Raw genomic sequence first — 144,179 nt, forward strand, 5'->3', positions numbered from 1 at the left:
TTGGAATCTGTTTATTTAAGGGATGTGTCCTTTACAGAAACATGGCCAAGAATTCATAGAGGTGCATGAGAAATTATTATTAGCTCTGCAAACAAAACAGCTTTTGCTGTGGTTTGGGTTGTATTCTGTTTGGTGGCTAAGAACTGTAACTAATATATGGCCTCTTCCCAATGCTTCCTTTTTAAGATCATGCTTGATGGTTATCACAGCTTTCCTCCTTCATTCATTAGTTATCTCATGACAAAGTCCTTTTAAGTTTATTCTTGAAATTTCTATCTCTTCTTGGAACTTGAAAACACTGTGCTTAAAACCAAACATTTGAGAACTATGTGGAAATTGTGTTTTGTGACTTGAGCTTTCCAGAAATCATTATGCTAAGACACGAAGATATAATTAAACTCACACAGATTGGAAAATGGTGAATTTTCTCCTTCAGGAAACCCTGGTGGACTTGAATATTCTATAATTTAGCAAATTCAAAAATGAGAAGGTAGAAGGAGAACTAGAAGGTCATAAGCTGATGACAGTTCTAAAACTATAGCCCTTAGTAAACTGCCATTTTAACACTTGGTCTGGCTTCCATAATTATACCCAGCCTTAAACTCACTGGCTACCAGTCTTTCCTAAACACCAACTGGCCCCAAGAAAGCAGTGGCTCTTTGACCCTTTGCCCGCATCCTACAAAACAACATTACCATTCTTATGTTTGCCATAGTTTCACAATCATGTAAATACCTTCCCACAAACTACCTGCCTGCTGCGAACGCCCAATATTTCCACTTGTTGACCCTGGAAGTCCTCCCCTCTCTTCCCTTCTCCAGCCCTGGCATATTGTTTGTGGCATCGAAGGAAAAGAGCATGTGGAGTGACCAGAATGAGTCAATCCAAGAGAGGCTGCAGGTCTAAGGAGTTAGACCACAAGTAATTATTTCCTATCTTCATTCTGTGGCATGTTTGCCCAAGTGTGGTGGAGTGAGAGTTACTCATTCTGTGGCATGTTTGCCCAAGTGTGGTTGAATGCCCTTTGGGGCCAGTGAGAGTCTCCTGATCTTGAGGTAGTGTAGAGACTTCAGGACAGGGCCACGATGTTCAATACACTGTTCAATGGATACCACTTTCTTCCATACGTCCTTCCCTGATCATACTCCTTTGTGCAGCCCTGATGCATAACTCAACCCCTTCAACCTCTTCCCCATGTGGTGACCTGGAGCAACTTTCTCAGATGAGGTGAAGACGGAGCAAGAAGTAGAGACAGAGACCATGAATTGGTAGGAAAGTTATAAAGGATGGACTGCGGGGTAGTAATTATTAGCAAGAAGGTTGATGTGGCAGAGGGAGGAAGGAGAGATAACAGGATAAGGGTAAAAAAGCCTGGTCCCCATTCTCCAATCTGAGACAACTCCAAGCAAGGACACCTCAGCACTAAATATCCCTAATGGGGTAATCTGAACCTTCATTGTGACTATGCCATAGCCAACTTTTCCTCCCAATCCTACTTTCTTCATTTCCCCACAATCCCAAGAATACTCTCCAATAAACTTCCCACAAGGAAATTTAGTCTCAGAGTCTTCTTCCTGGGAAACATAACCTCTGACACAACATGTTTGTGAATTTTAAAATTCTTACTTCACCACGGTTAGAATTATGTCATATCTTGTCTATTTTTTCTTCCTCAAGCCTAGGCTAACACCATGTTCCCATATTAAGACCAGTGGGCCTAATGTAGAAATTGCATCCTGCTATTAAGACTGAGTGCAACCAAAATAACAAGTGTTGGGGAGGATGTGGAGAAAAGGGAACCTTCGTGCATTGTTGGTGGGGATGTAAGTTGGTGTAGCCACTATGGAAAATAGAATGGCAGTTCCTCAGAAAATTAAAAATAAAGTTACCCTACAATCTAGCAATTCTACTTCTAGGTATTAATCTGAAGAAAATAAGAGCACTTATTTGAAAAGACATATGCACCCCTATATTCACTGCAATGTTATTTGCAGAAGCCAAGATATGGAAATAGCCCAGTTGTCCATGGATAGACGAATGGGTAAAGAAAACATGGTATAGGGGCACCTGCGTGGCTCAGTGGGTTAAAGCCTCCGCCTTCAGCTCGGGTCATGATCTCAGGGTCCTGGGATCAAGCCCCACATCAGGCTCTCTGCTCAGCAGGGAGCCTGCTTCCTCCTCTCTCTCTGCCTGCCTCTCTGCCTACTTGTGATCTCTGTGTCAAATAAATAAATAAAAATCTTAAAAAAAAAAAGAAAACATGGTATATATATATATATACTGGAATATTACTCAGACATTAAAAAAGAATGAAATCTTGCAACTTGCAATAGCATGGATAGACTTAATGGGTATTGGGTAAGTGAAATATATCAGGCAGAGAGAAACCAATACCATTCAATTTCATTTCTCTGAATCTGAAGGATGGAATAGATGGGAAGGACGGACAAGATAGGCGAAGGGGATTAGGAGGCATAATCTTCCAGTTAGAAAATGAATAAGATATGGGATGTAAGGTGCAACATAGGGAATACAGTTAATAATATTATAATAACTGTATGGTGACAGATGATAAGTAGAATTATCATGGTGACCATTTTATAATGTATATAAATATCAAATCATGATGTTGTATGCCTGAGACTGAAACAATATTATTGTATGTCAATTATTCCTCAATTAAAAAAAGACTAGTGAAACTGCCTGGACAATGAAACATTAATGTCTGGATTTTACACTTTTCATAACCTGTACAAGTAACCTAAGCCCTGTCCTCACTCTCCCCTCCTTACCTTTACTCCCGATGTAACTCAGACATTTCATTGTCAAACCCATGGGAGCAATGACAGAATGGAAAGAAAAGGACACACTGGCCTCTTGTGGAAATCATTTGAAAGAGGGGCACTCTCGTTCAAACTTCTGTGAGCAGGACTTTAAAATTCATTTGTTTGTTTGATTCTAGAATACCTGTTCCCCAGAGGTTCAAACGAAAAAGAGGGTTTGACTTCCACTTTTTTCTCTTCTCTCGAAATGTAAAAGTGCTGTAATTAGGGGCATGGGTCTGATACATCCCACTCCCTGTTTTATTTTTCTTTGCTTAGAAAACCAGATATTTTCAGAAAGGTAAAATAAATAGGGCTGGTTCCAAAGTCATTGTGAAATAGTTTGTCCATGATGAGCCTCTTTCCCTTTGCAGTCAACTATTTTCCTTGTGGCTACTCTTCCCCTAACTTTGAGACTTCTGTGGTTTGTTTCCAGCCTCCCGTCCACCCCTCTCCACAGTGACTCTCTTCTTCATCCAGCTTTCCCTGTTCTGTTGTTCCCTGACCGTGACCCACAGTCAGGCTGATGGCCTCCGGCTGCCCCTTGTTGTCACTGTAACTGAAATGCCCCCTTCTATGGCATCTTCATCCAAGGCTAACTTTGCTCATTTAGGAGGCAATTTTGTTTGGCACACTTATAATTGATTAGTAAGTATTTAAATAAATGGATGAGAATATGAATCAATAAACTGTTCCCTCATAATATACCACTTAATACCCACCTAGCCCCCACCCACCCAAGGAAAATGTGTATTAACCGGGGCCTGAAGAAAACAACATGCCTTCCTTTGGAGCAGGACCAAACTAGGTGAGTTGGGAGAGGAGTCCCATGACAGATGGGTGTTTGAGTATTGTGTTAACCATATGTTTCTGATGCCTTGACATCTGGGGCCTTGTAGACCCTGGAGAGATTGCTCTTCCTAAGGCTGGCCAATTGCAGCCAAGCCAGAGCTCATATCCCCAAAACCTTCTTTAACCTAAGTTCTCACTGGGCTTTCACATTCTGAGCCACTATGCACCTGCTCTAAACACCCCAGGGCCAGGGTCCAGGCAACTAAGGACAGCTCCTCTGCCCCAGAGCCTGCTGATATTATTCAAAGCAGCCAATCTTAAGCCTGCTTACCTGGTCTTGCCTGTTCCTTCCCACAGAAAGCACAATAAAGGCTCTCATTTATATTTTCCCTTTGCTCCTTCTGACTCCTGACAAATCCTGGTGGTTCCCCAAAATATGACACGGTCTTTCCTCTTGGAAACTGTAACAAACTATCTTTTCAATGTCATTTGCCTTCTGATCTGTTGGCCTCACCATATCTGAGTAATAATAAAACCTAATTAAGTTAAATTAGTTATATCATTACTAAATAAGTAAACTTATTTATTAAATAAATATTAGTTAAATTTAAGTAAATTAATTAAACATTAAAATAGTTGTATCAAATACTTCTCTAATCCCAAGTGTGAGGCCTCTACTGAGGGAAGCCTCTCTTTTTCTAGAGGTTCTGATTTTCTATAGAAATAGCTACTACCCAGAGAAGGTAGTGTAGTATTAAGTTAAAAAAATAAAGGTAATGACAGACTTTATTTCATATGTATTATCAACTTCGGATCTTAAAAAAATCTTGTCATTTTATTATCCTCAATGAACTGAAATTCAAAGACAGTGTTTTCCAAGGTCACAAAACCACATACACGGAAGAGATGAGACTCAAACATCAATTTTCCTGGGATTTCTCTGAATCGTGCCCTGTTTCTATGCCTTCTATCAAAGTCTTCCAAATCCTTCAGTATCTTTTACAAAGTTCTGTTGTAGAACATCATGGCTTCCTTCACACCTTAAAGAAAAGTATGGTAATTTCTTCATACTTTAAAAAATGAGTCCAGGGGCGCCTGGGTGGCTCAGTGTTAAAGCCTCTGCCTTTAGTTCAGGTCATGGTCCCAGGGTCCTGGGATTGAGCCCTGCATTGGTCTCTCTGCTTAGCAGGGAGCCTGCTTCCTTTCCTCTCTCTCTGTGCCTGCCACTCTGCCTACTTGTGATCTCTGTCAAATAAATAAATAAAATCTTTAAAAAAAAATGAGTCCATAGTGAAAAGTAGTTAAGATATACCTAGGTATTTCAACAATAACATGGCCTTGGAGAAATAAGGTAGAATCTTAGGAAAGATATTTCTCGAAGATAGAGAAGATCTAGAAATTGAAGCACTTTACAATCCTAAATCTGATATTCAGTGAATGAATGAGAAACTTTAGCTATCTCTTCTTTCTGTAAGAGTTCCATTCTTTGGTCATGAATCATCAGAGCTACAAAGAACAGACTGGCTGTGAAGAAGACAGGCAAAACGATCCTGTAGTTTTGGGGACCCACAGACTGAAGGAACAATTCAATTCAATACAATAAAGATAAAAATAAGAAAAAAAAAGGCAGTATGTAATCAAGTTGCTATCACATGTCATCAAGCAGCAAAATGCCCTATAAAGACATGGTCAGTGTTGACCATAGTTATTGGGGGAAATACTTTAAAGAAAATATTTGACAAATCAACCCAATGTGGAACAAAATATAGCTCTTGGGAATTTGTCTTTTAACCTCTGCCAAATTCCTATAGTGGTTTAAAATCCTCCATTTTAAACAAACAAGAAAAAAATGAGAAGGAAAAAGGAAAGTTGAGAAAGAGGGAAGAGAGAAAAATAAGAAAGCCAATCAAGTGACTTGGAAATAAGCTGGCTGCTGAGCTGGGCTGGCGGTATGGAGAAAAGAAGACGGATCAGGAGGTCAAGGGCAACCGGCAAGCACTGGAGGTGTCGCCTGGAGATGGAGGTGATTGGCCCCTGTTACGAATCTCCATGGGCAACAGGTGAGAAGAAACGAGTCTGTGTGGCCAGAGGACCTCCTCTGGGTATCAGGAAGAATTTCCTGACTGTAAATGTCAAGAGCACTGGTTCTCAGGATCAAAGGGAGGCTTCTGGGATGTGCCTACCCTAGGACTATTTTGTAGCCTCCAGCAAGAGACTGGTGGTTTCCTGCAGCCCCGAGGATGGGCTGGATGGCCTCCCCACAGTGTACCAGTCTCATGTTGCTGGGAGGTGTGCCATGCACTCCAGCTTTACAGCCTCTGCCAGCTGCCCACTCCCAGCTCAGAGGCTGTGGAGTTTTCCCCGCAGAAAGAAACAACTAAGTCTTTCACTCCCTGTTCGTCCCTTGGACTAGTCCTTAGGTATACACTGTTTTTTTCAGCTCTTCAGCACTTAGGCTCTTTCCTTCAGAGCCAAGGGCCTCCTGGGAACAATGTAGTGTCTGTGTGTTGACAGTAACAGCCTGGGGGCCAGAGAGGCTGGCCAGACTCTCCCTGTCCTTCACATAGGCTGCCCTGCCCACCGCACCTGCAATAATCCACCCTTAGCCCCAGCCGGCCCCAGCACCAAGTGGCCCCTTTCTTACCTAGTCCCCAACCTTTGACCTAAGTTGATTCCCAGCTCTTTCGCCACATTTCTACCAATCCTCACGCAGGATGGTCTCTACCCACCTCCCATCACACCCACGGAGTTAACAATAACACATTAGTGGCTCGTGGCCGGACACTAAACAGTGGGTGCCAAAGCGGGAGATACCTACTGCTTAATTGGGCAGCTGGGTATTTACCAAAGGTTCAGCCTGCAAAGAGATGCCAGTCTTCTCCTATAACATTATTGCTTTTTATTTACTGGGCGATTGTTGATTTACATGGGAGTTAGGAACGCTAAACAAGCATAGGGTTTTTTTTACATAGCCTGTTTCTGCTGAGTTCGGAGACTTGGAAACATCATTTGACTCTGGCAAAAAGACAATTCCAGAAAGGTGTTTAAAACTGTCCTTTTGTTCCTGGCCCTGAGTTAGAAAGGGACATGTGCTTAGGAAGAGAGTTTTCTACCCATTACTATCCATAAAAGGACAGAATCTATGGTGCATGTAAGACTGGTGCATTGTGCAGATTCAATAGGAAGTGACAAATCAGAAAAACCTTCTCCAGAAATGTCTCCCATTCAAAGAGGTATCACAGGAGGTCTGTTAAAGGTGCCATTCAGTGGTGTGTGCTGCGGCGTATGGGACTACACAATGTGAATGTGTAGACGAAGACGGGATGGGTAGTGAGAGAGTGTAGACAATTTAAAAGAAAGGATAAGGAGATAAATGAGATTTTAAGGAAAAACAAAAACCCAGAGAGCTCTGTGTGTGCATATGTGTGTGTATAAGGCTTGGCGATCCTGTCGTTTCTTGTTTCTGAGGTTCGAGTTGCCTTTTTTTTTTAATTTCATGTAAATACTTGGTAGTATGCAGAACTATCAGGGAGAGATCAGAGTTCCACCTTTGGAGTCTTTTCTTCTGATGCATGATTTTCTCTCTGAAAAACATCAGGACATTGTTACTTAGATTTGGAACCTACGCTTGGTTTTGAGCTCCGAGGTTAGCAAACTGAGCTATTTAATGACTCCTGGAAGCCCTAAATCCATCCTTAATTTTTATCTCATGAACTCTAGTATATAGGAATTTGGGTTGTTTCCCATTAATAATGTCAACAGAATGGTAAAACCCCACATTTAGCTCCTTCGAATATGCGAGATGTTTTCAAAGACGCATGTGTAGTTCTGTTCTCATGACTCTACCCTGGCAAGCATCCCGGTCCTCTCCGCCGTATATCCCCATGTACTGTTGCTCTTAATCAAAACCAGTAAAGCTCAAAGACTTTTTACTTAACAGGAAATAAGAGGACACAGAGAGGAAAACTCAGCTTGCTGTACCTGAAGTCTCTACTTACCAGACGTTTCCCTTTGAGAAATCCATCACAAAAGTTTTGCACACGCTCCACAGAAAGTTCTGTAATGGCCAGTGTATCCCACGCCTCATCCAGAGTCCGGTAAATTGCCAAAGCGGGCAGTTGAGACTCATTTAGTTTGAAAAATGAGATCACCTTCCCATTGGCCTTCACACCACTGTCCACCAGAATAAAAAGAATCTGCAGTTGGAGAGGTTTGAAAGGGGAAAAAAAAAATCTGAGGTCCAGAGGAGAAAGAGACACCTCATAATTGTTGCTGTTTACACTGATTGAACTTGTGGTCTGTGCCCTATAATTTAATGAGTTTCTTCTTCTTTAATGAGTTTCTCTGCTTTGGTATTTTATCCCTTTGATTTAATTTTAAGAACACAGAACTGGAAACAGCTTTAGTGATTAGCTAAATATGCAAGTATAGCCTAATGGTTGGAAGCAGATAATGCATTTTAAATTTCGCTTCTGGTACTCTCTAGCTGTTGTGACTTTGGCACGTTACTCAGCCTCTCTGAGACTCAGTATTCTCACTGGCAAAACAGGCTTTTGTTGGGGGAGATTAAAGGAGAGGATCCATTTAATATGTCCAGCACGGTTTTCAGCATTTGGTAAATGCCTGATAACTGTCAACTATTTAACATAATTAAATCAAACCTTCTACCCCAAATAGAAACCTTTAGAATGTTGTTAGAAGATCATTTACAGTCAGAAACACTGAAAACTTCCCGTGTTAGAGAAACAGTCACCTGAAAGCCAGTTTATGTTACTACCAGACACTTGTCAACATTGAAAAGTTCCAGTTTAATGAAGTGGCTTTGAGGCGGTCGAAGGTTTATTATTTCAGTGATACCAAATAGAGCTATACAAGGTAGAGAAGGAGCAGAACTAAATAAAACTTATTGGATATCTAGTAGACACCGGGTACGTGATAGGTGCTTTACCTGAGAAATAAGTCCTGAGTCTAAAACTTTAAGAGATTATGGCAAAGAATAAATACATTGTGGCCAATAGGGGATTTTTATTTTCAGATCTCTATTTTTCTCTCCACTTCTCAATGCAGGATCTATTTTTCTCTCCACTTCTCAATGCAGGAAAAAAATGTAGACTTCCCACCAAGGGAAAATATGGTTATATAGGTCTTTAACAATATAAAACAGACCCTTAATTTTGTTTTATTATTTTATTTATTTTATTTATTTATTTTCAGCATAACAGTATCATTATTTTTTCACCACACCCAGTGCTCCACGCAATCCGTGCCCTCTATAATACCCACCACCTGGTACCCCCACCTCCCACCCCCCGACCCTTAATTTTAAATCAGAGTAGTGTGATTCATTATGTCCCCATTCTTACTTTGTTATCTCTTAAGCATACTCACTTTCCTCATTTACCTAATTTCCCTGGACCCATCTTCCCCTTTTCAGTGTCCTCTGTCCTGGTACTGAGTACTTAGAAGGGTATCTCCCATCTCAGACTTACCTTTCCCTGGAAGAGCTTGGCTGCCTTCTGGTATCTGTGCAGACTTTCTTCATACTCTGGGGAGGCCTTGTTCATCATCAGTAGAAGATGAATCTGGATCATGCTATTAAATAGACCAACTGCTGTCTGGCAAATTGAAGTGTATTATAGTAGAATGAAAGAGACAAAGAGAAAAAAAAACACACACATAAGTAGCAACCCAGTAAATAAGTAGGCAGAAATATGAATGAGAGCTGTCCACCCATAACACAAATGGTAACTGGCCTCCAACTTGGCCATCAGAAGGTCTCAGCCTCTGGCTCTCATGCCACTGTGTAGCTCCCTACTGCTCAAGCTGGATAAGGTTGAGCGGAATAACCACAGGGATATTACAGACACGATGGCGCGTGACTTCCAAGGTTAAGTCATAGGTGATGTAGGAGCTTCCGCCTTATTCTGCTTATTCTCTCTTCTGTAACGCACTCTGGGGAAAGCCAGTCCCAGTGTGAGACATCAAGCACTCTTGCGAAGAGCCCCAGACAGCACAATGCTAAGACCTCCCACTGACAGCCAGCTCTAACTTACCAGCCTCCGGAAGTGGATCGCCTAGCTCCTGTCAAACCTGCAGATGACTGCCTCTCTGACCCAGGATGGCAGGAGCCTCAAGATCAGAAGCCCCTAACCTAGCCACTCCCAAATTGCTAACCAATGGAAACTGTGGGAGAGAATCAACTTTTACTGTTCTACTGTTCAGAGTTTCAGGTTTATCAATGAGGAAACTGAGGCACAAACCCTCCCAGTCACGTAAGTGGCAGACTGGGAGTCACACCAGGCAGTCTGGCTCCAGAGTCCAGACTCTCGACCATCAGGATATGCCTTATGCATATAGCTCATTGCAACACCCCATCTAAACCGACTCCACCGGAAGCTGTCTACCTCAAACCTTGCAAAAAGATAAGCCCTTCAGGAGACCAGAAGCATCGTCCCTTTATTTGCTGATGAGAGAGGGTGATTTCCTGTGAAGTTGTTGGTGATGAAGGGGAGCCAGGATGAGGAGAGAGCGTGAAACAATGGCACTGGCTTGTCTCATGTGTCTCTGTTTTAAACAAATCCCATCCCTCCCCACTTCTCCCTCCTAAATGCAGAAAGTGCTGCTGTAAAACTGGCATGTGTAGGGGAAGAGGGAGAGTGCAGAAGATTAATGAACTGTCAAGGCAGAGTTCCAGGGTGATGGGAAAGGCAGCAGCTAGGTTGGCTTCTGGAAGCTACACGCTGCTCTGTAGTGATCCAGCTCTATTGGCCAACCTGTAGGCAAGGAGGGTTCAATGAGTTCTTTCCCAAAGTTTCTCCTGGAGTTCAAAGCCAGTTCTTAGATTGTAAATTTGAGAGACCAGATGTTAAACAGCCATCTCTTGTTTTACTAAGTCCTGCTACTAAAATGTAAGGTATGCATCTGTCCTCCCATGGCAGAGACAGAGGATATTTTTGGGAATTCAAGAAATCAAAGCTAAGGAGTCAAAAGGTATAGCTGTCTTAGCAGAAGGCATTTAATTTTAATTTAATATAATAATTTAAAATTTTTTAAAATTTTAAATTAAATTATATTGAATTTTTAATCAGAAGTGAGTAATTTAATCTTAATAGACACAGTCTAATTTTTCACCCTGAAACCAAGTATTGAGTGTATGCATTCAGAGTATACAGCTGGGGGTGGGGGTGCCTGGGGGACTCAGTCAGTTGAGTTTTTGACTCTTTGTTTTAACTCACATTGTGATCTCAGGATTGTGGGATCAAGCCGTGCACTGGGCTCCATGCTTAGTGCAGTGTCTGCTTAAGACTCTCTCTCTCTCTCTCTGCCCCTGCCCCACTCCCCCAACCAAATTTATAAATAAATCTTTTAAAAAATAGCATAGAGGCAGCTTAATACAAGGTCATGAATTCTGCCTCATCATTGTCACTGTGCAAACCTCTGCATCATCAGCAGGTAAGAAATAGCTATGGTAGTGGGGGCAGGTCTCCAAATGAGAAAAATATCATTTTTGGGAAATGAAAAAGTCACAGTAAAAGTTGGACTTGCTTCTCTAAAGAAATTCTTACCTAATTTCTTCTTGATGTGATTTGCCTTCACTATTAATGTGGATTTTAAAAACAGTGTCAGTATTTTGTAAGAGACGAGACAGCCCAGTCCTAAGAGCTCAGGAAGACCAGTCCTTGCCCCTACCTTCATTTGTGTGCAGAACTCCAGGACCCTGGGGCCGTAAACCCAGGCATTTTGACCTCTACAGACATAATCATGAGAAAGATGACAGTCTAGGAGAAAAATGACTGTTTGATTATTGCTGCCAACACCGCTGGGGTGCATGTGTTTGGAATCTTAGCAAAAGTGGAAATGGAGTCACCACTCCATGAAGACAAATGTGGTGTGAGAGGTGGACAAAAATTTAGTCAACAGGAAAGGGGGTGTTTCCCATTGAAGGCTATGTGGGGCAAAGGAAAAACCACAGGATTCAGTCAGACAGACGAGTCATTAAAAAAAAGCAGGGACAAGTGCAAAGGGTGTGTCTGAAGCTTGAACAGCTCGTCATATGGCCCTGAGGAAGTTAGGCCACTTTTCGGAACCCTGTTTTCTTCTCCTGGAAAATGGAAATAGACAATAGAAACTAATGCATCAGCGAAACTGCCTGCCTTCCACGGTGCCTTTCCTGCTTACTACGGGATCCCAGACACGTCACTTGGATCTTAAATGTGCTCCTCTATAAAACGGGCATAATCGTTTTCTCTCTCCCACCTCAAAATGGCAACGTGAAGATTAAACGAGAAAGTGGGTGTGAAATGGCTTTGGGAGTTCTCGAACTCAAGACGTGCATTCTCAAGTCATATTAGTAGAGAACGTACAGCATTTCTGAACTGAGGAAGCCAGTAGAAATGAATATTCTATCACTTTACGATCTGCCCCAGGGAATGAAAAACACTGGGCACAGAAAGTACCTGTAGAGGCTGTAGAGCGTAGAGGAGCAGAAGATGATCAGAACAGGTGGATCCTCGCCTTGGCCCGGTTTGCACGCAGCGCGCAACCCCGGAAGAGGACAAACCTAGAGAGAAAGCCCACCGCGGGGAGGGTCTAGGCATGCGCAGGAGGTACCAGGCCCGGAGCTGTCAGTTACTGGTCCGCTAGCAGGTAGGGGAAGGTTTTACAAGTTTTTACAGAATGTTACATTGCTGTGACATCCAAATATGTGATCAGTGGGCCTTATTTTTTAATATTTTGTCTATTAATTTACTTTCATTGTATTTTGCCAATGTATTGGTCTTGGATGCTTTTGGAAAAACGTGGACCTTCAGCAGAGATTGCGATTTTGTTGAAAAGTGTGGTCTAGAGGATTGCTTGGATGAGTTGCCTTTAGTGAGCCCTCCCAGGCAGCAAAACTCAGACGTTTTTGAATCGGTCATCTTGACTTTGCATTCTGGCTCTCTTTCTTACTAGTCGTCTGATGGGTATTTAAGGGTCCGCCCTTCCTTCCTTCCTACTTTCCTTCCTTCCTTCCAAAAGACTTATTTGCTTATTTGAGAGAGAGAGAGAGAGAGAAAGCACATGTGGGAGGGAGAGAGAATCCCAAGCAGACTCAGAGAGAGAGAGAGAATCCTCAGCAGACATGCTGAGCTCAGAGCCAGATGTGGGGGACTCAATCCCATAACCCATGAGGTCACAACCTCAGCGGAAACCAAGACCCAGATATCCAACCAAGTGAAGCATCCAGGCACCCCCTGATGGGTATTAAAGTTTTTTTTAACCCCGTTTCTTTCTTTTTTGAATAGGGACAACTCTGTCAAGCATAAAGGGTAGTAGTAAGGATAGCAACATAAACGACAATAATGGCAGCTACTGGTCAAAGGATTAGAACTCCTGGAGGAAGGGATCTCTACTATGGAGACAAGTACCCTCTGTGACACAGGAACTTAAGGGTCTGGAGACAAGTGCTATTGCTTACCACAGGGTTGTACTCTGTCACCAAGTGGAGGCTGTTGATCTCAATGAAACGGCTTAATTTGGTGGCATCAATGCTTTCAATGTCTTTGCTCTCTAAATCCAGTTTTTCATTATCCACCTGGGTAACACAGAAAGGATAAAACTGTCACTGTTGTTTTTATTCATTCGTTGGTAAATATTTCTAGACCATCTACCACACATCAGGCACTGACTAAGGCTCAAAAGACATAAAGGTACATACGAAATATTCTCTGCTTTCAAAGAACACTGTCCTGTGGGAATCAAAGAAGTGAACAGAAATGTCATCACAGGGGAATTGCAGGCCCATATGTCACCTACAGGAAGAGAAGAAAACTTCCAGGAAGAAGCAACTCTTGAAAAGTCAGGTGAGTGAGGATGGGGAGGGAATTGTAAATTAAAAAAAAGTATTTGCAAAAGGCAGAAAGGTGCCATGTTCTGGAAGCTGCAGTTAGTTTGCTATGACTGTAACAGTAGATGTTAAGTGTGAGTAGGAGAGAGACAAGTTTAGTGGGGTAGGCTGGGGTAAACTTCTGGCGTTGAAGCTGAGGTAAATAGATTAAAGTCTAACCGGAAGGCAAGAGGATCCGCTTGCATAATCAGATTTTATGTATGTATGCAGAGAGGTATGTATGCATGTATCCTTTTAATGTGAAATAATACACACATATAGAAAAAAATATATTATTATTTCCACAAAATGGAAAATATAAAAAAAATCAGGTTGTAAAAATCATTATAGGGCAAACAGTGTGGGACCACCATTTGGGTAAAGAAATAGAATATTGCCAGAATCCCTGAGGCCCTCTGTCTTCCCTTCTAAACCATAATCTGCTCTTGCTCTATCTCTCTTTTTTTTTTGCCAAACATGACCATTTCTTGACTTTAATGGGGACCATTTTCAATCCTCCCTTTATAGCTTTGCCACTTAAAGATGCATCTTTTGATCCTATGGTTCAGTTTTCTTTATTAAAGTTTATGTAAGTGGAAACAAACAGTGTGTTTTTGGTATGTGTACCTCATTTCTTTGTTTAACATTCTGTTTAGTAGGAGTCATCCGTGTGCCTGCATGCATCTGAAATTCGTTCATTTTCCTTTCTATATAGTGTCCCATTGTATAAATATGCAATGTTTATTTATTCATTTACTACTGATGGATAGTTAGGCTGTTTCCAGTTTCTGATTATTGAAATAATTCTTCAGTGAACACTCTTGTTCATGGTAAATATCTGTTGACCACACACCTTGGACTGGGATTTTTGATTAGAGCGCATTCGTATTTTCAACTAACTAAAAATGCCAAACTGTTCTCTCAAGTAGATAATAATTTATGCTTGCACCTATATTGCTTGAAAGCTCCCATGGCTCCACAACCTTGCCAACATTTGCTATAATCAGCTTTTCTAGTTGTATTCATCTTGGTCAATATGGGGTGGTGTCTTATTGTGTGTGTTTTTTAAAGATTTTATTTATTTATTTGAGAGAGAGAGAGCAAGCAAGAGAGAGAGCATGAGTGGGGAGAAGGGGCAGAAACAGAGGGAGAAGCAGACTCCTGGCTGAACACGAAGCCCAATTTGGGGCTCGATCTTAGGACTCTTGGGATCATGACCTGAGCCAAAAGCAGACACTTAACTGACTGAGCCACCCAGGTGTCTCTTATTTTGGTTTTAATTGTATTTCCCTGGGTAACCACTTGTATATTCTCTTTTATGAAGTGTCTATACAAATCACTTGCCTATTTTTCTATTGAGTGTCTCTCTTTTTCTTGCTGGTTTGAAGATTTTTTTAAAAATATATTTTATATGTGGGCCCTGTGTTGCTTCTATATTGTATTATCTTTCCTCACTGGGAATTTATGTTATTGCTCATAAACAGAAGGTGGTTTCAATGTAGTTGAAGCTATCAATCACTTCCCTTATAGCTGGTGTGTGTTTTTGTTTTGTTTTATTTAAAAATCTTAGACCGCACCAGGGTCATGAATATATTCCCTTATATTATCTCCCAGAAACATTACTATTTTATCTTTCACAATGGATAGGAAATCCACCTGGAACTCATTTTTCTCACTATAAAATGGATGCTTAGAGCCTTGATTTTTATCATTTTCCTTTTCTAAACTGTACATTAAAATCTACACATTTCCCCCTTACAGGGCTATAAATGCATCCATTAATTTTATGTGTCGATTTCTTATCATTCAGTCCAAAATGTTTTTCAATTCCTGTTCTTACTTCTCTAAACTATTGGCTATTTAGAAGTATGTTTCTTAATTTAATCTTGTTATTAATTTCTACATTTTACTTATATCATTTGTCAACTTCTTTATATGTTATAAATGTCCTTAAAATTATGTATATTCTGCAGCTTTCAAATACACTATTCTGTATATACTAGCAGCTCACTTGGTTAATTTTGTACTTCAAATTTTCTGTATTCTTACTGATATGTTTAGCTAGTTTATTCTATCAAGAGAGTAGTATTAAAATCTCCCATTTTCATTGTGAATTTAACCATTTAAAAAAATAATTCTGTCAGTTTCTGCTTACATATTCTCAGGCCATGTATTAGATGAATGCAAATTTAGAATTGTTACATCTTCTGGCCAAACTGATATATGTTTCATTATAAAATATCGTTCTTTATCTCTTGTTGCCTGAAAGACTACTTTGTCCGACATTTATATGTTAAACCAGCTTTCTTTTGGAAATATTTGCATGTTATAGCTCTATTCTTTCACTTTTTAAAAAAAATTTAGGTAGGAATTTCTTTTAAAAAATTTTTTTATTTAAATTCTAGTTAGTTAATATACAGTGTAATATTGGATATCAGAAGTAGAATTTAGTGATTCATCACTTACATTTAATACCCCAGGGCTCATCACAAATGCCCTTCTTAGGGGCGCCTGGGTGGCTCAGTGGATTAAGCCGCTGCCTTCGGCTGAGGTCATGATCTCAGTGTCCTGGGATCGAGCCCCGCATCGGGCCCTCTGCTCAGCAGGGAGCCTGCTTCCCCCTCTGTCTTTGCCTGCCTCTCTGCCTACTTGTGATCTCTCTCTCTGTCAAATAAAATAAATAAAATCTTAAAAAAACAAAAAACAAAAACCAAATGCCCTTCTTAATCCCTATCATCCATTTAGTCCATCTCCCACCTATGTCCCTCCATCAACCCTCAGTTTGTTCTCTATGATTAAAAGTCTCATATGGTTTGTTTCTCTCTCTCCCTCTCTCTTTCTCTTTCTCTCTTCCTCCCCTTCCCATATGTTCATCTGTCTTGTTTCTTACATTCCACATATGAGTGAAATTATATGGTATTGTCTTGCTCTGACTGACTTATTTCACTTAGTATAATACACTTGGGCTCTAACCACATCATTGCAAATGGCAAGATTTCAGTCTTTTTGATGACTGAGTAATAGCACATTGTGATATATATATACCACCTCTTCCTTATCCATTTATCAGTCCATGGACGCTTGGGCTCACTCCATAGTTTGGCTCTTGTTGATAATGTTGCTACAGACATTGAGGTGCATGTACCCCTTTGAGTCTGTAATTTTGCATCTTTTGTGTAAATACCTAGTAGTGCACTTGCTGGATCAAAGGGTTTATCCCTTTATTTTAAACTAACTAGATATTTTAAATGTGTTCCTGTGTTTAAAAATGAACTGTCTTTTGTAAAAAGCACAGAGTTGTATTTTTTAATCTAGTCTTCTTTGCCTTTTGATTGCATTATATTTATATAATTACTCATACATTTAATTCCATCAGCATTTCTTATTGGTTCTGCCTGTTCCAAATCCCACTTTCTTTCCTTTCTGGACTACTTTGAATTGATTGAGCACTTTATATTATTCCTTCTTTTCTTCCGTTGGCTTAGAAGTTACACATGCCAGAGTCACTCTTGAGGTTCACCAGCATACAGTATACAACATGCATTCTTTAGGTATCCGAATCTAACTTTAACTGGTAATTTTGTCTCCTTTTGGACAATGCAGACATTAGAACATTCTAATACAGGTTTCCTCCTTCCAACTCCATTCCCTGATTCCACACTGAAGACTTACCGGTCATTATTATAGCACATTTTAATTCTAAATCTCACAAGATGTTATTGTTATTGTTATATAGTCAGTATACATTTGCATTCATGCACATTCTTATATTTCAGTTTCTTGTCACTTCTTTCTGCACTTTTGAGCTCCCATCGGGGATGTTTTGCCCTCTGCCCAGAGAATGACTTTTAGTATGAGTAAGATCTGTTGGGTGGCATAGTCTTTCAGTTTGGTTGCTTAAAATATCATCAGTCCAGCTTTATTTTTGAAGGCTATTTTTGCTGGAGGTAGAATTCTAAGTTGACAGTTACTTTCTTTCAGTTTTTGCAAGATATAATTCTTTAATTCTTTCTATGTAGCATTCCTTTCTTTCCACTGAGAAGTTATCTGTGAAATTTAGTATTACCCTTTGACTTTTTACCCTACTCTTTTTCTTTGACTTTCAGCTATTATACTATGGCATGGCTAAGGGTAGATTGTATGCATGATACATGTATAATTATGTATGTGTAGAGGTATATGTGTGTCTGCATATATGCACGTATGTATGGGTATTTATAATTTATATATTCATATATGGTCATCTTAATCTAATTTCAGGGACTGAGATGATTTAAATCCATTGCAGACCCTGCGAGGGCTGATTTACTTATGGTACATCCTTGTCCTTAGGGTACTGCCCTCTAGGGTCCAAAGTGAGGCAAAGGGTGTTTTACTAAATCTACCTCCTACTTCCATTTCTGGGCTCTGGAATTCACCATTTACTTTTCTGGCTCTTTGAAGATCTCAAAAAATGAATAAACTTCTTAGTCTCTTGATTGCTTCAAGAATTGGTAGGAAAAGACCCCCAGACAAAAAACAGTCCCAATACAGGACTTTCTTTTTGGGTTTTCATCTTTTCTAGATCTTACTCTAGACATTTCTCTCTCTTTTGCTATTTCTCCAAACCCACCCACCACCTTTTAAAATAAATTGCTTTTGGTGGAAGGGTTACCTAGTTACCTAGTCCATTATCCCATATTTGCATTTTAAAGCTACCTTTCCACCACATTCGGATATATTAAAACATAAGACTTCATATTGTCCATCATTGTTCTAGAGTTTTCCATTCCCCTCCTCCAATCTACTCAGGCCCATAAAGGCACAAGATAATGCTTCTATCACCCATAGCAACTATGCCTACAAATGTTAGCTCCTGAATGGTTCTGTTGCCTAAAATAGTTTGAGATCACTGGGCCACCAACACTTGGACCTCTCAACTGCTTTCCCTTAGATCTGCTATCTAGTATAGGTCCTACCCAGTCTGATCTTCCCTTAGAACCATCATTTTGGCCCCAAGATACTTTCTCCCAATCTACCCAACAAAGTCAGAGGTAAGTCTCATTATAGTTTATGTAGGAGGGAATTCAGGCATAGATAAATTGAAGTCACTAAACTGTAGGAATCTGATATTGTTCATCATCATCATTCCCAAGATGATTCCCATTGCCTATTTTTCTCTTCTTTTGTTCAAGCAATATGCACCTTTAAGAAGCCCAATGCACTCTATGGTTAACAATATTACTTCTTGATATACCCAGTCATTCTCTTAAAATACATTTGTGAATAAATTATTTGAGAGGGGAGAAGGTCAAAGGGAGAAACAGACTCCCCAAGAAGCTGGGAGTCCTATGCAGGACTTGATCCCGGGACTCTTGGATCATGACTGGAGCTGAAGGCAGTCATTTAACCAACTGAACCACCCATGCACCCCCCACTCAAATAGCAATTTAATCACTTTATTTTGGGGCACCTGTCAGTTAAGCCTCTGCCTTTGGGTCGGATTATTGTCCCAGAGTTCGGAGATGGAGTCCCCCATCAGGCTCCCTGCTCAGCGGGGAGTCTGCTTCTCCCTCTTCCTCTGCCCCTCACCCTGGTCGTACTCTCTCTCTCTCACACTCTCTCTCAAATAAATAAATAAAATATTTAAAAAAGAGTAATTACTTTATGACTGTTCTTCTCAACTCAAAGTTATAAAACAAATAAATGTTGAGGTGCAAAAAAACGTACTTCAAAAGAATTTTGAAAAAAATCATCAAAACAATGGAATATTTTAAAATGTGAACTCCTGGGGTGCCTGGATGGCTCAGTGGGTTAAGCCGCTGCCTTGGGCTCAGGTCATCATCTCAGGGTCCTGGGATCAAGCCCTGCATTGGGCTCTCTGCTCAGCAGGGAGCCTGCTTCCCCCTCTATCTCTGCTTGCCCACTTGTGATCTCTCTCTCTCTCTGTGTCAAATAAATAAATAAAATCTTTTAAAAAATGTGAACTCCCTTTGTATATGTAATTGTTTTAATATTCACAAAATTCTGAGCAGAAGGCTTGCGGCAGAAATAGCAAAACAAGAGAAAAATCTTCCTAGTGGCGTCTCTGCCCAGCCCCTCCCCTCCCATCCTCCTCCTCAAGTCAGTAACAGTCAGGAGAGAAAGAGAATGAGCAGTCCCTTTGCGGCTGCTTTGCCAGCTGGCATGTATCCTTCACACTTAAGGCTTTGCTAATTGCAAACGTCAAAATCATCATTATTACAATCCCAACCGGGGCCTTTTTAATATTTCATGTGTCTAAATACTTCCTGATTATTTGTCTAGGAACTTGCAGGCCTAGTGGCCGCGTCTCAGCTAACGGAGTTGTGCTGTGGCCAGGAGCCCCTCCCTCTCTGCTCTTTTCCAGGCAGTCCCTCACCATTTCCCAGAACAGGGAGAACAGGAAGTGCCCGCTACTCCAGGTGTTTCTGGACTTCAGGAATGCAGAATATTGGAGGCCAAGGATATTAAGGGGTGATAACATTCTCTAAGTAGCAAAGTGTTTTAATAAAAACCAGTCTTCTGAAGTCTCTCCAGTTTGTAGTGCTTCTTTTAACGAAACATGGCAGATTAGTTCACCATGTCTTAAACTAATAAACTCTGGAACATTCATGTGTAGGGTTCCTGGAAACAACATTTGAACAGGAAATCTCCCTTCTGTAAAGGGAATTATTTGCATAATGCAGTGGACAGAAAATCCGACCCTGAAACCAAGAGCTGGGGAAAATTTTTTTTTACATATTTTTCCAGTTTTTGGAAAGAATTTTACTTGAGATATCATATTCTTTCTCTCCCCAAGAAAAGAGGCACCAGAAGAAAAACAGAAAAAGTAAACCAGAGGGGTTGCCACCTTAAAATATAATTTTGAATCTTCCCAAGAGTATTTGAAGTGGGCTATTTTATGTTTTAGACATTGTATCATTACAACAGATTAGTTTTTCCTGTTCATTGGTACTTCAGCAATATTCCTCTGAATTCCTATGTATTTCTCTAATTAAGTACCCAGTTTTTCATAAATGTATTAAAGTCATCTTAGTTTACACCACAGTTATAGTATTAAATGTCTTGAATAGCACTGAGAAATCATTTGTGAGACAAATACCCTCATGTTCCTGGATTTGTTTTTACAAACTGCTTAGCTCACCATATATTTGGTAATACATATATTTGAGAAAAAATACTTAATAATTTGATAGATCTCACTTCTTACATTTATTAGCTTATTTTTATGCACTAGTTCCTTTTGATTCTCTTTGTTTGGCAAGGTGCATTTCTTATAATAGGAATCCAGCACATAACTGTCCAAGGAATGAAAGAATGCCTTCACTGTGTTTCCATTACTATCCTACTGGGTCAGAGTGAGGCTAATTATATTTCTTAAAATAGAGGTGATTGAGGAAACCCAAAGCAGGATAAACATTCAAATAATATCTGAGATTCCATTTTAGAACAGGCTCGTGGTTTATTCAACCCAGGATTACATCTCCATTGAGGCAACAATGAGGGTGCTGTCAGGGTAGAGGGTCTACCTGTAGTCACACTCACAAAAGACAAGCTGTCATACACACCCAACAGGTTGTCATACACAACTTATTATTGTTTCACTGACTTAAATTCTTTCTGATCCCATTTATATAGTTGGCCCGCACTATTTCTGGAGGATGATATATATAGCATTTAGCATTATATATATAGAATATAGCATTTGCTGGCTTCGTATTGCTCTAACATTTCTTTCTTTCTTTTTTTTTAAAGATTGTATTTAATTATTTATTTGAAAGAGAGGGATCACAAGTAGGCAGAGAGGCAGGCAGAGAGAGAGGAGGAAGCAGGATCCCCACCAAGCAGAGAGCCCGATGTGGGGCTCGATCCCAGGACTCTCAGATCACGACCTGAACCGAAGGCAGAGGCTCAACCCACTGAGCCACCCAAGCGCCCCTGCTCTAACAGTTCAAAGCATCCAGTCATGTCATCTCTTTACAGTCTTACTGTTTTTCCACTTATTGTGATTTCAGCTTATCTCTAAATATGTTCTTACAACTGAAAATTCTCTGTCTACATCCTGAGATTTCTTTGCCAAAATATGTAGTGTCTAGATTAAATCCTGAGAAATAATCCTAGGGTTTAAGTAGTTCCTTGGGAGGGGATAGAGAAATGGTTTAGGAGAAGGTTTAAATAAATAGGCTGGAGAACGAGCCTGATAGAATCTAGGAGTAAAAAGAAAGGTTTTCGTCAGGCTTAAGTACTTCAGAAAGTCACTACAGTATCATAGAAATGGAGTGTTTTGGAAACAGCAAAGCTGGGTATGAATCAGACGTCGGTTTATTCCATAGTTGTGAGAATACAGAATATGGAGCTTTAGTGTTCTTACTGATAATGTAGGAATAATAATAATTATTTCATCGGATTCTTCTGAGAATTAAATGGTAGAACACTGAAAAACACCGAGCAAAATGTTATCATAAGTTAGGCACTAAAAACAAAGAAACAGGGAGCCTGGGTGGCTCAGTGGGTTAAGCCTCTGCCTTCGGCTCAGGTCATGATCTCAGGGTCCTGGGATGGAACCCCACATTGGGCTCTCTGCTCAGCGGAAGCCTGCTTCTCTTCCTCTCTCTCTCTGCCTGCCTTTCTGCCTACTTGTGATCTCTGTCTGTCAAATAAATAAATAAAATCTTAAAAAAAATTTAAAAACAAAGAAACAAAACATACAGAAGGGACTGTACATTTAAGATGAAGATACTCGCAACAGGCTCACATTTCCCAGTTTAAAAAGTAGTTTTGGTTGATGTTCCTTGAAAAAAAGAAAAGAAAAAGAAAAAGTAATCCGAAACTCCTAAATAATAATTCTGTTAGAATACGGACTAAAGTTTTGAAAGTGTAAACTGAGAAAGGTACGTTTATCTAAAAGCTGGCTTGGCATAGGTTGAACCTCTCCCAGACCAAGCCAATGGAATAGGGCAGGAGCCTGTGTGTTTGGTTTTGGTATGGTACATCAATGATCTCATCCACGGGGTTCCCAGGAGTTCATTCAGAATAGGTCCGACACTAGTGGTAAACAAAAAACTGTTGCTAAAGACCTGTAACAGCCCTGGGAAGTCATCAACAGGCCTTTATAAAGAATATACTGAAAGCCAGGCTAATGAACCCATTAGAGATCGAAAAACTAGTAGAGACATTGGAAGCAACCGCACCGGTTTCTCTTCCTCACTTGTGTATCTTGGTAGCATGAAGACTTCTTTCTTTATTCTTTTAAAATTTTTAATTTAAAAAATTTTTTTCTTGATTGGATTATTTGTTCTTTGGGTGTTGAGTTTGCTAAGTTCTTGGGAGGGAGACAAACCATAAGTGACTTTTAATCTCACAAAACAAACTGAGGGTTGCTGGGGGGAGAGGGTTTGGGAGAAGGGGGTGAGATTATGGACATTGGGGAGGGTATGTGCTTTGGTGAGTGCTGTGAAGTGTGTAAACCTGGTGATTCACAGACCTGTACCCCTGGGGATAGAGTATTATGCCTCCATCAGAAAGGATGAATACCCAACTTTTGTAGCAACATGGACGGGACTGGAAGAGATTATGCTGAGTGAAATAAGTCAAGCAGAGAGAGTCAATTATCATATGGTTTCACTTATTTGTGGAGCATAACAAATAGCATGGAGGACATGGGGACTTAGAGTGGAGAAGGGAGTTGGGGGAAATTGGAAGGGGAGGTGAACCATGAGAGACTATGGACTCTGAAAAACAATCTGAGGGTTTTGAAGGGACGGGGGGTGGGAGGTTGGGGTACCAGGTGGTGGGTATTATAGAGGGCACGGATTGCCTGGAGCACGGGGTGTGGTGCAAAAATAATGAATACTGTTATGCTGGAAATAAATAAATAAAAAAAAAAAGAGAACTTGAAAAAAAAAATTTTTTTAGTACTAAGACTTTTATATCAGGCCTTTGTGAGATTTATAAACAGCAAACTGGGAAAAGAACTTGTGGACGTGTAGCTGATTAGCATTTTCCTATGGAAGGGTTACTCCCAGGGTTTCAGCAGTCACGTGAAAGGCATTAGTCTAACCTTCCATACCTGCCTAACCAAAGCTTTTCACCAAAATGCTTGGTTTAATCCTATTTCACAATGGTGGAAAGAACGACCTGCAGCTACCGTCCAGGTGGGCAAAGGATTAGGGACTCAGATGGACTTTGGGTGGTGAGTCAGTTTCTCAAGCCTTCTGAGTGTCTTCATGACCAGAGGCATATGGTGGAGCTTTGGAGTACGAATGTGAGTGAGTCGTGGTCCCTGCCCTTGGATAGCTCATGGTCTAATGTCACTGTTAGGTGAGACAGACACGGAGAAACGTAACATGTGCTTTAAAGTGGTAAATGTAAATAGAGATACAGAAGTACAGAGGCACAGGTAGGCTGATTTGAAGATTCCACAGAGGCATCGTGAAGGATGCAATGCCTCAGCGGAATCTGAGAAGTTCGCTGCTGGAAGCTAAGTCACAGGGGTGGTGGCAGTCAGGGTGGTGGCATGCTACGGAGGGGCCTGTGTGAAGTCATGGAATTGTATCATCACTCTCTGGTAGGGTAAAACCTACCACAGGAATGTGCTAGAAAAGGGACTAGAGAAGCAGGTAGTGGCCAGGTCATAAAAGACTATATGTGCCATTAAATATCTTGGTTTTATTCTGTAAGAAATGGAGAATATTGAAGAGCTTTTAGGAAGGGAGTGTTGTGGTCCACTTTGCATTTTAAATACATCATTGTGATACCAATCTAGAAATTGGATTCGAAGTAGCAAAGGGAGATAATTAAGAAGCTATTGAAATGGTTTATGCCAAAGATGCTAGGAGCCTAAATGAGGAATGAAGTAGAAAGAGTGAAGGGGAATATAGCTTCAATTAGATTTGAGGTACAACTGGCAAAAATTAAACCAGATGAACATAGCCATTCAATAAAAGTATTTTAAAGGAAAGAGCGTAACTCAGCAGGTACAGATCATAAATTCAGTTTTGAACATGTTAGAGCTGTAATGCTGAAAGAAAATATCCCAAATAGTTATATACAACAAGCATTTGAATCATGAGAGAGGTCCCAGGCTAGAGATAAAACATTTCAGATCCTCAGCAGACACATAATAGTCAAACAAAAAGAACTGTATTACCTAAGGAAAATACATTCATTCATTCATTGATTCACTCAACAAACAATGGTCACCTGCTGCATGACTGACACTTTTTTAAGGTTCTGTCATTGAAGTAGTAAACAAAATAGTTCGGGCTTCTATGGAACATGAATTCTATAATCCAGACTGGGGAGAGCACTGGGGTCAGGAAGCAGTGTACATGGAGACAGAGGTCTCAAGGAGACTAAGAAAAGAAGACCAGAAGTAGGTTCCTAGGAGTTAAGGAAAGAAAGAATGTTAAAGAGATAATCAATAATGTCAAATATGGCAGAGACGTTTACCTAGATAAGACTTAAAGCATGTTCATTGGGTTTGGAAATATAGAAGCCATGCTGACTGGAACAAAGCAGTTTTTTTTTTTTCCCCAAAGATTTTATTTATTTATTTGACAGACAGAGATCACAAGTAGGCAGAGAGGCAGGCAGAGAGAGAGAGAGAGGAGGAAGCAGGCTCTCCTCTGAGCAGAGAGCCAGATGCGGGACTCAATCCCAGGACCCTGAGATCATGACCTGAGCCGAAGGCAGAGGCTTAACCCACTGAGCCACCCAGGCACCCTGGAACAAAGCAGTTTTAATGGAGTGTGGGGCATAGGTCAGATAGCAGGGTATTTAAGAGCTTGAAGAAAATGGAGGCACTGAATATAAAATACATTTAAAAGAGATATGGATGAGAAGGGGAAGGACTGTACAGAGATCTTGATAACTTTATCTTTTGTCCCAATTTTGCATTTCCAGTAGATTCTATACATCTTTATCTTAATATTCCACCAACAATACACATTTTACAACTAATAAGGCATCAGAAATCCCTATTTTTGTATATGCCCTCACTATTCCTACATACTCCGGCTTTAAACTTTGCTTCCTATCCAGAAATTTCATGTTTGACCATTAGCAGGATCTGCCTTCTTTTTTTTTTTTTTTTTAAATTTCTTGTTTTTTAAATTTTTTTAAAAATGATTTTATTTATTTATTTGAAAGAGAGAGAGTATGTGAGTGTGCTTGTGCATTCATGAGCAGGAGGGAGGAGGAAGAAGAGGAAGGCGGAGAGAGCAAAGGGAGGAGCAGGAGGAGGGGAGGGAGTAGGGACAGAGGGGGAGGGAGAAGCTGACTTCCCACTGAGCAGGGAGCCTGATGTGGGACTTGATCCCAGGAACCCGAGATCATGACCTGAGCCTAAGGCAGGAGCTTAACCAACTAAGCCACCCAGGTCCCCCTTTTCTTCTCTTTCTTTTGTCCCCACTCTACTGCTCCGTGCTTTAGTACATGGTTGATTTTGTCAGCCTAACAAAAGTCCTCTAGACTCCTGTGTTTTTGCTTAACAGTCCATCATCCTAGCCATCACTGCCAAAATCATCTTGCTAAAACACATTCCTGCTCATGTTACTCCTGGATCCAAAGGCTTTAAGGGCTTTGCAGTGCCAACCAAATTAAATGTAAACCCACTAACCTGGTATTCACATTTCTCCATAATATGGTTTCAATCAGACTTCTTATATTTATTTTCTCTAAACACTTACCCTGAGATCCAGTCAAACTGGCTTGATCACTGTTTCCTAAGTTTGATGTTATTCCCACCTTGGACACGAATTCCCCTCTATTTTGTCCAAATTTTATCTTTCCTTTAAATCCCAGTTCAGTTGTCTCCTTCATCTTTTTTTTTTTTTGCCAAAATCCCTACATTTCATTCATCCTTTTAACGACTTGCATTGTAGATACTTGTAAACTATGTTTACATTCTCAACTATATTTTAAGACCTATGAGAACAGAGAACATATTTAACATGTTTTATTTTCAGTATCTTGCAGAGGGCACAGTGGTTGTTTAATACATGTTTGGTAAATGTATGTGAACACCCAAGGATATAAAAATATAAAATTTTGGAGCTCAAGATGACCTTAGAGATGACACAGTCAAACTCTTTTTTATTTTACAGATGAAGGAATTGAAGCTAAAAAATGTCAAGTGACATTTGCAAGTCACTTGTCTGGTCAGTGACAAAACCATGTTGCAATCCTACCTCTTGACAATCAGTCTAGTCTTCCTTCCACCTCATGACAGCACCTGTTTGGGAAACTTCAGTGGAGCCGTCATCTTTGTCATTGTTGTCCCTGATTCCTTGGTCCCTGGCACCCTCATTAGTATTAAAGGCAAAGAGCCCTTTCTAGGCTCACAAGTTCATAAGTCCATAACCCAAGGAAAAACAGAAAGAAAGCTCCAGCAGCCCACCCAACTTACCATGCGAAAGAGGGAAATGGTGTTCCCGGTGATGTTGTAGTGGGCCAGAACTTCAGAATCGGTGCTGATTCCAAAGGACACGTCTTGGAAGTTTTGCACCATACTATGGAATAGGGACACTGCTGGTATTTCTAAATCCTAAGAACAAGAAGAAGAAGAAGAAAAACCCCACAGGATTATGTTGGAGAGGAGAGAAATAGAGAATAAATGTGCTTACTCATAAAAAAAAAAAAATCATAGACTTGATTTCGAATCAGATGAAACAGCACTTACCTCCAAGACTGCAGGCTCAATTCACAGTGGGATTGTTGATTTTCCAGGCTGAGTGGGCTAATAGGTAGCTACAAAACTGTAGCTCAGCCTGAAACTTCTGTCTGGCCTTATCATAAAGCTTGTAATTTATTAGCAGAAGAGGGGCCCACAAATTATATAGGCCTGCAAAGTTTGCCTACATTGTCATTGACCACCCGAGTAGGCAAAAGTTTTGGGAACAATTTATGGAGGAAAGAAGAAATGCAAAAATAAGAAATAGGTGCTGTCAAAGGGCCAAAAAGGAAGAAAAAAAAAAGCATAAAGGAAATTAAAATGGAAGCCTAGAGGTTTTATTAACAAAGATTTGTGTGGGATGTGGAAGAATAGTCACCTTTCCCTGCATTAAGCCTGAGATAGTGCCCGTGAAGATACTATTCCTGTGCTGTTCCGACTCTAGAAAGCCCTGCAGGAGGGAGCAGGGAAGCCACATCTGAGTAAGGATTCCAGCCCTTCCTTGACAAGCTGGCATCATTTTCCCTGCTGTCAGAGGACCTTTGCCCAGAGCAGCTCCAGGCAATGAACAGGAGGGAGCATATCCTTTTCTGACATCTTTCTGGCCTCAAGGAGGGGAAGTGCAAAAAAGAAAAGACACTGACTAGCCTTGCCTCTGGGGTCAAGCAGAGGGAGTTGGTATCTTGCTCCTTGGAGATGGTGTATGGAGTTCATTCGAGGCTATGAACTAGTGCTAATCTAGGCTCCTCCCCCCACCCCCTTTAATTCTCCTTAGTGTGGAATTACTCATGGATCAAATGACCAACGGCATCTGGTGGCTGCTTAAGTTATTGCAAATTCCTCCATTCCCACTTTCATTGCCTTCCCGAGGGTGGCTGTTGTGGTCTCCAGCTCCGATTTCTCATTGTTAAGAAATGGGCTCCCTGCCTTCCTCCCCACCTGCATGTCATTGCAGCCATTTCTGGCTGTGTATCCAAAATTGCTAGGGTGAGGGTGCGTTGTACCTAATTAATGGAAATGGATAAGAAGGTCTGCAATAAGAGCAAGGGCTTGATCAATGAGAATAACCAGATGTTACCTTCAAAGAAAGATAAAAATGCCAGAGTGGTGCCCTTTCATGTATGGCTGCTTTCATTAGCCAGGCAGCCCATCTGGAAGATGGCGGCTAATGCCTTCAATATTCAAAAGGTCATCCTTTCTCAGCATTTCAGAACAAATGGAGAGATAGAAGGATGAGGGACTCCCTATTTGGTAAGACTTTAGACAGAGATTAACCATTGGCTACTGTGTGGCCTGATGATAAAAGCTGGATTTACTCTGATTCCTGCCTCAGCAGTCCCGATACAGATTTAAGATTCAGAGCACTCCCATAATGAGGAACCTCAGAACTCCTGAAGCAAGTATGAGAAAGACATAATTCAGAGGCGGGGAATGTCTTGAAATTGAGAGGTCTCGATTGAGAGGTACAGACTCTGTACCCCTTGACTTCTAGTGCAGGATCATCTGGCCATCAGGTGACTGTTATGGCTGCTCTGGGCCATGAACCTCCTGGTTCTTTATGGGAACAGAAACAGGGACAAACCTGGAAGAAACCAATGATGGCCACCTCAGCAGCAGCAATGAATTCCATGGTTGCTGGGACATCTGTGAGTGACACGGGTTTCTGAGAAGCAGCAGAACCATCTAGAGAGGGAAGAGAGAGAGAAGCAGAAGGTATGGGAGAGGAGGAGTTCTAAATGCTGAGGGCATCTCTACTTTTTCTCTCTATACCAAGGCCAAAGAGATGACAGTCTCTGGGGGCACTGCCATTATCCCAAAGCCTTATTGTTTTACTAACATATGGAGGGTGCCCCCACCTTATGGTTTCTCTCTGAAGGACAACCCTAGATTTCTTTTTTCTCTACTGGGCAACACAGGTCTTTATCCATTTTCCGTTTCCTGGAAATGTTCTTTGTTTGGAGCAAAAGGACCCAGGGCACTCCCATGTTCCCTTCCCTTCCCCTAATAACATTTTCACCGTATGGTCACCCAAGTGCTTTTTCTTTTACCTGATGATTCCTGAACTTCTGCAGCAACTTCTGGGGACAGTCGCCATGTGAAAAGAAATAATAGAAATAGGAGTCTGGGTTGGTCAGCTTCCATTGTTCTTTCCCTGCTCCTTCTCCAAGCCCTGGACTTTGTCTTTTGGGAGACCAACTCAGGGCAGCCCACTCCTGGTAATTGGCTGTGGTGTTGTTAGTGTTCTGGGAACTGTGCAGCTGGCTCTATGGGAACCTTCAACTTTTGAGATAAAAGACCAAATTCTGTGACAGGATCTCAGAACATAACCAACCAGAAGAAGAAAGTAGTCTATTCATATGAATTAAAAAAAAGAAATATTTGCAGGTATTGATCTAAGCACTAGGGATACAAAGGTAAGTAAGATCCAATCCAGCCTGTCCCAGCTTAGACTGTTAGTGTGAGAGATGGACAAGTGGATCATAAATATAAAACAAGACATGACTAAAAATTGAGAAACCCATAGGATACTATGAGAATACAGACTTAAGGACATTTAGGACAGTGGTGGGGTTTAGTGAAGGTTTTCTTCCTACAGCGGATGTGTAAGAAAAGTCCTCTATAAATAGGCTGTTGTCAGGCAACAAAGGTGGACTGAGAGTTTTGTGTAAAAAGCCAAACATGGAGATGAAAATGTAATGTGTGAGAGAACTATTAGTAATTGAATTTAGGCCATATTGTAAGGGGTATTACATAAAAAGTATAGGATCTTATTCTCCAGGTGATGGGATTACGCTGAAAAATCATAAGCAGGAAAGAGGTGGTGTCTGATTTAGCCCACAGATGCCCTTGGATATCCAAGATGGGATTTCCATAGGCCTTGGGTTACAGAGGTCTCAAGCTCGGGAGAAAGTTCCATGTGGAACTATTACAAGGTGAAATAACTCAAGATTTCTACTACTCATATTCTGAATATCTGCTGCTCATCACACTGGAACAGGGAGACCAAACTGTTTCCAGTGATGTAAATACCTTTTCTCCTGTGTCCAGCCCACATGCCCTCTTAGGAAACTCACAAAGGTAAACAGTCTAGTTATCATATTTGTTCGAAGGAAGAAAGCAGGGAAAAGAGGGTCTCAGTCAGATCATATAATTGTTTTATTTACTCTCTTATGCTGTTTACAGTCTCCCAGAAAAGAAGAACCTCCACTGGTGGGGAACATGATTAGGGACCTTCACTGAGCCAGCAGCAACCACAGAAGAATCCAGGGGTGGGAATGAGCTACTGTAACCCAAGGCAAAAGGACTGTTAATGATGGTTTGCCTATTTCCTGGCCTCTAGCTGCTCCAAAGGGAAAGGTAGAAGGAAATATTAAATGACTAGTTATTGAAATGAAGAATTTTGAAGAACTGGCCTTAATGGGGGCCCAGAAGGAATGGGCAGGATTAAAGCCTGGGTTTTAAGCTTCTTGTGCTAGGGACCACTTGAGACATTGCAGGATAAGATGTGTTGGTAATAGAATGTGGGGCGCATTGGGGAAGGGATCCAGCTGTGAACAGGGAGGAGGGCCAGGGTGGTGAAGGTGACTGAGAGGGTACTTCTGGATGGCGAGGTAGGGAGAGGGATGGGTGGATGTGCTCATTCTGTCCACTCCTTCTTAATGGACAGGTTCCACTCCCACGTAAGGTGGTCGTGCTTGTCATCGTCGGTGAAGAAGGACTTGTTGTGGTAAGTGCCTCGGGCCAGCATGCCCTTGGGAGCCTCCTCAGTTGGAGTCAGGAACTCATACTCCTCTGGCCGAGGCCCGTAGCTGCCAACCATAAATGTTGCTTTGTCCACTAGGAAGAAAGACAAGTTCATTAGGGTAAGCGTCTGACAGAGGAAAAGCAAACACAGAAAACTGGAAAATTTGGAGCACAGCCTACAGTGACCAAAACTAAAAGCCATAGTTTCCAAACCGGGCTAAACAACAGATTTACCTGGGCATCTTTTTTTTTTTTTTTTTTTACCTTAAAAAAAAAAATATATGTGTGTGTGTGTGTGTGTGTGTGTGTTTTATTGGCATGCCATTTAATAATACAGTTTCGCTCTCAGAAACTATGGATCAGTAATCCGCTACAGGCAGTGTCAAGAGTCAGTGTTTTTATTTTATTTTGTTATTTATTTATTTATGATTTTATTTGTTAATTTGAGAGAGAAAGAGTGTGAGCAAGAAAGAGCACAAGCAACGGGAGGGTCAGGGGGAGAGGGAGATGCAGACTCCTCGCTGAGCAGGGAGCCCAATACAGGGGCTCTATCCCAGGACCCCAGGGATCATGACGTGAACTAAAAGCAGGAGCTTCACCGACCGGGTCACCAGGTGCCCCAAGAATCAGTGCTTTTAGGAAGCCTCACAGCTGTTGCTATCAGGAAAGTTGGGAAATTAACACCTTAAGTCTATGGGGATCAAGACTCTTCTATTATGGAGCTATAGCAGGTTATACCATTAAAAAATTCCTCATTATGGGCACCTGGGTGGCTCAGTCGTTAGGCTTCTGTCTTTCGCTCAGGTCATGATCCCAGGGTTCTGGGATCCAGCTCCATGTTAGGCTCCCAGCTCAGCAGGAAGCCTACTTCTCTCTTTCCCACTCCCCCTGCTTTTGTTTCCTCTCTCTCTCTGTTAAATAAATAAAAATCTTGTTAAAAAATCCCTCATTAATTGAGACCTGAATTCTGGTCTCATCTCTGCAACCACTTACATCGATATGATATTTCTGGGCCTCTGTTTCTTTCTCTATATAATGAATGTTAAGGACTTCCTACCTATAAACTATCATTCTATGAACATATCAGTTGGGGAGGTGAGGTAACAGCCGGTGATCAGAATGAACAGAAATCATGGATGGAAGAATTGCATAGAACGGGGAAATCGATAATTTGGTTAAAAAAAAAAAAGTGAAGAACTGGGACGAATGTTGAAAATAGTCAACCGAAGTTATTAATAGGTGAATAACTGGGACATATATTAAGAAAAAGAGGGCATTAGAAAGTATAACTAAAGGTAGGCAGGAGGAGAGACAGGCAGGCAATGTGTAGTTGACTGTTAAATATTGTGAGTAAGTTTGGAGGAACAGCTCCAGACATATCATTATCCTCTTGACTAAGTGAGGCAACATAATCTCTATACCCAAAGGAAAACAGGAAACTGAGCTGTTTTTTCAATGAAACTTGGTCCTAGAAAGACCGGTTAGGATCTTACAGGTCAACAACCTTCTGTGGGATTTGAGTAATTGAGTGGTTGCCCAAGTCATGCAAATTTGTCCAACAATTTCCCCTCAAACACTTTGCTTATTAATTTGGAGGAACTGACCTATGCCTCACTGTTTCCCACCTCTGGAAGAAGAGAGCCCCCAAGGTCAAAGGGAAATGTACCAGTACTTCCATCACCTTTCCAAGTTTCATTTGACCCTGCCCGTAGCATTGGAAGGAAACTGAAGGCAGCTCCCCAAGGCACATACAGTTTAGGTACAACTTGTCAAGGGCAACTGAAGACCAGATGATGCTGTGTTATATCTCCCTCAGAGCTTTTCTTAATTCTAGAAAGAATTCCGTTTCTTTGTTTTAAAAATTAGGTGCTGCTCCTTGCTCCCCCATCATCACTCCACACCTGCCCACATGCTACTTCCAACTCTTATTCCCAAAACACACACACACCACTGGATAGAACCATAGAAACTTCCAGTCTTGGATTTTGCTGACCCTTAGGTTTATACCTCTGAACTATTTTTTTTTTTAACTTTTGAGAGTTTTTTTTAATAGACTCCATTTTTATCCAAATTTATCTTGGTTACTCTTCCCCTTTGTGAATAATAAATCACAGAGACCTAAGGCTAAAGGTTAGTGGCTGACCCAGTCTAAACTAGATCTCTGAATGTAGGATTTGCCATTAGTGTCTAGACAGAAGTATACGTGTGCTCTTTCCTAGGGGGAGAGTCCAAAGCTTTTTGTCAGGTTCTTAAATGAGTTTGTGACTAAAATTTTTAAAAAGAAGAAGTTTAAGTATCAGTGGGGGACAGAGTTTGGGACAGTGTGAAGTGTGGGTCCCTTACCTTTCACCCCAGTCCGGTAGGTATGCTGAACATATTTCAGACCCGACACAATATCCCTGTTCACCTGTAAGTGGGAAGGATCCAAGCAATTCAGATTAAAAACGGTCTCTCATTTCTCCCTTTTCTTTCATGCTTACCCTATCTAACTGAGTCTTCTTTGAGGATGAAAGAAGGTTAAGATTTAGTTCAGAGTAAGTGTTACTATTATCATTTAGTGTGGGCAGCGAAACAGAGATTAGAGAGAGGAGGTCCCAAGAGTCAACATTGCCAACCTGGTTTTAATCATTGAATACTGTGCTGTTTTCTTGGAGGGAAGGGGGTGCTTAAATAAAACACTGTCTCGATATTCTTCATTACAATTCTCCTTCCTCTAAAGGTCCAAAGAACGGTCTTGAGCCTCCCCTTCCCAATACTACTGGCCAGAACACCGTCCCTGTTTTAGGAAAAGCTACAAAGGTACCAATGGAAAATGTTCTGTGAGTGCCCAAAAGCCCTAACCTCAGAAATGATCCACCTAGCATGAAAAACAAACAACAAGGAGCAAAACTGTAATGGAAAATCATGTCTAGAAGAGGGTTGTGCCCCTAATGTTGCTGAGATTGGAGTCTAAAGATGAGGAGGTTCTGCCCCACAGAAACATCCTCCCTGCAAATAAATAATGGGTGAAATCCACTTGTGTCTGGCAAGCATTTTGGATGGCTGTTCTTTACAGATGTTTTCTGAGATGTCACCACTTCCCCAAGCCTTTCAAATATACACAGCCAAGCACTTTGTTTTTCCATGATTCATTGTACCTAGGACTGAACTTGTTGTCCATTAATTTTATACGGTGCTCGCGTTTATACAAACAAAGTGGACATTGTGTCAGTAGATGGAAAGCCTGGTGAATTGTTCTCCAAGATGAAGAATGAAAGCATCTTTAAATAATTTTTCCCCACAGTAATTATGGCTGCCTTTTTGTCTCGGACAGAGTAATTAAACCGATTTCTCAGTGCTATATTTCATTGCGTTGGTGATAAGGCGTCACAGCAGTGAGCACGGCCAGCTAAGGTTTGAGACTGTCACTCCATAGAATCTATGGTATGCATCTGTCAAAAGTAGAATGAAAATAGCTTCATTGAAGAAATGGTGCTAAAAATGACACCCAAACTTTTTGACCGCTCTGCCAGATGTGGCTCATGCCTATAGAAAAAAGTGATTGCATTTTTCTAGAAGTCTCTAAGCTCTTCCTTTGGGCCTCATGGGAGATGTGGTCTGGTAGCAAAAAGTCTGAAAAATAGGAATGGTGATTGCTACTCAGCAATAAGGACTTCAAATCAGAGTCCGCTGTTTTTCTGCTGTTCCATAGAGGGATTTATTTATTTATAGAATTGGGAGGGGCAGAGGAAGAGGGAAAGAATCTTTTTTTTTTTTTTTTAAATTATGTTAGTCACCATACAGTCCATCATTAGTTTTTGATGTATTGTTCTATGATTCATTGTTTGTGTGTAACACCCAGTGCTCTGTGCAATCCATACCCTCCTTAATACCCATCCCTTCACCCACCTCCCTTCTAAAACCCTTAGTTTGTTTCCCAGACTCCATAGTCTCTTGTGATTCATCTCCCCCTCTGATTCCCTCCCTTCATTTTTTCCTTCCTTCTCCTGATGACCTCCATGCTATTCCTTATGGTCCACAAATAAGCGGAACCATATGATAATTGACTTTCTCTGCTTGACTTATTTCACTCAGCATAATCTCCTCCAGTCCCGTCCATGTTGATACAAAAGTTGGGTATTCATCCTTTGTGATGGCTGTGTAATATTCCAAATGCATATGGACCACATCTTTATCCATTTGTCTGTTGAAGGGCATCTTGTCTCTTTCCACAGTGTGGCTATTGTGAACATTGCTGTTATGGACATTGGGGTCTATGTAGCCCTTCTTTTCACTACATCTGTATCTTTGGGGTAAATACCCAGTAGGACAATCACTGGGTCATAGGGGAGTTCTATTTTTAACTTTTCGAGAAACCTCCACACTGTTTTCCAAAGTGGCTGTACCGTTGCATTCCCATCAACAGTGTAAGAGGTTTCTCTTTTCTCCACCTCTTCAACACTTGTTGTTTATTGCCTTGTCATTTTTTTGCCATTCTAACTGGTGTAAGGTGGTATCAGAGGGAGAGAATCTTAAGCAGGCTCCATTCCAGCCTGGGATTTGACATGGGGCTTGATCTCAGGACCCTGAGGTCCTGATCTGAGCTGAAATCAAGAGTTGGATGCTTAATCTATTGAGTCACCTGGGTACCCTGAGGGTTCATTTAATATAAATGTATTTGAGATGGGTAAGAGAAAAATACAAATATTCTCTTCCTCCACCTGAAAGTCCCTCCCCATTGCTTCCCCTCATCCCAGGAGGAAGAAGCCTGTGGAAGTCCAAGATATTACATTTCCTTGGGAAGCAGAAGGAAAAGGTGAACAAACCAGAAAGGTGGACATCCCAGGTTTTGGAGAGAACCATGAAGCTTTTGGAGGAGGGGGGCGGAGAAAGAGAAGAACACGGAGCACAGTTCAGAAAGAGACGATGCAAGAGGATTTTAGGATGTGTTCCTGTGGTTATTAGAGGTGAACCATGAGAGACTATGGACTCTGAAAAACAATCTGAGGGTTTTGAAGGGAGGGGGGGTGGGAGGTTGGGGTACCAGGTGGTGGGTATTATAGAGGGCACGGATTGCATGGAGCACGGGGTGTGGTGCAAAAATAATGAATACTGTTATGCTGAAAATAAAAAAAAAAAAAACAAAAAAAAACAACAAAAAAAAACAAACCTTCTTGGGTGTTTTTCAACAGATGTCACTAAAGATTTAAATTGCCTCTCAGTTATTTCCAGTTTGGGGTTGGCATTTCTGCTAATGGTAGCTCCATGCTGGGACAGGTTGGTTAAACTTTGTGTGGGTTACACAGAGAGAGTGGTTTTTCTCTTGTGTGAGAAAATGTTAAGCCTCTGCAGCAGATAGGACTTGAAAACCCCTTTCTGTGCCCCCTCCTCCATCACCCTAATATGTAATACCGACCACTGCATTCTCTTCGGCCTTCCCACCCATAGCTGAAGCCCATGCCCCAGACATTTCCTTCTGTTCTTATTCCCATTAAAATTTACCTCTTCTGTTTCATTTGGTACAAACCGGCTTACCAGAATGATAAATTAAGGTAGTAGCATTAATAATTAAAAATTCAGCTAATGCGTAATGCATTCTAAGCTTATTTAGATACAATGCCTTGCATATAATTCTAGGCATATTTGGATGCAATATCAAACTCTCAGGGGCTTCAATAATAAATATATAGAAAACAAGCAAGTGAAGCATAGCTCAGTATGTATTACAGAGTAGGCATCAATAAAAATTTTCAGAATGAAATTATTTTGAGGCATATTTATGTGTGATATATAGTGATTGTTCCTAGATCCTGAATCAACCCTGCACTAGGGGCAAAGAAGAGCCCAGTGTTCAGACACAGAGGGCAGATGGGGTCTTCCTTGGTGGCCCTGAAGCACCTTGAGGGATATGGCCGAGAAGGGCAACCAAGGCAAATACAGGCAATTAAGAGCAAACAGTACATTTCTGACTTACTTGGTTTCAGCCAAGATTATTTTTCTTTTTGCTTTTGGCTGCTCACTGGGGTATGTGTGTATTCATTATATGTCAATTTATCTCCTGTTTAGTCTTGCTCTTTCCAAAACTATAATTGTAATTCCCCGTTGTTTACCACGGCCCACACTCTCTGGATATATATCCTCACTGAGCATTTAGAACTGAGGCTCTAATGGTTCTATTTCTTACTATTAATTGATTCATTCCTGTGTTAATTTCACAGGAATGAAATGTTAATATGTTAATATGTTAATGTCACATATTCACAAAATATCACTTACAAAGTTTTGTGTAAAATGTTGGAAAGCAGAGAATATAATCTTCCCCTTTCTCAGGGTACTTGGGCAGTACAAGGAAGAAATGGCAAAAATGGTACAATATAAAGCAGGTTGTGCTTATGGTTGGGAGCTTTCGGAGATCGTAGAAAGAGGGGTTCTGTTGGCTAAGTGATCCACGGAAAGTTCAGGAGAGGGTCCTGGTAGGGAAAAGGCATGAAGCAGGGGTGAGCCTCAAAAGATAGAGCTCAGAGTTGGGGAGAGGGCAGTCCAGATCCAGAGGAAAAAAAAGAAACAAAAACTGTGACAACATGATAATGCAAGACGTTTGATTTTTTCTTTCTCTGATTATAGGAAGAATGCAGACTTTGTAAAAACATATGTGGCAAGATACTTACTTTGAAGTGAATTTTGACTCTGTACTCAACACCCTCCTTTAGCACAAAAGTTTCTTTTTTGAGAGCTTCAAGATCCCCTGTAGAAGTAGATTTAGAAAGAGTTTATTCTCCTCAGAAGGAGAAACAAAAGGAGATGATGGGAGTTTAAACTCCAGAGCTGTTTGCTGCGCCTGTCAGAATAACATGGTCCACATGGCCCTTAATTCAAAAAATATTAGAGTTTACACACACACACACACACACACACACACACACACACACACACACAAACGTACTTGCAATGCCTGAAATCTTACAGGTATATATGAAAAAAACTGGGATAGCACTTTCTCCCCCAAATTTGATGACAACCCTAAAATATACAAGGTATTATCAGCAACGAGTTTTGCATGACAATGTCTTTCTTTTTTTTAAAAGTAGTTTCCATGCCCAGCATGGGCTTGAAATCATGACAAATCATGTCTGAGGGGTGTGTGCTCAACCAGCCGCCCTGACAATGTCTTTTCAAATTGTCAATAATAAAAACAAGTTTTAATCAGCCACCCTAGAGGAAAATCTAAATTACCTTTCTATTTTCTCTGTTGAAAATGATATGACATACATGGCCAAACAAAAAGATGATTAAAGAATGTGTCCCTACCCCTCAATAAATAAAGAAAAATATTATGTAAGAGCACTAGCTATTTGTTCTTGTAGATTTGGTGATGTTTGTGGCATTTCCTAGCTTTAAAAAATTTACCTGTTTTGGCTCCCTTTTAACATTCTAAATATATATTCACTTTTGTACTTTATATTTGCATATGTAATCTCATATTATTTTTCTTAAGGAAAGTCTCTTAAGTGATAAAAGCTTTAGGATTTTCTAGCTCCATCCACCAGGATCTGACTCTAATTCTTGTATTCTGCTTAGAGAGGTAATCACTCTCTGTTCTTCTCCAAGTGTGATCCTGTATCATCTGACATTCTGGGGTGAATGTATATGTGTGTGTGTCTGTGCATGTGTGTGTGTTTTGTATAGCTCTGTGCATGTGCTTCATGCCATATATATGTGTGTGAAGTATATCTATATCTATATATCTACACATACACTATGTGCATATAGTATGTATATAATATACCATATATTTTTATATACAATATATATTATGTGTATTATATACACATATATTCTGTGTGTGTATATATATACATGCACACACTATGTATATAGTATGTATGTATATTATATGTATATAATATATATTTTGTATATGATTATATGTTTATTATATGTATATATAATGCATATTTGTGTACATATACACACTATATACATATAGTATGTATGATATACACTTATAATATATACTATATATTTTCTACACAAACTATATGTGTATTGTGTGTGTGTGTGTGTGTGTGTGTGTGTTTATGCTGGGATTCACCTCAGGAACTTCTTGGTGACAGAAAACCAAATTTGGGCATCCTGATGGTAGGAAAGTGAAGGAGACTGAGTTTTCCCTGCAATGTGGTCAGGCCTTAGATTTCCTGAGTGCTAATTCAGACCTCATCTCACAAATTAACGGTTGTACCTGCTAGCGTTACACAATTTCACACAGGAAGAGGCCTGAGTCCTGGTGAGAGAAAGAGAGAGAGAGAGAGAGAGGTATTCTCCTAGAGAGATGCTAGAATGTGGGGGTAGGTGAATTTGTGTCTGCTGTAATGATTTCAGTTGAAGGGGAAGTGTGTCTTCTCAGCCTGATTTCCTCCTTCAGACAAATAAAGCCATATAAGGTAAAGAGTGGATGTGCGCTGTGAGAGGGGAATCACCTAGCTGCTGAGCCTACCCTTCTGGAGTCACTTTCGCTCTGTCTTATGAGTTCACCTTTTGAATCCAGGAATCATTTTTTTTTTCCCTGAATTGCTGCCTTGGATGCCTCCAACCTCTTGACTCTGCGGCCCTTTTCCTCATTCCTCTCAGATGCAGATTTCCCCTATAATTCCCACCTTCTCAGCTCTATCTCCTCAAGATTCAAGTGTCAGGAAAGGACTTGACCATTGTCACAATAAGGGGAAAGGAAATAATTTTTTTGGGGGGGAGGCGCAGAGAGAGAGAGAGTACAAACAGGGGGAGTGGAAGGGAGGGAGGAGCAGGCTCCCGGGGAGCCGGGAGCCCCACACAGGGCTCAATCCCAGGACTCCGGGATCATGACCTGAGACGAAGGCAGACACTTAACCGACTGAGCCACCCAGGCGCCCCAGGAAATAACATCTTAATTTGTACATTTTTAGTGAGGGAAGTCCCTTCCACAAGAATCAGAGCTTTAAGCTGAACTAGTATGTATTTAATAGTGGAATTCCCAGCACTAATTAAAAGATTTTTAGATGGCTTCTTGCCTTCATGGAATTTCTTTAGTTGATATAAGATCAATATTCTCTGATGTTTAAAATGTATAAATATTACATTTCAGAAGTATACAACTTGCTTTGTAATATTTCCATCACAGTCATTTTACATGAATAATAACTCCCCTGTTGCTGCATGGAGATAAAAATCAGAGGTAAATATGATGTTACAAGTAAATAGACCCACTAATTATGACTGCCCCGTCTTCAGTTAAATAAAGACAGAGAGTAGGCTTTTCATCAAGTGTGGTAAATACTGTGTACCAGGAGAGCAATGATTTGTGAACTGGTCTCAGCATTTTTGTATCTGGGATTCCCCTTACTAGTGCTTCCTTTTGCCAGGAGAGGGGCAGAGACTAAGTTTTCCCTGTGATATCACTAGGCCCCTTGGAACAGAACAGTTGTGCCCACTTACCAGTGAGGTCCATGGTGATGGGTCCTGGGGCGCTCTCACAAACTAGGGTAAGCCGGGTGACCGTGACATTGGGAGCTGTTGGGTCTGCAGGATTCAAAAAAGAATGTAAGCCTAGGGAAGAGACACGTGGGTACAGTGTATGTGGACATTTTAAGTGGGAGAGCGGGAACATAAGAAGAAAAGTGGTATCTCTGTCTGGAGTGGAAATAGAAAGGGAAGTGGCAGGTTCCCCATGCTGGTCTCGATGGCCTTATAAATTAGAGTGGTGCTGGTTCTGCTTCTGGGACTCAGAGGTCCACCTTGTTATGAGCAGCAAACATTTCCTGGGTGGCTGTGGTCAAGTTCCTCTGCTCAATGGCACTGCCCCTCTCTATCTTAGTCTGTTGTTGTGTCTGTGGAAGAGATGAATGGGTAGGCAAGGGAGGAGTGAGGAAGAGAAAGAGGAAGGAGAGAAAATATGAGAGCGTGGAAAGAATACAATTCTAAGTGGGAGTCTTAGGTTCTTTCTAAATCATCCCCATATGTAATTTTTGCCTATTTCCATGCTGACTTGTGCTGTATCTCCCCAAAATACTTCATCCTATGGTCTGTAACTTTATGCGGCATATAGAGATTGTGCCTCACAATCTCTATATGCTTAGCCCTGGCAACCACTGGGTAGTCTTTCTTCTGCACCTGCTCCTGAGTTGCTGAAATGTATGCCTTCCACCTGCCCCCCATGCCTCTCCACACACCTGCCACCACAGGGCCATCCCCCAGGAGTGTTTTCTTATACTTGATTAGACTTTCGTCATCTTTGTCCATCTCCTGTAGTTCTTTCAGGGACTTCTGAGGTGGAGGCTTGTAATTGAGCTTGCTGTCCAGCTCATCAACATCCTCCTCCAGGTGTGTTTCTGCATCCTTTTCAGTCATTGTGATCTATTTCAGAGAGAGAGACAGAGGATGATAGTCCATTAGTCAAAAGTCAGTGGATATGGAAAAGGTTTGTGGGGCTGCTGGTAGCACCATCCTGGCCATAATGGGCTTCTGTAATCGTCAGTGATTTTCCAGGATATTTTTTCCTAGTTTAATCTCTTTATTTTTCATGCAATGAGCATATAATGCCGTTAGTCTTTTCTCTGACCTTCCTGAATTTCTCTGTACTGTGGCCAATTAACTCTTACTCACCGAATAAACAGACCAGAAAGAAATAGCTCATTTGTGAATAATGTACAAATGAAACAACATTAACACAAACAGTCCCAAATAATGAACAGATAGCCCCAGTTCAAACAATTATAGGAATAACTACACTCTAAATCCAGCCATTCCTCTAGTGTCCAAGTTCTTAGCATTGTACCATCCCTGTTGTGATGGTCTCAAAACACATGGAACCAAAGAAATGGTTGGCTTCTTCCCATTAACTGAATCCTTCCCTGAACTCCTGAGATACTTCAAAGGTAAGTCATGCAATGCTGTAGACTGCCATGATACCTGCCTGAGGTGTCTGAACGATTCCCATCCAACAGTGCTAATAAATCCCTGAGGGCAGCAGGCACTAGGTTCTGTGCTTCTCTTGAATCTCCCATAATTGAATAGTTTAGGCATTTTATAAACCCTCATGGTTTATTTGTCTTTATATCTAAAGATCTTCTGTTCCTTTGAAATGACATAAAAATAACAAAAGACTCTTTAAATTCCTTCAGACAAAATGGGAAGGGTTAGCCTGTCTTTATTTTACTTTTATCTATCACTGATCTCCCTTTTCTGGTCCCTTTCCCTTTTGGTATCTCCCTACCCTTGTCAGAAGACTAGTTATTTTATGCTCTAAGTCCTCACCTTGGCATACCCTGGAGTCTGTCTTCTTCTCTCGTTATCTACATTTACTTGCTGTGTGTTAAAATATTGAGGGGAGATTCTAATAAAATGATTCACACTTGTTAGTGACTGAATAATGGGCTTAAAAATTACTCATTTTAGGCCATGTATAGTCAGAGATTTTCAGAGCAGAATGAAACCATAGAGGTGAGATATTCTAACCCATTATGGAATTATCAAGAAAACTAAAACTCAGAGGTTAAGAGAAATGCCCAAATTTTCATAGCTGGATGAATTGCAGTGTCTTAATAAAGAGGAAGAAGTCTCTACTGAAAGAATTTCAGGACTGTGGCTTGCAGCAATGGAGCTATTTGGGGAAACATGGGAGGTATTTGGGCAAGGAGATAATTTCCTGATTTCCTGTAGTCCTCCCTCAAGAGTGTCCTGCCTGCCTTTGGTTAAAGACTACATTGTTCCTAAGTGGCACAACTCTAGACAATATCTAGCACATCTCATCTTCAGTGACTCTGCAAACCTCTGTCAAGTCCCCCAGGGGGTGAAGCTATCTCTGGCCAAAATCAGCTGTGGTTTTGAGTTTCAAAGTTTCCATCACTGGCATCAGAAAGAAAAATAATTTGGAAGTAAAGTCAAACAAAAACAATTTTAACAGAAAAAGAAGGAAAAAACAGAGAGTAAAAAGAAATGCTATCTCTTGGCTCATCAATCCTCTTCTAACAAAATAACAAGCCAAACACCATGAGCTTGATCAAGTCTGCAAATAGCATTGCAATGCCCAGGTCCACTTCCTGTGCAGGAAGGAAGCATGCAGGTTTGTTCCTATGGCAACTCTTGTCTCAGCAGAAAACTCAACACCATTCATAACTGAGCCTCTCAAGAACAGCATAATAAACATCATGACCAGCTCAACTCCTATTCCAAACAACACTCAGGGAAAGTGAATGAACTGGCTGGAAAAATAATGAAGAAATAATAAAGAATGCAATGGGTTGTGGGTAGTTTGAGGACAATCATTAAGGGGCAGATGAAGAGCAGCCAGATGAGATTAGTCAGAAGAGAGAGGTTCTCCTTTGGTGACACCCAGGAATCTGACCAGATACCCAGAGTGGACATCACACAACATATATGTAGACAGGGATGCCTGAGTGACTCAGTTGAGTGTCTGACTCTTAATTTTGGCTCATATTATGATGTCAGGATCCTGGGATCGAGCCTTACGTCTGGCTCCACGTTCAGTGCAGAATCTTCTTGTCTCTCTTCCTCCTGCTCTCTTCCTCCTCCTACTTCTCTTTCAAATAAATAAATAAAATCTTCAAAAAAATATGTGTGAACAGATCATCAGGAAACCTATCTATACATGAGGATGTCTTTACCCTCTTAGGACTCTCTGGAATATATTGCTTAGTTCTAACAAGTCATCTGCTTGAAGTCTGACCATCAGAAGATAACATCACACCCACCCATTACCTAGTTGACGGTGATTTCCATAACCTGCAGGAAATTATTTTGCACCCTGAAATTTCAATTTTGAAAGGATAGTGAGAGAGAAAGATAGGGATAAAAAGGGGGAGAAAAAGACAAAGACATGATCTAAGACAGGATTCAACAACATCTGTGGGATCATTGGCAAGTCAATTTCTCAGTCATCTAGATCTTGATATGCTTATTAGTAATTCTGAGACTTCTGTCAATTCTAAATTTCCTTGATTCATTAGAAACAGATATACAATAATTGGTTCATACAAGTGAAATGTAAATTTATTTAAAAGACAGGTAAAAGCAGAAGATAACATGAGATTCTATATAAAATTGTTGCAGTAAAGAGAAGGAAATTCAGGACCACATTAAAATAATTTGATTTAAATATATAGCATATGAAAAAATGATATGAAGCCGAATGACCCCAAACCAGCTCAATCTGGAAAGCAGATTAGAAAAAGATGAAAACATAGTAATACAACAAATAAGGAACTGGAAAAGCAATTCTCAAGGAAAGTTTCTTTAAAGCATAATACTTGGTGAGAACCTGCTCTTTATAAGGCTCAGTGCTTTACCACTTACTGATAATTAAGTTACTCTCCAAAGGGGAGAAGGAGCTGTGGGATGGACAACCACCATGGTTTGACTCATGATTCTTAATCTTTTTGGAAATTACACATCTTTTTAAAGATCTGGTGAAAGTCACAATCATCATAAAAGGAAAAAAAGAATATGTCCATGAGATGCTTTATGCAATCCAGAGGCTCATAGACTTTACTAGAGTCCAAGATTAGAAACATGACCTTGAAACTGTGACTTCTTGGAAACATGAAGCAGAGAGTTGACTGTTACAGTGGAAGCTTTTTCCTTTTGGAGGCCTGGCAGCATCAGTGACCCAAACTAGCTTCCAGCCAAGGATCATGTCTATCAAACCCCAAATGCTAGATATGAAAAAGCAGGAGATATCAGGTAACATCTGTATTTGAGAGAATATGAACACTCAGCCTGGCAGAGTAGCAAAGGTGCGTAGGGCACAGCTCTTGAGGGAAAGAGTTCTGAGGTCAATCTACCTGATTTTGGATAATTATCTCTTCAATGAACTAGTTCTCACCATGCACAGGTGTTGGTTCTGGCTTGGCTACTAATCAGCTGTCACACCCTGAGCAACTGGTTTACCCACTGTAGTGCTTATTCTCCTTCTCTTGAGGTTTGGGGGTTGGAGCAGACCACCTCTAGGTGCTTTTCCTTTCTAAGTTCTCCATCTGTAGATTCGTTCTGCCCTATGGACATGCATCAGCTGAGTTGCACACATTCAATTACCTTATTTCACTTGTGTACAGAAGAGACTTACCCAATTTTTGTTTCATTATCTCAAATTTGTCTGAAGTCCCAAAAGAACAGCATTTTTAATTTCACAGTTCATCTCTGAGGAACCATGGATTCTGCCAATGCCTTAGCCATCATGGCTTATGGAGTTTGATAATGATTTCCCAAACTATGTGTGTGTTATACATGTGAATATATAAATATACATGTAAACTATGTGTATACTGACCACACATATCAGTCTTCTCTCTTTATCCCCTCATTTTACAGTGGCATATGCCTAGAAAAGGGAGAATGGGCATTTTATGGAAATTCTACAACTACCTTCGAGTATCATCCAAAGAACAATGATGATGATAATTATAATAGTTATCATACATAATGCTAAATGCTGTCCTGAGGACTAGCTCATCACTCCTCACTACAGCCTCGGGGGCAGGCATGGTCATCATGCTCTTCTACAGGTTAGGAAGCTGAAGCTCAGATGAGGAGCTTGCGGAAGAAGACCTATTGCATAAGGAGCAGAATTGCCATCTCCGCCATCTTGTCTGGCTTGCAGGTGCTATGCTCTGTTGCTCCAGCTGTCTTAAATAAGAAGTAAAAATGAAATTATAGAACCCATTAGTCATATCGGGAATCTATCCTGAGGGTGCACAGGTAGTAGGAAATGTGCTTCTTTGCAAGCCTCTGCAGGCTTGGAGGCAGGGAGGCATCACATAGAGAGGGTTTCAGGGCCACTCTGTTCCGTGTACCCTTGCACAAGTCCCTGAACCTCTCTGCACTCCAGTTTTGTCCTCTGCAAAATGAAATCATTGCCTTAGAAGGACCTCTGAGGCCTCTTCCTAATTCAATGACTCGAATGCTCCTTTATTTAAAGAAGCCTCTGAAATGAGAAAAGAAAAGAGGAAGTGGAGGTGGGGTTGGGGAGAACCCAGTTCATCTGTGCAGAACATTCTAGCTGGCCTTTTCTCACCTTCCTCTGCAGCTCACCCACTGTTCCACAAAGAGCAGAGGTGTTTTGTTTGCTTGGAGGTCATTTTGACATTGGTTATTTGACATAGTAAAAGTGAAATGGAGACTCAAGAATTATGTGTTGAATAAGGTTAGTGTGCACTCCATCAAGACCCAAAGTACATATTGGTTGCGTGTGTGTGGGTGTGTGCTTACTACTCATTATCTTTATCTCCTGCTTCACAGATGCCTCCACAGATGAATTTTCACAGTGAACCCCTCACACCCTCCTGTTTGCTAGGCAGGCAGGCAGTGTAAGCACGAGGTGTGCTGAGATAGGAACTTAATCCTCTCAGGCTCAATTAAAATGCCACATTAAATTAGGACAAGTTACTTGTGACATGACTATGCCATAGTACAGAATGGTGGTTTTGCTTGCAAATCCAGTGAAATGTTCAAGATACCGAACTTAAGAATTTGCACCGATCTCAGGATAGAGCACCCTTGTCTGGCTCAGTGATTCAGTTCCAAAGAAGCGGAGGGTAAGAAAAGGTGAAACTCTTGAGTTTAGATAAAACAGATCACCTGGCTACTTCAAAGAAAGGTGATTTTCAAGGCCTACTAGGATCTGGACTTGGAGTCTGGTGGGCCAGAGATTCACAATGTGGTTCTGCTTTGCCTAATTACAGGACCTAACTAAGCAAATGATCTGCCTCGCCGAGCCCCAGATTTTCTACCAGTAATGTGGAAATAATGATCTCTCTTCATGGGGTTCAAGAGTTGGAGGAAACACATGAAAAGTTCTCAGACGATCCTGGCCGATAGTAGATGTTCACTAAACTACCCATTCTCTTCCTCTGCTCCCTGCCCTGTGGGACGAGTGTCCTTTCGCACAACTTCTGTGAAGTGAGGTAACTGGCTCCCTGGGCACTGAATGCTTTCCCTTGGTGCTGCAGTGTTGACAATGTCCACTCCTTCCATCTTAAAAATAGATTTTGTTTCTTTGAGGAGTACGGAAGACACAAGAAGTTCTGGGAATTGCGAGAACTGTTTATTAACTGAATCAAGCTTAAAATGGGAATATCACTATTATGTTTCTTTAAAAAGCTTCCTCATGAACAACTTAATTTTAGATTCTATTTATTGTTCCCTTTCCTAATTGAAGCCAGAGTTGAGTCCGCGAATGACGAGAAATGACAAAAGACAACAGGCGCAGCCAATGGAGAGAATATCCTTTGGCTCTGGAGCAAAATTATGTGGAGACCGATCTCATGTTCCAAAGTTGCTAGATGATCCTTCTAGATGCACAGGTCATGAATATGAGAGAGAAGAGGTGGAGATAACAAAGGGACAGCAAAATATGGAAGTACCAGAAGTAGGGGGATTTCCATCAGAGAAGTGCTGATGCAAGCATTAGTATTCTCTGTCATCCTGTCAATGTCCTCTCCCTGATGACAAGGATACATCCCACTTTCACTAAACCTGGGGCTGTAGCTCTAGATAGTGGGCTGTGGGAGAGCTGGGCCATCCCTGAAGGATGGCCGACATGTCAGAGCCAGTCAAGGATTTGGGTCTGCTTTGCTGCCTGCCTGGTGACTGGGCTTATCTGGGGACTTCAAGTTGATCCCTCGGGACACCAGAAGCTGTCTTGGTTCTGGAGTCCTCTGTGGTTTCTCAGTGTTCCTTAGCAACATGGAGGGTTGATGCCTCTTGGGCTCCTTGGGGCTGCTCTCTACCCTGTTAGCTCTGTGAAGACCATCTGAAAGAGCAAAGCTGAATGAGGAGAACCAACTCGGTGCCTGAGAGGATGGTGTCTTGTTAGATAAAATAGACATTAAAATCAATCCAGAGAATGATACACATGACTACAAGCAGAATTCTTCAACATTTCCCTGGGTGGGAGCAACGAGACATTCTTTCTTCCTGGCACACTCACAATATACTCTTCTAACCCAGATTTCTATGCAAAAGGAGAGAGAACTCAGTGGCCCCATTCAACCTTGCTGGGTGTCTGCCCTGTGAAGTTAACCATGCTGGGTATTTTCACAAATATTTATTTTAAATAATCCTCGATAAAAACTGCAGCAAGGAAGCCATTATTAAGCAAAAGACTAGACTGCCATAACTTGAGACAGTCACAGAAGTCTTAAATTCAGCATGAAAAGGGGTAAAGACACAATTTGTAACCGCGGGTGCTGAGAAGAAAGTTCAGGTGAATTTGTACCAGCTCTGGCTGTGGACACCAGAGTGTGACATGGCCCAGAGCAACTGGGGAAGTGCTTACTAAAGGGATAAACGTTGAAGTAGCAGGCTCAACATGAGAGCCACCCGTGGGCATGGCCTCTCATCCAGGGTCCCGGACAGCATAACACTGCCTATGAATAAGGACGCCCAGAATGTGGCATTAGAGAAAATCCGTCCCCCCCACCACCCCGGGACATTTCTTAAAATGTCCTTCTAAGGCATTGTAGCTGTTGGTTCTTTTTTTTTTCTTTTTCTTTTTTTCTTTCTTTTTTTTTTTTCTTTTTTTGGTGACTTTAGTCAACTAATTGAACACTTCTGAGCCTTACTGTCCTCTCAGGATTCAAACTGGAAAGTTTCTACCACCAGGCCCGACATAGAGAAGGTACTCAATGGATGTCGGTTCTTTTTCTTTATCTGCTTTGTTTCTAGTCCCTGCTGGCTGAAGTTTGTACTGTATTGTGCTCCCATAAATTGGCCTAGGCTGATCTTCCCATCAGAATGACTTCACTGTGGTGACCTCCCACTGACAACAGAACCTCCATGTTGCTCCCAGCCTACTTCCCTAGGGACCAATTCATGCTCTCCCAAACAAGCAAGGACTAAACCCCCATCCCTGGAATGTTCCTGAATGTGTCCATCAGCTTTGGTTCAGCTGGAGCACGGCGATTCCACACATGCCAGGTCCGAGCATCCTGAATGGAGAAGGAACTCTTCTCTCAGAACTCTCTGCCCATCTCACAAAAGAGTAAGATGATCTTATTACTACGCTGGTGTCACATTTGGATTTGGGAGGGACGTTTCCTTGTACACTTAATAAAACAAAGTGATGGCAAAGATCTGCGATGTCTGCCTGGGCACCAAACTCTGGATTTCCCTTGCTTGAAGATTCCTCCAGGGAGGCTCCAATATGCTAATGCTGATTTCGGTGACTCTTGGTCTCCATGTGAAAGGGTGACTATGGGGCGGATCTCTCTGGGAGAGCAGTCTGCCTTCCTGGACTGTGCTTGGAAGAACAGCAAGGGCGTGATCGGACCCAGGCCACAAGCAGCCCTAAGTCTAGAGTGTAATAACAGACTAGCTTCATAAAACATGCTGACTGGGGCCACCTCTGAAGGGAAGAATTTCAGATCATGCCTAAGGCACTTCTAATGGTCGCCAAATTCAGTCCTTGACAATTTGAAGGTGCGCGGTTCAGATATCCTAGCGGGGCTAATTGGATTTTTGTAGAACCTGTCTCGTAGAACCTATCTCTTAATAAATTATTTGATGATGCCTTCTCTGCTTTTAGTCCTCTTGGATGTAAAGATTTTTTTTTTTAGCAACAACAGGAATGAACTTTCTGCCCATCTGACTGCAGGAATTTATATATATATATATATACATATATATATTATTATTTATATTTAAGATATTTATTTATTTGCCAGAGAGGGAGAGACAGAGACAGAGTGAGAGAAAAAGCACAAGCAAGGGGAGCAGCAGGCAGAGGGAGAAGCAGGCTCGGGACTCGATCCCAGGACCCGGGGATCATGACCCGAGCCAAAGGCAGATGCTTAACTGACTGAGCCACTCAGATGCCCCTGACTGTAGGAATTTAATAAGTGGGTTTTGTTAGTGATAGAAATTGATTCCACTGTGACAAACGAGTAAATAACAACGTGTTCTACCATTACCTCCCCTTTGATTGTTAAATCCCATAGTAGTTGAAGGAAGGCTTTCATTATGCATTTCTCTTGTATCACCAGAAAAATTCTTTACGGGAAAACAGTTTAATGTTTGACAGCTTTGAGTCTTTATCTTTTTTCCTTTCAATCAGTCTCTTTACATCTACTTAAAAACAGGAAACCGCATATCTCCACCCCAGCAGCAACCCTTCATCTACTAGCATGTTCCACACCAGTTTGGGTCCACAGTCTTTTCACTTCTGACCTTGGCTGGATGCCCACCCCTACCTTGTAGGAAACCCCTCCGGGCACTCCTCAGGAGTTACACTCATGGCCCTTTTCCCACACACTCAGGATCTCATCCCCGGGCTGCTGCAGGGCGCGCCCTCCCCTCCTTCTCTGAGCTCTCTCCCCTGAGTCATTGCTAAGATTCCCTGCTCTGACTTCCCCTTCTCTGCAAACTGCTCTTACCGCCTCCTTCGTACTTTTTTATCCATTTCAAAGATAATCTAAAAAAAAATAAGCTGGAGAGGGTCGTCGCCTGGTTGAGAGATCGCCTGCATTTGCCTGTGCCCACCTATAACCTCCCCCACCCCGAGGTATTTCAACTTACATTCAGTGGCTCACGGCTCTCTGGGGTGCCTCTGTCTCTCACTCTGACTTCTGAGTTCTGGCAGTTAGAACAGGAAGGAAGTTAGTGAGGAAAAAAAAATGTTTTAAACCTACTAGAAGAGGAAACCCTGGGCTGTCTCAAATCCTGTGCCTTTGCACTGCATATCTCTTGATCAGTCAACTGAACAGTGTTCTTGTCAAGTAATGGCACAGGTGTGAGCACGACCGCCCGTGTGAGTGTGAACGTGGGTATGCGTGAGTGCTCGTGCATGGGCATCGAGGCCATAGCCTCTGAGCATTGAGGATCATTGTGCAGATATGTTGAAACAAATTAAGTCATTGCAGTGCATAAACTTAACTGAGGCAAGTAGCCGAAAACCAGCAGCAGTAAATTCGCATGAGCTTTACTTCGAATCACTGACTTCTGTTCCTGTGTGGTCTCTGCCAGCTTTCTTATCGGCCAGATATCTTGAAAGTTTGCTGGCAGCCAATGCAGAGCGTTAAGGAATTATAAATGTTAACTGCATAATCTTGGCCCTCAAACAGGTTTTTTGGAGTTTTGTTGGTTATGATTTCAAAATGTAGCTTTGCACTGCAGCACAATCAAATGTTACTTGTAGTTTTCACTACTTTTTTAATTAAAAAAGAAGTAAAGCACTGTTTTCGATTAAACCTAGGGATGTGGATTGCAAAATAGCTTAAGACTTCATTAATTCACAGTCTTGTAACACAGAATTTGTGGTAATTTAACGAGTACGAAAACTGACTTCATACCCTATTTAGAGAAATGGTTTGTGAAGTCATTTAAATGGGAACAAGTTACAGGGGCCATATTTAAACACTTTAAAGGAACAAGCAGTTCTTAAGTAGTCCAGTCACATTGATTTCATAAACTCCATAGCTGCTGTCAATTAAAAAAAAAGCTTATTTATATGAACACTTGCATATTTCATACTTACATTGTTTCGATATGTGTAGAGCTGACTAATTAAGCAAATATAGTTGGAGAAACTGACATTTATTTTGCTGTCATTTGAACGTGCTGCATCTTGTTCCCTTTATTTCGTAAATTGATGCCACCAAATATATCTTTAGTCATGGGAACTGAAACAGTCGAGGGTATGGTTATTTGGTGGGAGAAAAGAGATGAATCTAGGCAAATAAAAAAAACAGTATATAATTAAATTTAGCAAAAGTCCTGAAAACCCAATACAGACTTCGTTTGTAAATTTCCTAAAATGCTAAGATAGAAGATAGCCCTTGAATGTATCTGGCCATATTTTAAATCAAAGCAAACACTAATTCACATGGGAGAGAGTAAATTTTGTAACCTGGTGCTCCCAAGAGGGGGATGCATTTCTTCTCTCAATAACATTCGCGGAGCACCTTTATTTTTTCAGCTACTGTTCTAGGCACCAGCGAAACAGCAGTAGACTACAAAACTCTCTGCTCTCTTGTGGCAGTTATGTTCTAGGGGGGACAATGAAAAAATAACATAGGTAAAAATAAATTGTTTAGAACAAAGGAGATTTAAAAATTGGGAATGGTAGATTCATAGTCCACATTCTACTCCCCTTTTCCCATACTATTAGGGAAGATGTCACTAGTCAAACAAGGCTTTTTTTTTTTTTTTTCTCTTCTCCTGTCAAGCCCAACATGTCTCCACAATTTTTCTCAATGCACTGCATTGGGCACGGACACTGGAAGGAAAGTGTCTTTAACATCGCTAGGTATGTGTGCAGTATGTGTGTATTTATTGGGGGAGGAGAGAGCATTCATAACTTCTGGAAAAGGAGTCCATGACCTCGAAAGGATTAAGAATTGCTCGTTGAAAGTCTCTTCTTGATGATACAGCCATGGGCTTTCCATAAGTTGGAGGACAACTACCATGTTTTCCTAAAGTACTTCCTGACATCACAGTCAGGGGAGGGATGCCCCGAAATTCCCATTTCTCATTTTTCCTCCATCACTATTCACTGTGCACCTGTATTTATCAGCAGAGGGAACAGACAAAGAGACTCTTTGAAGAGACCCATGAGGGGAGACACTCTGCTTCCAGCCCATGCTGACAAAGATGTGTTATGTACCCAGACTCCCTCATATTTAAGCTTCTTCAGATGCAGGACAATGCCTGTCATGGCTGCAAGGAAGCTCTTACTCCAAGGACCTTAGTCCTGTGCTGCCAAATGAAAGCCACAGTACTTGGAAACCTACATGAGAGTTTCCAGAACAATCATCAAAACTTTGAAATATTTTCCAGTTTATCTTTGTTGTTACAAGCAGATGACTGAAAAGTAAATTCTGGACAACTCTTCCATGGGGCGGTGCCTTTGCCGTGAACCTCAAAAAGTGACAAAAGACCGAGGCCGACTGTTAACACTTCCCCTTTTTGCACAGACGTATTTCTTTGAGGCTCCAAGTTGAGACAACAAACTCTCAGAGAAGACTTTCCACCCTGAAAGCTGTGCATTCTGAAATGTATCCACCGGGCACCAAAAGCGGGCTGGGGGTGGGAAGGGGGGAGCTACAGTTAGACAGATGTCCTGGCTCTGTGTCTTCCCATCAGTGTATCCCTGGGCCATGTTTTTTTTTTTTTTTCCTTGGAGCCTCAGTTTGCCCATCTGTAAAAGAGGCACATCAACCTTCAGCATCGCTGGAAGGGTTGGAAATGATGTATGAGTAAGTGTCCAGCAGGGTGCTCAATACTCAATAAATGATCGAGGTTAAGAAAAGCATCACCATCATCAATTCCACAGGATATTCTGATGCTTATTACTGCAGACCACATATGAAATTGACCAAGAGTGAGTTATTTTCATCTATGTGCTCCCAATCAGCCTACACACATCTCAAATAAAGGTTCATTTCCAAATTCAACAAGCCCTTAAGAATTCCCATCTAGCTATATTCCAGGACCTGCGCACAAGGTCAGAGATAAACCCACTTCTAAGGCACAGTCCTAGAATGTTGCTACCAATGCAATGAGGAGGACAGAAATAAACAAATTAAATTTTTTGTGTGTGCTTAGGAAAAGAAATGTACAGGAGGTATCAAGAGAAGTTAGTAAGGACATCAAGAGAGGCTTCTTGAAGGAAGCGATTCCAACGCAAAGTCTACAAAGGAGAGCTACAAAGGGTTGGAGGTGGAGGAGAAGGCATTTGAGGAGGGGGAAAACATGAGCGAGGGCATGGTGTCCTACAATGGTGTGGTGTGTGCAGGGAATTACAAAGGAGCAGCTCGAGGTTGCTGGACTTCAAAATGAACATTAGATAAGGATAATAAATGTGCCTGAGCAGGACAGGCACAGGGTCCTCATCACAACAGATCTCTCATGCTATGCAAATAAGGAACTTGATCTTGATCCTGTCAGCGATGGAGAGCCATTGAAAGTAAAGGAGACACATGCAGAGTTTTGTGTTTTGCTCTATAGTTTACTCTGGTAGCTGTGTTGATGGGTTTGATGGGAACAAAAGCAGTTTGGAGACTGTTCAGGCCTGAACTAGAGCAGCATTCATAGTAGGGATAGACAGAGGGGGTCAGCTCTAAGAAATACTCAGGTGGAGTCGGCATGACTTGGTGAAGGATGAGGAGGGGGCGGAGGGAGGACTTAACCGATTGCTGCAAGAATGACAGGATCCGTGGTGGTATGCCCCACTGATCTGGAAAATACGAAAGAAAAGACAGATGTCTCCGGGGAGGTTATGACTTGAGTTTGGACATGTTGAGTTTGAAAACAATCATTCCATTTCTAGGAGGTGATTTTTTTTTAATTTTTTATTTTTTATAAACATATAATATATATACTTTTTTTTATAATTTTTTATTTTTTATAAACATATATTTTTATCCCCAGGGGTACAAAAACATATAATATATTTTTATCCTCAGGGGTGCAGGTCTGTGAATCACCAGGTTTACACACTTCACAGCACTCACCAAAGCACATACCCTCCCCAATGTCCATAACCCCACCCCCTTCTCCCAACCCCCCTTCCCCCAGCAACCCTCAGTTTGGTTTGTGAGATTAAGAGTCACTTATGGTTTGTCTCCCTTCTAGGAGGTGATTTTTGACAGAAAGATATATAATCCTGAATTTCAACTCTAAACTACTGATTCATCAGGTTATGGTTAGTAGTTTCAACCAGGTTTCCCAAAGTGTGGTCTGTGGCTCCGCAGATGGAATTCACACAAGAATTTGTTAGAAATGCAAATTATCAGGACAGCGCCAGACCCACGCTATCAGAATCTCTAGGGCTGGAGTCAGGAATCTGCTTTAAAACACTCTGCAAGTAAGTTGTGACGTTTGAGAAACACCATCTTAAACCACATAAATGGATGAGACCACCCCAAGAGAATATAAAAAGAGAAGTTGCTGACATCTAGGAAAATCCCATCTTATGCAAGCTCTACTTTCAAATATAACCTGTTGATTACTTCTCATCTCCTCTGCTAGCGGGCTAGCCCTACCATCACCATGCCTTCAGATACTTTTAGAACAGTCTCTGTTCTATCCACTTTCGTAATAGCTTCATGCTTTACTCTCCTCAGAGTAGTCAGAGTAAGAAGCACACTCGTGACCAGATCATTCCTTCCATCTGAAACTTCTAGGGGACCTTAAACCCATCTACAATAAAATGGAAACATTTGCTGTGGTCTGCAGGTGGGCTCATTATGGTAATCAATCTCCAAGATGGCTCCAATGATCCTGCTATCAACCCTAATCAGACTGTATCAGGCTTGGTCTTTGGGACCAATAGAGCACGGCAGAAGTGTGGCATGAGCTGAATGCTATGTCAGTTCTGAGATTATGTTATAAAAGACATCGTGCCTTCTCTCTTGATCTCTTGGATCAGCAGTTCTGAGGAAAGCTAGGTGTCATGGCATAGGGACACTAAAGTGACTTATGAGTGACAATGCAGTGTGGTCTACATGGTGAGAAATGAGGATTCGGCTAACAGCTGTGCGAGTGAGCTATGTAGGAAGTGAATCCTCCCACCAGTCCCAGCAGGCTGGCTGTCGCCTCATGAAAGACGGACCAGGAACCACCTAGCTTCGGGACTCCTGAATGGACCCTCAGAAACCATGGGATGTAACAGATGTTTACTTATAGAAGCTGCCAAATTTTGAGGTAATTTTTATGTTATTCGATAACTGGTGCCCCTTGCACCACTCCAGACTCCTCTCCCTTCTCTTTTGTTCTCTGTCCCCTGCTAATCCTTACAGGAGAAGTAGGTTCCCATTTCAGCAGGTGTTGTCTCTACAGGAATGCTCTCCTCCCGGAGAGCCATACTTGATTCATTTCCTCATTGTGGCTTTAATTTGTGTTTCCCTAATGGAGGATTATGGAAAACATCTATTTATGTCCTTATTGCCATCTGTATATTCTCTTACAGTGAAATGTTTATTTGTATTTTTTGGCCCATTTTCTAAGTGGCATGTTTGCCTTTTGAATATTGAGTTTTGAGAGTTCTTTGTATATTCTAGAGGCAAATCCTTCGTTGGGTGTGTAATTTGCAAATATTTGCTCCCAGCATATTGTTCTCTTTATTCTCTTAACAGGGTTTTTCAGAGTGAACGTTTTAATTTTGATGAGGTCAAGTATATCAGATTTCCCTGTTAAGTAATTTTGCTGGCACGTCTAAGACATGTTTGCTTAGTCCAGAAGGACTTAGGCCCTGAAGATTTTCTCCTAGTTTTTTTCCCCTAAATCTTTATAGATTTACACCTTTAAGTCTGTGATACACATTAAGCTAGTTTTCATGCAGTGTGTGGCAGTGAGGTGTGGAATTTTAGGTACATAAAGTGTGAGGTGTAAGATTCACTTTTTTGGTTCCGTTTTGTTTTGTTTTATTTCTGATGTCCATGGACAAAATGTCAATGCTCAGCCTCATTTGTCCAGGATTTAGATGTTCATTCTCCAGCACCATTTGTCAAACAGGCTGACCCCCTTCCAGTTAATTACGTTTGTACCTTTGTCACAAGTTAATGGGGCATATTTTGTGGATCTCCACTTGGGTTCTTTGCTTTGTTTCACGGATCTGTGTGTCTATTACTCAGTCCATACCATACTGTTTTGACTACCGTAGCTATGTAGTACGCTTTAACATTAGGAAGAGTCATTCGCTCCCACCCTACTTTTTTCTCTTTTAATATTTGTTTTGGCCATGCATTTTAGAATAAACTTTTCTATGTCTACAGAAAACCTTGCTGGAATTTTGATAGAAATTGTAATAAATATGGATCAGTTTAGTGAGAATTGATATCTTTATTATGTTGAGTGCTGTAATCCATAAGCACGGTGTGTTTTTTCAACTGTTTAGGTCTGCTTTGATTTCTTTTGAATTAGATTTTGCAGGGTGCCTCAGTGGCGATCAGGTAAGTGTCTACCTTCAGCGCAGGTCATGATCCCAGGGTTCAGGGATTGAGTCCCGCATCAGGCTCCTTGCTCAATGGGGAGCCTGCTTCTTACTTTGCCTGCTGCTCGCCCTGCTTGTGCTTACTCATTCTCTCTTTTAAAAATGTTTTTAGGGGCACCTGGGTGGCTCAGTGGGTTAAGCATCTGCCTTTGGCTCAGGTCATGATCCCAGGGTCCTGGGATTGAGACCCACATTGGGCTCTCAGCTCAGCAGGGAGCCTGCTTCCCCCTCTTTCCCTGCCTGCCTCTCTGCCTACTTGTGATCTCTCTCTCTCTGTGTCAAATAAATAAATAAAATCATAAAATGTTTTTAGAAATCAGAATTTGTAGTTTTTATCATACAAGTCTTGTGCATGCTTTGTTAGATTTACACCCAAGTATTTCATTTTTTTAGAGCAATTGTGAATGATGTTACTTTTTAAGTTTTAGTTTTCATTTATTCATTGTTATGTATAAATGCAATTGATTTTTCTGTATTAGTCTAATATACTTCAACCTTGCTGAACTCACTTATTAGTTATAGCATAGTTTTAAAATGAAGATTCCTTAAGGTTTTTCTATGTAGATAATCATGTCATCTGTAAATAGGAGTGGCTTCATTCCTCATTTCCAAATTATATGCTTTCTATTCTCTTCATGCCTGATTGCATTGGCCAGAATTTTCAGTACCATGTCGAATAAGACCGATGAGAGCACAAATCCTTGAATTGTCCCTGACCTAGAGAAAAAGCATTCAGTCTTTTACAATTAAGTATGAAGTAAACTGTAGGGTTTTTTTTATTTGGTTGGCTGGTTTATTTTGAAGATTTTTTTTTGAGTTGAGTTTTATTTCTAGTTTGCTGAGAGTTATCATAAATGGGCACTGGTTTTTGCAAAATGCATTTTCTGTGCATTTCTATATCAATTGATATGGTTATATGATTTTTCTTCTTTAGGCTGTTGATATAATGCATTATGTTAGTTGATTAGGCTTTAAATAGTCTTGCATACATGGAATTAATCTCACTTGATCATGGGGTATTATTATTTTTGTACATTCCTGTATTTGATTTGCTATTATTTCATTAAAGATAAAGATTTTTACATCTAGGGACACCTGAGTGGCTCAGTTGTTAAGCCTGTGCCTTTGACTCAGGTCATGATCTCAGGGTCCCCGCATCAGGCTACCTGTTCAGTAGGAAGCCTGTTTCTCCCTCTCCTGTTCCCCCCTGCCTGTGTTCCCTCTCTTGTTGTCTATCTCTGTCAAATAAATAAAGAAAAATCTTTAAAAAAAAAGAATTTTTACATCTAAATTTATGAGAGATTGGTCAGTATTTTTCCTTTTTATTGCCTTTGGTTTTAGTGTTAAAATATTTTATGAGGGTAAACTGGCTTAATTAAATGAGTTTAGTACTGTTCCCACTTCCTATTTTCTGAAAGGAAGTATTGTATTTTTAATTAATAGGTTATTTTTTTCAAGATTAACAATGTTGTTCTGGAAAAGGCTTAAATATTATTGGACATTAGGAGAAGATGGGGGAGAGCCTTGTACCTTCCTTCTTCACATTTAGGGCGTTCCTCTCTGGGGTCCACCGTGTATTCATCAGAGTGGGAATCCTGGTCTAGGAGAATCCGAATGTAGAGGAAATGTGTCTCTGATGTGTGTCTTCCTACTCAAAGGTATTTTAAGAAACACTAAAGAAGGATTAGAGATTAGTGCTTGTGTAAGGAGCTTATTGGTCAGCTAAAATTTTGATTACTTTCTAATTACTTAGTGCCTGCCCTTTAACTCCCTGTATGTGATTAATAATACTTTCCCATCTGTCAGAAAGTATCAAGAACCAAGGATTATAGAACTATGAAACATAATTTTTAGAAGCATTTTTATGATATTTCGTTCTTAAATTTGCATACAGTAAAAATCCTTGGAGTTACAGATCTCCCGCTACAATCATGATACCAAATAATCCCACCACCCTTTAAAATCCCTCGCCTTGTCCCTTTACCAGCAGTCGACTTCTCTCAATCCCTGGCCACCACCGATTAGTTCTCCAACCTCATAGTTTTTCCATTTTGGAATGTCATTAATTAAATCAGATACCATTAGAGCCTTTCAACTCTGGATTCTCTCACTTAGTAAAATGTGCTTCCTATTCATTGATGTCATCACATATACCAATAATTCTTTTTCTTTTCCCAGCAATGTTTCTGCTGGCTTTATTTCTTATGCCTCTGAAGTCTTGGAGTGTCCAGGGCAACCAAGGGTCATCCACAGGAATTTCTTGATCATCAGTCATCTTGTTCAGAGCCATGTGACTTCACTACCTGGTTTTCCGATCAGAGATAGATAACTGATCAAGAGTCAGCTCTGAAGAGGCTAGCAAGTCACCAATTAAGTAAGCTGGTAGAACTCTTCTGTCTCCCAGAGGCAGTGCGTACTTCCTGGTGGTTAGCCTGGCTACTCAAATCCTCTAAGACTCAGTGGCAGCAGGAGTAGTAGAGAAACAAAAAGAACAACCACTTGGAACAGAGAACAATGGGTACAGTCCCTGAAGATGCAAACTGACCAGATCTCTAGAACTCCACAGAGTCTTGAACGATTTTTAGGTCTCCACAAGCCCAGAAGAATGTGGTTGAGTTTCCTGTCTTCCACACATCCCCTTGTATCCCACACTTCCTCTTTTTTCGTTTTTTTTTTTTTTTTCTTTCTAGAAGTTCAAAAATTTCTTTTTTTTAAATTATCATTTCCTTTCTGTTTTAAGAACTTCCTTTGTCATTCTTTTAGTGTAGGTTTTCTGGTGATAGATTGTCTTAGTCTTTCTTTATTAGGATGTCTTTATTTCCCTTCACTCCTGAAGGATAAATTCAGAGGTGACAGTTCTATTTTTATCAGGACTTAAAAAATGTTGTGATACTTTCTTCTGGCCCCATGGTTTCTGATGAAAAATCCTCCATCATTCCATTTTTTCACCTCTAGGTAAGATAGTATATATATATTTTTAAATTGCTTTCAAAATTTGTTTTGTCGTTAGTTTCGTCACTTGATTATGATGTGCTTGGCGTAGATTTCTTTGGGTTTGTCCCATTGGGGTTCGATAGCTTCTTAATTCCATAGGCTTTTGTCTTTCATCAAATTTAGGAAATTTTCAGTCTATTTTTTCAAGTACATTTTAGCCTCATCCTTTTCTCCTCTCCTGGAACTCTGATGACATGAATGTTAGATCTTTTAGTTTCCAAGTTCTCGGGTGGCTGTTGTTGTTCTGTTGTCGTCGTCATCGTCGTCATCTTCTTCTCTTTCTTCTCCTTTTTTGCCTCCTCCTCCTCCTTTTCTATTTATTTTCTCTCTTTTAATCAGATGGGGTAATTTCTACTGTTCTAGTTTCAGGTTCACTGATTCTTTCTTTTGTCTTTTTTCTGTTGTCAAGCCCATTCATTGAATTTTTGTGTTTGTTATTGTATTAGTCTAAAATGTTCATTTTGTTCTTCTTTAGGTACCTTGTTATTGCTGAAGAGTGGTGAAAATTCCCCACTTGGCTTCCTCTGACACCATTCTGGTAAGAAGGAAGAGGGTGCCTCGTTAGCACTGGTTGGAATGAAAGTCTAAGGTCCCTATGTGGCCTTCTCTGATACTACTTAGGTGGGGGTGGGGTAGGGTTACCTAATTATAGCTGGGCCTGGATGGAAGTCTCGACACTTAACCTGTGCGGATGGGTTTGAAACTGGCCTTTTTCCCCAAAAACAGATGTTGGATTTTTCCCCATGGCATAAGGTGATTTTTGTCTAATTTTTTTCTGTCTTACTAGATTACATCTTTTCTGGTCATTTGTCTAGAAAGAGTAGGCTTTTTGAGAGTTTTTTTTTTTTAAAAGATTGTATTTATTTATTTGACAGACAGAGATCACAAGTAGGCAGAGACACTGGCAGAGAGAGAGGGGGAAGCAGGCTCCCCGCTGAGCAGAGAGCCCAATGTAGGGCTCAATCCCAGGACCCTGAGATCATGACCAAGCTGAAGGCAACGGCTTAACCCACTGAGCCACCCAGGGGCCCGAGAGGATTTTTTTTTATCTGCTCCTGTTTGTGTTTCTGGGTTGCTGCCTCTCTTCCCTCTAGTCCAGGATATACAAAACTAAAAGAGAGCTCAAGGAATTTACTGCCACATTGTTCCTAGAGCACTAAATTCCCTATTTGGTCTCTCTTCTTCTCTTGACCTTTTAAAATACTCTTATGTTTTTTCTATATATAATATTTAGGAATTTTAGCTGTACTTAACACAGGAATGGGGAGAAGCATATCTACTCCATCTTGGTCCAAAACTGGATGGAAAATAAATTTTTAAGTCATTAAAGCAATTAGAGGATTTTCTAATCATAAATCCTTGAGAGCTAAATTAGAATCACTTTATTTTTTTAAAAAGTTTTTATTTATTTATTTGACAGACAGAGATCACAAGTAGGCAGAGAGGCAGGCAGAGAGAGAGGGGGAAACAGGCTCCCCGCTGAGCAGAGAGCCTGATGTAGGGCTTGACCCAGGACCCTGAGATCATGACCTGAGCCAAAGGCAGAGGCTTAACCCTCTGAGTGACCCAGGTGCCCCTAAAATCACTTTAGAAGAGTTTTTCCAACTATATACTTGGTCGTACATCTCATTCCTCACATTCCATTCTTCTGGCTTTCCCTGGGAAAGAAGTGTAATGGTACAACACCCTCCTCCTTCCTCTAACAGTGAGAATCACTGGTTACAAATCCTGTTACCAATGAAGGTGGTTTATCTTTCTCAAGTGCGTTGGGATGGAAAAAATTGAGAACCTTGGCACATTTTGGTATATGACATGAAGAAACTGAGGCTGGAGGAGGTGGCATTCTTGTCACATAGCAGAGATGTGGTGAGATCAAGCCTGCACATGGGTCTACAACAGTACTGTGCAAACAAATCACCTTGAAACCTTGTTAAAATGCAGCTTCTGGGTCAGTAAGTCTGGAGCAGGCCCTGAGGTCCTGTATTTCTAACAAACGCTCGGGTGATATGGACGCTTATACATTTTGAGTAAGAATACTCTAGAGCATTTGGCTTATTGCTCTTTTCACTGCCTGTATGAGTTGTAGTCCTTCAGCAAAGAAATAGAGAATGGGTGAGGGTTTCACAGAAAAGAATCTCAATATCTATGTGCCTTCTAAGAGTAGAGGAGGTCTGAATTGTAATGGAGACCAGAGGTGGGAATGGAAAGACTCATCCAGACACTAAATATTCTACTGGCTCTGCACTGCACTTGCTGCTTCAGAATTCCTCTAATTTTGGTGAAGACCAAGGTTATTATTATTTTTTCATTAAAAAAAAATAAGCTTTTTAGCTGTCCATGTAATCTGCTTGGGGCTGTCAGTTAAGAATCTATCCTTGCCTGGGAAGGATAAATTGACCTTCTTCCTCTATAACCTTATGGAGTGCAATTCTCTAACAAGTAACAATTTAGGGAGGGCACATTACAATTCACTGGCAAGGCATGAGAGAGACCAGCAACATGTGCATCTCGGTCTATTCTGCTTTGCTATAATATAATAGAAAGATAGCAGAATATGCAAGGTGTTTCCAGATTTAGGCCATGATCCTGGCTCCACTACTAACTTTATACACAGTCTGGAGTAAATCACTTTATTTCTCTATGACAAATTTCTCAAAAGAACTTAATGATGCTAGCCTATGGACTAAGGTCTATATAAAGTGATGTACAAATTAATACTAGTGGCTCAACGTAATGGAAAGACTGCAGCCAAGGGTACCAATGAGTTGAATTGTAGCTGAGCCCTGTGCTCTGAAGCCTTTGATATGGAAGATTCAGCAATCAATTTTCAAATAAATGCCATCAGTTAAAAGTTATCAGCTATACGTTGGGCTCTTTCTCTGTCAAGTACCACTGAATTTTGTGTCATTTTTGATTTGCGGTTCTATCTTACTGAGGAAATATATCCAGAACTTATTAGGGAGAGAGATCGTATACTTTTCAATGTCATTGCTCACACAATCAGCATCCCAGTGTCCCCACTGCAGCACAGGACACTATGATTTTGTTTATCTTTCCAGTTATCTAGATTCCCATAAGAATTATGACACGATGCTTGTGTGGTGGGGATTGACTTATGACTGGGGCGGGGTGTGTGTGTGTCAGGGAACCGGATGGAATGGGAGACAACAAGGACAGTGGTGGGAATGAAGGAAGACAAGAGATTGCGAATCACAAACCACGAATATGCCCCTGGATATCAGCATGTTGTGTGCATTTGTAGTTTCAACACCTACTGATTGACAGGAGAGTGCCCAAGTCAGTTTTGTGAGAGTATTTCACTTGTCAGAAACCTCCTAAGCCTGTCCCAGTCTCACCCTTTATTCTCTGAACTTCTTTGTACGTGGGTTGGTGCTCTAAGCTCCTAACAGTGGGATTACGAGGCATGTGGGTATTACAGGGAGATAAATCAGGAGGCATAGATCCTTTATTCATCTGCTTTGAAGAGAGCGACTGGGCGGTTTATGGGAGCAACATTCAACTCTGTGAGTATTTCTCAACTTCTGGTGTTTAAATAGGTTTTAATTGAAAGGCTTTGTGGGTGGTGGAGGGTTGATCTGGCTCTAAAATAAAGAAATGGACGAAAACACACTGAACCAGCGGGCCTGGGCTGGGGCCGGGAATGAAACTGGGAAAAAACATGAAGGAAATACATCCAAATTGCCTTATAATGTCATGCAGCCAGCTAATAAGTGAAACTTGGTTATTGAGAGGTTGCTGCAAAACTTGATTACTCAACTCATTTTGAAAGAACCCCACACTGACTCTTCTTTTTTGTGGCTCCCAGTTTTCTGGGAAAGGAGGGATCTGGGGCACTAAGTGACCACAGAGCAAACAGTTCTTTACTCCCAGGGTGTCCATGAAAGAGACCAAAATACAAAAGGGGGGACATGAGAGTGTGAGGATAAGGAGAAAGAGAGTCAAAAGGCAGTCAGAATGACCCCAGTGCTGTGTGGGTGGCTTAGCCTTCTCCCTCTGAGGCCAAAGTGTTTGTTTGTTCCAATCCGAATGAAGGTACTTGCGGATTTTTTTTTTTTTTTTTTTTTTTTTTTTTTTTTTGGTCTTTTCATGGCTTTGGTTAGGGTCTTCCTTGGCTCTCCAGATTATCTGATTCTCTCTGCCTCAGCAGGACCCTGGTGATATTTATTGGCCCAACCCCATCAGTGCAGGGAGACCACTCCTGCACCTATTTCCTCCTCACCCCTTCTCTTAGCCCCCCAACAATAGAATTATCTATTTGTCTATATCTATGCCAAGAAGGGGAGACCTGGAATTTTGGGGGTGATGATAGCAACATCAGAGATCCTGACTCAGGACCTTCTGATACTGCTCTGCCTTAGCTGGGGTTTATGGATGATCATCCTCCTTAGCTTCTTACTCTGAACTCTGCTGCCTTGCATCCAAGGTGACACTAACCCTGATTCCCTACAAAACTGTGCTTTGATGTACTGCTCTGCTGAATCCACTTCCTTCTGCAGAACAACAGTTTTTACTCTTCAAAAGGGCTGACACTGCTTTAAAAATAGAAAGCCATTCCATCTCACAAAGGAATGAATGAATTTCTTGACACTTTTGGAAGACAAAAATGTGAAACATCTTCCTACAGCTGAAAGCAAGTCTGACACTGGATGGAGGATTATTTAGCCTGGGGATGCCCTTTTAATTCCTAGGAAAGCATGGCCGGGATAAGTTTAGCCTCTGGTGATATGCGGCATGGACAAGACTAACTTCCAAGGCAGGGAAGGGTCATATTTGCTCTGTTCCTCCCAAATGGTTTTACAGGGAGAACTGGAGGGCACATCCATGACAGAAAAACTCTACGAGTTAGAGTGTCCTATCTACTCAAAAATGAAATATTATACATGAAATGCATAATAAATACAAAGTTTTTACCCATGGTGCAAACCCTGAGGATCAGGAGGATCCAGGGACGAATGAGGCAACTGTTCTATAGCGCTTTCGGAAGAGAATACCTTTATATAATGCATCATACATACCTAGAGAGGAACGGGAATGCCATCTGAGCCTGCGACTTCAAAATCACATATATAAATATGCAAAAGAAATTTACAAGAGAAAAGGGGAAGTATAATCAAGGAAAGATGGAAGTCAAGTGTGATTTTTAAGTTCTTTGGGGCTTCTTTTGGGGATGTCAAGGGAATCCAAGCTTACAGCAGAATTTCAAGACCAGTCATAAATTAATAGGGTATTGGAGGGATACAGAAGATGACCCAGCAAGTGCTGGTGACAGTCATCTCTCTGGTATGTGACAAGGGCTCTTCAACCGTTCGCCCAGGAGAAAGTGTATAGGAAGGGCAGGTGAACCTGTGTCCCAATCACACATTTGTTTGTTGGCTTCCTAGAAGGTGTATTACATCATTACTATTTTTTTGAGCACTTTGCACCAAACACTTATTTATATTATGCCTTTTACTTTTCTCCATAGCTCTAAAAAGAAGGTATATTGGATTAATTTCATAGATGGAATGAGGTCCAGACAAGTTATGCAATTTATCCAAGGTCACATAGACAGTTTTTGTGGAGCAGGGATTTGAAACTATCTATTTGAATCTAAAACACATAGTCTTTACATTGCATTGCCCCCAAATGGTAATATGACTGATTAGTTTACCTTAAACCCTCATATTATAGACTCTAGATCTGACACAGTGGAATCCTAGATAGAACTGCTAGATCAAAGTAGAAGACACCCAGTAAAATTAGAATTTCAGATAAATAACAAATAATTTTTCTTGTATAAGTATGTACCATGAACTATTTAGAATATACTTATAATAAAAACCCCATTTGTTATTTATCTGAAATTCTAGTTTAACTGGGTGTCCTGCATACTTATTTGTTAAATATGGTAATCCTAATCCTAGTAAACTCCCCAGATGAGAGAAGGAAAATTTGGGCTTTCTTACTATTTTGAAAGAATTGAGAAGTCCAAAAATCTTGATTGGAGAGAAATTCTCTAGTTTTCCTCTGTGGCTTTGTCAGAGCCGGGATGTGCCAGCTACTGGTATAAACTCAGAGAACAATGCTACTCTTGGCTGCCCAGTAGCAGTTTCCATGGTCCCAACCACACTTGGAAGAGACACAAACTTTGCGTGTTTACCAGGGCGAGAGAGGGGCCACAGCACAAGAACTGGATTCAGTGAACAGACGAACAGGCAGCCCATTTCCTAAAGTCACTGAGAGCTTTGTGAAGTGAAGACCAACTGATGCCTTCTTTATAGTTTGGTGGAGAAATCACAGGGTCTGGCTCTCATCACCCAAAGTTCAAGGTAGTAGTTCAATGTTTCCATTTATTTATTCAACAATTAGACAAATATATACAGCACATCTGCTATGTGCCAGACACTATTCTAGGTTTTGACAGAAATGAACAAAAATGGAAAAAGAAGCCCACTAGAGCACATTCCAGTGGGGAAATAAGACAAGATCCGTGGCATAAGCAAGTAAACCTGGCCAGGTTCGCCATCCCTGGTACCCACTCACAGATTAGTCAATGCGTTTCTATGGAAAAAGTTGAGAACTAGCAGGAGAAAATGAAAATAGTAATTGGGGAAAAGAAGAAAAGGAAAAAAATGTCTTTTAGGCCAGGATAATAATTTAAACTGATTTTGAAAGTAATAAGAAAAAGCTGATGAACTTGAAGTCATACAATATAACATTTGAGGTATGTTCCGTGTGGTGGAGAAAGAGGAAGATGATTAGCATGGACCAAAGATGGGTCAGGGAGAGTTGAAGCTAAGAATATTAGCATAAGTCTATAATTTATAGATTATATAAATAAATAAATCTTCCAGGTAGCAGAGCATGGAACTCTTACCCAGAGTTTGGCTCAGGGTAAGAGATTAGGGGTACTTAGAAGTTCTTTGGAGTTTTTTAGACTCTTCCTTCCTAGGAGAAGTATTATCAACTTTTGTGATAGAAAGGAGAAAGAAGAAAAGTCATCCTTTAGCTTAGCATATTTACTTTTAAAATTTATCTTGTTAAGACATCCCTATTTGTACTTGAAGAATGACAATGTACGTTTCTACGGCCAAAATCAAAGTCTGTGAAAATCATATTGGATAAGTCCATGATTTGGATAGGAGAAAATGTTGAATATTTCAGAGAAATGGGTGATTAAAGAACCTCATGTCTGAATATGGAGTTAAAGCATAAACCTACTCCTGAATCATCCTCCGTTGATTTTCTTGTGTGTGTGTGTGTACTGGGATGTATCTCATACTACACGGGTGTTAGTGTCCCTGGTTCAGAGCTCTCCTTGTTATCTCCCAGAACTAGGAGAGGAGTATCTTGATTACACAAGGCTTAAACAGTGTTAGGTACTGTAAAATAAAAAGCCCATAAAATGTGAGGCAATAAACATTAGGAGTCAGGTTATTGTGTAGTAGGGTGGAAAATATATTAAACTTAAAGAACATATCAGTGCTGTAAAGACTATAGATAGCATTCAGTCCATTTTCCTGTCTTCACAGATGATGATCACAGAATGGGAAGTACTTATCATAATAGATTCACATGGAAAGCTCGTGATAATTTATTGAAACAACACATCTATCTAGATTTTTCGTTTGCAATCTATCTGTTGTCAGTCTGCATTCCACTACATTGAGTGATTGATTTATACCATATTTTCTTGAAAATCTCTTTAAAAAATGATTGATTCTTCCCTTTTGAGACAAGATGAAGTCCTGAACTTTTCTGACTTTTCCAGTGAGGGTCTAAGAAGCAATGGTCCCTGTACCCTGAAGAATCTTTTTTTTTTTTTTTCCCCTCTCACCTTCTAAGGAACCTGAAAGAGAACCATCAGACACTCAACGACATCAGAATGAGCGACAACACTACTTTGGCTCCTCCATCTTCAAACCAGGGTCCCACTACCCCACGCAAGGGGCCCCCCAAGTTTAAGCAGAGACAGACTCGCCAATTCAAAAGCAAGCCTCCTAAGAAAGGTGTTAAAGGGTAAGACCAAAATGAAAAAGACTTCTATTTTTTTCCCCCACAAGCCTGCTTTGATTTTGAGAAATTAATGCTCCCAATATTAAATAGACTTAGAAAGATTTCTACCCCATCCTCTATTTTCCTCTCTACCACAGTCTTTACTGAATCAGTTAGTTTTTAGCCCTGGAATGCTTTCTCGCTCACCCCTCAGGCTGTGGTGACATTTAAAACGACAAATGGAGCCGGTCATAGCAACCTTTGACTTGACCTTCCAGACTTTTCTTGACCACTCCTCTTCACCAGTACACCCTGTGGTTTAATTTGGAATACTAAAACACAGGCCATTTCCGGAACTCAGAGTTTATTTTTATGGCTTCAAATGTTAAGTCTTCAATTCTTTATTTTTCTCTTTCTCTTCTTGGCAAAATCCAATTTATTCTTTAACATATATTCATATGTTAAATTATTTTGTGAGGCCATTACTGACTCTCTTAGACAAATGTGATCATGACTTCCATGTCTGCATTTCATACATTCAGCTGTGATAACCTGTATTGTTTTACATTACATTTATTTATTTACATCTGTTCTCTGAGATTGAAGTTCCTCAGAGAAAATTCATTTTTTTCTCAATTCTCTATGTTTAATACAATGCTTGGCACATAGTAAATGCTTGATAAATGCTTTTGTACTGCTAACCAAATAGATGAATTAATCATTTTAATGTCTTTCATACTGTGTTTTCATTCCAATTTCTTCCTTCCTTCCTTCTTTCCTTCCTTTCTTCCTTTTAAGATTTTATTTATTTATTTATTTGACAGAGAGCTCAAGAGAGCACAAGCAGGGAAAGCAGCATAAGAAGGAGAAGCAGGCTCCCTGCTGAGCAGGCAGCCTGATGTGAGACTCTGTCCCAGAACTTTGGGATCATGACCTGAGCTGAAGGCAGACACCCAACCTACTGAATCACCCAGGAGCTTCCATTCTATTTTCTATTTTTAAAAGTGGAGCTTGACTAAATTTCCCCAGGGATAGTTCTAGTTAGCTCTCAGTTGTCTTAGGCTAGATTTTTATGAGGGGCAAATCTCACCACAGAGACACACTGTCTGAAACCAGCCTGAGTCACTTTGTCTTTTCCCCAGGTCAATGCAAATAAAATATTTCTCAAAGACAAAAACTTAAACCTCTTCCTGCCCCCTTAGTCAGGAAGCTGTCAGTAGGAGACATTTCAGGATCCTTTCACTCTGATGTCAGCTAATTTTTCTTTTTCTCTCTATAGGTTTGGAGATGACATTCCAGGCATGGAGGGGCTAGGAACAGGTGAGCCTCCGAAGACTGTGGACTTTTACCACTATCCATTCTTTAGGCCTCAAAGGGCAGTGAAAAATTACAAGAAATAGCTAAGGCAGCAAGCAGGTCCTTGAAGACATAGAAGTGTGGGGGTTAGTTTAATCACCTCAGTAAATACACATGTGCCCTGAGGCAAAAACTCTAATAGAAATCAAGCTAAGGCCCAAAGATACTAAATCCTCTTGTTCTGTTAAACAATGCTTGAGGACATCAAGTTGTAGACTTTCATGGTAGAAAGATTCTCAGCGTTTGTCTATCCCAACTTCATCATTTCTTCAGAAGAGAAATCTGAGACAAAGAGGAATGAAGCGACAGTAGGAGGCCGCAGAGTGAGGTATTGGAAGCAAGGGAGGAGCCTGGAGAACTTTTTCACTCTACCAGACAACGCACTCCCTAACCACCGTCCTCTTCACAGATGCTCTGGCACCCAGAACAGGGCCTACACACTGAATGTACCCAATCCAAGATTTTTCAGTTAGCTAGAATAATTGGATTTGTTGGATAATGAATGAAAATGACTGGCTCTTCCCTTTAAAAATACTAAACTGTATTTTTTAGAGCTATTTTGAGTTTGCAGAGACCTTAAGCAGGAAGTGTAGAGCTCCTGCATACGCCTGTACGTAGCTTCCCCTATTATCAGCATCTTGCATTGGTGTGGTGCATTTGTTGTAAATGATGAGCCGGTGTTGGGAACATTATTATTAGTGAGCATTCATAGCTTATATTAGGATCCATTCTTTGTGTCGTCCAGTTTTGACAAATGCATAGTGTTGTATTTCCATAACTACAGGTACACACAGAATAGAGGTCCTAAAAATCCCCCATGTTCTACCTGCTCATCCTTTCTCCCACCCTCCACAAACTCTTGATAACCACAAATCATTTTACTTTCCAAAAAGTTTTGCCTTTTCCAGATTGTCATATGGTTAGAAGTATACAGTCTATAGATTTATAGCCTAGCTTCTTTCACTTAGCAATATTTATTCACGTAAGTTTCCTCCACGTCCTATATGGCTGGATAGTTCTTTTTTTTTTTTTTTTTTTTTAACCACAGAATAATATTTCATTCTATGGCTGTATCACAATTTGCTTATCTTATTAAAAGACAAATCGCTGGGGCGCCTGGGTGGCTCAGTGGGTTAAAACCTCTGCCCTCAGCTCAGGTCGTGATTGAGCCCCGCATCAGGCTCTCTGCTCAGCAGGGAGCCTGCTTCCTCCTCTCTCTCTCTGCCTGCCTCTCTGCCTACTTGTGACCGCTGTAGGTCGAATAAATAAATAAAATAAAATCTAAAAAAAAATAGACATTTTGTTGCTTCCAAATTTTCACAAGTATAAATAATTCTGCTATAAACACCACTGTGAGGGTTTGTATTTTTTGTATTTTTTTTTAAGATTTTTATTTATTTATTTTTTAGAGAAATAGCAAGTGACAGAGCTTGAGAGGAGGGTGGTGAGGAGAGGGAGAAGTAGACTTCCCAATGAGCAGAGAGCCCGATGTGAGACTCAATCCCAATACCTGAGCTGAAGGCAGATGCTTAACCAATGGAGCCACCCAGGTGCCCCATTGTGCAGGTTTTTGAGTGAAGGTATTTTCAACTCATCCAATACACTTTTGATAAATGGTGTGATTAGTAATCAGTGTCCTTACCAGGCAGTTCTCAGTGTATTTGCTTTTTACAGTCAAATGTCACTCCTGGGAGCTCAAATACATTTTCCAGCTATTTTCTAAAGCTCATTTGCTATTCTCCTAAATCAACTGCTTCTGTATTTTGGCCAGACTACATAAGACCAGCAGATTTCCTTTGGGCTCTGGAGGATATGCTTAACTCTGCCAACGTATTTGGAACACTAGAAAGAGCTTTATATTGAGGGGAGATCTGAGATCTTTGGCTTGGTTTTAATCCCATCTCTATAACTCTGATTTTTTTTTTCTTTTGGTAGGTATTTAATCTCTTTGGGTTCCAGTCAGCTTCTCTGTAATTCAGGGATAATAATATTTTATTGCCTGAAGCAAAAAATTGGATTAGTAGATGCCTTGAGATTACTTCTCAGTATGCAACTGGATATATTAGGCATTTCAAAATCTAAAGGAACTAAAGAGTGAGTTAGAGAAGCCCAAGGAATGCATCTGAATGGGCAGGGAGTAAGAAGGCAGTGGATTTCCAGATCATGGGAATTTAAAATGCTTCTATTTCTCATTTTAACTCTTGGCCTGACTAGAATTCCACTTGTGTTCTTTCCATAGTCATTGTGCTTTGAGGAGACCTGTTTGATCAGTGACCTGCACCCCCTCATGCTAGCTCCAGTCAAAAGCCTTGGGTCACCTCTCCAAAGAGCTACAGAATGAAACCAATGGAGATACCTACCTGGGGTGGGGGGCATCAGAACTGTGCAAGGGATTAATTAGGCAGTCAGTCTAATCCTTCCTGGGCTAAGGGCAATTATAGGTAACTTTCTGGTTACTGAGACAATGAATGGGAGAGAGGAGTGAGGTGTCTCCAGCCAAAGGATGTCTTCTGGAGCACAAGAAGGCTTCTCAAGGCTCTGGGGGGCAGGGTCAGTGAGGCTGGCTTACAAGCTCTTCTTCCCTCTCTTGCAGACATCACGGTGATTTGTCCCTGGGAGGCATTCAGCCACTTGGAACTGCATGAGCTTGCTCAGTTTGGGATCATCTGAGGCACCAGAGGTTCTGCCATTCTCAACAGCAGCTGCTGTAGTTTTGATTCCTTTTGCCCTATTGATCTGCCAGAGTCTTGAAATTCAGCTGTTAGGAAGTGGTTTCTTCCGCTGACAGTCATTTCCCTTAAATTGCTGCAAAGAGCTCTCTTAGCGTCAGACCCTCTCCTGCCATATAGTTCAGCTCAGAATAGTGGATGCAGATAGACTTGTTCAATCATTTCAAACTTGACCACCTTTTCTTATCAGCTGCTTAGAATTCATCCATAGTTCTCTAAATGTTGTTTATTTGTGAAGTCCTTCAAATCTATTTAAAGGCATTCCCTGTAGTTAGTAGCAGCTTTTAAAGATAACATTTATGTCACTCCCTTCCCCTTCTCATTTAATAAAGGACATACTGACCTTGAATCTGATGATGCAGTGGTAGTAAATGCTGTATGCAAATATCTGATACCCTGTTCTGAGAGCCAATTAAACAAAGAAACAAGCACAGGGCATATGAAAGAGCGTGGGAGGAAGAGTCAAGCCCTGATTCTGCTTTGTAACTTTGTGAATCGTGCACGTTCTGGGTCTTAATTTTATGGAACTGGGTCATCCCTGAGGTCCTAAGCAGCTTGTACAAATTGGACAGCCTTATGTTTGATGGAAGACTGGAGATTCAAACTCAGGAATCTGATAATGTGAGCCTTCCTCTCCCTGCCTTATCTCAGCTGATGGAAAAGATTTAGATGCTAGAAAGTTTAGACTTAGATGCAAAGGACAGGTGGTTGAACCCTCTAGATAAAATGATGGGTTGCTTCACCGTGGAGGTTGTGTCAAATGTAATGTGTACATAGCTATCTTTCCTCAATACTTTCAAGGCAATTGTGCAATTCAAAGCCTGCCTCTGTCTGACTTGGATGCTTTGGGTACCGGCTGTATTAATTTCTTCATTTCAGTTTTGTAATCTGTGGCGAAAGAATGGAGTAAATTAACCGAAAGGAGAGGCGGGATTATAGAGAGGAAAGAGATCTGGGTTCCAATCCTGACTTGACCAGTAAGTTACTCTGTAATTTGGGACAAAGTTTTCTCTCTTTGGATACTCTAGGTTGCCTGAATTAGATAATATAAGGTTTGAGGTGGTGATAATTCCATGGTATTGAGGCCTGCAGAGTCTAAGTAAGAGAATTCAAGGAGCTCACACTCAAGAAAATGTCTTGTGCTACAGGCTCCACACCGTTTTGCACAAATGACCTACTGACCTCTAGCCAGAAGACTAGAAGCCCAAGGAAGGCATCTAGATTAGTGTGGGGAAAGGAGACTGTGGACTTCCAGACCATGGGAATTTAAAGCACTCCTATGTTTTTTTTTTTTAATTCTTGGCCTGATTAGAGTTCCATTTCTGTACCCCCACCCCCACCCCTTAGCAGAAAAGAAAAAGTACAGAAGAAAAAATAAAGTATAAGTTCAAGAGTAGAACAGTGACGTGCAGGAAGAGAAGCCTGGATGTGTGCCTCCCCCTCCAGGAGGGACTCCAACCTCTGCCCATGTCCCTGTTTTCTGTCCGGCGGTGGTTCCATTTGATAGCCAGGGCCCCGGGTTGAGCCTCTTTCATTCTCATATGCCTCTTGGTGATGGAGGTCCTGGTTCTTGTCCAGCTAGGTGAGACTCTGGTCCACATTTGGCTTACTTTGCAAATGTTTCTCTAAACATTTTAAGATACACCCAGAGAAACATACTTAATGGCCAGGCTGGAGAAAGATCTAGAAACCCTGCTACATGAAGAACTGTTGAAGGAATGGATAATATTTAGCCTAGAGGGGGGAAATGATCATTACCAGCAAATATTTGAGAAGTTGTAATGATCAGGATGAAGTAGATATATTTTGTGAAGTATTCTGGCATTTGGTGGTACACTGGAACAGATAAATTGAAAGCTATTCAAATCCCAGAATCCTATTCTTTCCATTTCTAATTCTACATCTACCATTTTTTTTTTAATTTCTAATAAGAAACAAGAAAGCCCTTCTTATATAAATGGAACCTAGGAAAGAGATAAAGGTAAATCATGGCCCCCATCAAAGTCCTGGCAGCAGAGATGCCACACTCAGAGTAACTGAAGAAGTTTAAACAAAGGGACTATTTTCTTTTTTAAGATTTATTTATTTATTTATTTGACAGAGATCAGAAGTAGGCAGAGAGGCAGACAGAGAGGGAAGCAGGCTCCCTGCTGAGCAGAGAGCCCGATGCAGGGCTCAATCCCAGGACCCTGAGATCATGACCTGAGCCGAAGGCGGAGGCTTAACCCACTGAGCCACCCAGGTGCCCCAACAAAGGGACTATTTAAAAAGGCTTGGGGTAGGGGTGCCTCACTGGCTCAGTCAGTAGAACATGTGACCCTTGACTTTGGGGTCTTAAGTTCAAGCCCCACATTGGGTATAGAGCTTACTTAAAAATGAAGAAAGAAAGAAAGAAAGAAAGAAAAAGAAAGAAAGAAAGAAAGAAAGAAAGAAAGAAAGAAAGAAAGAAAGGAAGGAAGAAAGGAAGGAAGGAAGGAAGGAAGGAAGAAAAAGAATAAGCTGAAAGAAACTTGGGAAAGGTTAAAGTGTTTCTATAAAAGGTAGGACAGTAACTTGGGGCTAGCCACACTGTTGGGGCTACAATGTTTCCAACCTTACACCTGACTGGAATCCCAGTACGTCTTCTCTATAAGAAAGGCCCCCCGGAAGGGCCACAGTGATCACAGTGATCAGCCCACAGTGATCCTGTGAGTCATTGGGAGGGGGTGGGGAAGAGGCTCATCGACAACTCAGTGTTCTTCTTCTCCCATTCTCTACTCTCCTGTTGATGCCTCCCATTGGATAAACTCAGTTGGAAGTCAGAAGACAAAGGAGCCCATTTCTCTGGTCTTCGGTTCACTTCCAACAGCAGGGATCAGGTGGAGAAGGGTGGAGAGTGGATGGGAAGGGACAAATGGGGACGTTCCGTCGGGGCACAGGAAGCAAGAGCAGATGTCATTTGTCCACCGGCGATTGTTAGTTGGAGTTGGGAAATAAGCCCGGGCGTGTGTGAAACCTGCGGAGGGAGAGGAAGGGCAACGTCAGATAGGAGAACACAACAGACAAAAGAGAACAATCCAAGAGGAAGTTCTAGTATTTAAGGGTTTGGAGAATTTGTGGAAATGTTCTGACACTTTCTTGATGATAATAACCACTGAGGATTTCTTGAGAAAAACACAGAATGTGGTTCCATTCCAGAATTACTGAATAAAGTTCTGCAGGGGTGAGATCTCAAATCTTTTATTTTCAAGAGGGGCTCCAGGGTATTCTTTTAAAGTTGTGTCAGTTTGAAAACACAGATGTGGTCCCAGGCTATGTTGGGAACATTAGGAATTAGAGAATTCCCGTTGCCACCCAGATCCGATGGGTGGGTCTGGGTGCTGATATAGGGTCGATGTGCCCCTCATAACATATGCAATAGATGTGAGAACAGGAACTAAGATTTGGGTGTCCCGACTCTTAGATTGATAGAATAGACATGCCTCACGACTTCACACCTAACCCAGTTTAAATGCTTCTTAAATTGCACAGAATGTCAGAGAGTTTAGAATGTAAGTGTTAGACTGAAGCAGTTCCAGGAAATGTAGAACCAAACAGGCACCATGACTCCCAGGTGAACCTCTTGCCATTGTCTCGGGTGGTGGTCACCCTTCCTCTGTAGCCTATGTCTCTCCCTGTCCTCATCTTCCTCCTTGGACTGAAATGGGGGGGATGAGGGGAGGGAGAGAGCTTTGTCCCAGCAGGGGAGACAGTGTCCTTCCTTCCTTCTCCACCCCTTTTCTATTTGTTCACATTATTGGATAGAAGTTGGGGTTGGTGGTGTTGGTGACATAAGCACCAACCCTCATTCTAGAGCTTAGGAGATTACCATCGGAGCAGAAAATCATGTGTAAGGAGAAAATTCTCCTCCAGAGTGCTCCACCGCAGATAAACAAATGCAGCTGTTATTAAACAATTGGAACTGTGCAGTTTGCCTCTATTTTTTTCCTTTGCACAATGAGAAAAACAAGAATCACCATAAACTGAGGAAAGGAAGGAAAGTATTTTCTCAACAACGAAAGAAGTGAGGGGAAAACACACACAATCTTAGTTAGACTAAGATTCTGCACGAGGAAAACCAGTCACTCGAGACTGATCAGCACAGCAACTAATATTATGACAACTGAGCAAATATAACCCTGCATTGTTTTAAAGAGAGAAACAGAAAAGGACTTATATTTTAGAAGAGGCCAGAGGGAAAGGCATAGGCCACCAAAATTGTGTGCTTGTATAAAATAGCATAATGCTTTCTGCAACTCCAAATGAGTTATTTGACTCTCCTCTTACTTTTTAAGGGCAGAGTCAGACTGATGGAACCACGAGTTTAAAATAAGAATCGTAAACTTAAAACATAAATCCACATCAGTCTCACCATGCCTTTACAGCCAAACAATCAGGAGGGGTGAGTTCTGCCCGGCTGTGTTGCCTACGATCCGCTGGACATCTTGGGCTCAGTGTTTGAAAATAGAGCAAAGATATTGGACTAAATACCAAAGGAAGCAAGGTTCCTTGCAGTATAGAATTCTAGAAACCAAATAGACCTGAGCACATTTCAACCATGAAAAACCATTCTCTTTCTGGCCAGAAGATCTAAGGCACTGAGTCCCCAGCTCTTTTCACGTATAATACTACCACCTGCTGTAATGAACGAGCACCTCATGGACACTTGGAAGACCATTTCTATCAGAAAACTTGTAAATCCATGGAGCTGGTTCTGAATTTGTCCCCATTCACTGACCTGTTTCAGTTGTTGTACTCCATGGGTATTTATGTGTATTATGTGCATGCTTATTCGTGCCCAAGATAAACATTAGAAGAATATACATGGGAACAAGGTAAATCTCATTTTCACCCACTGCCCTCTGTCTCCCGCCCATTCTCAGGCAATCCCTGTTACTAGTCTGGTATGAATACGGCCAGAGATGATCTTACGTGCATGCATCTTTCCCTTTGCATGACGATCATGTACCGTAGTCACTGTTCCATACCTGCTTGGTCACCTTCTTCTTCTTCTTCTTTTCTTTTTTTTTTTTAAGAGTTTTTTATTTATTTGACAGACTGAGATCACAAGTAGGCAGAGAGGTTGGCAGGAAGAGAAGGGGAAGCAGGCTCCCTGCTGAACAGAGAGCCTGATGCGGGGCTCGAGCCCAGGACCCTGAGATCATGACCTGAGCCAAAGGCAGAGCCTTTAACACATTGAGCCACCCAGGAGCCCCACTTGGTCACCTTCTTATGCGGGGGATTGCCCCATGTCTGTACATTTTTATGTTCTATACACACACACACACACACACACACACACACGTGTGTGTGTGTGTGTGTGTGTATGTGTGTGTGTATATATATAAAATCTATCTATCTGAATAGATATCTATCTATCCATCTACCTATCTATATACACACACTTTTCCTAACACTCTTGTCTACATATAATATTACTAAATTTTTATTTTGCCTGAGATTGAGCAGGTTTTCAGGTTTTAAAATCACATTTATGAAAAAATCAATTTTACATCTTTATGAATTGTCTTCTTATATGCTTTGCCTATTTTCTGATAAGATGTTTGATCTTTGTACTGAACTGTAAAATACTCATCTCTATCTGTCAATCTCTCTATCTGGCTGAAAGAAAATACTTGTTTTTTATGTGTAGTAATTTTCTTTTCCTATTTGGTTTCTTAGTTTTTTATGTTCATTTATATTATTTTTTATCATGTAGGTGTTTTAGATTTTATGTAGTCATATTTATAAATTTTAATGACTTCTGTGTATTTTTGTCTTACTTAGGTTTTTCCCCTTCCAAATTTGAAAAAAAAAGTTTTTACATTTTCTCCCAATTTTTCTTTCATTTCTTTCCTTTAAATCTCGGATTCATTTGAAAGTTATTGTTGCAGAGAATATTTTTCCCCGGTAAAGAGCCATATATCCCAAGAGAATTTATTTATTTCACAATATGTGTTCCCACTACTTTATTGAATCTCTGTGTTCATCACAGTGGCTCTATTTCTGTCATTTTACACTGATCTGTCCATTTTTAAACAGATACCAGCTTCAGACTATGTCGTAAGATCTGACAAAACTTTCATTGTCTCAGAATGATTATCTGTTATACATTTTCTGGATATTATTGTATATTTATTTTTTCATTTATAATTTAAAAATCAGCTTGTCTAGCTCCTTCCACTCTCATCCTGCACATGAACCCTCTGAAAAATTATCTTGGAATTATTTTTATTGTGGTTAAAAAAAAACGTGAAATATATTCTCTTAAATTTTTATGTACAATATTGTTAACTATAAGCACAATGTTGTACAGCAGATCCCTAGAAACATCTCACCTTGTATGACTGAAACTATACCTATTAACTAACAACTTCCCATTCTCCCCAGCGCCTGGTAACCTCCATTCTATTTAATATAAATGGAATTATGCAGTATTTGTCTTTCTGTGACTGACATATTTGACTTAGCATAATATCCTCAAATTTTATCCATGTTGTAGCATATGACAACATTGTCTTATTTTTCATGACTGAATAATATTTCATTGGATGTATCTGCTCTGTTTTCTTCATTCATCTATCAATGGACATTTAGCTTGTTTCTACCTTCTAGCTATTTTGAATAATGCTGCAAATAAACATGGGGGTGTAAATATCTCTTTGAAATCCTGATTCAAATATTTGGGATATATACCCAGATGTGGAATTGCTGGATCCAGTGATAGGTCCATTTTCTTTTTTTATTTTTTGAGGAACTGCTATAGGGTTTTCCATAGGAGATGGACCATTTTATATTCCAACAAAAGTGCGCGGGGCTTCCAATTTCTCTACAACTTTGCCAACACTGATTTTCTGTTTTGTTTTGTTTTACTTGGTTGTTTATTTTTTTAATGGTTATTCTAACAGGTATGAAGTAATCTCATTTGTGTGTTTTGAAGAGACTGTCTTTTCCGCATTGTGAAGCATGACACCTTTATTGATCATTTGACTGTATATGTATGAGTTTACTTTTTTACATTCTAGTCTGTTCCATTGATCTATATGTCTGTGGTTATGCCAGTACTACACTGTTTTGATAATTGTGGCTTTGAAATATGTTTTCAAATCGGGAAGTCTGGGGTCTCCAGCTTTGCCCTTTTTTTAAGATCATTTTGGCTATTTGGGGACTTTTGTGATTCTTTATGAATTTGGGGTTATTTTTTATATTTCTGTCAAAAAGACTATTGAGATTTTTATAAAGATTGTATTGAATTTATAGGTTGTTTTGCATACTACATACCTTTTAACAATATTAAGTTTTCTAATCCATGAACATAGGATATTTTAATTTTTTTTTCCCATTCAGTCACTCTATGTCTTTAGGCTGGAGAATTCAATCCACTTTCATTATTGATAAGGAAGGACTTATTATTGCTTTTTTATTAAATGTTTTTTGTCTGTTTTGTATCTTTTTTGCTCCTATCTTCCTCTCTTGCTGTCTTCTTCTGTATTTCATCAATTTTACGTAGTCATATGCTTTGATTCCTTTCTCATTTTCTTCTGCCCATCATCTATAGGTAATTTTTTTTCTAGTTAGTATATTATTTTCATAAAGCATCTTATCATGATAACAATGTATTTTAAGCTGATAAAAATTTCAATGGTATACAAATACTCTACACTTTTGCTCTTCTTTTCTAGGTTATTGGTGTCAGAAATTACATATTTTTATATTATGGATCCTTGAATATATTTTTATAGTTATAGTTTCTTTCTGCTTTTGTTTTTTAACTTCTAAACTAGAATGAAGGTGGTTAACATAGGGCACCTGGGTCGCTCAGTTGCGTAAGCAGTAAGCATCTGCCTTTGGCTCAGATCATCATCTTCATGATGCCAGGGTCCTGGGATTGAGTCCACATGGAGCTCCCTGCTCAGTGAGGAGTCTGCTTTTCCCTCTACCCTTCTCCTCCTGCTTGTGATCTCTCTCTCTTCAAATAAAGTTTTTTTTAAAAAGTGATTAACATACCACCATTACAATATTATAATATTACAATATTCTTTGTCTATATATTTACTATTACCAATAAACTTTATATTTTCTTATGCTTCTGTGTGGCTGTTTAGTGTCTTTTTGTTCTCACGTGAAGGACTTCCTTTATTATTTCTTGAAAGGTATTATGTCTGTTTACAAAATGTTGGACCAAAAATAGTGCTGAACTTGAGTAGACTAAGTTATTTTTTGAAAATGAGATGTTTGCCAAAAGAATATATCTGTATCTATATATCTATATCTATATATGTATATATCTTTTTATTTTCCAATCCCCTCAACTTGAGATAATGTTTTTGATCTCAAAGATGTCATGGTGGAACGTTGTAAGATGCAAGCAAGGACGGGAGGAATCAGAACCGGAAACAGAAGCAAGTAGTATGCTTTGGTTCTATCAATTCAATAAACCCGTTTCTTGACAATTTTGGAGACTTATTATGGGTAAGACCCAAAGCTCTGGAACCATAGAGATAAATGGGTTGCCTCTCCAAATGCATTTTCTCATCTATAAAGAAGAGAAAATTGCATTTGATGGAAGTGTTTTTTGGATGGGATATTTGATATTTGATGGGAGTGTTTTTTTGAAGGTCATATGAGATAAGAGTGTAGTATTGAGCTCATAGTAAATGTTCAGTGATCACAGTATGATTGTTGTTGTCTTTGTTATTATTATTATGAATTTCTTGCTCTTAAGGTGCTTATTGCTTAGCACAGAGACAAAGTTCGATAGGAGATTACACCAAAGGGAGTCATCAGCTATACGAGTACTGGGAGATTATGTGTATGAAGAGGATGAGAAGTGAAGTTAGGAAGAGTAGTAATTTGGGTGAATATGCCATTGCTCTTCATTTCCGTCATCTTCTGGATGAATTATTACAACAACCTTCAAATAATCCTTCGGTTCCCACCCCTGCTCCCAGCTCATCCTTTAGACCGCAGCTGTAGTGTCTTTTCCCCCAGAATTTAGCACGTAAACTCTGTGAGGACAGTGACCTTGAAGTATTATTCTCAGCTGTGTTCTCAGTGACTGGCATGAAGTCAGACAGACAGTCAGCATTCGATAGATATTTGTTGAATTAATGAATAAATAATGAACTAAAATACTCTGGCCCTAACATTCCTATCTTAGCCCAAAGGCGGTCTCTTTCATGTTCACCTTGTATCCATGAGAGGTCACCTGGCAAAAGTGGCAAAATACTATGCTGACCTAGATGTCTGTAGGATCAATGTTGTAAATTCAGCTGAAACTTCTACATACACTGTCTCTCTTCCTAAAAATCAAGAAACTTCTTGAGAAATTTCAATTAAAGGCATATCTACCAGCACCCTGCTTACATATCCTTCGCTGGCTTAGCAGAATTCTATTGATCTATGCTTTTAAACACCTCCGTAGAGTAAATGAACATATTGTTTTCTATTAAAGACCACAATGTTTTGGAGCACATTCACTTTTGGTTTGGGCTCTATTATTAGCTCTATTTTTAACTCTATTTAATATTCCATCTGTGGTAGAGAGAAGGGCATTGGGTATAATTAATTGTGGAGTTAACTCACCAAATTTCTGGTTTGGGCCTTTTTGTATCTATTGCTCAACATTTTTACTAAAACTCTCAAACATTCTTAAGAAAACATTGTGGTGGCCAATTTTGTCTCCCATTTAAGTGTCTGATATGGCCAATTGCCTTGATGCTCAATTATTCTCATTATCTGCCCTTTGAAGTGGGATGTCTCATCTTACATATGATGCCCAGAGACAGTGAATAACGTCCACTAGAATCACAGAAAATCTAAGAGTGGGTTTTGAGTGAAGACCTGGGAGCTGATAACTCCTGGTTTGATGTTAGTTCCTGTTATGGATTTTCCCATGTTCTTCATAGCAAACATGGACAGAGAAAATGTATATATTTATATACACACTATATAAGCACATGTACATATACTGTACCTATAATACCTGTGTGTGTGTGTGTGTGTTCAGATGAAGCAATAGAAAATTGTCATACACGTGAAAGAAGAAATGGATATTTATATAATATTTCCTATGTATCTGATGATTTAGATTACCTCCTTTTAGTCCTGAGAATAACAACACAATACATGCGTTGTTAGTAGCATATGACACTATAAGAGAGTAAATCTAGCATGCTTAAAATAGCAGAACTGTGATTGAGATGCTGGAGTTAAAACACAAATTGAAAAGCTCTTTTCTTTACACCTACTATTAGCACAGGATGAAAAGGGACTTAAACGACATTGAACATTCAAGTATAAATGACCAGTTCCCTGGTAGTTTGGAGGTATTCTGGGAATAAGATCTATATGGCCTCAGTTAGAACATACTCAGCTATGTGGGGAACCTGGGTGGCTCAGGTGGCTGAGCCTGAACTGCTGATTTCAGTTCAGGTATTGATCTCGGAGTTGCGGGATCAAAGCCCACATTGGGCTCTGGGCTCAGTGACTGGCATGATGTCAGGGGAGTTGACTTGAGGTTATCTCCCTCTGCCTCTCCTCCCCTTGCGCTCTTGCTCTCTCTAAAATAAATAAATAAATCTTAAAAAAAAAAAAAAAAAGAACATATTCAATGATGTGATGACATTTCTGCTTGAAATATGGAGACATTTACATAAGTTTAATGAACATTTTCATTATCAACTATTTTTTAAAACTGTGTTTTATGGGTTGAATTTTATTCCCCCCAAAAGATAGGTGAGAGTCCTAATTCTCAGTACCTCTGAATGTGACCTTACTTGAAAATAGGGTCTTTGTCTATAGATGTAATCAATATAAGATGAGATAATATTGAAGTAAGGTGGGCCCATAGCCCAACATGACCACTCTCCTTATAAGAGAAGGGAATTTTGGTCACAGACACCGACACACAGGGAGGGTGGCCATGTATAGATGAATATGGAGATTGAAGGTAGGCTGCCATAAACCAAGAGACACCTGGTACTATCAGAAGCTGGATTAGACAAGGAAAGATCCTTCCCTGGAGGCTTTGCAGGGAGAACGGCCTAGCCAGCACCTTCATTTCAGATACGAGACTTCAGAATTGTGAAAGAAAAGATTCCCAATAAGTTATCCTGTTTGTGATACTTTGCTATGGCTGCCCTAATTGCCTTGTTATAGTTTTATAGTAGGAAATTAATACACTCTGTTAGGTCTTAAAAAGGGATACAAAAGCTAATGATTTATTCATTAACCATTATTTTAAAGATTTATTTATTTATTTTAGAGAGAGACTGCGTACCTGAGTGAGGGGAGAGGCAGAGAGAGAGAGAGAGAGAGAGAGAGAGAGGGAATCTCAAGCAGACTCCACATTGATCACAGAGCCCGATGTATGGCTTGGTCCCAAGACCCCGTGATCCTGACCTAAGCCAAAATCAAGAGTCAAACGCCTAACCAACTGTGCCATGCAGGCACTCCATCATTTCTCAAATATTTTGAGCACCGATTTGTGCCAAGTACTCTTGCACAGGCATAATCTGTGCTGCAGGCATAATAAAGAGCAAAACCAGACATGATCCTTGCCTTTGTGACACTTACACTCTAGTTGGGGAGAAATATAATAAACCAGATGACATACAGAAAAACACAATTTCAACTGTGGCTAGGTTTATGATCATCTGTGCTGCATAAAACTGTAAGTGTATTTAATGGAGAAATAGCCAGGTAAGGCAGCCTGGGTAGACATTCTCGAAGAAATGACAACTGAAGTGAGTGAGATGTGAAAGAAAAATCTCATCATCTAGATGATGGGGTATAAAGATGTGGGGAAAGATACCAGGCAGAGGGTAGAGCACATTTCAAGGCCCAGGGAGGAGTGAGCCTGGAAGTTCAAGGAATTGAGCAAAGACTGTGAAAAGAAGAGTATAGGGAGGATGCAGGAGAAACACATTACAGGACAAGACTGGAGAGACAGCGGGAGTCAGACCACGTGCCTTGTACGCCATGCCAAGAATTAGACCTTTATTCACCCATCCTAAGAGAATGTTAGAGAAAGCCAAGGGGTTCAAGGTTACTCCAAAGAAAAGATCTAGTGGCTGATGGTGTGCTTGTACCAGATTATGTCCTGGGTTCTTCCCACCCAGATTACCCAGTGTCCTGGAACCCAGGCAAGAGAGGCTATAGTCAGGGACTGTGTCCCTGAAATCTGGGAGAAGCACTGAGAACACAATGGAGCAGGAGGATATTCAAAGTGTTCTAGAAACACTATGCAAGAGCAACACCAGCAGCATCTGCATCTTTGGCAGCCAGCATTGCCCCCAAAAAGCCTGAGCAAGAAAAAGAGAAAATAGCGAAGAAATCATGATGGCCGATTTTACGTATCAACTGAGCAAGGCTATTGTGCCTACTTATTCAATCAAACATGAGCTAATAGGCTAGGCAGATAACTCTGTAATTGTGATTAAGGTCTACATTTGATCGATTAAAATAAAGGAGATTATCCACCAGGACCTGGGTGAGCCTGATGAAGTCAGTTGTAGGCCTTGAGAGCAGAACTGATGTTTCTCTGTAGGAGAGTTCGGCCTGTGGACGACAGAACCCATTTCTGCTTCGGAGTTCCCAGCCCGCCTTAAGATTTCAGGCTTGCCTAGCCAGCCCCCACAGCCACATACAACAATTTCTTTCTTTTTTTTTTTTTTTTAAATATTTTTTATTTTATTCATTTGACAGACAGAAATCACAAGTAGGCAGAGAGGCAGGCAGAGAGGGGCGGGGGAGAAGCACGCTCCCGGCTGAGCAGAGAGCCCGATGCGGGGCTCGATGCGGGGCTCGATCCCAGGACCCTGGGATCATGACCTGAGCCAAAGGCAGAGGCTTTAACCCACTGAGCCACCCAGGCGCCCCTACAACAATTTCTTAATTAGAATGTCTTATGTTTCTAACCTACTCATTCTGTTTCTCTGGCAGAAAAGGCTGACCTGTGCAGAAGGGAAGGTGCTAAGAGGTTTGGCTGATGAAACTCCTGCCAGAGATCTCAGAAGTAACTGGAGAGGTCAGGGTAGTGAGCAGCAGATTGAATTTCCCACAGTGGGAGTGGAAGTCCAAACCAGAGGTACACAGTTTGGGGATTGTTATTTCGAAAACTATGTTAACGTTCAGACCGTCAAAGACCTGCCCTAATGTAGCTCCTCACTATGGGAGAGGTTTAGTGATGCTGGAAGTGATGCGGGGAGGGTGCCCGTCTCTGAATGGTATTTATGGCGTGATTGAGCCTTTCCTCAAAATCTTGCTCTTAGTTCTTTGTGCTTTGTAATTTCTACCAGCAAGAGAATTAAAAAAGAAAGCACACTCTTTGTAGAACTGGACTTAGACTGCCATCTAGTGGATATTTAGCTTCATAGTCTAGTGTCAGCAAATGCATAAATGGGCACAAATATTCTTAGGAAATGTTAAACAGGCAACAGACTTTACATTATTCACTGCATTACCTCATCTTACAAAAGGACAACATGAGGCACAGAGCATGAAATGACGGGTCACCCTTATTTTTTGGGGAGCCATTTTGATACATAAGCGGCGTGCTCAGCCCAAGCTCAGGAGGAGGTAAGAGCAGGTTAAAGGCACAGGTTGGACAGAGATGAGATCTGGGGTGTAAATAAAGATAGGATGAGGTTCAGAAATGGCCGAGGCCGAGAGATGGTTCTTTGCACATTATTTTATTACAAAATTACTGTTATAAAATCAGTGTAAAAATACATACTCAATAAAATTAAAAACTTGTTATCAATAGCAAGATGCCCATCATACCCTTTCTGTTATCCCTGTCTTTTTAAAGAGAATTTATCCATTTATTTGACATTTGAGAGAGAGAGAGAGATCACAGAGGCAGAGAGGCAGGCAGAGGGGGAGGGGCAAGCAGGCTCCCTGCTGAGCAGAGAGCCCATGGATGTGGGGCTCAATCCCAGGACCCTGAGATCATGACCTGAGCTGAAGGCACTGAGCCACCCACACGCCCTGTTCTCCACTTTCTAAGGGTAATTCTTCACCTGCTTCTATTATTTTTGTCTTCTCATGGTTAACAGTAAAACTTTAAATTATAAGTTTATATCTTTATTTAAACAATATTTGCAGAGTCCTTGCTATAAAAGATGAGACACTAACTTATATCATTGGTTACTTCCCTATGCAGTCCCATTCCCTCAGTTCAGTACTTACATTTTTAGATCTTCAATTCATTATCACTATACTTTCATCGATACAGTTTGAGTGACATTTCTTCTATCAGCTTTCATCATTATCTTGAATCTTTACTTATTTAAGATGAGATGATGAGTGCCTTCACCCCTTTCTCCAACTTTCTTTCCTCCTTTCCACATTCTGTCGGCCACAACTTTTCTTTTACATTCTCAGGACTTTTAGTATGAACATTCCGTTCACTAGCCTTACAAAACCTTCTATATTTTCCTGTTAATTGACCCTAAAAACAAGACTAATCAACAGCAGTCGCATTATTATGACTATATAGTTTTTTCTCCCCCAAAGTAAGGCCAAGTAGTATGCTTAATAAACATTTCTTCTCTATTCGTTCAGTATCTACGTTTCTGGACTGCTCAGTGGAACATCTTTCCAACAACAAAAAAGAAGTCTTGGGGCACCTGGGTGGCTTGGCTGGGTAGGTGTCTCTTTTTTTGTTTTTTGTTTTTTTTAAGATTTTATTTATTTATTTGACAGACAGAGATTACAAGTAGGCAGAGAGGCAGGCAGAGAGAGGAGGAAGCAGGCTCCCCGCTGAACAGAAAGCCCGATTCCGGGCTCCATGAGGGGCTCCATGTGGGGCTCAATCCCAGGACCCTGGGATCATGACCCCAGCCGAAGGCAGAGGCTTAGCCCACTGAGCCACACAGGTGCCTCTGGTTAGGTGTCTCTTGATCTCAGAGTCCTGAGTTCAAGCCCCACGCTGGGCTAAGCCCTCTGTGGGGAGCCCACAGAAAAAAAAAAAAAAAAAGAAAAGAAAGAAAAAGAAAGGAAGAAAGAAAAAGGAAAAGAAAGAGGACTCTCTCCCCTAAATGTCATGCATGGTAAAGTCTTTGTTTATTTCTTTCTTGTTTTTCCAATTATCTTTTTTATTTGCTTGTTCTTTTTTTGACAAAAAACTGTATGTCTTTGTCATACTCTTACAGCTTAACTAGCTTAATGATTATTTTGTATAATGGACCAAGTCCTCTGACTACTTCCTTACCGGATGTCTGACCTACTGGGCTCATCTGGATCTGGCCGTTTTCCAAGCTTGTAGCATAGCTGTGTTGTCCCAAACAACAGATTAAATTCCAGATCAGACTTGTGTTTTCCTTCCTGGAAACATTTGTGATTTTTTTTTTTAAATCATTGGTGCTCTTAAATTTATAAGGATTTTTCATTTAGTCTACTCAACAATCAGGAACGGACTCTTTCTCTGTTGAAAACGTTTTTTCTCAATTTGGGGGATTTTCTGCCCCCTGCTGTTTCTTTGATAATCTTCTCCCCCCCCATTTTCTCTGCTCTCTTTCTCTCTGAGATTCAAAGTCCTTTTCTGTTTTCTCTCATATTGTATTTCTGCTTACATTTTTGCTTACATTTTTTGATATTTTTGTCCTTTATTTTTCCTATCATTTTATTGTGTTTTGTTGTTGTTGTTTTGCTTTTTGTTTGTTTGTTTTTCTCTCCTATTTTTAATCTCTTTACCGGTCTCTGCTGCTTCTTCCCATCCTGTTCACGGATGTCAAATCTTTTTGTACACCAGGGTTCTGTTTTATCCCCTTCGTGATTTTGTTGTTGTTGTTGTTGATCTTTTTTTTTCTTTATGCTGCTGGGCTTTTTTCCCCCTCACATATCGGGTCACTTAAGATTTGTTTCTTTATATATAAGAACGAAGGATGGGAATTGGTAAAAGCATCTACTGTTATTTTGGTTTCCAATACTGGCTCTCAGACAGCGGCTCCACTGAGTGGAAATTCTGAGAGGGAGTTCTGTTTACAAAGGCGGACGCTGGGTTTTCCAGAAGCCGTGCAGGGGGCTCTCAGGTGCACTTTCTCCAAAAGTCAGAGCAAGGAGACTTTACTGTGGGTGCTGACTTCACACTAGAAGTCTTAGCTTCCCAGACAGCTTGCAGACGTCAGCAGTGAGGGAGATGGAGAGAAAAGAATTTAACCGACAAACCTCTTCTCTGTTCATATTTTCAGCAAACCTGTCTGTTTCCAGGTTCCTGACCAATCCCTCAACCTGAGCCCCACTGAGATTCTGGTTGGCAGGGGGTAGCAGAGGGTATCCCCCACCCCAGGTTCATTCCAGGGTATGACTTCTTTTTGCTCTAGTCCCTCAGCAAACTCCCACCCATGTTCTGTTTTCTAGGGATTTCTTGAAAGCTCTTATCTATTGGTCATTCTTGCTTCTATCCCTGCTGCTTTCTTGACTTCGTGTGTGTGTGTGTGTGTGTTTGTGTGTGTGTTTATGTGTATGTGTGTTTCTGAAATATTTCAGTCTGTTCTGGAGATATGGGAGATAAAGGCATGTGTTCTTGAACAGTTTGATTCCCTTTGATTTTTATTATCTATCTATCTATCAGAGAGAAAGAGAATACACAGGGGGAGCACAGGCAGGGGAGAAGCAGGCTCCCCATTGAGCAAGGAGCCTGATGTAGGACTCGATCCCAGGACCCTGGAATCAGGACCTGAGCTAGAGGCAGATGTTTAACTGCCTGAACCACCCAGGTGTCCCTGGTTCCCTCTGGTGTTAAAATGTTCTATTTCACTAGTGCTAGTGTGTGCTTTTCTGATTTTTAATAAAATCAAAAAAATAAAATGCTCTTCCCTGCATTTGTTCATGATACTGGTTTCAGGACAGAGGAATTATTTCACCTCTATTTTGTTGAGTAAGGATTTCCAAAGAAACTTGGGAAATAGTCTCTGTTTTTTCCATTTAATAAACCAAGGACAGGCTGAGGGCCTCTGTGTGTTCTGAAACACGAAATGCACTTTGGTACATAAAAATATAGCAGATTGTTGCTGCCTTCTAGGAATATAAATGGTAATGGCAGGGACAAAGCTTTCCAGGAAAACAAGAATCCAAAAAAAAAAAAAAAAGAGAGATTATATAATTAAATCTCAAATTGTATGAAATAAGCCGATTGTCTTTTAAGCTCTTTCAGCCAGAGTGAGAGCTGTGAAGACTGGAGACAGCATGGACGTCTCCCTAGAGGAGCTAGGAGATGAGCCGGCATGAGTGGGACCACAGTCGGAGGAAAGGTGGGCGGATGGGAATGGTCAAGGCACAGTCGGGAGGACCCAGTGAAGGTCACCCTGTTCTGGTCTAATGAATGAGGCAAAACCCAGTCGAATGTGTGGAATCACTTCTTTAGTCAATAAACATTAATTAAGCATCTCCTGTGCAAGCGAGGTATTGTGTTGGGCACTGGATGGGTATAGCAGGGAAAGCAATCCTTTCCCCTTTCTGTTTATATAAATAGATGCAGTTGATAGAAGCGTGAACACAGACATAAAGACAGCTCCCATTAGGTCGTTCAGTCTCCTCATTTGTAAAACAAAGACGTTAGACTCTCTATGCTTCCTTTCAATGATTATAACTTGTTATTCAAGAATCATAGTGAGAAGTGCTTAGAGTGGTTGACTTATTCTATTTCAGATCTAGGAGCTCTCAGATTGCTGCAGCTGCATGGCAAGAATAGATTATTAATATTCATTAGTTTTTGAAAGACAGATATTAGTGGATAGAAATATAATGATTGAAGTTTTCACCACTGTAATTGGTTTTGTAACATTGTAACAAGGTATTAAAGCACTTCCTACTAAGACAGTCTTACTGTGAAAATACAGAGGGACTGTGGATTTTGGACAGGGTGAAACTTACTGTTTGCTGATCAAACAGATGCAAAGGTCCCTGGGAAACAGGAAAGGGAGGGAAATCCCCCCCAGTTTAATGACCATTCTTTACAGTGGGAAGGAGCTTAATAAGGGACTTCAGCATCTATTCCAGAAAAACAAAGAAGTACATGTCTAAATCTTTTTTTTTTTTTTTTTTTTTTTTTTTTAATTTTCCAGCAGGATAGGTTAATTCTTAGTGTGTGCCCAGGGGGGAAATCGTCTGAAGACTGTAGAGAACCCTGGAAAAATATACGTTGGTTTCTAACACTTCACTCTTTAAGATCCAAGTTACTCTGAATACATTTACAGTCCCCATCCCCACAACATGCTTATCAGAGAAACTATATTCTGGAATTGGGTAACTTTAACACCTGAGATTTATTGATTAGCTGCAAGTAAACAAGAAATCTGTTGGCTTAAACCTTTTTTTAAAAACCTTCAATTTTTTTTTTTTTAATCATGAGAAAGGAGATCAAAAGTGTGTAGGTGCTAGAGACAATTCAATTGCTCAAAGATGTCAGGGTTGCTAAAACATGTCATAGGAGGTACCTCTGGGTTTCCAGGTCCTTTTTTTTTTTTTTTTTTCATTAACTACAAGATGTTTTAGCACCAGTCATCACATCCTTGTTCACGAGAAGATGCAGGAGATAGGAGAAGAGGCTAAAATAGCCAGAGAGTACAACACCTATTCTGGTCCGCACTCCAGCACACCCCTGCTTTGAGATCAGAACTGTATGACATGGTTACCTCTAAGCAAAGGAGGCCAGAAAGAGTCCCAGGTTTGTACAAAGAAACCATAAGGATGAAGCGGGTGGGGAATGGCTTTTGGGGAGTCAGTCATCAAGATCTGCCCAATTATGTCGTAAAACCAGCATCATAGTCTGAACAAATAAATGCTTCCTATTACAGATTTTCCCCACAGCTGTTTGCCAAGATCACCTATTGATTGATATTCGTCTGTTTCTCTATTCAACAAATCTATTACTCTGAGTCAGGCGCTAGGCACAGTGTTCAGTAAATAACACACAGTGTCTTCCCTCGGGCATCTTCCAGATGAGACAGATAAACTAGAACTGAAGGGAGAACACTTAAATCAGCTTGAAGTTGGAAGGCACTGGGAGGAGGGGTTGTGTGCCAGCCACTGTCTTAAGTCTGGGAAACACACACACACACACACACACACACACACACAAACCTTCTCAGTCCACTGGAAAGAAACAGATAAGTGGGAAAAGGGATCAGATAGAGGCTCCTGTCACCTTGGTTCTTCCATTATTAAGGCCTATGGGACAAAGGAATCATTGGCTTTCTTATCCATTTTATTTTGTTTTGTTTATTTTATTTTATTCCATTAATTTTACTTGTTCGAGAGAGTGAGAGAGAAAACGAGTTGGGTGGGGGAGCGGCAGGGGGCAGGGACAGAGAGAATCTCAAGCAGGCTGCATGCCCAGCATGAGGGTGACACACGGCTCCATCCCACGACCCTGAGATCATGACCTGTGCAAAATCAAGAGTTGACGCTTAAATGACCGAGCTACCCAGACGCTCCTTCTTATCCATTTTAAAATAGGATCTCAGATGTTCTGTAGATCTAACATCTTGTACACCCGATGCTTAGGCCCTTAGAAACAATATTCTGTCTAAGCTCTACAGGCCTGCCGTAGGTTTTCTGGTAAACATACACGTACACGCACACACATACTTTTCTCTACCTTTCTCCCCGTTCTATGACCTGAAGACCTCTTAACCTCTTTCTTCACTCCATGTCTTCTTTCCCTTTTGTATCTTCCTTCTCTCAATAGTTGCCTTAAACTCATGAAGGAGTTTCATGAACCTTCAGCTAAAGAATGCACACCTCAATCTGATATTCAGTCAATATGACTGGATGGCTTCTCCAGATATTGATATTTCCATAACACAGGTACGTAACTCCTGTCCTGATCTCCTCACATGATCCCTCCACCCCTGCTCCTTAGCCTCTTTGCTACCCAGTCAGAAAGCAATGGGTTAATACCTAACACTGCGTGAGGCCTGTAGGACCTCATTCTACTACCCATACCTTTTTGGTTCTGAAAGATGTTTAATATCTCTTCTGAGGTATTCAGTAGAGTATAGAGTCTGTAAAACTCAATGTCTTCAGAGGCCAGTAGGTGATGGAAGTGGGTGCAGCAGGTTGAGCGGGACTAGAGGTCATGAGGTTGTGCCCCAGGACAGCATGCTCACATTGGAGGTCATCTTCAAGGACGGCCACAAGAAATTGAGTGCTAGTGTTACCAGATTCTCAGAAGAGGAGTCAGAATATGGGTGTTAGTGTCAGCTGTGAGAAGGAATAGGGTGAGAAGAGTTTTTTAATCCCTCTGGAAATAAAATTTATGTTTATAGCATTTTAAATAGTTAGTATATAGGGCATCTGGGTGGCTCAATCAGTTAGATGTCTGCCTTCAGCTCAGGTCATGATCCCAGGTCCCTGGGATCGAGCCATGCATTGGGCTCCCTGCTCCATGGGAAGCCTGCTTCTCCCTCTCCCTCTTGTTTGTGCTCTCTCTCGCAAAAATAAACTTAAAAATTCTTTAAAATAAACAGTTAGAATATATAACCAGCAGATGTTTTATAGAGTTTAAATTAAGTAACTGTATACTGGAATCTTAGTTACTTTTCCTCACATAAGCTACCATAACACACACACACACACACACACACACACACACACACGTACACACAGATTTGATTAATATTCTCCATATTTTCATAGTCATGGTGCCTAGAGGAAGCAAAACAAAACATATGTAATATTTATTTTGCCCAGAGTAAAAATATAACTGAGCTAGAATAACCATCTTACATTACTTTTAGGTAGGCAACTCACTGTACACTAAGCTACCAACAGGTGATTTGCCACCGAAGCTTTAAAGAAAGTTCTTGAAACATCTCTGGGTGTTAATTCTCCTGCATAAGCTGTGCCCAGAGCTCTTCACTAAATCTCTTGGAGAGGATCATGTCAGGCACTGGGGGGTATTTGTGGGGCACTAAAACATCCTCCAACAGAGTGTCCCTGCGTCCACCCACACTGTGTGGGCTTGAGCTGGCGTGTGCGTCTTTGGCTTTTTTCAGGAGGCAGCAAAGCTTAGGTCTTGTTGTTTTATCAGAGATGTGTTGTCTGCCAGAATGCTTCATACGAGCTTCTGAGAGCAGGAATGATCGCTTAGGAGAGAGAGAAAGTTAATGTAACATGCCAGTCCAGGGGCACTGGAGCGATGAGTTATTTTTATAAAATATTTCATGTGTTCATCACATAACAAAAAGGGAGTGGATTGAAGACCCCTTTCCCCCATGGTCCTAGCACTATGGCCATTGGTTATGTGTTTGCTGTCCGTCTACCCCATTAGAACTTGAACTCCCCCGGGACAGGGAATCTGTCTGTCTTACTCACTGTTACAACCATCCCAGAACCTTGAAAAATGCCCAGAAATGGACATCTAATAAATACTTCGTGTTGAATAAATACATGAAGAAGTGAATGGGATGATTATTTGTGTGCATGGATGGCCAGGAAGATCAACACGGCGTGAGCAACGGCTTCCCTACTCTAGACACAGCAATGTTTTTTGTTTTTTGGGGTTTTGTTTGTTTGTTTGTTTGTTTTTTACAGATTTGATTTATTTATTTGTTAGAGAGGGAGAGAGAGCACAAGCATGGGGAGCAGCAGCCAAAGGGAGAAGCAGGGTCCCCACTGAGCAAGGAGCCTGATGCGGTACCTGATCCCAGGATCATGACCTGAGCTGAAGGCAGACGCTTAACCACCTGAGCCATCAGGCATCCCTCAGTGCTGTTCTTTGTTTGCAAACTTCAGGTGCCCATGGAAGCCATTGGTGTGATTTGCGACTGCCTCAATTTACGTGAAAATGTTGCTAAGAAGATACTGTGTTGATTCATGAAGCTAGGCTCTATCCCAAACCCAGCTTTCTATCCTCAGCTTTGTGATGCCGGGTTGAGAGGCTGGAAAACACAGTTTGGGCTGCCTGGAGAAGGAGGCCCTGGGGCAGATAGAAGGAGATAGAAAGAGAAAAGTTCCTGTTCCTGTGAACAGCACACCCAGCAGCCCCTGCTCTCTCGGCAGCAGTCACTGCGGCATTCCCTTCTCCAGCTCGCTCTACACTCCCCCTACCTCTGCAAAGCTGTGAGGACCAGCCAAGCAGTGCCTTCTCTGCAGAGGCCTGGTGAGCTCCAAGGGCCCTTTCTCTATCCCTGTGTTCTTCCCTCCACTGCACTTTCCCTACGGTGGTTCTAATTTCTGGAAGTTTTCTCTGTATCCCCTACCTCAATATCTCCTTTCTGCACTTTCCACCCTCTAACATTTATTTAGGAAGTTCCTTAATTGATTATAATTAATTTATACTATTTCTGTCTGTTAAATAATTAGTATGTTTTCCAGTTTCCTACCCTTTAATGGACAAAGAGATTGATTATGTTATTTATCCTAAAGCTACGTGTGTTTCTACAAACTCTATATTTTATTTATTTTTTAAAAGACTTTCTTTATTTGAGAGAGAGAGAGAGAGAGAGCACTCACATGGGAACAGGGGGCAGGGAGGGTGGTTGAGGCACAGAGAGGGGAGGAGACTGACAAACCGACTCCTCACTGAGTGCAGAGCCTGACACAACTGGTCCCAGGACCCTGAGATCGTAACCCAAGCCCCAATCAAGAGTCGACCACCAACCAAGCCACCCAGGTCCCCTGACGAACTCTGTATTTTAAAGCTCTAACAATTAACCACAAACTTGCAGAACTTTAAGAAATTCAATTTAATTATAATTGCAGGATTCAAAAATATTTTTCTGATGATGGTTATTTAACTACGTAAAATACATGGAAGCATGTACACAATATAAATGCCATCATTCTATTTATCCATTTTAACAAATTTCAGTTGGATCAACATATATTTTACTCTTAAGAGCAACTTTTTAAAAAAGTACACCATTAAAAAAAATTATGAATGGTCCATAAATTCTGACATCATCATCATATCTTTCCACGATATAGGAGGGGAGAAGAGCTTCCTATGGGTTCATAATCATAACCCCAGACTGGTGAAAAAAAATTTTCTTTTTTTTTTTCAGATTGAATAATTGGAGTGATTTTCAGAAGGGCCTAATCACCACAGACCTCTTGCTCGTTCCTCCTAGAGCCAGTTCATGGCTAGAAGGATGCAGGTACATAGAATTTGAGAAGCCAGTTCTAGGAAACCATCCTTTCCTGCCGGGTCAGAGTCACAGCAGCTCCCGAACAGCTCAATAGGACCCCTGGATGGAGGCCAGCATAAGGACAGAAAATGCCTTCTACGGTGGCTGAAATTCTGTGTCATCTCACAGTTACACCCACAGTAGGCTTTGTGCCTCAGAATTGTCACCTAAGGTCCAGCAGCCCCTGGACTTGGCTAATAACAGCATTTCCTTATATTCTGCAATATGTTTACCTTTTTTTTGCAGTGGGAAGTTTCCAGCCATCAGTAGAGAGAATGGCTTGACCTGTGGAGAGGGCATAAAGCATTCCTCTCTCTCTCTCCAATTTCTATGGCTTCCTTCTGCCGACCGAGTGCCTCTTAGATACAAAGCATAACTGTAGGCACTTTTCATACATTTTCTCTCTTGGTTCTCCACAAACCTGTGTTGTAAATGTTATGATGGCAGAATTTATCATAATTCTTGAGCCCAGAATTTAATTCCCAACAAGTAGAAAGTGGTGGAGCTAGTCCTCAGTCAAATCTAAGTCTAAAATCTGCCATTGTGCCTTTTTATTTTCCCTCCTTTCAACATCACAGATAGTGTGCCTTTGCGTGTCATCTAGTGGGGGATTTTCCCCTAGGTTTTATTAATGAAGACCACAGAGGACTTACGTCTCTCATGACTTCTTTTTTTTAGTTGCATTATTTTTCCATTTCAAAAGCAGATATTATGCCATTTCTTACATTTTTCAATAAATTATATGGCATCTGTATTGGTCTAAGGATGTCCCTCTGAGTTTCAGATATGAAGCTATTGATCACTCAAAAATTCCTTCTTTAATTTTAACATCACGTTGGTCCTTAGAACTTGAGGTTTCACATTTGCTCTGTGAATAGTTTTCCAGCGGAAGATGGCAGCCTCCTTTACTGTTCTTCTAAAATTATGTAATTTGGGGGTATTTTCTTTAGCAAACATTGAACGAATATTTAGTATATGTTTGATGCTACAGTGCGATTCTTACCGCAAAATGACCTAAAATAGGCAATACTGAGTAGCTCAATTTATAAATAAGAGACACTGAAGCTTAGAAGATAATTGTTCAATGTCACCAACTAGACTACTAGTTGGTGGGGCAGTTCCTCAAATGCAAATCTACCCAAAGCCCAAAGCCTGTTCCCTGAAGCACTAAAATCTATGAGCCTCCGTGTCCGCGGCATCATACCACTGCCCAAAACTTGAGTCAGAGCCGAGGCTGACAGAGCGCATGCGTGATGCCGGGTGGCCCTGTTAGTTCACTCCGGAGCCGAGGGTACCGTGAGATGCCCATAGAACAATGATCCAGCTCTGTTGTGCCTGACTATTTCTGTCACCCCAACTTGAGGAGTGACGGGCCTGAAGACGTCTTTTTCACTGTTTTCATTCCAGCACTTGGCATAGCAAGGAGCACGGAACTGGGGTTTAACAAATATTTATTAAATAAATGGATGGATGATGCTAGGCTTGCCAAACATATGCTCGACTTTGCCTTCTGCGCCTGTATCCACCTGGGAGAATTTCCATCTGCTTCAGCCACCATCGGATCTTCATAAATAAACACAGAGTCTTTGTCAAGTTGCTAATGGACATTTGTTGGTGACAAAGCTGATTAAGGGATGGGGAGAAATTACTTCTCTGATTATCTACAGGAACAATGAGAAATGTTTTCCAGTGGACATTTCTATGACAATGCATTTTACTGAGATTATATTGGCTGTGTCTTTTTTTGTGGCAAGTGGCATAAACCCAAGTGACACTAGCTTAGCAAAGAGCATATTCATAAATTTTAATGTATTGCTGGGAAATGGAGTGTCGAAGTTGGCTTCAGACCCCGATAGACCACAGAGCTATACAGTCTTGTTTAGATTTCTCCCCGATCGCCCTTCCTTTCTATTTATTTATTTATTTATTTATTTAGAACCATGATTTATTTATTTAATAATTTTATATATATATTATTTAATAAGTTTATATATGTATAATAATTTTTTAATAATCAGGGCATGTCTCTGATTCTGACTTCATTCTATGAAAAAGCACTCCACATTCGGCTGAAGAGGAAAACCAGGAGAGAAGGACCGAAGGACCATAATTCAAAAGTTCTTAGGGGCACCTGGGTGGCTCAGTGGCTTGAGGTCTCTGCCCTCAGCTTGGGTCGTGATCTCAGGGTCCTGGGATCGAGCCCTGCATCAGGCTCTCTGCCCAGCGGGAAGCCTGCTTCCCCCTCTCTCTGCCTGCCTCTCTGCCTACTTGTGATCTCTGTCAAAAAAAAAAAAAAAAAAAGTTCTTAGAGTTCTTCCAGAAGAATCAGTGTCATCTGGAAGCTGGTTGGAAATGCAGCTTCTCGGGCCCTATCCCAAGTCCCGTTGACTATGAAACTCTGAGAACAGGGATCAGTACTCTGGGCTTTAACAAGCCCTCCAAGCCATTGTGATACACACTAAAATTTGAGAACCACTGGAGTAAAGGATGGAAACTGACTCATGAAATAAATAAGCTCCACCCAGTGACCTTTCCATGTACAGAAGTGGAGGAACATGGAGATAGCCCCAGAGGAGAAATGTATGCCTGGGGGTCATCTGCAGTATAAGTCACTCACTTGAGAAGAGCTTAATTAATCCAACTTATTTACCTCTTTGTTCCTATTTGGAAGAGTTTTCAAGAAGAGAAGGATTTGGTGAAAGCTTATTAATGGATAATATTTCGGTAAAGTCCAAAGACTTAGGAAAGAACTGGAGGACAGTGGGGTCTGTGCTCCACCCAAGAAAGGCATTCAGAGTCAAAATCCCCGACATCCCCCAAATCCAGAGATCCCACAACTTTGGGAACTCTGTAGCTTCTGATTTTATTTTTTGTTAAAAAATTTTTTTAGCACCGTTCTTTAACTGTACGGTAATTAGTAATAAAATCATTGGATAAAAAAGCATTGTTTGTTAATTTGGGGAGATAGCACAAAGAGGAAAAGGTCAGGGAGAATTATGATTCCCTCTGAAACCGGTCTTGAGGAAAAAGCATCCATCTAGATGAAAACAGAAGCCCCAGCTCAGAGGAGGAGAGGAAAACGACCTAAATTTATTCTGCTTCCAACAATAGAGGGCCCCCAAGGACTACAGAGGGTTCCCACGGACCTTGGTTCCCTTCGAAGTAGTAAGAGGCCACTTTGAAATGCTGTGTTCTGTGCTCTTGGCCCCCCTTATCTGCAGGGAATTCATGCCAAGACCCCCACTGGGTGCCTAAAACCATGGAGAGTACGGAACCTTAGATACACGAGGTTTTTTCCTAGACATACACAACTGTGACAGAGCTTCATGTATAACTGAGGCACAGTAAGAGAGTAACAACAATAACAAATAAATAGAACAAGTATAACAATATACTGATAAAAATTATGTGAATGTGGATGCTGCCTCTTTCGAAATGTCTTCCTGTACTCACCATTCTTGTGATGCCGTGAGCTGACGCCAGGGCTGCTGTGATGAGATGAAGTGAGGTGAGTGACCGAGGCGGTGGGAGCAGCCTTGGGCTACTCTTGACCTTCAGAAGGAGGCTCATCTGCTTCCCGCACCATGACTGACCGCAGTTAACTGAAATTCTGGAAAGCAAAATCATGGATAAGGAGCAATGACTGTATGATCTTTCTGTTTGGACTATAATTGTTTTTACTCTCCTTTGCGCCTTTTATTTATTTATTTTTTATTTTTAAGAGATTTTCCCTCTGACAGGGCTACTTAGAATCATCCTATCCGGGGCTGTCGTGGAAAGAAGGTTGTCAGAATGCCTCTTCGGGTCAGTAAAATCGGTGGCGGCCGCTTGGCAGTTCCTGAGCTAAAATTAAGATAGCAAGAGTGAAGAGAGAGCTAAATAATAATTCTAAATAATGTAATAATTCAAAATTGAATCATCCTAATCATTAGTGTAAATAAAATAGTTCTAAATAGTAACAATAGTAATATGTGATGGCAAACACTTTTTGGTCTTTTGCAGCCTGCCAGGTCCTTGAGTTGTATTAACTCAGTTAATATTCCCAGCGACGATCCATTTTACAAATGGAAAACAAAAAACAAAAACCTGATACAGCTTGACCAACTCGGTTTTTTTTTTTTTTAAGAATTTATTTATTTATTTGAGAAAGACGGAGAGAGAGAGCGCGGGTGCATGGGTGCCTGAGTAGGGGCAGGGACAGAGGGACAAGCCGACTCCTTGGTGTGCGTGGAGACCTATGGGGGTGGAGGGTGGTGCTCTTGGGGTCCCGGGCTCACAAGGACTCTACCTCAGGACACTGAGATTATGACCTGAGCCCAAGGCAGATATTCAACTGACTGAGACACCCAGGGTCCCCCAGCTCAGTTTTTTATATAAACCCATCAAGTTCTGTTCTCAGATCTTACGCAAATTTATCATTACATAATGCTACCTCTCCAGAGAAAGTGAATTTTATCAAAGTATGCAGATGTCTGCTAACATTTAATAGTTCTTAGTGTCGAGAAGACCGCTGCACAGTTTTCCTTAGGAGCCCCACTGTGTGAGGACGGGATCCTGCCACCATCCTGTCCTCACTGTGACACTGTCCTGACAGCCAAGCACCAGAGCGGACATTAACCTCTTCTCCAGAAGGATTTCCATCTACTGACCCTATATAGAAGTCAGTAGTACTCCCTGTAATTGATATTCTTCTTGAACTCTTTGCTGTGAAGGTTAAAGGCTGTTTCCCAGGCTGCATAACTTACTTGTAACCTGACTTCTTTACAAAGCAACTGACACTCACTTGTTTGGTTTTATTGTAATTTGTTAACAGTTCTCAGACTGCTGAGAACGTTCAGTTGCACTTTAATTTCACTGCTGGCTTAGCTGACGAATTCAGTTGTTCCTATCTGAGCTGTAGGGGAGTCTAGCAAGATCTTACATCATTCTGAAGGAATCAATTTATAAACTTTGTTTACTTCAAGATTCTGGTTGACACATAAATTTAACAGCTACAAAATTACAGATAGCATTACAAAAAAGCTATTAGCTCTTCTCTTAGAGATAATATTTACACATGAAATATAATTACTGCCTGAACGCACACAATTTCCAGAGCTAAAAGCAACAAGCCAAAGCAATAAAGAATTTACTATTAGTTCTCCTGGGAGTAGGAGGCCACCAGCAGAATGGGACAGAGGCTAGGTTGAGGCATGGGCTGGGAAGGGGAAAGTAGAAAGAAGAGAAGGGGATCTAGAGAGAAACTAGGCTCTTCCAGACAGTGAGTATGTTCCAGGCTGTTCTAAGAGAGCAGAGACTGGTGTCTAGAAGAGCTAAAGTCTTCTGCCATCACCAGGAGATTTGTTCAAGTATTTTTCCAACCTGATAGAAATTTTCTCACGGGAATGCTTTGCTCGCAGATGTTTTCCCAAAAGATGCTCTCTTTTCTTTTCCCAGACAACTGGGTTAAAAAAAGAATTAATGAATTCAACCCCAACGAGCTAGATAATATATAGTCTTTGTCCTTGAAGTTTAAGTAGCAAATATTTATTGAGCAGCTACTGTGTGCGAGATATATTCCTAGGTATTTGAGAGGTACCAAGATGAATAAGATAGGATTCCCAGTCTCAAGAAGCTTAGGGTTTAGAAGGGCGAGAATCCGTGTAATGCTGTGGTTGCTAATATTAGGTACTCAGTGCCAGGCATTGTTCTTAGTGCTTTACACATATGAACTCATTTTATCTTCACCGTAACTCCACCAGAATATGTCAGCCTTATTTAATAGATGAGAAAACCGAGGTGGAGCATTGTTATAACTTGTCCAATGTTACACAGCAAAAAAGTTAAGTTGGAACTTGGGATATCAGGAGATGACATATTTGCCTTCAAGTCATACAGTAAATGAATGTCAGAGCCTGGGCTGTAGTTCAAATGAAGTCTCCTGACTCTCGGCACAAGGCTCCTTTTATTAAACTATGAAGTCTTTTTGTTTTTTCCTTAGTAATGAATGGGACTAGAAGGGATTTCCACACTCCATCCAAGACTCCTGCTTGCTTATTCTGAGAAAGCAATCAACTTTAACTCCAACTTTGTTTTTCTAAAGAGCCTCGAAAAGTATTCACTAAGGGTTTTATGAAACCTTAAGCAAAGAACTGTTTGTACAAATACTGTTTTGAAAGAGTTTTCTGGCTAGAACTAATATAAACGTACATTGACTGTTGACTTAAGGAAGGCCTTCATGTGAATATCAGTTTTTTGAAGTTTATTTATTTTGAAAAATCACTCATTTATCTAAAAATGTATGTTTTGGCTGAGCATATCACAATCAAAGTTAATTCAATGTTTTTGTTGGGAAACTTGGCTTTATTTACATAAAATAAGCAAGCTAATTTTCCTATATGATCTTTAGGACATGGGCAGGGCTGACTGTCATCAACCTGAACTCAGGCGAAAGTGAACAGCAGGTGGTCCCACTGCCATATCAGACTTTTGGCCTGTCATCTCCATCTCCATCTGCTGTCTTTTCAGCTCCTAGATCGCCACTTTGGTCCTTGAGCCACTTGGGATGTCTCACTCCTGTGCTTTTGACAGCCACTGAAACGTCCTTATCTTCTATTGCATTCTTTCAGATTTTATGCTTTTTTTCAAGTGTTCAAGGAGATAACTGCCTGATTAAACCAATTTGTGACCATGGATGGATTCATTTCCTAAGGCTGTCATAGCAAAGTGTCACAAAATGGGAAATTTATTCTCTCTCATCCTGGAAGCCAGAAGTCCAAAGTCAAGGTGTTGGCAGAGTTACACTCCCTCTGTAGGATGCGAGGCAGCTGCCTCTCTCCAGTCTCCGTTCCTCATGTCTCCTCTACATCTCCGTGTCTGAATCTCCCTCTCCTTTTCCCTTCTTGCTCTCTCCCTCTCTATTTCTCTCTCTCTCTTTTTTTTTTTAGGGAGAGAGAGAGAGAGACGGAGAGCATGCATGCCCAAGCATGTGTGAGCTGGTGGGGAAGGGCAGAAGGAGAGGGACAGAGAGAATCTTAAGCAGGCTTCACACTCAAGAGTGGAGCCAGTGCAGGGCTCCAAGGGGCTCAAGCTCACGACCCTGAGACCTTGACCTGCTGGAATCAAGAGTGGGATGGATGCTTAACCAACTGAGCCACCTGGGTGCCTGTCCTTTTCCTTCTCTTACAGAGACGCCAGTCACTGGATCTAAGGGTCATTCTAATCCAGGATGACCTCCTCTTAACTAATTATGCCTCTTTATTGCCCTATTTCCTTATTCATCCTCTAATCCAGGATGACCTCCTCTTAACTAATTATGCCTCTTTATTGCCCTATTTCCAAATAAGGGCACATTCTGAGGCCCCCGATGGACGTGAATTGTGGGGAACACTATTCAATCCAGTACAATGGGTTCAATAAAAGAAGGAAGGAGGAATGGTCTACTTGTCCATATAAATATTGGTTTATTTTCAGAGGAGTTGTAAGGTTTTTATCTGCCCATAATTACTGCTTCTACTATTTTGTCATAGTTTCAGTTTCCCTTTATGGCCGATTGGAAATGTCGAACGACCTCGTTGGGTCCATATGTCATCTCCAAAGCCATTGTAACAAGTGCCCATGTTACTCAGGAGAAGAGGAGGGTTAGTTTTGGTCAGATTAATTCATCCACTTTACTAATTATCTTCCAAAGAGCAACAGAATTAAGTATGTCTCAGAAGGAAATGATTGTTAGAAAGTAAGCAAGCAAGCAACTAGAGCATAGTGTCTTTAGTGTCAGACAAAACATTTAATTCTCAGTACTGCCATGTACCAGTTTCCTAATCATGGGCAACTCTCTTAGCAGCAGTCTCTTGGACAGTTAAGTGTGTATCCAGGGTTAGTTATTATTAAGATAAAAAAAAGACACAGTAGGGGCGCCTGGCTGGCTCAGTTCGAAGAGCAGGAGACTCTTGATGATGGAGTCATGAGTTTGAGCCACATGTTGGGTGTTAGAGATTACTAAAAAAATAAATAAACTTTAAAAAAAAGCATAGTAGGTACTCAAAAATAATAGCTCATATGTTTTGAATAATAATAACAACAATAATGTCAAAGGGAATGGTGCTGATATATTAGAAGGTGCCTTCTAAAATGTACTTGACCTTTGTATATTTTTAAAGAAGTTAATCCTATATTCTACACTCAAGAAAAGGACTGTAGGCTACCATAGAATGCTGAAACAAAAGATTTCGTATTTATTGGGGTGGTCAAACCTCCATAGTCCTCATCCTTTGTAAGCTATGGTTCAGTTTACCCACACTCATGTTTGGCAGAATGCCAGTGTTGGGTCTGCTAACTGCCGGGACCCAAATCCAACCCTTCCCTCAACATGGCACAAATTCCTTCTTTACTGCAATAATTCTTTTGTGTAGGTGGGGCAAGTCTGAAGACTAGAAGTAGGTGAGAAGATTCCACTCACAAGGAGAAAGTAAGGTGGGGCGGTTGGAGTATTTGAGTACCCAGGTAGCTCTTTCAGACAGGATTCTGACTGCGTATGTGAATCTCAGGGGAGTTGTAACTTCTTGCACTTTGCCTCTCAGTTTCTCCCATCAGTCCCTGGTTTGCACAAGAGAGTACCTACGTCATCACTGGACTCTCTCTGGCTGAGGCCTGGGCCTGGCTTAGTCTGCAAAATGTCAGTGCAGAGATGCCTCTGATGAGTAGTTATTGAACACCCAGTTTTGCTCCTTGGATTTCATGTTTCTGATCTTCTGTCTCAGGCTCCTTGGTGGATTTATGTTGTCTCCTGATCTCCGCTGCACATGGTCACCACTTTGGCCACTGCCACCCCCTATATGGCCCCTGACAGGGGGTCTCCCTGCTTGTGCCCATGATAGGGTTCAGGCGGAGCTGTCTTTTTAAAAAATGCTCACTAGGGGGCAGCACATAGAAAGGTTTAAAGCCACATGTACCCTTTTCATGGAGTGGATTCATTTAACTTTCTGAACAGTCATTTATTATGAAGGGAAAAATATGTATTCTGACATGAAATTCTTATCAAAGTATTTTAAAAAAATATTTTACTTATTTATTTGACAGAGATCACAAGTAGGCAGAGAGGCAGGCAGAGAGTGGAAGGGAAGCAGGCTCCCTACTGAGCAGAGAGCCTGATGTGGGGCTCCATCCCAGCACCCTGGGATCATGACCTGAGCCGAAGGCAGGCTTTAACCCACTGAGCCACCCAGGCGCCCCCAGAGTATTTTTATTAGACTTCTAGGACAAAAACAGCTAGATAATAATACTTTCCTGACACTCACTGGTTATAGAAATTTAACAAGGCTCTGTGGGAAGACAAAATAATATGGTGTTTACTTCAAAGAGGTAAAAACACATATTTTTCTCATCCTAAATGATCCCCCCATTCTTTTACTTGGAGGGGGAAAATGTTCTATCACATAGTTCTTTCTATTTCCTTCATGTCTTCCTTCTTTGAAATACCTACCACTACTGACAGCAAAGGATTTTCTAAGCAAAACAAAAATTTGTCCTTGCCAGAGGAAAAATAAGGGTCAACCATTGGCAGAGACTCCTATAGAGAGCTGAAACTGATGCAGTCCCGCTTTTCTTAGCATGCTCCTGGTACTTTGAATCTTGAATGGAAGAATCAGGGGAAATCGTGTTATGCTCTATGCACCACACTAGCCAATGTCACAGACAGAATCTTATTTATTTTTATTTTTATTTTATTAATTTTGAAGATGGGGGGACAGAGGGAGAAAGAATCTCAAGCAGACTTTGCACTGAGTGTGGAACTGGATGTGGGGACTGATCTCAGGACCCTGAGGTCATGACATGAGCCGAAATTAAGAGTTGGACACTTACCCAGCTGACCCACCCAGGTACCCCACAGACAGAATCTTATTTAAGAAAAAAAACTTCTATCACATTTAAACATCTAAAAATAATTTTCTACTTTCTCTTATAGTGATACACATACAAGCACACACCCTGCATGTAGTTTTTCTCAAAACTGATTGTGGAAAGTAGGAACGTTAATAGAGCTCAAGCTCATTTATCTCAGCAGACGAATTAGCCCGTAACCAAGGTTCAAAATAAATGCAGTTATCCCCATGTAGTGGCAACTAGAACTTCCTTTATCATCTAGCTCCAATCCTATAGCACACATGGAAGGAAAAGAAATGAGGTATCTGTAATGTTACATACAGAAAGAAACAATAAGAAACAGAAGCAATTAGATACAAATCATGGACATCAGCAGCTGAGGCTGCAAAGCGGTCAAGCAGAGAGCATAGAAAAGTGTCAAATTTCAGACTGTGGTCCTGAAAGTAGATAACAAAGAGGGGCTCCATGGGAAGGGAGAAATTCTTGAGAAAGAGAGAGTCGGACTTGGAAAGTAAAACGTTTCAATAAAATGTTCTTTCAAAACATGTGGTAGAGGGGAGCCTGGGTGTCTCAGTGGGTTAAAGCCTCTGCCTTCGGCTCAGGTCATAATCCCAGGGTTCTGGGATAGAGCCCCGCATGGGGCTCTCTGCTCAGCGGGGAGCCTGCTTCCTCCTTTCTCTCTCTGCCTGCCTCTCTGCCTACTTGTGATCTGTCAAATAAATAAATAAAAATCTTAAAAAAAAATAAAAATCTTAAAAAAAAGGGTGATAAATGATGATCACCCACTCAAATATTGTAAATGTATGTCATGAACATGAAAGTGGAGGGACAGTGGGGTCAAAGGACATCTCTGTCCTTTAAGCTAGTTCCACGTGAGGCCAGAGAGGAAGAACCAAGAATAAAGCTGATGTCGGAGAAGGACAAAAGGAAGCTGTAGCTGAGAGTGAATTGTTCTTTGTCCTTGAGATGAAATGGAATTTTGCACTGTTGGTTAGAAACGTGCATGGCACCGGTCCCAGAATGAATGTATTTTTTTAATGTCTTATTCTACAGATGGAATGGAATTAGATGACCAATGGCTCTGATAGATCCAGTAAGGGCAGAATGTGGATCTCACACTCAAACTCTGTATTTGGTCTGTCATGTGTTCCTCACCATGGGATCCTACATTAAAGATATTTTGTGTCTTTTAATCCTCAAGGCTCAAGGCATTGCCCATCACATACTTATCTCACATGGTTCCTGGGGACTCATTTGCCAAGAGCCCACCTTCAGAAGCAGGAGGCTCGGGGTGCGGCATACCCATAACAAACCTTCATTGTCTCGGAGACCAAGACCTCTGGGGCCTTATCGTGTCAAGAGTTATCAGTAAACACAGTCCAAGTAGGTTATTGGTTCTGTGGCCTTACTGAAAACACCACCATCCCCTTCCACCACCCCCACCTCCTCTGCTGAAGCCTGTTATCTTCTCCCACCACCACGGTGATAAAAAGACTTGACATTGGCTAGTTCTTCTGGATAAATGCTTGTAATAGACATGGCGGGATGGGAGGTGTTATCGCTCTAAGTGAAGGCGCCTCAACCTTGGTGTTTGGGGCACTAGTAACATTTGGCTAGGTAATTCCTTGTCTTGGGGGCTGGCCTGTGTATTGCAGGGTGTTTAGCAGCACTTGGTCTCTACCAGTTAGAAACCAGTGACACAAGAATATCTCCAGACACTGCTAAAGCTCCCCTGTGGGGCAAAATCACCCTGATTGAGAACCACTGCACTGGACTCTCATCTCTTACTCATTCCATGGGACTTGACTCCAAGAGCCTAGCAGAGAACTGAGAGAATGAGATGTTCTGGAGCTCAGGAAACCAGCAGCTCAGGCAGCTGTAGGAAGTGGCTATACAGAGTAAAAGTGAACTGGCTATTATGAGGCAGAGGAAACTTCCAGAGAACCACAGCAGACTGGAGGAGGAGAAGACAAGGATGAGGGGCAGAAAGAAAGACAACTGAAAGGAAGACAGAATATTGAGAGCAATGTGCCTTTTCCTGTGGGGCTTACGCAGATAACCAGAAGGCAAAAACCACAATGGACAGTCAGAAAACCTAGAATCTGGTCTCCACTCTGCTCACCTGTTAGTCTTTAGATCACGGCTTTACTCTTAGTTTCCTCATCTTTGAAACGTATCTCTGTTTCTGGATCTGATTATCTCACAGTGTTGTGTTAAGGTAACACATGAGAATATATCTTGTAACTGTGCTTCCTACGAAAGTGTCCAGAATTATTATTTTTGCATAGCTGTGCTTCACCTATAAGTTGGGAGTCTGAAAGCATGTAGCTCAAAACTGTGGAGGACTTGGGGGTAGAGGGAGTCAAATCCATCCGATGGGAGAATCATGTAGGTTCGTAAAAACCAAGGTCATGCTTCATAACCTAGCCCTAGACTCCTGGCTTGGGAGCAGTTTACGGAGGGCATCTAACAGTCAACAGTTAAATCTGAGTAGATTGGAGAGTAAAATTCAACTGTTAGCATCTACCATATAAAGGAATTTCTGTTAATCTCGATGTACATGTATAGGTCTTCCCAAAAAGGAAATCTTAAATCTTGTAATAAGATCATGCTACATCCATATTCTTTGTATTCCGTGGTGGAAGGAATACTTGCTGGCAAAAAGTTAGATAGATATTTTCAGTAACTCTGTACACAGAACAAGCATGGATTTTTTTCCCTCACTTATATTTCATTTATACAGGGAGCAGATAAAATCTTTTTAAAAAAAATTTATATATACATACATACATATGTATTCATATATAATGTATGTATATATATATAGTATATATGTGTATATGTGTGTGTGTGTGTATGTATGTGTGTGTATATATATATATATATATATATATATATATATATATAAATTTTTTTTTTTTTTTTAAGACCAGGATTGGCTAGTAGACAGGAGAACAAGTGAAAACACCAGGTCAAAAAACAACACCTCTTGGAACTTCCTAAAAGGTTCTATTGAGGATCAGCTCAAGTTTTAAGCAAGACTTAGTGTTTATTTGCTCAACTCTAGTAAAAATAACTAAACATGTTTGCCCTTGGCAGTCTAGACTTTTGTACCAGGCCAAAAGGAAAAACAACATCAGCTGAGATTAACTCAGTTCTTATTGGAATATAGCATGTGTGCCTAATTGAGAAGTATAGATACAAGCACAGTGATGGGATTATCCCCACCTTCTCTTTATGTAGAAAGTTAGACACCATTTCAAATTTTCAAACTTTCTGTCAACCAAGCTATAAATAAAAATATGTGGAAATGTGTTTTAGGCTTTCTATATCTGAAATGCCGCTGGAAACTACAGTCATACTGAGTTGGAAGCTGAGAGCTTAATTATAGTAAAATCTAGTAGTGTAGGAGGTAGCAGCTGAGATGCCAGACTGCTTTTCCTTTGTTTTTGGTCTGTGGGGAAGGATTCTAACCCTCCCCTTTTATACTTCTCCCTCTTTTCATTTTCCCAAACCAGAAAGCATAACCTATGTGAGCATTGTTACTGTAGCCATCTCCTGGAGGGTGGTTAATAAGAAACCATGGTTTAATGATACAAGGAATAGAATGGCTAGTTACCAGAAAGGCAAAGGTGACTTGGAGAATGTTACGAGGTTTTAAGGGGGAAAAAAAAAAGAAAAGTGCTCTAACTAACATTAGATATTTCCTAGATGTCTGTCAAATTCTAGGATTTTAATAAATGTATCCCCAGATTAGTACAGAGAGGAGAGTATTGTAGCTTTTGATGGAGAGGTGTATAGAAAAGTGCTGTGGGCACCCTCAGAATTAGTGGGTTTCCTATCACTGAATGATTCCTGATAAAAATAATGCTTTCTTCTGTGTTAAGGATATCCACAAAATGGATGGACAAACTTCCGTGATTCCTACTTCACTGGAAATTTTATGACTTAAGTGTGTTGTTAGATTCTTAGGACTTTCTTGGGGTCTTTTGGGTTCTCTCCTGGTCCTCTTCTCAAGCACCTTCTCTTATTTATAGTATCTTTGTTTCTATCCTTTAGCAAACTTGCTCTTTAATCTGAGATTCTATCATCCTTGCTTTCACTTCTGTGCCATTGCTTACTATTTCCTTTGGCTGGAATAAGCCCTTAAAAACTTTTTAATAAGAGAATGTACTTTTTAATAAAAATAATAATCTTATAATAATAATAATATATAATAATATATAATACATAATAATAATAATCTTTTTTCCTTTTTTCTTTTAAAGACTTTACTTATTTATTTGAGAGAGAGAGAGAGAGAGAACATGAGAAGGGAGAAGGTCAGAGAGAGAAGCAGACTCCCCGTGGAGCTGGGAGCCTGATGTGGGACTCCATACAGAAACTCTGGGATCATGACCCGAGCCGAAGGCAGCTGCTTAACCTACTGAGCCACCCAGGTGCCCAAGAATGTACTTTTCTTAGCCATATGGAGTCTTAGTTGTAGGTAGCTCATAACTATTGTTTTATTATTTCATTGATTTTAACGGTACACAAGTATGTGGGAACTCTATACTTTCTGCTCAATTTTTCCATTAACCTGAAACTACCTCTAATGAAAGAAATAAAGTCAGTTATAGATTTAAGAAGTAGTTGCTTGAAAACAGACAAGTAATGATCTGATTTACCATCTACATCTGCTTTTTCACACACCTGATGGTACTGAGCATGAAAACCTTAAGAAACTAAAGTAAACATGGTATTAGTGCAACCCAAGCAGACAGGCAGACACCTTCCCTGGTCATTGACTGTTCGTGCCAAGCATTACAGGGGAAGAACTGGTGATTCTCAGGATACCAGTGAAAATTTTTCTTTCTATGGAGTGGGATAGAGTCTCAAGCAAGCCAGTACTTCTATGTCATTGGAAGCAAATGGGTAATCTGCCATTTAAAGAAAGAAAAAATATTAGTCACCAGCTACACATCTTCTGAGAAAAAAATCCTAAATGATCATAGAACTACTATTGAAAAAATAGTATTAATATTACCGATGATGCTGACAATGATAACAGCAGTGACCATTTGCCAGAAGCCCACTATGATCTAGGAACTAAATATTTGGCCAAAGAGGTAGGCACATCATTACTGGCCCCATTTTTCAGAGGAAGGCTCACAAGGTTAAATCTCTTGTTGAAGGCTTGCAGCTATAAAAGAAGAGTATAATGTAAAAGCCTCTTTGGTATTATAGGTACTACTGATTCTAAGAGAATGTAGAAACAGAGGATTTGGAATTGGGAAAAAGCTCTGAAGGCCTCACTTCTTAGAACCGGACCCACCAAACGTATCTCATTTCTTGACCCTTAAGCTTTCCTTCATTTCAGGAGCTCTGCAGCACATTAGCCAAGGCGTGTGAGAGACTTCTGTCACAGTTATTTAAAACCCAGATTATATGAGAGCTTTAGCTTCCTTATGTCTACATTAAAGCCACAGCAGGAGGAAAGCTACATGGGTATCTGGTAAGTATTCTCTGCCTTGGGCAACCCCATCTCTCTGCATTTAAAAAAAGAGGGAAAATAACATATCCCTGTTATGACTGTGGGGAGGGGAAAAAAGCATAAAACTCAGATGGCTTTGTTAGAGATTCACACAAAACAACGATCTGAACAGACAAGTGCTTTTTACAGAACCGAAGCTCCTTTGCCAGCTCAGGCAGAACCTGAAAGGACGTTGGACCAGGATTTGTGCAAAGGGAATTGGATATCTTGATGTTCCTAACAAGATAGAACTCAACCAGACTGACAATGCTAACAAAAGCCATTTGGTGCTGGTGGCAGGCAGAGAAAGCCTTGAAGGAGAAGGTTAAATGGATGACTCAGCGCCTCTCTCCTTCCGTGGCAGTCACACCAGGGCAGTGGGATTTCAAAGAGTAGTCTCCCTGCGAAAAGAAAGGTGCAAATGTTCTGACTTCGCATTTCATTATGCTCTATTCTTTCCCAGCTACTTTCACATTTTATCCTCATGAAGAATTTGTGACAGCATTAAGGCAAATACTGTTATCCTTATTTATCCAAGAAAAAAAGAAAAACAAGACCCAGCGAAGTTCTTTGTCTTGGCTAAATTCAGGGAGCTAATAATCCAGGAGTGAGAACGGTACTGGAACCGGGAATGCTCGGACAGCTACTCTACTCATGGCTCATAATCCAAAGCAAGTAGAAGAAAAGAGTGGGGCCTCAGGGTCCAGGTAAGTGCAGAAGTGAGAAGTGCAGAAACCGGAGGAGAAAGAAGACCATCTCAAGCCCACCAACATTCACTCCTAGAATTGTGAACTGAAGTGCCTGGTTTTGGGGTTTTTCCGAAACAGACTCAAACAAAGATTGAAGTGCAGAAGGATTTAAGTGCAAGAAGTTTGATTGGGAGGTGGTGTTTTCGAGAAGAAAACAGAGGGTAGGAAACCGAGAAAGGGAAGGGAAGCCAGCCAGTAAAGGATGCATGATCAAAGCCAGTCACCACTGTTTGCTACCAGATCTTAATTCTAGTGGGGAACTCCCTGGGAGTTGATGAAGAAAATGTCCTTCATAGTCAGCTCCTCCAAGGGGTGAGGGTTGGGGAGGCTGCAGAGATTGTGCAAAGGGGAAACTGATTCCTCAGCACTTCAGGCCAGATTCATGCAGGTTCTAGCCCGTAGAGAAAACCCACAGCCAGTTGGAAATTAGTTGGTTTTCACTCCAGTGATACAATCATACGGGGCGTGGGTGAGTGCTGACAGTCTGCCTCACAGTATCTCCAGCAAAGGTCAAGAGTGGGAGAGAAGTACTCAAAGAGTAGGCTTAGAAAATGCTTATTCTTGGATGGAGAAGCCTAGTGTGGTAATTGGTTGCGTTTTCTCAGCATCAGAGGTCATATCAGAAGACCTCTTTTTAAAAATTTAATTAACCTTTGTTGAAAGGTTTGTTGAAATTAACCTCCCTCCTCCCTCTTTCTTAACCCCTGGCAACTACCGATCTGTTTTCTATCTCTACAGTTTGGCCATTTTAAGAATGTTATACAAATGTAATCATATAGTATGAACCTTTTGGAATTGGATCTTTTTTAATCAGCATAATTCTCTGGAAATTTATTCAAATTGCATGTATCTATAGTTCATTCCTTTTCATTTCTAAGTAGTTTGGTATGAATGTAATGCAGTTTGTTTAACCATTCAGCTATTGGAAGACACTAGAATTTTGCTAGTTTCTCCTATCATGCATAAAGCTGCTATGACCAATTTGTGCATAGGTTTATATGTGAACATAAGTTTTAACTTCTCTGAAATAAATGCTCCGGAGACAACTGTTGAGCTTTTTGGCAGTTTCATGTTCAACTTTTCCCCCCTCAATTGCCAGATGGCTTTCCAGAGTGGCTTTATCACTGCCTAGCCACATCAGTAAAATTTAAGAGATCCAGTTTCTTCGCATCTTCACCAGCATTTGGTGTTGTCACCATTTTTCATTGTAGGCATTCCAATAGGTGTCTGGTGATAGCTCATTGTGGTTTTAATGTTTATTTCACTGCTTGCTAGTGATGTAGAGCATATTTTCATATGCTTCTGAATATAGGGCCTCTGTCAAATATGGGATTTAACAAATATATTTCCAGTCTCAAATTTTTTTTTTTGTCTTCTAATTTCTAACAGGATATTTTGCAGGTCAAATTTCTTTCTTTTGATTAGATCCAATTTAACAATTTTTTTCCTCTTATGAATTGTGTTTTGGTGTCCAGTCTAAGAACACTTTGAGTAGTCCTAAGTCCCAAATGTATTATCCTATGTTCTTTTCTAAAAATTTGAAGCGGTGGAGGGTGGGAGGTTGGGGGAACCAGGTGGTAGGTATTAGAGAGGGCACGGATTGCATGGAGCACTGAGTGTGGTGCAAAAATAATGAGTACTGTTAAGCTGAAAAAAAATTTATAATTTTACATTAAGTCCATAACCCATCCATGTATAAGTTAAATTTTATATAAGTTAATTTTTGTATAATATGTGAGATAGAGATCAAGGGTTTTTTTTTGTTTGTTTGTTTACCAATGAATATTCAGTTGTTCCAGCACTGTTTATTGAAAAAGCAATCTTTCCTGCATTGAATTGTTTTTGTTCATTTGTCAAAATTTAATTGGACATATTTGTGTAGGTCATTTTCTGGGCTCTCTACTCTATTCTAGTGATCTTTGTATCCTTCCGTTAGTACTGTACTCTCTTAATTATTTCAGCTATGTAGAAAGCCTGAACATTAGGAAAAATGATTCCTCTACTTTATTTTTAATTTTCAAAATTATTTTGAAAAACAAAGGCCTAGAACTTTTTCCCTTCCCATATAAATTTTAGAATAAATTTGTCTATGTCTACATGAAATTAAAATTTTTAGTAGCATTTTGATAAACAGATAAATTTGTGGAGAACTGATATATTTGCTATGTGGCATATTCCAACCCATAATCATGGTAGAGTCTCTCCAAGTGCTTTTTTTTTTTTTTTTAAAGATTTTATTTATTTATTTGTCAGAAAGAGAGAGAGAGAATGCATACAAGCAGGCAGAGAGGCAGGCAGAAGCCGAGAGAGAGGCAGGCTCCCTGCTGAGCAAGGAGCCCGATGCGGGACTTGATTCCAGGACCCTAGAATCATGACCCGATCCGAAGGCAGTGTCTCAACCCACTGAGCCACCCAGGCATCCCTCTCCAAGTATTTAAGCCTGATTTTTTAAAATAGCGTTTTATAATTTTTACAGATTGACTATATTTTGTTACATTTTTATCTATTTCACTTTCTTTTGAGCAATTACAAATGGTACTACATGCTTTATTCCAGTTTCTGCTTGTTCATTGTCAATATACAGAAAAAACAGTTGGGATGCCTGGGTGGCTCAGTTGCTTAAGCAGCTGCCTTCAGCTCAGGGACCAAGGGCCACATCCATCTCCTTGCTCAGCAGGGAGCCTGCTTCTCCCTCTCCCTCTCCCTCTCCATCTGCCACTCCCCCTGCTTGTGCTCTCGAGACTATCTTAGGAGGTTTGTTTTGTAGATTCTTTGGAGTTTTCATTTGCAAATAGACATCATTTTCTTTCCTTCCTATTTGTACGTCTTCTGTTTCTTTTTCATGCCTAATTATGAGAGTGGCTAAAATTTCCAGGTCTGTGTTAAGTAAAAGTTGTGAGGAAGGATATCCCTGGCTTTTTTTCTGATCATATGGGCACACATTCTTTCACTATTAAATATGATGTTAGCTGTAAGTTATTTGTAGATGATCTTTATGAGATTAGAAAATTCTTCCTCTATTCCTGGTATACTGGGAATTTTTTTAATTACAAATGAAAGTTGAATTATGTTGAATATTTTTTCTGTGTTAATTGATATCTTACTATATTCTCTTCTTTAGTGGTTGTTGTGTGAACTAGGTTGGTTAAATTTTGAATATTGAACCAGCATATGTATGTGGAATAAATGTTATTTGGTGGTGATGTACTATTTCTTTTATATAATGTTTGAATTGATTGCTAAGATTTTGTTGAGTTCCCAGAATTCTGCTTCTCACTAGGATCAGAGAGTTTCAGATATTTGGAATCTATGACAAACAGATTTTATGATTTTCTCTCAGGCCCAGCCAGTCTTACTTCTTCTGTGAGGAAATGTCAGTTTTGGAATACTGGAAAGAGTCTTACCATACATTTTCTCTTGCTTGGTGATAATTAAAATATTTTATGAGGAAACAAATTATTTAATTCTACAATTAGAATAAACAGCTTAAGGTGCACCTGGGTGGCTCAGTGGTTAAGCCTCTGCCTTTGGCTCAGGTCATGATCTTAGGGTCCTGGGATTGGGCCTCACATCATGCTCTCTGTTCAGCGGGGATCCTGCTTCCCTCTCTCTCTGCCTGCCTCTCTGCCTACTTGTGATCTCTCTCTCTAATAAATAAAAATCTTAAAAAAAAAAAGAAATAAAAGAAATAAACAGTTTAAAATGCAAAACACCCATGGGAAAAAATACATCTGCAAGTTTTAAATTGGGAAAAGTAGTGATACAGACAACCTCTAATTTTGGTTACTGTGAATGGCAACATGTAGAAATATCTGGTATTTGACACGTCTCTAAGCCACCCATTATCCTGTATTTCTTCTTCTTCTTTTTTTTTTTTTTAAAGATTTTATTTATTTATTTGACACAGAGATCACAAGTAGGCAGGCAGAGATGGGGGAGAAGCAGGCTCCCTGCTGAGCAGAGAGCCCAATGCAGGGCTCGATCCCAGGACCTTGAGATCATGACTTGAGCCAAAGGCAGAGGCTTAATTCATTGAGCCACCCAGACACCCGTATCCCTATATTTCTTATCTCTTACTCTTTACTAACACACACTACATCAAACCCTCATTGTCAAACCAATTCTCCAAATGTTTAAAAATCACAGAAACCTGTTTATTAAATTTTAACATGGATGCGTAACACAAGTAAAACATATAGATCTGAATTGTTCTGGAAAAAGTGGGATGGCTGAGTGGGGGAGACTCAAGACCAACACATTTTTCTCTGCCAACAGTTTAAAAACCACTTTCTGAACACATTTTCTCCTGAAAAATATTAGGTTGGTTGTTGAAGGGGTGAGGAAATATTCAAGTAAGACAAATTCTTGTTAAAATTACATAGTTTTCAAAATCTGGACATGGAAGACTAATCAAAATCAATGCTAATATCACCTCTTTTGAATGACCTTTAAAACCAAAGTAAAACAGAATATTGGCAGGACTGAAGAAGGAGAATGTCTATGCAGACATTATGTTGACGTCACTGTGATGAAAGACACGCCCCGCATCTGAGTTTTGCCTGAAGACGGGAAGTTCTCTCTGTGAGCTCCAGAATCCCTTTCCTCACCTTTGCTGCTATCCTCCTGCACCAGTGTGAATCCAGTGATTTTGGGGTCACCACAGTCTGCTTTGGAGTGGGGGAGATTTTGAGGCATTCTTGGAGCTCAAACTTTAGTACTTATCACTAAGTAAATACATAAAATGTAATATGTATATTATATTACATATGTATGTATATAATATAATGTATTATATGTGTGTTGATGTGTGTCTATATACATATATATATATATGTATATAGACACACACAACACACATTATATGTCATATATAATGTATATAATACAAAACCTAGAAGGGACAATCTAACAATAGAAGTTGTGGTAGGGTGGTGACATTGACATTATGGGATTTTATTTCCCCATGAAGTTTGAAAATAGTATTCAAATTTAGAGTGTGGAGCTTAGTAAATTGTATACTTTATAGCTTTAATAGGAAACAGAGAAGACTCATTGTGGGGTCTTCTGCCCACCTCCTCACACTGCTGCCCCGCTGGAGGGCAGTCACAATTAGGGCTCCGCTAAATGTAAAAGAAAACATTTAATCTAGGCTCCATGATTGTAAAATATGTAGGGAAGAAGAGTTCTTGTATAGTGGAAAGATTCCTCTATTTTGAGGCAGGATGTTTATGTTTAATCCCTGGTCTGAGAATAACTAACAATGTGATTTTGAATAAATCACTTCATATCTCTAGCTACAAGATTTCTGTCGAACAGAATATTTACCTCCAAAGGATACATTGTTAGGTGCCTCAGAGTTTCACTGGCATCTCTCATGTTAGAGGACAGCAATTTCCTGTGTGCAACCAAACAGCTATGTACACTTGGCGGAATTAATCTTTGAGCACTACTGATGAAAACATTTTCAACAGTGGTTCCTGAATTTGACCAAGCTTTGGAAGTTTTAAAAACAGATTTAGACCCACCCCAAACTAAGTGAATCAGAATTTCCATGGGCGAGATCCAAGACTAAATGTTTTCAAAGTGTTCTACTGTGATTTTGATGATTGCCCAGATTTGGGGAAACCAGGACTTTTCAAACTTTAAAGTGCATGTGATTCACTCAGGCTTTAGCTAAAATGGATATTCTAATTCAGCAGACCTGGGGTGGGAACTGAGGTGCTGTATTTCCCAGGAGATACTCTTTAGATAACAAGGGTTGAACGTTCTTTGGTTCTACCTCTCTTTGAGAGGGCAAATCACACATGGTCAAGGGGATTCTCTCTAGGAAAAGGGAAAGATGATTTCAAACTCAGTGACTCCTTAGTTTGTGAGTATTTCAAATGACAAAGAACCACATAAATTATTCTTGGCAGGACTAAAAAATACATGGTCAAATGTGTAATTATAATGTCAACTCTGAGAAGGTATTAAAAGGAAGAAGGCACTTGATTTTTAAATACCATGCCTTGTTTTTATGAGATATTTTGGAAGGTAAGGGTGGGAGCCATGTTTTGTTTTATATATCCATTCCTAGGGCAACTTTGTTATTATCTTATAACAATTTAGAATTACTTCAGACAATGATCCAGGTAATATAATTCTTTTTTTGGTTGTTGTTGTTAATTTGAAGATTCCCTCAACAATGAAAACTTATTGGAAAATTCCATTTTTAATTATTCAAATTCAGATTCCTCATAAATATTGAAATGGGACTAGGAAACATTCTTAAAAATCCAAACATCTTAATTTTTGAAATAAGGGAAGATAAAAGGAATCTCACTTTGATGAATTTATCATGATCTAGGTTCTCATCCTGAACTTTGTGTCTTTAGACATTGTATTATAAAAAATTAACTAAAATCAACATTCTTCTTTTTTTAAAAGATTTTATTTATTTATTTGACAGAGAGAGACACAGGGAGAGAGGGAACACAAGCAGGGGGAGAGGGAGAGGGAGAAGCAGGGTCCCCACCCCCACCCCATGCCCGCCCAGCAGGGAGCCCGACATAACGGTTGATCCCAGGACCCTGGGACCATGACCTGAGCCAAAGGCAGATGCTTAACGACTGAGCCACCCAGGTACCCTTAATACCAACATTCTTAAATTATACTCAAGACCAAGGCAGTCTTGCCAAAATGGTGTGTTCCTGCTGAGTACCAGTCTAGTCTGCATTTTTGTTGGACATTTGAGTCAGTCTTTCAGGATGTTCTCATCCCTGGAAAGTGAATAATAAAGTCAGTGTTTCTTACTTTTTGCTGTTATTGCTGACCACCACAGACTCTCTTCCTAAAAACCCACTGAATAGTATTTTTCTCTTACTTTAGGAGAATAGAATTGATCACATTCCTCAGTTTCAGGATAATTATGGTCAGCATTCCAAGACTTCATGTTTATTTTGTGATGTTTATTATTTTTTCATTTGCCAGTCCCCAGGCTCAATTCCATTTCCTTATCCCCTCAGTAGGCACCCACTTTAGTATTTGTTCTTCCAATCCACCTTCCATACATGTTTTAATATTTGAAAAATAAGAGGTGTGATTTTTGTCAGTTTAATATACATATAAATTTAATGCTGTAAAATAAAAGTTATGGTTGCACTCTTTTTCTTATGTTTTTCATACAACATTATGTTCTTGATGACCAAGTTAGGAAGTCCAGTTATGGCTTCTGACTTCTACAATAACAGTTCCATCCTATGTATATATCAGATGTGACTTGGCCATTCCACTAGTGATGATCATGTTAGATTATTTCCAACTCTGCTACCACAAGCAGTCCTATGTGAACATTCTGGTGTCCTCAATCTTTTGACTGAGCTTTCTAGCTCATTAAAAATATATGTAATTAAGTTTTATTTTGGGATTTTTGTATTTTTTCTTGGTCATTTTAGGAGTTTCTTATAAATTCTCAGTATTAACGCTTGTCAGTTTTAAAAATTACAAATACTTTCCCCCGTTTGTCTTCTAACCATTTGATTTGTCTAAGATGTACTTAATTGAAGAGATATTTCAGTTTTGCTGTAGTCAAATGTATATATTTATTTCTTAACATCCTAAAAGTACAAACCATAGAGGAAAAATAAGTATGTATATTTGACTACACAATTATCAGTTATCTCTCAGATACATATAAAAGTTACATGTATACAAAAATCCATTTATGAATTCTCCACTTGTTTTACTGGTCTATTTCTCTATTCTTGTTCTAGCACCCCACAATTTTGAATATTTGTCTTTGTAATGTTGCTTAAGCACAAACACCTTTGCTCTTCTTTTTTTCAAAATGTATTAGCTATGCAGGGATCTTTTATTAACTAATATTAACTTTTGAATTAATTTATGAAGGTCCCTCCTTTCAGAAGTTTCTGAGATTTTGATTAGAATTTCATGGAGTGTATAATTTATCAATAATTTTAGAGGTGAACTGCTGTTAACCATACACATACAGACATCCATACTCTTTTATATCCTCAAACAGAATATTAAAAATTTTCTCTATAAACATCTTATGCTTTCTTTGTTAATTACTAGGAATGTTTGCAAATTTTGTAAAATATTTTATGTATTTGCTTATTACTGGACTAGAGGATTAGTATTAATTCTTCTATATGGTTCTTCTATTAAGTAAGTTCTATGAATAAGTTCTACTTAGGAAGTTCACACTCTGGACTTCTATTCAGAGTAATTTATAGTAATTCAGAGTAAATTATATAGTAATTTTCTTGGGGTTCACTGCAAATGAAATCATTAATAAATAATATCTTCTTGTTATTAAGTTTTTCTTTTTTGTCTTTTTTCACTAGGAAGACCTATATTACTTTTTTGAGGAATCACTTGTAAAGGCAAAGACTCTTGTCCAGCTCCTAAATTTATATAAAGTTTGTCAAAAATTTTCATATATATTTAAATACATACTTAAATAAAAAATATATAAATATATTTAAAATATATATTTAAAAATGATTGGGAGAAAATAAGATTAAGGAAGTTCTCTTCTACCATAATTTTCTAATAATTTTTATTATTAATAGATCTCAAACATTACAGCAGGCTTTATTTTAGAAAATCTTTTTATATTTTTCTCTTTTAAGTCTGTAATGTGGTGAATTACTTTGAGAGATTTTTTTTTGATGTTTACCTCCTCATATTTCTGAGTTATAACCCTACATTACTATCATGTATTAAAAAGATAATAAAACATTGAGGTAGAAGGAGACTGATCCTAGTATTACTTCTATTTTTCTAGAAGTCTGAAAATGTTCACAATAAAAATTTAATATTTAAACTTTAAAAATTTAAATAATAAACATGTTCAATTATAGGAACTTATTATTTTATTTAAGACTTTTATATCTATGTGATTTTTCTTAAATATGTTACTATCATTAGTTATTTCTTTTTCATGGCAGGGTGCTTCATTCTCAGAAAGATAAGTTTGTTTATTTACTTTCTAATATATTGTAAATTTACTTTATTTTTTAAGGGTCAGAGGACAATCTTATTTCCCTGAAAGCAAGCCATTATCCTTTCACATGTGCTCTCAAAATCCTATGAAAATCACACTACATTAAGAATACCTACTTCTTTTTGCTTCTGCTTAACTCAGAGTCCGTGAGATTTAGGGAGGTATGATAAAGAAAACAGAATAGTTTGTTTTGATTTTTAGTCTTCCCAATCTCTTTTCCATAAACTAGGCAGATATTCTAGCTTTTGGCATTGGCACAATAGTTTGGCCAAATGAACTCTTCTAAGATGACATTTATAAAATCTGTATATTAAATAAAATACAACTATTTGAAGGACCTGGAAAGTGACCAAATGTAGGTTGAAGGGAATCAACTCTTCAAAGATAGAAAAATACAACAGGTAAGATTTGCAAATTTACAGCAATTTCCTGAGCACATTTCTTGCAAGACTTGGGGTGGAAGACAGCCATAGCTCATTAAAAATATGTGAACCAGACCGCCAACTCATAAGCTTAGAGGAAGAACATCAACATTAACTTTGCACAAGCAGAAGGGTATGGTTGATAAAAACAACAAAAAAAATGAGTTAAAAAACAAAAATGACAGAATAAAGAAAATATCATATTTATGAAATTATCAACAAAATGGAAAGTATTTTTTTAGTCCAGTTAAAAAAGTAGGCACAGGTACACAAAAACAATAATAAGTTGACAAAAGGGAACAAATAGCAAAGTTAAATAATTTTAAGTTATCATATAACTGACTCTGTGTACTTTTACAAATAAATGTTAATGAAATGAATAAGTCTTTAGGAAAATAGACTTTATTAAAAATGCAGTTGATATAGCAGATCCAAGCAGACAAATTGCTATTGAAATAATACAGAAAGTTGTGTAATAGCTTCCCCTACATAAAATCACTGACCCAGATGATTTCATAGGGAAAATCTACTCAACCTATGAAAATCTAGATAACCCCAGTGTTTTTTTTAAGCTATTCTAGTACATGGGAAAAAAATTCCAAGTTCTTTTGTAATGTAAATATAACACTAAGACCAATATCAGATGAAAACTTCACCAAAGAATAATTAATTTTGCTTATAAATGTTGATGCAAAGTAATCACTTATAAAATCACAAAGCACACAGAATTAAATATACACTATCTTTGGATTCAGAGAGATTTATTTCAGCAATGCAAGGATGGTTTAATATTATGGGTTCCACTAATCTAAACTGTAGATTGATATTTCTAGGAGAAGAATTATATGGTAATCTCCATAGATTCTGAAAATGCATTTGACAAACATCAGTGCCGATTCCTGATTAAAATAAAATCAATGATGAAAAAAATAAAACAATATAACATTCACACTCTGATGCCAGCATTTTATTTGACAGGAAAGCTTTAAATACCCAACATGTCCCTCCTAAAGTCAGAAACCAAACAGAATTTCCTCTATTCTTGCTACTATTTGAAATTGCACCAGAAGTATTACTAAAAGAATTAGACTGTTAAAAATTATTGAAGACATAAGATTTATAAAAGGAAAGGTAAAACTGACTGTATCTATAGATGATATATATCTGAAAATCCCACATCAATAAAAAAACTACTACAAAACTACTACTACTTACTAAAGTAGAATATAAAAACAACACATATCTACCTGTCCTTTGTATATACAGACAATAACCAGTTAGACAATATAATCCAGGAGAAGAATCCATCTATACTCATAATAAAGAAAGTAAACCATTTCTTCATGAAGAAAGTTTTAAAATATTACTGAAAAACATAAAAGTTGACTTAAACAAATATATCAAGCTCCTGCTTAAAATTTAATATCACTTAGTTGTCAGCTCTAACTTATGTATTTAATGTAGTTCTAATAATATGCCAATGAGTTTTTGTTTTCTCAAATCACATGAATTGATTACAAAACTCATTTGGAAGAGTAAATAAATCAGAATACCTAAAAAATACTTTGAGGGAGACTAGTTCTGTTATATGCTAAAACATAATATAAAGCCTCTATAATTAAGGGGGTGTGATATTATTGAATACATAGAAAACTAATGCAATAGGATAAAGAAATTAAAAAAAAAAGACCACGAATATAGTAATTCTGTATATGACAAATATGGAAACTCAAATTCATGGATGGAAAGATAGACTTTTTAAAAAAGATCTTATTTATTTATTTGAGAGTAAGGGAGAAAATGAGCTCTGGCAAGGAACAGGGGGGAGGGGCAAAGGGAAAAGGAGAGGGAAAAGCAGACTCTTTGCTCAGCAGGGAGTCCAATGCAGGGCTCAATCCCAGGACCCTGAGATCATGACCTGAACCCAAGGCAGATGCTTAACCAACTGAGCCACCCAGGTGTCCCAGAAAGACAGGCTTTTTAATAAAATGTTTTGCAATAACTGGCTAGCCATTTGGAAAAAGACAAAATTCTATCCAGATTATAGAAAATAAGAAAAATTCATTTGGAAGAAATGAGAAAAATTCCAAAAAGAGTAACACCATACAAATGGAATTGTACAACGTCTAGAAGAAATCACATGTACATTCCTTTTTTTTGACAAGGTACAGGGAAAAAATTCCTAATTATGACTTAAAATTTGGAAGCAATAAGTGTTGATACATTCGGTCATATTAAAACAAAAACAAACTTCTTTGTAGCAAAACAAGCAAACAAAAAAAGACAAATGACACACTGGGGAGAAACTGTTGACTAAAAATGCTAATATGTAACAACATCCTAAGTATCAATAAGGAAAAAACAACTTGATTTTAAAGATGGACAAAAATGCAAACAATTTTCAAAAAAGAATGACAATGACCCTGATGAATGATGAATATGAAAAAGTGTTGCTCCAACTTTCTCATCATAAGAGAAATGCAAATTAAAACCATAGTGACATACTGTTTCTTACCATCAGTTTCACAGAATATTCTGTTGGTGTGGATCCAGGAAGACAGACACTCTCACACTTTGTTAGTGAAAATGCAAAATGGGGCAGCTCTTATAGAGGAGAATTTGACCATAGTTAGTGGAATTCCCACTAAAGTTTCTCCTTTGACATAGGATTCTCACTTTTGGAAATTTATCACAAATGTAAATTTCAAAAATAAAAAGTGACATATATACAAAATTATTCATTGTGGCATTATTTGTAATAATGAGAGACCAAAACAACTTGCATGGTTATTAATAGGCAACCGGTTGAATAACCATCACACAATCACACCATGGACGACTATGCAGTGGTAAAAAGGAATAAAGGTATTAGAGGGATCGCTATACATTATATTCATCTCCAAAATATATTGTTAAGTGAAAAAAACACGAAAATACAGAAAAATATGTATAGAATGTTAGCTTTTTGTATAAGAAAGAGAAACAGAGGGAAAAGATATATATAATTTGTAAAATACACATGTTTGCAAAAGGAAACAATGAAAGGAAATACAGAGTTAAGGCAAGAATTCTTCGAGATCCCTCACTGAGTTCTGAAGTCAGAACTATGTAAATAGCTTACATAGTAATATAGTTAAATAATGAAAAAAAAATAATCCTTTGGTATTGTTGAGAATTGAAAATAACAGAAACAAATGAGTATAACCATATATTAATTTGGTGGAAAAACCTTACAGAGAAGAGATTTTTTTTCTGCTTGATCTTAGAACCTAGAACTGTGATTATAAATCCTCAGCTATGTATAACTTAAGGACTAAAAACTGAAACAAATCTTTAACTTTATTGAATATTTTATTGTTAATTTCAAAAAACTACATTATTTTTTGGAGAATATTATATGTTTATTGTAGAATAAAGCACAGAATTGTATTAATATCCTTAGAAGATATTCAGATAACTAGCATTTTATATATGCAGGGAGAGCTTGAAGGAGACCAGCTGCCAAGAGGCAGCAGAACACGGGGGAATGCCAATGTTCCAGGCAGAAGTTATCACCGGAAACGAGGCCAAACCTGGTCTCAACAGACCAGATAATTGGAGACAGAAAGACAATGTTGGCAAGCTTACCATGATGCTTGGTCCTTGTTTGTTTCAAGATAAAATGAAATCAACAAACAGTTATGTATTCAATCTACGATCGAAGCAAGTTACAGTTGTTTCTAGTATTCATTCAATGAAACAAAAACATTTTTGATGGCTATCCCCTTCTTTTTTTTTTATTTTTTTTTTAAGATTTCTAATTATTTGACAGAGCAAGAGGGAACACAGGCAAGGGAATGGGAGAGGAAGAAGCAGGCTTCCCACTGAGCAGAGAGCCCAATGCAGGGCTTGATCCCAGGACCCTGGAATCGTGACCTGAGCCAAAGGCAGACACTTAATGACTGAGCTGCCCAGGTGCTTCATGCTATCACCTTCTAATAATTTCTTAAATGCTGAAATACATGACGAATTTACTTTTCAACCCTGCATTCAAATTCAAAAATTAGGATTCTGTTAGACTTTTCTTCTGTTTTATTTTTCCAGTCCTTTCTTTTTCTTCTTTTCAAGTCTCCTGATCTAAATTTCAATTCCAGGGCACAGCAAAATACCATATAAATATCAGTAAAGCTTCAAGGATAGATACAAGAATTCAATAAAGGGTAAGGATTGTGCACATTAGATGGAAGTCAGAGGTGTCATATGGACGGATGGGGTGTGGAATCAGCCTGCAGCTAAAGGCAGTAGCTTAGGGAACATGGGCATTTTCAACAAAGCAAAGTTGTGTGCGAAACAGGTGCAACGTTATGTCCTGTATCCAGAGGTGGAAATGGTCTTTTATTCCCCTCCCTTGTTTAAAGTGGAACACAGAAGTTTGAAGAAGACATTTTTTGCTTGTGAAAAGTCCTTGTCAGGCTCAGCATGATTTATCAGTTGGGTTGGCATATGGCGTTTTGGCTCTTCTAAAGGTGGAGCCTCTGTCTCTACTCCAAACATGGCATGCTAGTTTTCCATTTGCTCAAATCCAGAAACATCTTCCACCATGGAGCATTCAACCACCCATCTTCATCTCTTTTTCTTGCCCCCTGCCCCAACACTTTCCAACTTCAAGGTACTATGAAGCCCAAGCGAGTAAAGTTTCCTCAAAGTGTATAGAGTTTTCAGGATAGCTTTTATTTCTTTGCTCCATGGAAGTGGAAAAGTGTATGTAGCTTCTTGTGCTTAAGAATTAGGAGAATTACACACAACAGAGAAGAAAAAATGAGGGAGAGATGGAAGCCAAGTAATCAGCCTGTCCTTATTTTGTTTAGAATTAAGATGTACAGTGTATACATATTTGGGGGTGTGGTCTTAACTATCAAACCCTCCCTGCTCCACATCTTGTGTATTGAGGTGATGATGTGATGTGGCTTGACAAAAACAAAAAGTCAGGTGTGCCTGGGTGGCTCAGTCAGTTAAGTGTCTGCCTTTGGCTCAGGTCATGATCCTGGGGCATGGGATCCTGGAATCCTGGAATCCTGGAATTGAGCCCCACATAGGGCTCCATGCTCAGCAGGGAGTCTGCTTCTCCCTCTCCCTCTATCCTTCCCCTCTACTCATTCTCTCTCTCTCTCTCTCTCTCAAATAAATAAATGAATAAAACCTTTTAAAAAATTAGAAAAACAGGGCCCCTCAATTTGGTATGTATAATATTGTACCCTAACTTTCAATTTTCATTTTAGTCCCTGTAGGTGGTTTAGAAATTCAAGTAGATCCAAGGGCTCAAATCATACACATACATACGTACATACAGGCACAGAGCAGTCCCATGACCCACCCTCTTGTCCGGAGCCCTATTTCCCAGGGAAAACTGTTTTTCAGAATTCTTAGCTACTGCTCCTAGTATTTACTTTCATATTTCTGAGTAGTATGCTTATTGGCTATTTCTTGATTTATTTCAAGTTAGGATATTTTGTGATGGCTTCCTGCTTGGGGAGGTGATTTTCTCCTCTGTGTTATATCTTGCTCTCATGACCTCTGCTTTGCCATCATTCCAATGTACTTATTGGACACATTTTGGTTAAATCAGTGTTAGGTTTAGATTATTAGAACTACGCATGTATCGTTCACTGAGGCACTTGGTGCGTTATGATTACATTATTTTGTATAACTCTTAATTTCTCCTGGAGTTAACAATTGGCTCCTTTTTTCATTTGTTTAGTTTTTTAATGTATCTAGAAACTTCAGAAGGGGAGCGAAAGCACTGAACCTCAGTGCACCTCTGAGGTCATGGGCTTTGGAAGCATCACCAGCAACCTCATTTCTAGAATTTGGCTGAGAGTATTTCTCCAGCTAGCATGTATGTGGGGTCCATGGGGAAACTGCTCCTCCAACACTGGATTCATAGGCAACATACAGCAGAGGGCTGGGATGCCTTGGGATCTTACAGGGAGGCAGAAATAGATTAAAAGCCTGCAAAGAGGGGAGGAGTCAAGATGGCGGAGAAGTAGCAGGCTGAGACTGCTTCAGCTAGCTGGAGATCAGCTAGATAGCTTATCTAAAGATTGCAAACACCTGAAAATCCATCGGCAGATCGAAGAGAAGAAGAACAGCAATTCTGGAAACAGAAAAACAACCACTTTCTGAAAGGTAGGACCGGCGGAGAAGTGAATCCAAAGCGACGGGAAGATAGACCCCGGGGGGAGGGGCCGGCTCCCAGCAAGCGGCGGAGCAACGGTGCACAAAATCAGGACTTTTAAAAGTCTGTTCCGCTGAGGGACATCGCTCCAGAGGCTAAACCGGGGCGAAGCCCACGCGGGTTCAGCGTGGCCTCGGTCCCGCAGGGTCACAGAAGGAGCAGGGGTGTCTGAGTGTCGCAGACCTTGCGGGTATTGGAACGGGAAAGCCGGCTACAGAGACAGAGCTGACAGTAAGCTCACAGCTCGGTGTTACCTTGAACTGGTCGCAGGCTCGGAGAGCTCGGAGCGCGGCCGGAGGTCAGGCAGACGGGAGTAACTGGGCGCTGTTCTCTGAGGGCGCACTAGGAGTGCGGCCCTGGGCTCTCGGCTCCTCCGGGCCGGAGACCAGGAGGCCGCCATTTGTATTCCCGTCCTCCGGAACTCTACGGAAAGCGCTCAGGGAACAAAAGCTCCTGAAAGCAAACCCGAGCGGATTACTCACCCCGGCCCCGGGTAAGGGCGGTGTAATTCTGCCTGGGGCAAAGACACTTGAGAATCACTACAACAGGCCCCTCCCCCAGAAGATCAACAAGAAATCCAGCCGAGACCAAGCTCACCTACCAAGGAGTGCGGTTTCAATACCAAGGAGAGCAGCAGAATTCCAGAGGAGGAGAAAGCCAAGCACGGAACTCATGGCTTTTTCCCTGTGATTTTTTTTTAGTCTTGCAGTTAATTTAATTTTTTTCTTTTCCATTTTTTTTTTTTTTCTCGCCTTCGGGTAAAATTTTTTTTTTTAACTGTTACCTTTTTCTTTTTTAACGATTTTTTACTAGTTTATCTAATATATATATTTTTTCTTTTTTACATTTTTCTTAGGTGTTTTCCTTTTTTTTTTTAATTCTTTTCTTTTTTCTTTTTTTTTTTCTTTTTTCTTTTTTTTTTCTTTCTTCCTTTTTGAACCTCTTTTTATCCTCTTTCTCCCCCCTCACGATTTTGGATCTCTTCTAATTTGGTTAAAGCATTTTTTCCTGGGGTTGTTGCCACCCTTTTAGTATTTTACTTGCCCCTTCATATACTCTTATCTGGACAAAATGACAACGGAAAAATTCAACACAAAAAAAAGAACAAGAGGCAGTACCGAAGGCTAGGGACCTAATCAATACAGACATTGGTAATATGTCAGATCTAGAGTTCAGAATGACAATTCTCAAGGTTCTAGCCGGGCTCGAAAAAGGCATGGAAGATATTAGAGAAACCCTCTCGAAAGATATAAAAGCCCTTTCTGGAGAAATAAAAGAACTAAAATCTAACCAAGTTGAAATAAAAAAAGCTATTAATGAAGTGCAATCAAAAATGGAGGCTCTCACTGCTAGGATAAATGAGGCAGAAGAAAGAATTAGTGATATAGAAGACCAAATGACAGAGAATAAAGAAGCTGAGCAAAAGAGGGACAAACAGCTACTGGACCACGAGGGGAGAATTCGAGAGATAAGTGACACCATAAGACGAAACAACATTAGAATAATTGGGATTCCAGAAGAAGAAGAAAGAGAGAGGGGAGCAGAAGGTATACTGGAGAGAATTATTGGGGAGAATTTCCCCAATATGGCAAAGGGAATGAGCATCAAAATTCAGGAGGTTCAGAGAATGCCCCTCAAAATCAATAGGAATAGGCCCACACCCCGTCACCTAATAGTAAAATTTACAAGTCTCAGTGACAAAGAGAAAATCCTGAAAGCAGCCAGGGAAAAGAAGTCTGTAACATACAATGGTAAAAATATTAGATTGGCAGCTGACTTATCCACAGAGACCTGGCAGGCCAGAAAGAGCTGGCATGATATTTTCAGAGCACTAAACGAGAAAAACATGCAGCCAAGAATACTATATCCAGCCAGGCTATCATTGAAAATAGAAGGAGAGATTAAAAGCTTCCAGGACAAACAAAAACTGAAAGAATTTGCAAATACCAAACCAGCTCTACAGGAAATATTGAAAGGGGTCCTCTAAGCAAAGAGAGAGCCTACAAGTGGTAGATCAGAAAGGAACAGAGACCATAAACAGTAACAGTCAACTTACAGGCAATACAATGGCACTAAATTCATATCTCTCAATAGTTACCCTGAATGTTAATGGGCTAAATGCCCCTGTCAAAAGACACAGGGTATCAGAATGGATACAAAAACAAAACCCATCTATATGTTGCCTCCAAGAAACTAATTTTAAGCCCGAAGACACCTCCAGATTTAAAGTGAGGGGGTGGAAAAGAATTTACCATGCTAAGGACATCAGAAGAAAGCAGGAGTGGCAATCCTTATATCAGATCAATTAGATTTTAAGCCAAAGACTATAATAAGAGATGAGGAAGGACACTATATCATACTCAAAGGGTCTGTCCAACAAGAAGATTTAACAATTTTAAATATCTATGCCCCCAACGTGGGAGCAGCCAACTATATAAACCAATTAATAACAAAATCAAAGAAACACATCAACAATAATACAATAATAGTAGGGGACTTTAACACTCCCCTCACTGAAATGGACAGATCATCCAAGCAAAAGATCAGCAAGGAAATAAAGGCCTTAAACGACACACTGGACCAGATGGACATCACAGATATATTCAGAATATTTCATCCCAAAGCAACAGAATACACATTCTTCTCTAGTGCACATGGAACATTCTCCAGAATAGATCACATCCTCGGTCCTAGATCAGGACTCAACCGGTATCAAAAGATTGGGATCATTCCCTGCATATTTTCAGACCACAATGCTCTAAAGCTAGAACTCAACCACAAAAGGAAGTTTGGAAAGAACCCAAATACATGGAGACTAAACAGCATCCTTCTAAAGAATGAATGGGTCAACCGGGAAATTAAAGAAGAATTGAAAAAAATCATGGAAACAAATGATAATGAAAATACAACGGTTCAAAATCTGTGGGACACAACAAAGGCAGTCCTGAGAGGAAAATATATAGCGGTACAAGCCTTTCTCAAGAAACAAGAAAGGTCTCAGGTACACAACCTAACCCTACACCTAAAGGAGCTGGAGAAAGAACAAGAAAGAAACCCTAAGCCCAGCAGGAGAAGAGAAATCATAAAGATCAGAGCAGAAATCAATGAAATAGAAACCAAAAAAACAATAGAACAAATCAACGAAACTAGGAGCTGGTTCTTTGAAAGAATTAATAAAATTGATAAACCCCTGGCCCGACTTATCAAAAAGAAAAGAGAAAGGACCCAAATAAATAAAATCATGAATGAAAGAGGAGAGATCACAACTAACACCAAAGAAATACAAACTATTATAAGAACATACTATGAGCAACTCTACGCCAATAAATTTGACAATCTGGAAGAAATGGATGCATTCCTAGAAACATATAAACTACCACAACTGAACCAGGAAGAAATAGAAAGCCTGAACAGACCCATAACCAGTAAGGAGATTGAAACAGTCATTAAAAATCTCCAAACAAACAAAAGCCCAGGGCCAGACGGCTTCCCGGGGGAATTCTACCAAACATTTAAAGAAGAACTAATTCCTATTCTCCTGAAACTGTTCCAAAAAATAGAAATGGAAGGAAAACTTCCAAACTCATTTTATGAGGCCAGCATCACCTTGATCCTAAAACCAGACAAGGATCCCACCAAAAAAGAGAGCTATAGACCGATATCCTTGATGAACACAGATGCGAAAATACTCAACAAAATACTAGCCAATAGGATTCAACAGTACATTAAAAAGATTATTCACCACGACCAAGTGGGATTTATTCCAGGGCTGCAAGGTTGGTTCAACATCCGCAAATCAGTCAATGTGATACAACACATCAATAAAAGAAAGAACAAGAACCATATGATACTCTCAATAGATGCTGAAAAAGCATTTGACAAAGTACAGCATCCCTTCCTGATCAAAACTCTTCAAAGTGTAGGGATAGAGGGCACATACCTCAATATCATCAAAGCCATCTACGAAAAACCCACCGCAAATATCATTCTCAATGGAGAAAAACTGAAAGCTTTTCCGCTAAGGTCAGGAACACGGCAGGGATGTCCATTATCACCACTGCTATTCAACATAGTACTAGAGGTCCTAGCCTCAGCAATCAGACAACAAAAGGAAATTAAAGGCATCCAAATCGGCAAAGAAGAAGTCAAATTATCACTCTTCGCAGATGATATGATACTATATGTGGAAAACCCAAAAGACTCCACTCCAAAACTGCTAGAACTTATACAGGAATTCAGTAAAGTGTCAGGATATAAAATCAATGCACAGAAATCAGTTGCATTTCTCTACACCAACAGCAAGACAGAAGAAAGAGAAATTAAGGAGTCCATCCCATTTACAATTGCACCCCAAACCATAAGATACCTAGGAATAAACCTAACCAAAGAGGCACAGAATCTATACTCAGAAAACTATAAAGTACTCATGAAAGAAATTGAGGAAGACACAAAGAAATGGAAAAATGTTCCATGCTCCTGGATTGGAAGAATAAATATTGTGAAAATGTCTATGCTACCTAAAGCAATCTACACATTTAATGCAATTCCTATCAAAGTACCATCCATCTTTTTCAAAGAAATGGAACAAATAATGCTAAAATTTATATGGAACCAGAAAAGACCTCGAATAGCCAAAGGGATATTGAAAAAGAAAGCCAACGTTGGTGGCATCACAATTCCGGACTTCAAGCTCTATTACAAAGCTGTCGTCATCAAGACAGCATGGTACTGGCACAAAAACAGACACATAGATCAATGGAACAGAATAGAGAGCCCAGAAATAGACCCTCAACTCTATGGTCAACTAATCTTCGACAAAGCAGGAAAGAATGTCCAATGGCAAAAAGACAGCTTCTTCAATAAATGGTGCTGGGAAAATTGGACAGCCACATGCAGAAAAATGAAATTGGACCATTTCCTTACACCACACACAAAAATAGACTCAAAATGGATGAAGGACCTCAATGTGCGAAAGGAATCCATCAAAATCCTTGAGGAGAACACAGGCAGCAACCTCTTTGACCTCAACCGCAGCAACATCTTCCTAGGAACAACGCAAAAGGCAAGGGAAGCAAGGGCAAAAATGAACTATTGGGATTTCATCAAGATCAAAAGCTTTTGCACAGCAAAGGAAACAGTTAACAAAATCAAAAGACAACTGACAGAATGGGAGAAGATATTTGCAAATGACATATCAGATAAAGGACTAGTGTCCAGAATCTATAAAGAACTTAGCAAACTCAACACCCAAAGAACAAATAATCCAATCAAGAAATGGGCAGAAGACATGAACAGACATTTCTGCAAAGAAGACATCCAGATGGCCAACAGACACATGAAAAAGTGCTCCATATCACTCGGCATCAGGGAAATACAAATCAAAACCACAATGAGATATCACCTCACACCAGTCAGAATGGCTAAAATCAACAAGTCAGGAAATGACAGATGCTGGCGAGGATGCGGAGAAAGGGGAACCCTCCTACACTGTTGGTGGGAATGCAAGCTGGTGCAGCCACTCTGGAAAACAGCATGGAGGTTCCTCAAAATGTTGAAAATAGAACTGCCCTATGACCCAGCAATTGCACTATTGGGTATTTACCCTAAGGATACAAACGTAGTGATCCAAAAGGGCACATGCACCTGAATGTTTACAGCAGCAATGTCCACAATAGCCAAACTATGGAAAGAACCTAGATGTCCATCAACAGATGAATGGATCAAGAAGATGTGGTATATATACACAATGGAATACTATGCAGCCATCAAAAGAAATGAAATCTTGCCATTTGCGACAACATGGATGGAACTAGAGCGTATCATGCTTAGCGAAATAAGTCAAGCAGAGAAAGACAACTATCATATGATCTCCTTGATATGAGGAAGTGGTGATGCAACATGGGGGCTTAAGTGGGTAGGAGAAGAATAAAGGAAACAAGATGGGATTGGGAGGGAGACAAACCATAAGTGACTTTTAATCTCACAAAACAAACTGAGGGTTGCTGGGGGGAGGGGGTTTGGGAGAAGGGGGTGGGATTATGGACATTGGGGAGGGTATGTGCTTTGGTGAGTGCTGTGAAGTGTGTAAACCTGGTGATTCACAGACCTGTACCCCTGGGGATAGAGTATTATGCCTCCATCAGAAAGGATGAATACCCAACTTTTGTAGCAACATGGACGGGACTGGAAGAGATTATGCTGAGTGAAATAAGTCAAGCAGAGAGAGTCAATTATCATATGGTTTCACTTATTTGTGGAGCATAACAAATAGCATGGAGGACATGGGGACTTAGAGTGGAGAAGGGAGTTGGGGGAAATTGGAAGGGGAGGTGAACCATGAGAGACTATGGACTCTGAAAAACAATCTGAGGGTTTTGAAGGCAGGGGGGTGGGAGGTTGGGGTACCAGGTGGTGGGTATTATAGAGGGCACGGATTGCATGGAGCACGGGGTGTGGTGCAAAAATAATGAATACTGTTATGCTGGAAATAAAAAAAAAAAAAAAAAAAAAAAAAAGCCTGCAAAGAAAGAAGGGCAGTCAGTGTTTGAGAAGCTGCAGGCTAAAGATGAGAGGAGATTTACTTATAAGAAGCACCAGTGGTTGCATGAGAAATAATTTATACAAATTCCATGCCTAGAGTGCTAAGTACATAGAGCTCAAAGGGAAAATGGAAATTAAGACTTTTTAAATATGTAGGATCAAAAGGCAAAAAGAAGGCTCATGGAGACTGGAATGTCTAAATGCTCTGAGTGATAAAGCAGTGCATATGATAAATATATATATGTGTATATATATATATATATATATATATTTTTTTTTTTTTTTTTCCTTCAGATAGGAGAAGTGTATTTTGACAATTTACCTCTCACTGGGAGATTTCTTGGAAATGAGTTTCATCTCACAGATTGCAAGCTTCAGACTACTGTTCAGAGAATGAATGGCATCCTGATTCACTGAAGGCAAGATATATTTTTCCTTTTTTCTCTTATACTTCCTGTCTCCCCTTCTTTCCAAGATAGGATCAAGCTTTTGCCTTGGTACACTTTCATAGGTATGGGTAGTCTTGAGTTCTGGAATAATTTTGTTCCTAGAAATTTGGCCATGGGGGCCAAAATTGTGTGTTATAAATTTAATGGAGATGAGGGCAGTGATATAATAGCCTATGTCATTTTCAGTAGGACTGGAAAGAGAGGTACACAACAATTTTCGAGTAGAAATAACAATTTGGGAGGCACCAGTAGGGGACAGCACAGGACGCAACAGCTGATGAAGAAACCCAGATTAAATGAGTGTCCTCTGTGTTGAGCTAAAGAGAAAACAGAATTTGAACTTTGACTTTTTAGTGCATAAGAAAGATATTCTATCTAAAAATTTAATTCTCTCTGGCAACTTCATACATGGAAGATCTATATGTTATTAATTTTCATCACATTGTATCATTTAGAGATAATATTTATGCTGTGATTGGGTATCACCTATAATCTTGCATGAGTTATAATAGATTAAAATAGCATAATTTTGGAAATGAGACATAGAAAAAAGTTGACTTTTTGTATAGACAGCATAACTTCGAATTAGTTAATGGTTTGTTCTGACCCATATCAGATCATTCTTGGGAGAACGTCTGAGTGACCATTTCATGAATTTCAGGAGAATGTATCAGGGCCTTGAACATGGTATGGCATGGCCCTGTGAAGGATAGCCAAGAGGGCCATTCACACTCTTGGTTGACAAGATGCTTGGCTATACAGTCTGCTGGCTATGACAGAACAAAAATTTGTGGAATCTTAATGACACTGCATGATACTACATTGCTATTTTGGCCCAGAAGGGAGGATATTTCAATTTTCCATCACACTTGGGTAATAAGAGAGTGTTAACCTCTACCTCACATCCTTGTTCTCCTGTTCAGATGGAGGAGGCGTAACGAGAGTCTGTGCATTTATTGGGTCATGGCTTTTTACTAGTTTATAGAGCACTTTGCTTTACAACTAGGAAAATGACACTGCTGGGTCAAAAAGGCAGTTGACTTATCTTGTTCTTCTAGGGCCCTTGAGAAAAAAAAAAAAAAAAAAGATAAAGGCTTTACCTGGAAGAGCCAACGAAGTCTCTGCTTTCTCTATTCCAGTTTCTTAGCCTGGATCAGTAAGTCAAGCCAGCCCTGTGTATTTTTGATGTCTTCAGTTTAAGATTAGGGGAAAAATGGCCTTTCATGTTGTTAAAGTCAGTCTTACCAAAGGACACTGCACTTTAGGAGAGAAATGATCACCTGACTAACCATAAATAAAGCTGACATGTTGAGTTCCACTAGCTATAATATCATTGTTCCTATTCTTTCTTATGGGGAGGGTGAGTCTTACTACTCCTTTCTTGGCAAAGCTAGAAAAGTAACTTAGCCACTGCACCTGTGGCTGCCATGCACATCTGCAGGAACTTCCCTGGGCATACCAGAAGGATCTGTGATAAAGTGAGGCTTGATCCTCAATTACAGTCTCCTGGGGCATTTTTAATAATTCTGATGCTCAGCCCTGCTCTCCAGAGATTTGAGTTAATTGGACTGACTTGGGGGTCCTAGCATCAGTGTTTCTACAAAGTTCTTGGAATTTGTAAAATGCAACAAGCTTGAGACCTAAATAAAATTAGAACCTGAACAACAAGTGCTCTTACTTCACCTGAAGCAGGCAAGGAACATGGCTTCTCAGTAATAAGAATGCTATTTTAATTAAGGCTTCTTTTTTCTTCTCCCATTCCCTCACCCTAGTGTCCTCATGGAAGAACTGGCACTACTAATTTATAGACTCTACATGTTCCAGGAGCTGTAAAGGGCATGGACTCAGGTGTTAAATTCTTACCATAATAGCTGTATTTTCATCTTATTGAAGAATCAAAAGCTAAAGGTAGAATCATTTCCTAAAAGCCCACACTGGTAAGACTGATAAGAAAAATAGGATTAGAACACTGGTCAGTTTGAATTATAGTATTATTTTATTTTCAGACTTACTTGCTACATAGTTTTTAAAGTTTATATGTCAGTGTTGTATCTTTATTGAAATTATTGTTATTTGCAGCTGTTCTAAGAAAGGGGAATGTCTAAAGATGGCTTTACTACTATCTTTAGTTATAAGTCAAGGACGAAATTTTATCGTGATTATTACCTGCAGCCCTCCAAGTGCCAGAGGAGGGATAGGCTGGTAATTAAAAAAGCAAACATTTTGCACTGCTTCAAGCCTTAGCCCTGATGTATGTGTAACCTTGAGAAGTTTACTTAATGCATTCATGCCTCAATTTCTCCATCCTGAGAGTGGGGATGCTTTCTGCTTTGTTCTGAAAATTAAACATATTCATATAAATTAAAGGTTAAGAACACAGTCCTAATTGACAAAATGTCAGCTATTATCTTGGCGTTGATGAATATTTGATGAGTAATATCTGAACTGGTAACGCCTGAAAGTTCCATGTTGATACATTGATGACCTTCATCAGAGTAGAAAACCCAATAAGATAGGTAAATTCTAACCCCTATTAAAAGGATTTGCTCACTGAAAGACTTAAAAGGGGTTTTAACATTTTTTGAGCATTTGGTTGAATCCTGGCACTAATATTATTATTTCCATAACTCTAGATGTATTATTTCTCAACTGTAAAGTGAAGGAAATATTTTTCCACACAATATAATGCTTAAAATATTTAGAGAAAAGTCATTTATGATCTTTAAGTGTTTTTCACATGATGTTTAAGTATTAACGCTATTAAGTGTCACTGGGTTATTGGTTTTAGGTACTGATTTTAGATGTTGTGTACTAAGGTTTTCCACTGATCTACCTATGCTCCTGTCTTTGGCCTTACCCCCATTTCTCATTTTTAATACCTTCAGGCCATTGCTGTTGAAGTCTAGTAGCCTAAATAATGTTTTCTTGGCTAAAGGTATTGAAAGCTACCCAAATATTTTTACTTTATAGTAGAACACAAACCAAAACTAATTTGACTACAGGTGTGAAATCTCATGGGCCTTGGCAGGATTAACAAATTCTTGCTGCTTGTTGGGCGCCTGGGTGGCTCAGTGGGTTAAGCCGCTGCCTTCGGCTCAGGTCATGATCTCAGGGTCCTGGGATCGAGTCCCGCATCGGGCTCTCTGCTCAGCAGGGAGCCTGCTTCCTCCTCTCTCCTCTCTCTATCTCTCTGCCTGCCTCTCTGCCTACTTGTAATCTCTGTCTGTCAAATAAAATTAAAAAATCTTTAAAAAAAAAAAAAAAACAAAAAAAAACCAAATTCTTGCTGCTTGTGGAATGAGCTGAATATTTGTGACTCTGCCCCTGAGGGAGGATTGTGGCTTAAGAAACTCAAAACTTGTAATGGCCACATGCCAGTGCTTTGAGGTAGAGTCTCTGAAAGTCTCCACAGAGCCTCTGTTGGCCAGCTTCATGACTCCAATCGCTGTCTGCAAAATCAGCGAGAAGTGGCTGATAGGTTGTATTAATTGCAAGTACTATAGCTTCCTTGTGCTGGTTTAAAAAGTAAATGTGAGGTCAAGGACTGTAATACGGAGTGATGTGAATTCCCCTTGAGAATATTTTAAATGTATTTTGGCAAGAGTACCAATGTGTCCCTGTGATTTGTAAAATTATTTAAATCTACTTTGTGGCACCAAAGGTCATTACCTGGGGCTCTAACTATTAACTTATAATCAATCTTTCTAACTTCGGTCACCTTTTAAAATATTTCATAGTAATTATAAAGATATAAAATCACAGATGTGAGTATCTCTTTTTCATAAGCTTATAATATCAGTTTGAGTCAGTAAGAATATCAGGCCACTATAAATTTATTCTTTAGGTAGCAAGGTAACACATAAAATACAGACAATATACATAGCAGTATAAATATTCGATGTCACAATTTTCAAAGATAAGACATATAGTCTGATAAGTCTTCAGGAGAAAGGAATGGCTTGAAGGAAAAGCCTTGAAGAAGATGTTTTGGCAAGATTATTGTCATATGGTAATGACAGGAGGAAAGGTATTGACACAGGAATGTTAGATATCATCACAAATAATAAGTCGATATGTCAATTGGAGGAAAGATTTGTGCTCAATTTCAGATCCCTTTTAAGAAAAATCCACTGATAAATGTACTTACCCTTTTGATGTAATCTTATTCATTGACACAAGTCATTTTGAAGATGCTTCTTTAGTATACTTTAAGAGCATATCTTCTCTAATTTTTGTTGCTAAATGTTTATAGTATGAGTTAATACTGTTTTCTGGAATTGTCCTTTTCTGGTAATGGTAGAAGGCTGAGGACCATATTTTCACTAGTCACTGTTTGCTTCCATCAACCTACTTTTGTGTGTTTTTCTAATGATGCTGGAGAGCTCATTCTGTATTTCATATGGGGCTGCCTACTTCCCTTTGCTGATAAAATATAGTTCTTTTGTAATACATTACATGTGGCATCTTGTTCTTTAGATCTTTTAACTGCATGGAGGTAGACGGATAAAAGGATATAGAAAGAATTTAAAATAATCCTTAGATTTCTAAGGATGAAACTTGTTTCCTGCTCTCTCAAAGAAATAGTAGCAGGATTGATCAGTTCAGCTCTCTTCAGCCCAAAACACCAATATGATATGGCTAAGACTATGAATTCTGGAGCCACGTTGCCTTAGTTTGAATCCTAGCTCCACAATTTTCTGCAATACTGACTTGGTCAAAATATTTAGTTTCTCAGTGTGTCTGTATCTTTTCCTCCGAAATGGAGGTGATAATAAATAGCCACTTTCTTGTTATTCTGAGAGATTTAAATAATTAATACATGCCTTCTTAAAAAGTGTGAGGCACAAGTTGGAACACAAACTATTTTGTAATTATAGTACAGGTGACATTTTTGGTTTTCTAATATTTTTCTACTACCGAAAACTTGCTCCTAACACAGGCTAAATATAACTGTAATACTTTAAATGAACCTGACACACTTTTAAATATTTGTTTATATATTGTTAAAATCCACCCCATTCTATTCTTCCATTCATGGAACTTGGGCAGTTTTACATTCTTCTGGATAAACTGTGCTCTTATCTTAAGCTATCATGGAAAACACATATTCTACTGGTCACAAAGACCTGTTTTACTGCAAGACTTTCAGTGTTCTGCCTTATTTTCCCATTTGCTGAGGAAGGAGGAAAAACAAAGAAGAATTGTCTCCCCACCTAAATTTCCTTCATTTCTCCTGCCCCACCTGCACCCCGCCACACATAGGAACATGCTGGCACTGATTTATCTTCAGGAAAATATAATAAGAAAACATCAATAAGGACTTTTAATCTTCCACATTTGAACTTTTGGACACAACTTTAAACAAATTTGGCATATGTTAGCCATATGTTTAAGTGTCAGCCAAGTAGTTAGATGTCTAATATTCAAACATAAGCTGCAAAGTTTAGGATTATGGTAGAAATTTTCCTTTTTGTTCAGGGCTGAGCTCACACTGTTATGTTTTTATGCTGTGTGATTTGAAGGGCACCAGCAACCTTTTCCCTTTGTCCAAAAAATATCCCCCTTTGGCCTCCTGTTCTAAATGCCTCTTCCTTTACTAATTATTTTTGGGGAAAATGACAACTTGCAAACAAAAGCAAATTAGATTGCTTCCTGTGCAGGCAGGATTAAGAAACACGTAAACAGCCAGTATATTTGAACTTTTCAATTGAGTAAGAGGAAAGATAGGAAAAGAAGGGACAGAGCCCTGAATTAATTTTTGCCCATATGATTCTTTTGCTTAAAGATTTCCTGTTTTCACTTATTTCTAAAATTCTTTGAAAGAGTATAGACCTCCCTATGTTATTGGACAAGTAATAGTTGGTCATCTTTTAGAAAATGGAACCACAAAGATTGCTGAGGATGAGTCAATATTAGCTGGAACCAAAAACTATTTTAATATAAGCAAGGACAGGACATGTCCCTCTGAGAAATAATCTAACTCTTAATGTCCACGATGTTGAAATGAAAAAAAAAAAAAAATCCACTTAATGGAAAACAAGGGTGGAGTAACTAACTACTCATTGTTTAAGTTTAAACTATCTCTTTGTTTCTTTAAAAGTGATGTGTTTGTTTCCATGTCTTGTTGTTGCCAAATAAAAGCCATATAGAAGGAAATTAGCAAAGTATCAGCAAACCCCTTGGAGCCCTATCTCATGTCTGGCTACCGGAGACTGACCCAACTAAGTACATTATTCAAAATACTTAATTTTCATTTATTCTCACTTGTACCAATTACTAAGAATGGCCACAGACTAAAATTTTTCTTATTTCAACTTAACATTTGGAAAGCATCTGTGTTTTGGTATACCTGATAGTCTACAATGTATTCACTAGTCTTATCTCAATAGTAACCAGCTTTTTTGGATTTCAGGACTCTTTTTCAACCTTAAGTTGAGGCTGCCTTGATTAGAAAGATAAGACAATATACATTTTGAATCATTATGTTGAAATGCAGGTAGAAGAGCTTTTCAGTCACCTGCTACATGTGATCCATCAGTCACTTGGAAAAATACTGCCATGCATCGATGACCAAATCCATTAGAGCTGGTTAAGGTGTCATGGGGTACCTTTACTTTGTGATAATGAATTGTTTATGAGGTGGAAAAGGGTAGACTATAAACATGATAGGTGAAAAAATTGAATTCAGTTGTGGATATGGTAAAAAACACAACAAACCATGAGTCTTGAAGTTTGGCTGACTTAGGTTCAAATCTTCCCTATGCCCTTAGTAGTTATCTCATTCTAGGAAAGTAACTTAAAGTTTGGATGCCTATTTCTTTTCTTTAAATGGAGATATAAAAATATTCCTTGAGAACTAGTGTAAGGAGGGAAGAAAATAAAGCATGTGAAATGTAGGCATGTTGTAGATCATCAGTAAAAAAATAGATATTACTATTAAGGTTATAGAGTTCTAAATTTTCTTTAATCTACTTACTATCACCATCATGATGATTCTATATACCCCCTACTTTTATCCATGCACCCAATGAAATAGATTTCAAAAATTCATAACAAAAGTAATAATGGTTGATTCCCTATGAATGGTTCTTAATTAGCCCCAAAGGCAAGGCAATACCTCTTATGAATTTCCATGGGTGTTATGAACCTCTTCTTGCCATTAGGATGGTTGCAACTTTGTTTTGTTTTGTCTTGGAGGAAGAACATATGCCTGTATTTCCTTATTGACAGAACACATAGCTATGCCTTATCATCATTATGAAAATGTGTAAAAAGACTCAAACTATTTATGTCAGCCATTTTGCTTGTAAGCTGTGTTACATTGTCAATATAAGGATATTTAATATTCAAATGGAATTCTCCAGAGCCCCTTTCTCTGTAAGACACTCATTGGAGGTATTGTCCCATTGACTTTGGGTACCTTCTAATAGTTTATCTTATTTTAACTTAATAAGTGGGCTGACATTTCTGTTGGATCTTTATTCAATGGTTCTTGGTTTCCTAAATTCATAGGATATCTCATGACTGGCATTGCCACCCTTTTGGAAAACAAGATTTAAACATCAGTTAAATGTATAGAAATACAAATAATGTATCTTCTTGTTGGGTTTATCACCTGCATTTACATTAGAAATATTTACTATAAGAAGAAAGCAAACAAAGTCCAGGGAGGGGAGCTACTACCTCCATAATTCCACTCTCCATTTTGAAATAAATTCTGTCTTCACCACTGCCTTATGTGTAATTGAAATTATTCAAGATATTTGTCAGGATTGGAATGAAAAAGGAGTCTTCATTAAAATAAAGTTCATTAAATTAACTTGAGTGAGGAAACTATTTTACAAACTTAGTTTAGGTCACACAGAGCCAAATTTGGGAGAATTTGTTAAGACATTTTTGCACCGTGTGGGGCTTGTTTCTTGCATTTTACACACTTAGTTGATATTCCAATTAAAGTTTAGAGCTGAACGGAAGTAGCTACTTACACTTCAAAGTAATGGACTATTTATCTTCTATGACCTGTAGGTCTAAACCATTCATTTTCTAACTTTAAACAATTTTTTAAAAATATATGATTATTCTGTTTAAAGAATTTCATATTTTAATTTGCTGTACATTTGGAAAAAAGTTAAAATGAGAATAAAACTGATCTATTGTAATCCTAGGTTTACCCCTATTTTTTGTTTAGAACTTTCCCTTCTGGTTCATTTTGGGTCAACTGTTCTACTTCAGGGATTTAAATTCTTGATCTTTAAGCTTTTGATTTTAGGTTTACTATTTCCCTTGGGAACTGGCTTTAATTGCACAAATGAGTCCTTTCTGTGATCATAAACCAAAAAGGCTGTGTGTAGTTTGCTTTTTAAAATATTCTCTCTCATCTAAGATCTCTCGTGTTCTTTCATGTTAAAAAGGCAGAAATTAGTGTCTGCTATATACAAGATGTGTCTCCAACTTGAAACCCTAAATACATCTTTTTTTATCTTTCCTATGAGGTGGTTTCTCTGACTTAACCCAGTAACAAATCATAACATTTGTATACTGTCTTACCATTTGTAAATCACTTTCATATTCTCGTTTGAACTTTATAATAAGGCTATGAAAGAGTAGAATCACTTATTAAGCCCCTGGCATGCAGTAGGTTCTTAAAGATTGACTGAATAAAGTGTAGATATTGATGTCTTATTTTTAAAAATAGGTACTTGAAGCACTAAGAAGTTAAAATGATTTTCTAATGTCACTAGGTAGAGTTTGGACTCACTCTCAGCTTTTCTAGATCACAGGGCAAGGTTCTTTCAACATATGATACCACACAGATTATACCTATGACTTTAGTTGCTGTTAAGGTAAATTTTATAGTAAGTGAAATGTTCAGATATTAAGTGTACAATTTGAATTTTTTTTTTTTTAATTTATTTATTTATTTATTTGTCAGAGAAACCGCGAGCGAGAGCGAGCACAGGCAGACAGAGAGGCAGGCAGAGTCAGAGGGAGAAGCAGGCTCCCTGCGGAGCAAGGAGCCCGATGTGGGACTCGATCCCAGGACGCTGGGATCATGACCTGAGCCGAAGGCAGCTGCTTAACCAACTGAGCCACCCAGGCGTCCCTACAATTTGAATTTTGAAAAATGCATTCACCTGTATGACCAACACACCAAAGAAGATATTGAGTCTTTTCATTTCCCCAACATTCCCTGAATTTCCCATGTAACCAACAACTTAGGCAATCACTGTTGTGATTTTTTTTCTTTCCATAGGTTTCTTTCCATAGTTTTTGCCTAGACTTTCTTGTTTTTTTAATTACCTTTTTAAGTTATTAATATATAATGTATTATTTGTTTCAAGGGTACAGGTTTGTGATTCATCCTTCTTACACAGTACATATTGCCCTGCCTAACACATACTAACTATAAATATAATCACATAACTCATACTTTCTTGTGTGCTAATTCTAACACAGAGCACACTGTCTGAAATTTATCCACTTTGTTGCATACATAAGTATTTTATTACTTTTAATCGCTGAGTACTATTCCATTGCTTGAGTACAACACAATTTGTTCATCTGTTCTCTTATTGATGAGTATCTGGGTTATTTCTGAAATTTAGCTATTATAAGTTAAACTGATACAAGCACTTGTGTATAAATTTGTGGATAGCCATTTTCTTTCTTTCTTTTTCTTTTCCTTTTCCTTTTTCTTTCTTGTGAGAATTGGTAGGTAACAAGACAGATGATGGGGAATGAAAGAAACTGCCAAGGTTTTCCTCAATGGGTATCATTTTGTACTATTTTGTATTTCCAACAACACTTATGATTATTCTATTTGTTTCATATCCTTACTATTGTATGTCAGTTTTCTAAATTTTGGCCTCTGTAGTGGGCATGTAGTGAATCTCATTGAGGTTTATTTTCCATTCCCTTGGTTAATGTGTTCAGCTTGTTTTCTTGTATTTATATGCCATTCTTGAATCTATCTTAGTGAAGTATCCCAATTCCCTTCCCCCCCATTGAAAGTAGTATTGTCTTCTCATTGAGTTATAGGCATTCTTTATAAATTCTAGATATACACCTTTGTCAGATATATGTCTTGTGAATATGCTGAGTTGGCAACTTGCCAATTTATTTTTCTAAAGTTGTCTTAATGAACAGAAATGTAACACTTTTTCTTTTGTGGTTATTGCTTTCTGTATTGTCTAAGAAGTGTTTGCCTTATCCTGCATTGCAAAGATATATTTTCTCCTAATTTTTTAATACATTTAGATTTTATATTTTAGTATGTAAGTTTAGCATTTTCATATGTCCATTTTGTGTTAATTTTTCAGATAAATATTGAGATGAATTATTTTCCA

General features: G+C 39.8%; 3 protein-coding genes and 1 long non-coding RNA gene across 8 annotated transcripts; 2 read left to right on the top strand and 2 right to left on the bottom strand.

Moving 5' to 3' along the window:
- Positions 1-6,553: 6,553 nt before the first annotated feature.
- ERP27 (endoplasmic reticulum protein 27) lies at positions 6,554-30,098 on the bottom strand. Its single transcript, XM_032347417.1, has 7 exons — positions 29,200-30,098; positions 28,734-28,834; positions 26,888-27,025; positions 13,072-13,188; positions 9,104-9,229; positions 7,613-7,810; positions 6,554-7,198 (listed from the first exon to the last, which is right to left on the bottom strand). The coding sequence occupies exons 1-7, from the start codon at positions 29,291-29,293 to the stop codon at positions 7,151-7,153; spliced, it is 822 nt and encodes a 273-aa protein (XP_032203308.1). The 5' UTR covers positions 29,294-30,098; the 3' UTR covers positions 6,554-7,150.
- LOC116593328 lies at positions 12,077-35,838 on the top strand. 2 transcript variants are annotated; one of them, XR_004286865.1, is made up of 4 exons: positions 12,077-12,260; positions 13,334-13,456; positions 33,615-33,694; positions 35,632-35,838. It is a non-coding gene; the product is annotated as an uncharacterized LOC116593328 (long non-coding RNA). The 2 variants fall into 2 exon arrangements; XR_004286864.1 differs by lacking the exon at positions 33,615-33,694.
- Positions 30,290-50,491, bottom strand: ARHGDIB (Rho GDP dissociation inhibitor beta). The gene is made up of 6 exons (XM_032347418.1): positions 50,435-50,491; positions 41,077-41,260; positions 40,343-40,426; positions 37,543-37,619; positions 33,239-33,302; positions 30,290-30,988 (listed from the first exon to the last, which is right to left on the bottom strand). Exons 2-6 carry the CDS (start codon positions 41,252-41,254, stop codon positions 30,789-30,791), a joined length of 603 nt encoding a protein of 200 aa, XP_032203309.1. The 5' UTR covers positions 41,255-41,260; positions 50,435-50,491; the 3' UTR covers positions 30,290-30,788.
- Positions 50,492-55,380: 4,889 nt separating this feature from the next.
- PDE6H (phosphodiesterase 6H) lies at positions 55,381-72,742 on the top strand. Of its 4 annotated transcripts, none has more exons than XM_032347420.1 (4): positions 55,381-55,561; positions 67,689-67,862; positions 69,118-69,158; positions 71,434-71,779. In XM_032347420.1, the coding sequence occupies exons 1-4, from the start codon at positions 55,530-55,532 to the stop codon at positions 71,445-71,447; spliced, it is 261 nt and encodes an 86-aa protein (XP_032203311.1). In that variant the 5' UTR covers positions 55,381-55,529; the 3' UTR covers positions 71,448-71,779. The 4 variants fall into 4 exon arrangements, with proteins under 4 accessions (XP_032203311.1, XP_032203310.1, XP_032203313.1 ...); XM_032347419.1 differs by lacking the exon at positions 71,434-71,779 and adding an exon at positions 71,788-72,742 and having other exon boundaries at positions 55,389-55,561; XM_032347422.1 differs by lacking the exons at positions 55,381-55,561; positions 71,434-71,779 and adding exons at positions 63,158-63,367; positions 71,788-72,742.
- The last annotated feature ends 71,437 nt before the right edge of the window (positions 72,743-144,179 follow it).

This window comes from Mustela erminea, chromosome 6 (assembly GCF_009829155.1).
Source record: "Mustela erminea isolate mMusErm1 chromosome 6, mMusErm1.Pri, whole genome shotgun sequence".
Lineage (NCBI taxonomy): Eukaryota > Metazoa > Chordata > Mammalia > Carnivora > Mustelidae > Mustela > Mustela erminea.

Coding starts and splice junctions, on each gene's coding strand:
- ARHGDIB (XM_032347418.1), bottom strand. CDS start 41,254: ATGACTGAAAAGGATGCAGAAACACACCTGGAGGAGGATGTTGATGAG. Junction 40,427..41,076: donor GGATGGCCCTGTGGTGGCAG/GTGTGTGGAGAG, acceptor TGAATCCTGCAG/ACCCAACAGCTCCCAATGTC. Junction 37,620..40,342: donor CATCACCATGGACCTCACTG/GTAAGTGGGCAC, acceptor CTACTTCTACAG/GGGATCTTGAAGCTCTCAAA.
- PDE6H (XM_032347419.1), top strand. CDS start 55,530: ATGTTTACTTATAGAAGCTGCCAAATTTTGAG. Junction 55,562..67,688: donor AGAAGCTGCCAAATTTTGAG/GTAATTTTTATG, acceptor TCACCTTCTAAG/GAACCTGAAAGAGAACCATC. Junction 67,863..69,117: donor CCTAAGAAAGGTGTTAAAGG/GTAAGACCAAAA, acceptor TTCTCTCTATAG/GTTTGGAGATGACATTCCAG.
- ERP27 (XM_032347417.1), bottom strand. CDS start 29,293: ATGGAAGCTGACCAACCCAGACTCCTATTTCTATTATTTCTTTTCACA. Junction 9,230..13,071: donor TGACAGAGTACAACCCTGTG/GTAAGCAATAGC, acceptor TCAATTTGCCAG/ACAGCAGTTGGTCTATTTAA. Junction 7,199..7,612: donor TTCTCAAAGGGAAACGTCTG/GTAAGTAGAGAC, acceptor GATGTTTTTCAG/AGAGAAAATCATGCATCAGA.